At 49.5% G+C, this 121,044-nt stretch overlaps 7 protein-coding genes, 1 long non-coding RNA gene, 2 other non-coding genes and 1 pseudogene across 16 annotated transcripts; 4 read left to right on the forward strand and 7 right to left on the reverse strand.

The window, feature by feature from the left end:
* Positions 1-23,316: 23,316 nt before the first annotated feature.
* On the forward strand, positions 23,317-24,752 carry LOC132362971 (tubulin alpha-1C chain-like; annotated as a pseudogene).
* A 25,203-nt stretch (positions 24,753-49,955) lies between these two features.
* MAN2B1 (mannosidase alpha class 2B member 1) lies at positions 49,956-71,158 on the reverse strand. Of its 2 annotated transcripts, XM_059918219.1 has the most exons (24): positions 70,966-71,158; positions 70,166-70,268; positions 69,819-69,992; positions 69,264-69,457; positions 68,144-68,276; positions 67,778-67,923; positions 67,220-67,336; positions 64,253-64,338; positions 64,047-64,167; positions 63,889-63,967; positions 63,591-63,700; positions 63,225-63,332; positions 62,798-62,914; positions 61,113-61,286; positions 59,899-59,996; positions 59,699-59,816; positions 58,027-58,145; positions 57,835-57,936; positions 57,571-57,658; positions 57,312-57,392; positions 56,658-56,885; positions 56,049-56,204; positions 55,847-55,949; positions 55,117-55,356 (listed from the first exon to the last, which is right to left on the reverse strand). In XM_059918219.1, the coding sequence occupies exons 1-24, from the start codon at positions 71,125-71,127 to the stop codon at positions 55,247-55,249; spliced, it is 3,027 nt and encodes a 1,008-aa protein (XP_059774202.1). In that variant the 5' UTR covers positions 71,128-71,158; the 3' UTR covers positions 55,117-55,246. The 2 variants fall into 2 exon arrangements, with proteins under 2 accessions (XP_059774201.1, XP_059774202.1); XM_059918218.1 differs by lacking the exon at positions 55,847-55,949 and having other exon boundaries at positions 49,956-55,356.
* On the forward strand, positions 56,394-59,003 carry LOC132362978 (uncharacterized). Its single transcript, XR_009502525.1, has 2 exons — positions 56,394-56,454; positions 58,694-59,003. It is a non-coding gene; the product is annotated as an uncharacterized LOC132362978 (long non-coding RNA).
* An 874-nt stretch (positions 71,159-72,032) lies between the features above and the next one.
* Positions 72,033-83,752, reverse strand: WDR83OS (WD repeat domain 83 opposite strand). Its single transcript, XM_059918223.1, has 4 exons — positions 83,647-83,752; positions 73,129-73,234; positions 72,529-72,626; positions 72,033-72,434 (listed from the first exon to the last, which is right to left on the reverse strand). Exons 1-4 carry the CDS (start codon positions 83,694-83,696, stop codon positions 72,368-72,370), a joined length of 321 nt encoding a protein of 106 aa, XP_059774206.1. The 5' UTR covers positions 83,697-83,752; the 3' UTR covers positions 72,033-72,367.
* A 39-nt stretch (positions 83,753-83,791) lies between these two features.
* Positions 83,792-87,920, forward strand: WDR83 (WD repeat domain 83). Its single transcript, XM_059918222.1, has 9 exons — positions 83,792-84,190; positions 84,274-84,394; positions 84,477-84,582; positions 84,853-84,901; positions 84,989-85,115; positions 86,073-86,140; positions 86,237-86,345; positions 86,424-86,538; positions 87,613-87,920. The coding sequence occupies exons 1-9, from the start codon at positions 84,088-84,090 to the stop codon at positions 87,760-87,762; spliced, it is 948 nt and encodes a 315-aa protein (XP_059774205.1). The 5' UTR covers positions 83,792-84,087; the 3' UTR covers positions 87,763-87,920.
* Positions 87,806-91,903, reverse strand: DHPS (deoxyhypusine synthase). 2 transcript variants are annotated; one of them, XM_059918220.1, is made up of 9 exons: positions 91,582-91,903; positions 90,846-91,010; positions 90,506-90,627; positions 89,996-90,092; positions 89,823-89,909; positions 89,276-89,381; positions 89,095-89,198; positions 88,112-88,237; positions 87,806-88,027 (listed from the first exon to the last, which is right to left on the reverse strand). In XM_059918220.1, the coding sequence occupies exons 1-9, from the start codon at positions 91,786-91,788 to the stop codon at positions 87,932-87,934; spliced, it is 1,110 nt and encodes a 369-aa protein (XP_059774203.1). In that variant the 5' UTR covers positions 91,789-91,903; the 3' UTR covers positions 87,806-87,931. The 2 variants fall into 2 exon arrangements, with proteins under 2 accessions (XP_059774203.1, XP_059774204.1); XM_059918221.1 differs by lacking the exon at positions 90,846-91,010.
* A 4,189-nt stretch (positions 91,904-96,092) lies between these two features.
* GNG14 (G protein subunit gamma 14) lies at positions 96,093-96,394 on the forward strand. Its single transcript, XM_059919791.1, is given in 2 exon segments — positions 96,093-96,279; positions 96,282-96,394. Coding segments are annotated over 2 exon segments (300 nt in total).
* A 676-nt stretch (positions 96,395-97,070) lies between these two features.
* FBXW9 (F-box and WD repeat domain containing 9) lies at positions 97,071-102,625 on the reverse strand. 2 transcript variants are annotated; one of them, XM_059919793.1, is made up of 10 exons: positions 102,131-102,625; positions 100,834-100,973; positions 100,627-100,755; positions 99,350-99,462; positions 99,173-99,264; positions 98,096-98,244; positions 97,893-98,006; positions 97,673-97,762; positions 97,520-97,585; positions 97,071-97,446 (listed from the first exon to the last, which is right to left on the reverse strand). In XM_059919793.1, exons 1-10 carry the CDS (start codon positions 102,537-102,539, stop codon positions 97,372-97,374), a joined length of 1,377 nt encoding a protein of 458 aa, XP_059775776.1. In that variant the 5' UTR covers positions 102,540-102,625; the 3' UTR covers positions 97,071-97,371. The 2 variants fall into 2 exon arrangements, with proteins under 2 accessions (XP_059775776.1, XP_059775775.1); XM_059919792.1 differs by having other exon boundaries at positions 97,071-97,585.
* Positions 102,626-106,042: 3,417 nt separating this feature from the next.
* On the reverse strand, positions 106,043-118,183 carry TNPO2 (transportin 2). Of its 4 annotated transcripts, none has more exons than XM_059918228.1 (25): positions 118,085-118,183; positions 116,676-116,787; positions 115,941-116,016; positions 115,709-115,858; positions 114,875-114,981; positions 114,653-114,786; positions 114,478-114,559; positions 114,272-114,394; positions 114,047-114,165; positions 113,056-113,116; positions 112,790-112,955; positions 112,414-112,566; positions 110,891-111,116; positions 110,516-110,687; positions 109,949-110,035; positions 109,763-109,870; positions 109,507-109,665; positions 108,893-108,980; positions 108,609-108,707; positions 107,938-108,033; positions 107,499-107,574; positions 107,107-107,206; positions 106,953-107,027; positions 106,735-106,836; positions 106,043-106,625 (listed from the first exon to the last, which is right to left on the reverse strand). In XM_059918228.1, the coding sequence occupies exons 2-25, from the start codon at positions 116,772-116,774 to the stop codon at positions 106,542-106,544; spliced, it is 2,742 nt and encodes a 913-aa protein (XP_059774211.1). In that variant the 5' UTR covers positions 116,775-116,787; positions 118,085-118,183; the 3' UTR covers positions 106,043-106,541. The 4 variants fall into 4 exon arrangements, with proteins under 4 accessions (XP_059774211.1, XP_059774210.1, XP_059774207.1 ...); XM_059918227.1 differs by having other exon boundaries at positions 106,709-106,836; positions 107,499-107,604; XM_059918224.1 differs by lacking the exon at positions 118,085-118,183 and having other exon boundaries at positions 106,709-106,836; positions 107,499-107,604; positions 116,676-117,371.
* LOC132364230 (small nucleolar RNA ZL2) lies at positions 108,777-108,851 on the reverse strand. The gene has a single exon (XR_009502774.1). It is a non-coding gene; the product is annotated as a small nucleolar RNA ZL2 (small nucleolar RNA).
* LOC132364221 (small nucleolar RNA SNORD41) lies at positions 110,762-110,831 on the reverse strand. Its single transcript, XR_009502766.1, has one exon. It is a non-coding gene; the product is annotated as a small nucleolar RNA SNORD41 (small nucleolar RNA).
* Positions 118,184-121,044: the final 2,861 nt, after the last annotated feature.

A 121,044-nucleotide genomic window follows, 5' to 3' on the forward strand; every position in this document is an offset into this window, starting at 1 on the left:
GCCTCACAATTACCCAAATATAAGTCAGGGTCAGACACATCCATGCACATGATAAACCTCAAGCTTCAAAGGCTCATTTCAATACTCAAGCCAATAAACTGACCTGAGTTTCTGAGACACATGCCTACACCTCGGACCTGATGCTATAACCTTGGCCCAGGAGGCCCATAAAATATAAAAAACATTGAGAGGCCTCTGCCCTAAAGGTCTAGATAGAATGCCAGGACCCCCTCTGCCTTAGCTAACTTACAAATGTACCTTATTCCACATTTTTAAATTCCACTGGCAATAAAATTGATGGGTTTACTTCCAAGACTAAGGGTGGGGCCCCTACAGCTGATGGCAGATAGACTTTACAGGACCCTTCACCCCTCTGCAGGAGCTACTCATTACGCTCTGACCATGATAGATGCTTGTATAGGCATATTACTCATCTATGTCACCAGACATGCCACTTCTGAAGCCAAAAGGCAAGAACCCACGAAGATACTCCTTACTGCCTTCACTGTTCTGACCATTTTGTTGTGTTCAATTAATTTCTTAAAATATGCAACACTGGGCTCTTTTAAAAAGGCATACGGTGGAACTTTTACCTCCCTGACAACCTCAGGCTACAGCCCTCACAGAATGCCAGAAAGGCTTGCTTAGACAGACCATGTTAACATTGCAAAATTAATGCACGGTCTTCTAAATAGTTCTTCCTCCTTTTGGAGGCATTAGACTCAACCCCCGGCCTTTAGTACCCACTACTTTGTTGTGATCAGCCTTACTGGCACCTTATTAGTAGAAGCCTTCCTATACCAGACATTTATGCCAATATGGTCACTCCCACAGGCCTTTGGTTTATTTTAACGGTGCCTGACTGAAGAGGATATTTCTGCCTCTGACACCTACAGCAAATAGTAAACATAGCTGAAACTCTAGGAGAAATGTAAAAGCTTACAGTAAAGTCCTATTTAACTCAGTTCCTTTCATGCAGTATATCAGGTGCAGCTTGCAACAAAAAATTTAAAGGCCTACCAAAAGATGTAAAAAACAAGTTTGAAGAGACAGGGCAAGCAAAGAACGAGGTTCAGATTTAGCAAAGATGTTGGAATTATCAGAACGTGATTAACATGCTATAGGCTCTAATGGAAAGAGTGGACGTCATACAAGAACAGATGGGTGATGTAAACAGAGATGAAAACCCTAAGAATCACAAGGGAATGCAATAAATAGAAAACACTGTAACAGAAATTAAGAGTGCCTTTGAGGGGCTCATCAGTAGACTGGAAATGTCTGAGGAAAGAATCAGTGAGCTTAAGAAATGCCAATAGACTGGGCTTCCCTGGTGGCGCAGTGGTTGAGAATCTGCCTGCCAATGCAGGGGACACGAGTTCGAGCCCTGGTCTGGGAAGATCCCACATGCCGCGGAGCGACTAAGCCCGTGAGCCACAACCACTGAGCCTGCGCGTCTGGAGCCTGTGCTCCGCAACAAGAGAGGCCGCGACAGTGAGAGGCCCGCGCACCGCGATGAAGAGTGGCCCCTGCTCGCCGCAACCGGAGAAAGCCCTCGCACAGAAACGAAGACCCAACACAGCCAAAAAATAAATATAAATAAATAAATTTAAAAAAAAAAAAAAAAAAAAAAAGAAATGCCAATAGAATCTTCTAATCTGAAATGCAAAGAGAAAAAAAAATGATCAAAAAGAACAGACTCTGGAACAATTAACAAAAGGTGTAACATAAACATAATGGAAATACCTGAAGGAGAAGACAGAAAGGAACAGGAGAAATAACGGAAGATCTCAGTTAATTAACGAGATCTTCCCATAATTAATGATAGACACCAAAGGCACAGATTCAGGAAGCTCAAAGAATACCAAGCAGGATAAAAATTTTAAAGTGGGGACTTCCCTGGTGGTCCACTGGCTAAGACTCTGCACTCCCAATGCAGGGGGCCTGGGTTTGATCCCTGGTCAGGGAACTAGATCCCACGTGCATGCTGCAACTAAGAGTTCGCATGCCACAACTAAAGATCCCTCGTGCTGCAACTAAGACCTGGCGGAGCCAAAATAAATAAAGAAATAGTAAATAAATAAGAAAATAGTAAAAAATATGGTAGATATTAATCCAACTGTATCAATGATCATTTTAAGCATCAATGGTCTAAATACCACATGGGAAAGACACAAACTGTCATAGTAGATAATAAAATAAGACCTAATTATATGTTGTCTACAAGAAGCACACTTTGAATATAAACACAGAGATAGATAAAAGTAAAAGGATGGAGAAACATATATCATGCCAACACCAAACAAAAGAAAACTGGCATAGCTATATTAATTTCAGACAAAGCAGACTGCAAAGCAAGGAAAACTCACAGGGATGAGGAAGGGCAGTACATAATTATATAGGAGTCAAGTCTCCAAGAAGACATAGCAATCCTTCATGTGTATGTGTGTAACAACAGAGGGGCAAAATATACAAGGCAAAAACGGACAGAGGGACTTCCCTGGTGGTCCACTGGGTAAGACTCCACACTCTCAATGCAGGGGGCCCAGGTTCGATCCCTGGTTAGGGAACTAAGATCCCACATGCCACGACTAAAAGCCCTCATGCCACAACTAATAGCCCAAATGCCGCAACTAAGAAGTCCGTATGCCACAACCAAAAGATCCTGCATGCCGCAACCAAAAGATCCTGCATGCCTCAATGAAGATCCCACATGCCACAACTAAGACCTGGTGCAGCCAAAATAAATAAATCAATTAATTTTTTTTAAAACTGATAGAGCTGCAAGGAGAAATGAATCCACTACTATAGCGGTAGACTTCAACACCCCCTTATCATGAGTTATAAATTCTGGCAAGCAGAAAATCAGGAAGGACAAAGTTGAACTGAACAGCACGATGAAACAACTGGACTTAATTGTAATCTATGGAATACTTCAGGCAACAACAGCAGAATACACATTCTTCTCAAGTTCACATGGAACATTCATCAAGACAGACCACATTCTGGGACATAAAATGTACCTTAATAGATTGGAGAAAAAAAAAGAGAAATCATACAAAATATGCTCAGACCACACTGGCATTAATCTAGAAATCAATCACAGAAAGATAGTTGGAAAACCCCCAAATACTTGGAGATTAAACAACACACTTCTAAATAACACATGAATCAAAGAAGTCTTGAGAAAAATTAAACATTATTTTGAATTAAATAAAAATGAAAATACAACTTTTCAAATTTTGTGGGATACAGCAAATTCAGTCCTAGAGGGAAATTTATACCACTGAATGCATACAGTAGAAAAGATCTATAATCAATAATGTAAGCATCTAAATTATTAGAGAAATGCAAATCAAATCTACAATGAGGTACCAGCTCACACCGGTCAGAATGGCCATCATTAAAAAGTCTACAAATAACAAATGCTGGAGAGGGTGTAGAGAAAAGGGAACCCTCTTACACTGTTGGTGGGAATGTAAAGTGGTGCAGCCACTATGGAAAACAGTATGGAGGTTCCTCAAAAAACTAAAAATAGGGACTTTCCTGGCAGTCCAGTGGTTGGGACTCCACGCTTCCACTGTGAGGGGCGAGGGTTCGATCCCTGGTTGCGGCACTAGGATCATGCATGCCACGCGGCACTGCCAAAAAACAAAAACCCAAAACTAAAAATAGAGTTGCCATATGACCCAGCAATCCTAATCCTGGGCATATAACCAGATAAAACTCTAATTCAAAAAGATACATGCACCCCTATGTTCATAGCAGCACTATTCACAATAGCCAAGACATGGAAACAACCTAAATGTCCATCGATAGATGAATGGATAAAGAAGATGTGGTACATATACACAATGGAATACTACTCAGGCATAGAAAAAGAATGAAATAATGCCATCTGCAGCTACATGGATGTACCTAGAGATGATCATACTAAGTGAAGTAAGTCAGAAAGAGAGAGACAAATACCATATGATATCACTTATATGTGGAATCTAAAATATGACACGAACTTATCTATGAAACAGAAACAAACTCACAGACATAGAGAACAGACCTGTGGTTGCCAAGGGGGAAGGGGGAGTAGAGGAGGGATGGATTGGGAGTTTGGGATTAGCAGATGCAAACTACTATATATAGAATGGATAAACAACAAGGTCCTACTGTATAGCACAGGGAACTGTATTCAATATCCTGTGATAAACCATAATGGAAAAGCATATGAAAAGGAATGTATATATATGTATAACTAACTGCTGTACAGCAGAAATTAACACATTGTACATCAACTATACCTGAATAAAATAAATTTTAAAAATATAATGTTGGGGGCTTTCCTGGTGGCGCAGTGGTTGAGAATCTGCCTGCCAATGCAGGGGACACGGGTTCGAGCCCTGGTCTGGGAAGATCCCACATGCCGCAGAGCAACTAGGCCCGTGAGCCACAGCTACTGAGCCTGCGCGTCTGGAGCCTGTGTTCCGCAACAAGAGAGGCCGCGATAGTGAGAGGCCCGCGCACGGCGATGAAGAGTGGCCCCCGCTTGCCGCAACTAGAGAAAGCCCTCGCACAGAAACGAAGACCCAACACAGCCATAAATAAATAAATAAATGAATAAAGCCAGAAAACATCTTTAAAAAAAATATATATATATATATAATGTTGGATTTCCCTGGTGGCGCAGTGGTTAAGAATCCGCCTGCCAGTGCAGGGGACACGGGTTCGAGCCCTGGTCCAGGAAGATCCCACATGCCATGAAGCAACTAAGCCCGTGCGCAACTACTGAGCCAGCGTTCTAGAGCCCGCGAGCCACAACTACTGAGCCCACGCACCTAGAGCCCGTGCTCCACAATGAGAGAAGCCACCACAGTGAGAAGCCTGCACACCGCAACAAAGAGTAGCCCCCACTCACCGCAACTAGAGAAAACCTGCGCTCAGCAACAAAGACCCAATGCAGCCAAAAATAAATAAATGAATAAATAAATTTATTTTAAAAAAATAATGTAAGTGTCTACCTAAGGAAACTACAAAAAGAAAAATGAATTAAATCTAAGTAAACGCAGGAAAAATAATAAAAATTAGAAAATGTAATTGTGGGAAATCAACAGAGATCATTTAAAACAGAAGCAACTTGCCAATTTATACATCTATTACAATATATCCTAACTTAATTTCAAATTTTTACATCTGTTTTAAGTAGAATAGTCTTTTGATTCATCCTCTTAGTTAACCTGTGTAAGACTTTCCATTACATGTCAAGAATTAGAACACTGAGTAAGGGGAAATATAGAGATAATGACAACATTTGAATAAAGTGCTTTCTTTCTCAAATATTTATTAACACTTCTATTTTGTATAGCAAGTGAATGCCAACAATATTATTTCTCAATTTTTCAAATTTATTCACATTATTCATTTTTGAGTTCATTATAGAAGGAATGTACAGTTCTTTTTGGATCCCAATATAATTTGTGAAGAATCCTATGTGATATGATCCAAATTTCAATTAGAGACAAAATTAAAAATACCTAAGAGGTTTATAACTTCTTTGAAAATGGAGACAATCCAAAGGATCAATATATTCTCTGGTTTACTCATCAGGAGCAGGAACATTAATTTAAATGACGGTCATATCATTTGTTAGTCTTCCTTTAATAAGATATATTGCATTATTTTTTTTAATATATTTATTTATTTATGGCTGTGTTGGGTCTTCATTGCAGTGCATGGGCTTCTCACTGTGGTGGCTTCTCTTGTTGTGGAGCACGGCCTCTAGGTGCGTGGGCTTCAGTAGTTGTGGTTTGTGGAGTGCAGGCTCAGTACCTGTGGCGCACAGGCTTAGTTGCTCCATGGCATGTGGGATCTTCCTGGACCAGGGCTCGAACCTGTGTCCCCTGCATTGGCAGGTGGATTCTTAATCACTGCACCACCAGGGAAGTCCCTATTGCATTATTATCTTAAGGAATCTTAATTATAAATAATAAAGGATGTGTATAAATACCACAATCATTTTCTTAGCATTATTAGACACAAACACTACCATGAATTTTAAATCCCAAACCACAATATGAATACTTAGATATTTTGTATATGTGTATCCATATGTGTATCTATTAGTTAACCTGTGTAAAAATATATATACCCATATACATACGTATTAGTATACTATATAGTATGTACATTATATAGATTATATGTATGTATATATTATATATAATATATATAATACACATATTAATATATTATTAATATGTATATTATTTATACATATTAATAATACACATTATATATTATATTAATACACATATACTCATTAGTCTGGATATGTAGATATCTATATATACTTAGTATATCCATATATAGTATTGAATATATATATATATCCATACATAGTATGGATAAATAATATAATATGACTTTACAATTGACATCTATCACATCAACTGCCTCACCCGTATGAACCTCTTCCATTCTTAAACCTACTCCATCCCTGGTTCCTTTGCTTGATTTTCACATATATTCCTCAAGGTTCACTAAGAACATCATCACCTGGCAAGCCTTTGTGACCATCTCTCTCTGATTAAGGAATTCCTTTTAGATACTCTAATATCTCCCTATGCTTAAGTATATCTGAGGACTGGCGGCTATGATATACATCAGTGATTTTCCGTCTCACCTCTTAGAGAAACACATTTCAAATATCGTAGAACTGACAACCCTGCTTTGTATCACTATTTGCCCTTCTTGTAGAGCAGTGCTTCTCAAAGTTTAATGTTTACACTGAACACTAGTGCCTTATTAAAATGCAGATTCTGATTTAGTGGGTCTGGAATATGGTTTGAAATTCTGTATTTATAACAAGTTTCCAAGTGATGGTAATGCTGATGATCCATGGACCACTCTTTGAGAAGCAAGGCTTTGAAGCTGTGATAACAGTGACTGGGACATTCACACCTACGGCCCCAGCATGTGTGCAGTATCTCCAACATGGTAGCACCTCAATCATGTTCGTTGGATGAATGGATAAATGAAATAGTAACAATGTAACTAAAATAAATATTTTTGATTCAATGAACCATATTAAATACTTCATACTCTGTGTTCTAATTTATTCTCACAACAGTCACATAAGGTCGGTTTCACTGTTTATAAATATTCAAGTGGTTTAGAGAGGTAAATTAAATATTTCGTGGTATGTACAAAGAGCTAGGAAATGTCAGATTTCTTATTCTGACTTCACCATCAACCATAGTTTATTTTGTAATGTACAATATGTTACTACTGTACCTGCCTATTCTTCCTTCTTATAACCACCAAACAACATTTTCAGATAAATTTTTCAAAGAATATGTGTGTGTTCTGTGTATTTATATGTCGCTTTACCTTTCTACATGCCTCCGTTTCATCGTTTACATAATTTTAATAATAATAATTCCATTTCATTGTGGTGGTGTAAGGATTCAGGTAGAAGGTCCATGTAAAGCAATTGGTAAAATGCCCAGAATGACATGCATTTAATAACTGTGTGACCTAATCACAGAGAGATGGGTCTGGATCCACAGGCGAATAGTCTCTGTTAAGGGGAGAAAATACAGTATAATTGAGATTTGGTTCTGTTTTTCTTTCATGGAAAATAGTAACTGGCATAAGATATAATGAAATATGACTGTGTTCAATTTACTGTGCAGTTTTTCTTAGAGTAGGTGTGTACAACCAAAGAATGGTGATTCATCTATGGAAAACGGTGCTCTCCATCTGCTAAAGAACTCAAAACATGTTGGCAGATATAAGATAAACATGATGGCGTCTTTATATATATACTTTATTATATATATATATATATATATATATATATATATATATATATATATATAAAGTGGTTAAAAATATCATGAAACCCAAAGTAATAATATAAAATTCATATACCAAAAAATAAGAAAACAATGTAATTGAGGGAAATCAACAGGCATAATTAATAAAACCAAAAGCTGGTTCTTTGAGGTTAATAATATTGATAAATACCTAGTCAAGCTAACTGAGAAAAAAAGAGGAAAGACAGAAATTACTAATCTTAGAAATGGAAGAGGGGCGGTTAATGAAAATGAAAAAGTATTTTAAAAAACCAACATCCATTTATAAGAGCAAGCTAGGATAGAGGGGACTTTCTCTTCTTGAGGAGAAACATCCATAAGAAACTTGCAGCTAACATCATAGTTGATGAGAGACTAGAAGCTTTCTCCTGGTAAGATCAGAAAGAAGGCAGGGATGTGCCCCTTTTCCGAATATCTTTATGTTCTGAATGAATGTGAAACGAATGTCCTCAGAGGAGAACGTCATTAATGTAACGTCACACCTCTGCTCCTGGAGCAGGTGTCTGCAGTTCAAGTCTTGCCTGCAGAGGCTGTGTGCCATCGAAGTGGCGCTGAGGTTCCCTGAGGGTAACCAGATAAAGGTGTATCTAAGAGTCATTGAAATAGGCACTGAACAGAACACTGAGTCAAATCTGTGATAACAGGATATTTACCCGTTGCTGAGTGGATGAAGTCAGTAATTTCCATAATGCTGGGGACTGGGAATAGGGGCTTATTTGGTGAGACCAGAGCCTCAAGTTTGCAGCAATCCACTGTGAGGTGTCATTCATTCTTTCCAGGTTTAAGAAAATGCCAAATCTGGCTGTTCAAAGGAGAAGCACTGGGGATAATAATTACTCCTTCACTAAGTAGATTTTGTACCATGGTTTCATACTGTAAATAATTATAATTTCCTGTATATTATGATGTTTTGACATCAGTCTTTCTAGCTGAGGAGAGACTGACCCTTGGGGTCAGCCACTTCTTGAGATAGCAAAGGGTCCACCTAGAAGTGTGCCTTTGATATGCAAGCCAACCAATCCAGAGCCAGACTTGGCTTTAACCCATCTTTATAAATACCCTACCTGGCCTTAACCCATCTTTATGAATTTTCAATCTTGCCCCCATTCCATAAGGCTGGAGGCCAGATCCAGGGCTCACACTGTCCTGTGACCCATCAACCATAAATTATCCAAGGGCCAGACAGTTACTCCTCTGGTATGGGAACCATTTGAGCCTAGACTTCACAAACAAACACAAAAAACCCTGTCAGGTGCAGCTGCACACCATTCTATGGACTATTAGTCTTATTACTACTGGTCTGGGTGCTTTTTCACTGGTTTACAATCTGAAGGTCCAGAGCCTACGAGTAAGCCATTGTTTCAACTAAACATGGCAAATGTCAAGATCCATATCAGCTGGTGGGGATCCACTTGGAAGGGATACTCCAGTCCCACATCCCAGACAACATCACCATAGCCCAGGAGTTGTGAAAGGAAAATAAAAATGGAGTCAGTATTGCTCTCTAAAATGGAAGCGGGAGGCCATTAAGGCACTGTGACTTATGCACATCTCAGTCTGGATGGAATCTGACCTTTTGACCACTTACTGTCCTAATGAAGTCACCAGAACATCTGCCAGAAACTCAAGATATTTATCAGACCCCTACCCTAAAATAACTAGTGATTCCTGTTGATTAATATATCAACAGGACAAGTATATCCTGACTCAGAAATTTCAAGTCAGAGTCAATCACAGTTCTCACCAGGAACTTTTAACAACCTCATGGCTTTTTGTGTTTGCAAGTCCCTGACTTTTTCTATTCTCCAGAACATTCTTCTGGAGTTACCCAAATCTGTGCTTCCTGAACTGCAATTCTTTTTTGTTTGTTTGTTTTTGTTTTTGTTTTCGGCTGCGTTGGGTCTTTGTTGCTGCACGCGGGCTTTCTCTAGATGTGGCAAGCAGGGGCTACTCTTTGTTGCGGTGCACGGGCTTCTCACTGCGGTGGCTTCTCTTGTTGCGGAGCACAGGCTCTAGGCGCATGGGCTTCAGTAGTTGTGGCTCGTGGGTTCTAGAGCGCAGGCTCAGTAGTTGTGGTGCATGGGCTGAGTTGCTCTGCGGCATGTGGGATCTTCCCAGACCAGGGATCAAACCCGTGTCCCCTGCATTGGCAGGCGGATTCTTAACCACTGCGCCACCAGGGAAGCCCCTTTTCTATTCTTATTATAGATTATTTATTATTTCCATCGACACCTCCAACAACATAACTTGACCTGAGCATATTCCTAACACAGTTCACAACCCCACCAAGATATATTAGAGCCCCCCCCCCGCAACAATTTCAGATTGATTTCAGCTAATGCCATACAATGGGAACCTTAATTATGGGCCGGCCTGAGGTCACTCCTTGTACTTCTGTTGTATTCCTCCTTTACTCTCATAATAAATTATTTTCTATGCTGTTTAGGGCAACTTATGCCCTACTCTCTTAAAATCTTTACCAATCTATCATCACCCCAAACTTTCCTTAATATGTCAAAACATCAGAGGACCAACTGTATTGTAAATATCTAAAATTTTCTGCTTATTATGATGTTTTGACATCTTACAAAACCTTTCTGTCTGGGGAGAAACTGTCCCTTCCAAGGCTAGGCAATTTAAGAGGCAGCAAAGGGCCCAGCTGGGAGCATGCCTTTGATATGCAAACTAACAAATTCAGAGCCAGACCTCCTCTGCCTGGCCTGTACCCACCCCCTCACCCCGTCCCCAGCAATATTCCCCTGCCTGAATCATCCCAGGGCCAGGTGCCAGGCAACTAGGTACCACCCCTGTAGTCCAAAGCCCACCAAAATTATTCAAACTAGCCAATCCTAAACTGTTCACTCTGCCCTGCTTTGCTTTTGCTGGAGAAACCCCCAAGAAAGGCTGTAGCCTAAACACTATCCACTCCCACCCTCCAGACTTCTGCCTCCTGACTGCCCTGGTATCTTTCCCACATGGCCCTGCACGGGATGGTGTGGCACGCCACGCCTCCTGTCTCTAGGATGGGTGTAGTGTAAGTGCCCGACAATAAGGCACATTTTTGACTGTAACATAAGCGCCTGATTTTAAGCTTCTGACTGCTCAGGCATCCATTCAAAGACATCCATCTTGCCAACTACACAACTAGACAGAGCCAGGCTGCACCAACCATGAATTCCCTGTCTAGAAAGCCCTGGGTGACCCAGGCAACTGACCACTTGAGTCACCCAGCTTTTCCCACCCTGGGTTTTTCTGGGTTTTTTTTTCAATATCCTCAAGGTTTGTATGTATGTATGTATGTATGTATTTATTTTGGGCTGCAATGGGTCTTTGTTGCTGCACGCGGGCTTTCTCTAGTTGTGGCAAGCGGGGGTTACTCTTTGTTGCAGTGCATGGGCTTCTCATTGCAGGGGCTTCTCTTGTTGTGGAGCATGGGTTCTAGGCGTGCGGGCTTCAGTAGTTGTGGCACACTGGCTTCAGTAGTTGTGGCTTGCTGGCTCTAGAGCGCAGGCTCAGTAGTTGTGGCGCACGGGCTTGCTCACGGAGTAGTTGCTCCGTGGCATGGGGGATCTTCCCGGACCAGGGCTCGAACCCGTGTCCCCTGCATTGGCAGGCAGATTCTTAACCACTGTGCTGCCAGGGAATTCCCCCCACCCTGGGCTTTAATTCTCGCTCTTATGTTTTAAATTCTCCAATAATGGGTGAACCCGAGAAACCCTAGCTACCTTGCCCTTGGACCCCAGTAAAGGCTGAGTCTCCTGGTGTGCTCCCCACTACCACCCACAAGCCTTGGGCCCAGAACTTTTTAGTAATTAATCTTGTTTTTTCCAATAACCCTGATGGTTGTTGCTGAGATTCATCTTACCATCATGATAGAACCACAAAGGCCTGTCCAGCAACCACACTGACTCAGATGGGGAATTGTCTGTCAGGGCTCGCCACAAACAGTACAAGCCTAGGTGAGTATCTCAGGCATTCCTGGCTGATCAAATTTTAGCATCACTGCCGTAGGCTGAGACCAACATGAAACAGTGTGAGTATAATAAAATGCTTTTTTTTTTTTCCTGAGCCTCTCCTCTGTCTCCACCTGTGGCTGCACTTTGACTGACCATCTCAAAGAACATAAATCATTCAAGGCCCTGTCAACTGAAAGAAAAATGCATAATGTAAAAGTTGTCAGTTAACTTTTATTCGGGGACCTTACTGAAGACTATAGCCCAGGAGACAGCCTCTCAGAGAGCTCTGAGGAACTGCTCTGAAGAGTAAGGGCGGAGCCAGGGTATATATGAATTTTTTTTGCTGGAAAAAACATGTAGTCAAACATAAAAAAATTACTGCTGGGAATTCCCTGGTGGTCTAGTGGTTAGGACTCTACGCTTCCACTGCAGGGGCATGGCTTCAATCCCTGGCCGGGGAACTAAGATCCCGCAAGATGCGCCGTATGGCCAAAAAAAAAAAAAAAATCACAAAGAACAGACATCTCAAGTTACTGATTTTAGTGCTTTTCTATGTATGGGAAGATGTAAGAATCTGGGGTCACAGAAATTTTTCTTAGATATGCATCCTAACCATCCCAGGGTCAATATATCCAAAGCACAGAATGCTTCCTGTTTTTCTCCATTCTGAATTCCCCTTAGGATGCACTGTTGGTGGGTGAATCAAGCTAATGGCTTGATCCTTGCAGAACTGGAATCACGGGAAACATTTTTTCTTTACAATGCCCCTTGGGCATAAATCTTATCAAGGTTTTGAGAGGCATTTCATGACCAATTTGACCCCTGGTGCTAGGAAGGCTCATTGCTAGGTCAGGTGAGGATCTCGGTGATAGGCTATTCATGTGCTGTATCTGGATTAGACCCTGTTAATCACCCAAAATTCTCTGGATCATCCGTCTTACAAGTCTATTATCAACGAGGAAATGTTTTCCCTTGTTGCTTCTTCCCATATCTAGAGTTGCACTATCACAATCATTTTTATTTATTTATTTATTTTTGGCTGCACTGGGTCTTCGTTGCTGTGCACGGGCTTTCTCTAGTTGCAGCGAGCGGGGGCTACTCTTCATTGCAGTGCGTGGTTTCTCACTGCGGTGGCTTCTCGTTGCAGAGCATGGGCTCTAGGCGCGTGGGCTTCACTAGTTGTGGCTCACGGGCTCTAGAGCGCAGGCTCAGTAGTTGTGGCGCACGGGCTTAGTTGCTCCGTGGCACGTGGGATCTTCCCAGACCAGGGCTCGAACCCGTGTCCCTTGCATTGGCAGGCGGATTCTTAACCACTGTGCCACCAGGGAAGCCCATACAATTAATTTTATATAGAGCTATAAATGTGATCAATTGCCTCAAGATGTTTAGCCATCATTAATTTTGTCAGAGGCCTGGTTACACATTGGGTAATGCAAGAGACAACCATCCTATAAAACAGACAGGATGTAAGTAATATAGCTAGTAACATTAATAAGGTCATAGTACAACAAAAAGAGATACAAAGCATAAACAGCTTGAAAACAACAAAGAGAGAACATATTAAAACAATGATTAGTATAGTATAACTAGTTGTAATCTGGATCACAAGAATTCATCAAGTCCAGAGGGGAGCCAGCTGGAGAAGCCAAATTCTGGAGGGATCAGGTAAAGAGAAAAAGATAAATGTTTCATCTTCTTTTACAAAGATATACTTTATCAACTTGCTGCAGGTCACAGTTAGCATAAGAGGAAAGGTTTTCCAGCTTAGTAGTATGATCTACAAGTCATCAGAAACCTATATTTGTCAAAAAGTCCTTTTATGAATCTTCCTGAAGATCTTCATTTTATAAAAGCATCAGAGTAAAACGATGATTGTGACAAAAGACTTAAAATGGCTGTCTTAGGTCAGTCTCCCAAGGCAATAGAAATAAAAGCAAAAATAAACAAATGGGACCTAATCAAACTTACAAGCTTTTGTACAGAAAAAGAAACCATAAACAAAATGAAAAGACAATCTATGGACTGGGAGAAAATATTTGCAAATGATATGACCAACAAGGGCTTAATTTCCAAAATATACAAACAACTCATACAACTCACTAACAAAAAACAAATAACCCAATCAAAAAATGGACAGAAAACCTGAATAGACATTTCTCCAAAGAAGACATACAGATGGCCAATAGGCACACAAAAAGATGCTCAACATCACTAATTATTAGAGAAATGCAAATCAAAACTACAATGGGGGGGCCTCCCTGGTGGTGCAGTGGTTAAGAATCTGCCTGCCAATGCAGGGGACATGGGTTCGAGCCCCGGTCCGGGAAGATCCACATGCCACGGAGCAACTAAGCCTGTGCACCACAACTTCTGAGCCTGCACACCACAACTACTGAGCCCGCACTCTAGAACTCACGAGCCACAACTACTGAGCCCTTGTGCCACAACTACTGAAGCCCATGTGCCTAGAGCCCGTGCTCTGCAACAAGAGAATCCACTGCAAAGAGAAATCCATGCACCGCAATGAAGAGTAGCCCCCGCTCGCTGCAACTAAAGAAAGCCTGTGCAGCAATGAAGACCCAACGCAGCCATAAATAAATAAATAAAAATAAAGTTCCCTTTAACATATAATTAATTAATTAATTAATTAATTTTTTTTTAATCCTACAACGGGGATGGATTTCCCTGGTGGTGCAGTGGCTAAGACTCTGCGCTCCCAATGCAGGGGGCCCGGGTTCGATCCCTCGTCAGGGAACTAGATCCCACACACATGCCGCAAATAAGAGTTCGCATGCCACAACTAAGGAGTCCACGAGCCACAACTAAGGAGCACACCTGCCACAACTAAGACCTGGTGCAACCAAATAAATAAATAAACATTAAAAAAAACTACAATGTATCACCTCACACCAGTCAGAATGGCCATCATTAAAAAGTCTATAAATAACATACTGGAGAGGGTGTGGAGAAAAGGGAACCCTCCTACACTGTTGGTGGGAATGTAAATTGGTGCAGCCACTATGGAAAACAGTATGGAGGTTCCTCAAAAAAGTAAAAATAGAGTTGCCATATGATCCTGCAATCCACTCCTGGGCATATATCCAGAGAAAACTATAATTCGAAAAGATACATGCATCCCACCCCTTTTCATTGCAGCACTATTTACAATAGCCAAGACATGGAAACAACCTAAATGTCCATCAACAGATGAATAGATAAAGAAGATGTGGTACATATATATATTGGAATACTACTCAGTCATAAAAAAGAATGAAATAATGCTATTTGCAGCAACATGGATGGACCTAGAGATTATCACACTAAGTGAAGAAAGTCAGAAAGAAAAATACCATATGATATCACTTATATGTGGAATCTAAAATATGACAAAAATGGGACTTCCCTGGTGGTCCAGTGGTTAAAACTCCGCGCTTCCACTGTGGGTTCGATCCCTGGTCAGGGAAGTTCCACACATCTCACAGTGTGGCCAAAAAATAAATAAATTTTTAAGATAAAATAAAGTAAAACAAAATATGACGAACTTATCTACAAAACAGAAACCGACTCACAGACATAGAGAACAGACTTGTGGTTACCAAGGGGAAGGGGTAGGGGGGAGTGGGGAAGGGATGGATTGGGAGTTTGGGATTAGCAGATGCAAACTACTATATATAGGATGGATAAACAACAAGGTCCTACTGTATAGCACAGGGAACTATATTCAATATCCTGTGATAAACCATAATGGAAAAGAATATGAAAAAGAATGTATATATGTATAACTGAATCACTTTGTTGTACAGTAGAAATTAATACATTATAAGTCAACTATACGTCAATAAAATAAAAGAATTTTTAAAGACTTAAAATGGCATAAAGATCTGATTACAACGCAATTGACAAAGAAATTTGGTTATTTCTGTGACATACAACATTTTAAGGTAATAACTAGAATTATGACTGATAATATTATACCAAGACATATCAGATTTTTAGAATTTCCATATAATTTCTAGAATATCTATATTAATGACATTTACCCATACAATATAACCTAAGAAGGTTTATCACCACTTACTTGACAATGTTTCTCAGTAATTTAACATACCAAATAAACCTAATTAGTTTAATATCTCTCTATGGGATGTTTCAGGGGCCCTCAAAAGCATCCCAAGTTAGCTAGAGGTCAAAAGAACTTCACTTAGAATTCGACATGGGGAATTTTATCAAGGATATCAAAAGGTTTTAAAACACTTAGTCAAATAGGCTCACAGGTCACTGTGAAACAATACTTATTCACTCAACCAAAGTGACAATAAAAGATTTTAACGGCAAATACAGAAAGTTACAACAGATTACTTAAAAGGTAAAGAAACTTTACAATTTGTTATCAAAAGCAGATCAATATTCCAAGAAAACTGTGTTCTCTTAACACGGAAAGAAAAACAAATTCTAGTTTTGCTGAATCACTTTGCTGTACACCTGAAACTAACACAACATTGTATCAATAAATCAACTATACTTCAATTTTTAAAAAATTCTAGTTTTGGGGCTTCCCTGGTGGCGCAGTGGTTGAGAATCTGCCTGCCAGTGCAAGGGACACGGGTTCGAGCTCTGGTCTGGGAAGATCCCACATGCCGCGGAGCAACTAGGCCCGTGAGCCACAACTACTGAGCCTGCGCATCTGGAGCCTGTGCTCCGCAACAAGAGAGGCCGCGACAGTGAGAGGCCTGTGCACCACGATGAAGAGTGGCCCTGGCTCGCCGCAACTAGAGAAAGCCCTCGCACAGAAACGAAGACTCAACACAGCCAAAAACAAATTAATTAATTAAAAAAAAAAATTCTAGTTTTATACCACCTTACTTTTTTTTTTCTTTTTTATTTGATACATTGGGTCTTAGTTGTGGTATGCGGATCTTTGTTGCAGCTTGCGGGCTTCTCTCTAGCTGTGGCATACGGGTTTTCTCTCTCTAGTTGTGGCAGGTGGGCTCCAGGGCGCATGGGTTCCATAGTTTGCACCAGGCGGGCTCTCTAGTTGAGGCGCCAGGACCCAGTAGTTGTGGCACGCAGGCTTAGTTGCCCCACGACACGTGGGATCTTAGTTCCCCAACCAGGGATCGAATCCTCATCCCCTGCATTGGAAGGCAGATTCTTTACCACTGGACCACCAGGGAAGTCCCTATATCAGCATACTTTTAATATAAAAATTTATTTACTCAAATAAATTTAATTCTAATCTTAGCAACTCCTAACCATGCACAAAATTCTTTTTTCAGGGTTCGGCCAACTAAAAAATGTCACTCGCAGGGGGCTTCCCTGGTGGCACAGTGGTTAAGAATCTGCCTGCCAATGCAGGGGACACGGGTTCGAGCCCTGGTCTGGGAAGATCCCACATGCCGCGGAGCAACTAAGCCCGTGCACCACAACTGCTGAGCCTGTGCTCTAGAGCCCATGAGCTACAACTACTGAGCCTGCGTGCCACAACTACTGAAGCCCATGCGCCTAGAGCCTGTGCTCTGCAACAAGCCACCGCAATAAGAAGCCTGCGCACCACAACGAAGAGTAGCCCCTGCTCACTGCAACTAGAGAAAGCCTGTGTGCAGCAACGAAGACCCAATGCAGCCAAAAATAAATAAATAAATAAATAAATTTATTTTTTTAAAAAATGTCACTTGCCATCTGCTTCTACAAGAATTAAGTCACTAGCCATTGCAGTCACTGACCTTCAACACACCCTGAAAGGAATTCAGGGTCAAGATCAGGAATAAGGCACTTTGTGCTCTGGGAAAAGTGGCAAAACAGGCCTTCAGTTAGATGTTTTCAGGAAAAAAAATTATGAACCCCAATTCTTGCATCTTCCCATTCTTAGAAAAGCACTAAAACCATTAACTAAGATATCTGTTCCTCATGAACAGCAACAACTTTCTACCAAGATGTGTGCCGGACTGCATGGACCCTTCTCCAAATCACGTATATACTGATATCCCCACCTACTCTTTGGAGCAGTTCCTCAGAGCTGGGAGGCTATCTCCTGGGCTATAGTCCTCCGTAAGTCTCCAAATAAAACTGAAACACAGTTCTCACATTGTGGGTTTTTATTTCAGTCAACAGTTTCTTTCCTACAAAGCTTTTATAACTTCCTTTTTTACCTTCAGATTTTGTTCTGTGCTTTCCCCTTCTTTCTATGTCCCAAGGATAAAATTACTTTCTTTTCCCTTAAGAAAATGTATTTCCACTCCTTATACCTTTTTTCCTTACAAAGATGTCTTCCTTATTAATTTTAGTAGTTTTAATTATATATATTAACTAGAATCCTTAATCTTTAAAAACCTTAATTTCTAGTCTAAACTAAGAAGTGAACAATTATGAACTGTCTTTTTTAATAAATTTATTTTTTTTAATTTTTATTTATTTTTGGCTGTGTTGGCTCTTCGTTGCTGCGCGCGGGCTTTTCTCTAGTTGTGGCGAGTGGGGGTTACTCTTCATTGTGGTGCGCGGGCTTCTCATTGCGGTGGCTTCTCTTGTTGCAGAGCATGGGCTCTAGGCGTGTGGGCTTCAGTAGTTGTGGCGCACGGGCTCAGTAGTTGTGGCTCGTGGGTTCTAGAGCAAAGGCTCAGCAGTTGTGGCTCACAGGCTTAGTTGCTCTGTGGCATGTGGGATCTTCCCAGGCCAGGGCTCGAACCCGTGTCCTCTGCATTGGCAGGCAGATTCTTAACCACTGTGCCATCAGGAAGCCCATGAACTGTCTTTTACAGTAGCACTCTGCAGACTGGCAAACTTATAAATACTATCTATCTATCTATTTATTTATGGCTGCATTGGGTCTTCGTTGCCGCGTGCGGGCTTTCTCTAGTGCGGCAAGCCGGGTCTTCTCTTCGTTGCGGTACATGGGCTTCTCCTTGTGGCGGCTTCTCTTGTTGCGGAGCACGGGCTCTAGGCGTGTGGGCTTCAGTAGTTGTAGTGCACGGGCTCAGCAGTTGTGGCTCGCGGACTCTAGAGCACAGGCTTAGTAGTTGTGGCGCATGGGCTTAGTTGCTCCGCGGCATGTGGGATCCTGGACCAGGGCTCGAACCCGTGTCCCCTGGATTGGCAGGCGGATTCTTAACCACTGTGCCACCAGGGAAGCCCTATAAATACTATTTATGATTTCTAAAAACATGTGCTTTTGTTAGAAAAATTTTCTGTAACACCAAACATTTTTATTAATAGTCCTAAATATCCTTAGTTTTTCTGTAAAAGGAAGTCTTTGTTCAGTAATTAATGTTTCAGTATCTTATTTTATTTGGGAATGACCTAGATATTTAATAAACTTCTGTCACTTAACTTAGCAAAATTCTAAGGTTTCAACTTACCAAAAATCTGGAGAAACCATTTTGAAGCAGACATATCATAAGACATATTATTTTAAAGAGTTCACCTAAAAGCTCTTACCCCATTTATATCTATTTATTTGTTCTCAACAATTATGTTTAGATCACCCATAAAAACTTCATGAGACAGACCAAGTCAGTCATCATCCCAAGCTATTTTTATTTTTGCTAATAAATTTTGTAACGGAGATAATATGATCTTATTTGACTTTTAGTAGACCTAGGTGTAATAAACCTAAGACATGTCTGTATTAAGTAAGCTAAGAAACTTAAACTTTAATATCAAATATTAATTTGAGTATTTCCTAGATCACATGAACTTGAGATTCATTTTGGGTTAGTTTCTATTACACTTTAGAAATAATTTATATGTGCTTACTTTTAAGTCAACTAAATAGAGCTCTTTTACAAATTAATTTTGATAATATCATCCAGAGGTAGAGACATATCACATCTATAATGTACAAATAGATATAACCAGAGATCTCATAGCTTTATTTTAAAACTTAGTTATGAATCAGGTATTACAATACAAAACTTACTAGTTTATAAATAATAGTTGAAACAAGTTAAGTATATCCACTCAGATGCTAAAGCTTTTTACTATTTGCCGAAAAGACTTTTAAGATTTGTATTTGTCCTTTATAAATTCTTGAGGCTGTGAATTAGATTTTAGGTGAGGGAGCCTTTCCAGCAGTTGGAGTTCAAAAAGGCCTCTTTTTCCTTCTTATTTTTTCTCTGGTTTCAGGTTCTACCTCATTGAATTAACCCGGCTCAGTCTCAGGTCATGGTGGGCTGTATTTACCTTTCTGATTTGTAGAGACTTCTGAGACAAAGAAAGTTGCTTTTAATTCCCCAAAGAACTGGGCTGCCACCTAAGTGATAGCTGAAGACTGATTTGCCCAACTACACTTTCTTTAATTTGCTTTTTTTTATCAGTGGGAAGATTTCCAATTAAACTGGAAATCAAAGGATTTCTGTCTTCTAGAACTTTAGGGTTCAATGGATCATGCCTTCAAAAGTTTGCACAAGGCATTTATTAACAAAGGCCCTCTTTCTGAGTGCACAAGTCAAACCCAGACCAATTCATCCTAGGAGCAAAAATAATTCTTCATTACTGCTTTTATTAGCCTCTGAATATTAGTCCCCAGTTTTTACCCTATACTGTATGGGTTCAGGCCCTATTGGTTTCCTTTAGTATATTTAATTAACATTGCCTGAGGGGCAAATGTATATGCCCTGTCTTATAATACCAGGCAGGGGAAGCATTTCCCAGTGAGACATAATGTCCATCCCCACAGTATAATCTGGCAAAAGAGATGTAACCATCTTATACAAAGCCTTTTCAAATACATCAGTTTTGATAAACTTTCATCTCAATTCTATCAACTCTTATACCTTTAACTTTAGCCTCCATTAGGACCCCATCAACAAGTCTTCGTGTCACAAGGAGTCCCAGAAACCTTCCTTTTTATCCCCTGGCCATTTTATCCATTTCTATATAAAAGGCTTTGGGGTCTCTGTTACCCAGCAAGGGCTCGATGCCCGAAGTACACAGAAGCCAATACTATGGCACTGGCTTTTGAGAAAAGAACATGCTTTATCATAAGGTTGACCAGCAAGGACAGACAGGAGGTAGGGCTCAAATATACCTCCCTGATCTGGGGTTTGGTCAAACTTTTATGAGTTAGGGGAAGACAGTCAGGTCGCTATGTGGAAGTGCTCGCAGAACAGGTTTCCACTGGAGGGCTTTAGAATTTGGCCATTCATGGTAAGGTATGGTAAAGCGACTTCAGCACTGTATCTCCCTGGACAACAGCCCTTCACTTCTGAAAGGGTTCCAGCATTCAGGTTCCAGTCATGTCTTGGTCCTTTGGTTCTATGCTTGGGGTGGGGGTGGGAGGGTCCTTTGGTTCTGGGTGTTATTTGAGGTCAAAATTTTCTCCTCTGCGCATGCTTTAGCTACGAGACTTGCGGTTTTGTCCTGTTGTCTCTCAAAAACAACTCAGTCTCTTGTTAGCAACAGGATACGGCCAGTTTGGGCTGGTTCTGTGGTTACATCTCCAGTCAGGGGTCGAGTCAAGGAACCCAAGCCCTTTTGTTAATCTTTAACTTGATTAATTGGCTTAACTATTGCCCCAAGCAATTGCTGGTCAGGTATCTCAGTGTAATTTTTTTCCTCCAGTCTTTTAAATTTTTCTAAACTGGGGTAAATAGAGCAGACCTTTTTGGGGCCCTTTAATGTTGGGGGGAGCTTACAGGGGACCCCTTTGGCCCATCCAACCTTAGGTAGGGTTGTATCAAAACCTTTCTTTTCATCTCATCAATGTCTGTTTTACTTATCCCATTTCTTAATAACCATCTAAAGATTTCCATCCTGCTGTGATGAGTTCCTTTAAAATTTCCACCTTATTTGGAAGAAGTCTCTTTACCTTTCGCTCAGCTTCTTCCTAGTCACTTGTTAATCAACCTAATTAACATTAGTTAACGTAATTTTTTTTGTTCGTTTGTTTTTAAATATTTATTTTATTTGGTTGCATCAGGTCTTAGTTGCGGCATGCGGGATCTTCAGTTGCAGCATGTGAACTCTTAGTTACGGCATGTGGGATCTAGTTCCCTGATCTGGGATCGAACCTGGGCCCTCTTCATTGGGAGCGCAGAGTCTTAGCCACTGGACCACCAGGGAAGTCCTCCTAATGTTTTTATTAACATCAGTAAGACCTATTGAAGGGAAGCTGAGACCACAAGTAAGGCTTCCCAAACTGTTTGTTTTGTTTTGTTTTAAACTAAAGGAGTTTTTAAGGTTAGCTGTTTTGTTTTTTTTTTTGTATTCTCCTTTCAATTGGTGTTTCCATAGGTACCAATAAAACAGCTGTTTATCATGAGAGCACCCTAAAAATTTACCAATTTAGTTTTTCCAATTTAAAGGATCCATTATGTGGCCACTTACAATTAGTATCTTAATAGCAAGTCAAACCAATAAGATACAAGAGGCGGACTTCCCTGGTGGTGTAGTGCTTGGGAATCCGCCTGCCAATGCAGGGGACACGGTTTGATCCCTGGTCTGGGAGGATCTCACATGCTGCAGAGCAACTAAGCCCATGTGCCACAACTACTGAGCCTGCGCTCTAGAGCCCACTAGACATAACTACTGAAGGCCAAGCGCCGCAACTACTGGAGCCCGTGCACTGCAATGAAGAGTAGCCCCCGCTCACCGAAACTAGAGAAAGCCTGAGTGCAACGAAGACCCAAGGCAGCCAAAAAATAAATAAATAAATAATAAATTAATTTTTAAAAAAAGATGCAAGCGGTATCCCCACAAGAGAATGCAAAGGATGCAGCATTCACAAGATCCAGAAGTTTACTCCCAGGAATTCCCTGGTGGTCCAGTGGTTAGGACTCTGCACTCTCACTGCCTAAGGCCTGGGTTCGATCCCTGGTTGGGGAACTAAAATCCCACAAGCTGCATGGTGCAGCCAAAACAAAAAACCATAAAGTTTACTCCCAAAAATAGTCTAAGAAAGTAAAGACCTTCATTGTCCTTCATTGTATATACACAGATACAATGAAGGTTGAAATGAAAAAAGCCCCTTATGGAATGGGAACCCTTATGAAAAATTTTCGAGAGCTGGCACAGCCAAAGAGGCTGCTCAGAATCGGAATCCCAGTCTATTCTACTACACCATATGTGCGCCTTCTGGATGGCAGAGACCAAACTCTCAAAACACAGAACAAGACACCTAAGAAGATCAGGTAGAACATTTACATCACAAAGGCACAAGGAGAGAAATGCAAGCTCCTGTTCCTTTAAGGTCAGAATTTTGAAAAGATGTTTTGTCAGGCCAGCTGTCTCTAATGGCATATGCAAAAACTAATTTTGGAATGAGGCTTAAAAAGAACCCAAGGGGCTTCCCTGGTGGCGCAGTGGTTAAGAATCCGCCTGCCAATGCAGGGGACACGGGTTCAAGCCCTGGTCCGGGAAGATCCCACATGCTGCAGAGCAACTAAGCCCGTGTGCCACAACTACTGAGCCTGCGCTCTAGAGCCCGTGAGCCACAGCTACTGAAGCCCACGTGCCTAGAGCCTGTGCTCCACAACAAGAGAAGCAGACTACTTCTCCCCCGGACTCCTTGGTAGTCTGTCAGTGGGAGAGCTTCGTGGCCGTCCCCTCGCCTCCTCCAGCCCCGCAGAACCCTACAAGTCTCAGTCATGCATGAGTGCATCTCCATCCACGTTGGCCAGGCTGGTGTCCAGATCGGCAATGCCTGCCGGGAGCTCTACTGCGTGGAACACGGCATCCCGCCCGATGGCCAGATGCCAAGTGACAAGACGATTGGGAGAGGAGATGACTCCTTCAACACCTTCTTCAGTGAGACAGGCGCTGGCAAGCATGTGCCCAGGGCAGTGTTTGTAGACCTGGAACCCACGGTCATTGATGAAGTTCACACTGGCACCTGCCGCCAGCTCTTCCACCTTGAGCAGCTCATCACAGGCAAGGAAGATGCTGCCAATAACTATGCCCGAGGTCACTACACCATTGGCAAGGAGATCACTGACCTCGTCTTGGACCGAATTCGGAAACTGGCTGACCAGTGCACAGGTCTTCAGGGCTTCTTGGTTTTCCACAGCTTTGGCGGGGGAACTGATTCCGGGTCCACCTCCCTGCTGATGGAACGTCTCTCTGTCGATTATGGCAAGAAGTCCAAGCTGGAGTTCTCCATTTACCCAACCCCTCAGGTTTCCACAGCTGTAGTTGAGCCCTACAATTCCATCCTCACCACTCACACCACCCTGGAGCATTCTGACTGTGCCTTCATGGTAGACAATGAAGCCATCTATGACATCTGTCGTAGAGACCTCGATATTGAGCGCCCAACATACACTAATCTTAACCGCCTCATGAGCCAGATTGGGTCCTCCATCATCGCTTCCCTGAGGTTTGATGGAGCCCTGAATGTTGATCTGACAGAATTCCAGACCAATCTGGTGCCCTATCCCCGCATCCACTTCCCTCTGGCCACGTATGCCCGTTATCTCTGCTGAGAAAGCCTACCATGAACAGCTTACTGTAGCAGAGATCACCAATGCTTGCTTTGAGCCGGCCAACCAGATGGTGAAATGCGACCCTCGCCATGGTAAATACATGGCTTGTTGCCTGTTGTACCGCGGCGATGTGGTTCCCAAAGATGTCAATGCTGCCACTGCCACCATCAAGACCAAGCGCAGCATCCAGTTTGTGGACTGGTGCCCCACTGGCTTCAAAGTTGGCATTAATTACCAGCCTCCCACTGCGGTACCTGGTGGGGACCTGGCCAAAGTACAGCGAGCTGTGTGCATGCCGAGCAACACCGCAGCCATCGCTGAGGCCTGGGCTCGCCTGGACCACAAGTTTGACCTGATGTATGCCGAGCGTGCCTTTGTTCACTGGTACGGGGCGGAGGGCATGGAGGAAGGAGAGTTTTCTGAGGCCCGTGAGGACATGGCTGCCCTTGAGAAGGATTATGAGGAGGTTGGAGCTGATAGTGAGTGCTGAGGGAGAGGAGGAGGGTGAAGAATATTAACCTGTCTGCTGTAATTTTACACTCTTGTCTTGGGACTGTCTTACTTGTGTTCTGTGGAGCTGCCCATTGTGGCCCTATCTTGTCAATAAAAGTGATATTTCTGTTTTCAAAAAAAAAAAAAAAAAAAAAAAAAACAAGAGAAGCCACCACAATGAGAAGCCCGCACACCACAGCAAAGAGTAGCTCCGGCTCGACACAACTAAAGAAAACCCACGTGCGGCAACGAAGACCTAATGTAGCCAAAAATAAATAAATAAATAAATAAATTTATTTAAAAAAAAAGATCCCAAGATTTCTATAGTTACCAATTAAGTATTCACCTGCGAGTATAAGCTCTCTATGTACTGCACATGAACCTGGCTGGAGTATTCGTTGGAGGCTGGCAATCTGCTGCCTCTTTATTTTGTTTTGAAAAGTTTGTTTCCCATTCCAGGGTCAGTGTGTTGAGATGAAATCGCTAGTGATAATTGTGTGATAGGCTGATGTGCTATTTGTGGGCTTAACTCCTCTAAGGTGTCACCCTAGAGTCGTTCAGCTCTTTTACATGTCTTGGTCTCTCTCTCGGTCAGTCTAAAACTGCCATGGGCGCTCACAGCACCGGATGGCCAAAACCTTTGTGTGGGTCCCCAGTTGAGCAGGTTTTTAATTAATAAGCGGGTTTCCCTATGGGACCCATGCATGGTATGAGGACTTGCTTCCACCGTTCCCACAAGTTTCTCAGTTGCCTGAGAAAGACTCTGCTGGCCGGAAGGAGCTTTGTCCTTTTTTTCTTTGGAGCTGAGACCTCTCATGTAGTATTTTCACTTTTATTCTGACAAACTCTATTAAAGTAGCCACTTCAAGGGAAAATGACAGGCCAGTCTCCTACCTAATCACCTAGTCGAAACCACTCAGTGTCTTCCAATCATGTAAAATCTTCCCAGTGTCTCTCAACTGCAAGAAGAGGTAACCCAGGTAACCTCTTCTTGAAACTAAGTTCAAGTAAAACCAACTGCTCACAGCAAGGAGTTTATCCATCACTGAATCAACTTAGGATCATCAGCCAATAACGGGAGATCCAAGACCCAGGAGAGGTTCGCCCAATCGTCTGGACTCATCAAGGAGGCAGAGGGGCACAAGGGGCCCCTGCTGGTACCAAGGCTCTGGATCCTCGCAGAGTTCAGGCGAACGAGAGAAGTCTGCTCTCGGTCCCTTCATGGCCACTAAAACCATGGACTGAAAGAAAAACATACAACATAGAAGTTGTGAGTTAAGTTTTATTCAGGGACCTTACTGAGGACTATAGCCCAGGAGACAGCCTCTCAGTATATATGAGTTTTTTTTTTTTGGTTGTGCCGAGTCTTAGTTGAGGCACATGGGATCCTGCACACAGGATCTTTTAGCTGCAGCATGCAGACTCTTAGTTGCGGCACGCATGAGGGATCTAGTTCCCCGACCAGGGATAGAACCCGGTCCCCCTGCACTGGGAGTGTGGAGTCTTAGCCACTGGACCACCAGGGAAGTTCCTATATGAATTTTTTTGCTGGAAAAAACATGTAGCCAAACATAGAGATTACTGCTAATCACAAAGACCAGACACCTCAAGTTTCTGATTTTTGTGCTTTTCTATGTATGAGAAGATGTAAGAATCTAGCGTCATTGAAAATTTTTCTTAGATATGCATCTTAACTACCTCGGGGCCAGTACATCCAAAGCACAGAATTGTTCCCTGTTTTTTTCCATCCTGAATTCCCTTCAGGGTGCACTGTTGGTGGGCGACTGCAGTGGTTAATGGCTTGATCCTTGTAGAGCTGGAATGGCCGGCAATATTTTTTTCTTTACAGCCCTTTGTAATTTACATTGGGCCACATTAACTAATTTAACTGGGGAGTAACGTGTGTGTGGGGTTCCATGTCAAGACAATTTGTAAGTGCCAAAGACTTAATTTAAATTTAATTTATGAGGGAATTCCCTGGCGGTCCAGTGCTTAAGACTCAGGCTTTTCACTGCCGTGGACCCGGGTTCGATCCCTGGTCGGGGAACTAAGATCCCACAAGCTGTGTGGTGTGGCCAAAAGAATAAAATAAAGTAAAAATTTAACTTATGACTCATTGGTTCAATGTCCCTGGCTCAATGAGGGACATTTTAGGATAATGGGTGCTAGGACCATAAGGAAGTTAGGCAAGACAACAGCTCTCATGGTTAAGGCAAAAACATACCTACTGGCCCTCTATGTTACATTCAGTAACTGCCCTATGATTATCGGGAGTACCTTGCTTAAATTTAGTGTGACTCCCAGATATAACTATAATTTGAGACCTTGTATTAATTAATTGCATAAGGGTTTGTGAATTAGTGCAGTACAGCAGATGGTAAAGTTAATTTAAAAACCATGTTGTAGGGCTTCCCTGGTGGCGCAGCGGTTAAGAATCCGCCTGCCAGTGCAGGGGACACAGGTTCGAGCCCTGGTCTGGGAAGATCCCACATGCCGCAGAGCAACTAAGCCCGTGAGCCACAGCTACTGAGCCTGCGCGTCTGGAGCCTGTGCTCCGCAACAAGAGAAGCCACCACAATGAAGAGTAGCCCCCGCTCTCCGCAACTAGAGAAAGCCCGCCTGCAGCAACAAAGACCCAACGCAGCCAAAAATAAATAAATTTAAAAAAAAAACAAAAACCATGTTGTAGAGGCCTGAAAGCCAAGTAGCACCCCTTTATCTTTTTTGTTGTACAAATTCTTTTAGACTATTTCAGATTTCCATTTGGGTCAAATTGTGGACCTTTGGGCTTCCCTGGTGGCGCAGTGGTTGAGAGTCTGCCTGCCAACGCAGGGGATGCGGGTTCAAGCCCTCGTCTGGGAAGATCCCACATGCCGCAGAGCAGCTGGGCCCGTGAGCCACAATTACTGAGCCTGCGCGTCTGGAGCCTCTGCTCTGCAACAAGAGAGCCCGCGATAGTGAGGGGCCCGCGCACCGCGATGAGGAGTGGCCCCCGCTTGCCGCAACTAGAGAAAGCCCTCGCGCAGAAACGAAGACCCAACACTGCTAAAAATACATAAAGAAATAAAATTTAAAAAAAAAATTGTGGACCTTTGTTTTAGTATTTTTCCTTTTTTTCCCTCCCTCTCTTCCTTCCTTATTCTGTTTTCTTCACCACTGGATATGCTTCGGTGGAGGGGGGTGACCTCTCTACCCTGGTATTTATAAATTTTTTCCTCCAGCGAGCCTCACATTAGTGCCATCAGAGTTAGGGACCTCTCCCGTGGGAGTTGTAGGGTTTAAAGACCTCGGGATTAAATTGGCTTTGCTGTGCTACAGGGATGCGAGGGGTGTTTTCCCCTAGAGCCCCAAGAGCCTGAATCTTACCTTAGAGGCGGGGCAGTAGCAGCAGCAGAGGTACTGAAGAGTCCTGCTGAGCCCTCTGGTGTTAAGAGTGTAGATTCAGCCTGCCACCTAAGGGCTGCCATTCCCCTTCTCACCTCGGCTTTCCTTTCTCTTTTTAAGGAACTGTTCTTTCAGGAGTGACCGGCCAATGGAGCCAGCTCTTGCACAGAGTATACCCAACCCCCCCATACCCTGTACTTTGAGGCCAAACAAGCACCACACTCAACAGATTCACTCTAAACACATGGATAGGTTCCCACAAAGACATAGACCCAGGACCACTTTAAGAAGGGCCCCAATCCCGTACTTGCTCCCAAACAACAAGAAATTATCTGAATCTAGAGCTGGTGGGGTCAATAATACAACACAGGGCAGCACAGCTCACAGCACGAGCTCCCCGTCACCCAGCAGCCCACAGCGCCGGCCGCCATCAGACAGCAGAGCAGGTGAGCGAGTCAGAGCAGGAGAAGACAGACCCACGGGTGGTGGTCATGTGTGGATGTAGTGTGCCCCCCCAACACACACACACCAAGGGGGAAGGAAAAGGCTTATGAATCACATAACTGAGGTCTCAGGGAAGGGCCGGCCTCTCAAGCAGCACTGAAATGGCTTCAGACAGCAAGGAAAGGAGCCTGGCCTGGGTGTTCACTGCAGTTAGGGCTGGAGCAATAGTTCCTGCACTGGCAGGGCTTGTGTGGCTGGAACCTCCTGCTCTAAAGGAGAGACCACTCAGGCTTCCTCATCAGTTTGCCCAGGTGGCGGCACAAGGGGAAGGGAAGGGAGGCTTAAGCTAGGGGCTGTCAAACATAAAAAAAAAAAAAAAAAAAACCCAACAAGGACCTACTGTATAGCACAGGGAACTCCACCCAATATTCTGTGAAAACCTATATGAAAAAAGAATCTAAAAAAGAATGAATATAGGTTTAACTGAATCACTTTGCTGTACACCTGAAACTAACACAACATTGTAAATCAACTGTACTCCAATAAAATTAAAGTATTTTTTAAAATCATAAAAGAATAAGATCTAATGATTCAAAATATATACAAAAACTTTTTTTAAAAATGAGAACGACTGCTCGTTACAAGGACAAAGGTGGGTAAAAAAAACATGCATTTGTGGGCTTCCCTGGTGGCGCAGTGGTTAAGAATCTGCCTGCCAATGCAGGGGACACGGGTTCGAGCCCTGGTCTGGGAAGATCCCACATGCCGCGGAGCAGCTGGGCCCGTGAGCCACAATTACTGAGCCTGCGCGTCTGGAGCCTGTGCTCTGCAACAAGAGAGGCCGCGATAGTGAGAGGCCCATGCACCGCGATGAAGAGTGGACCCCGTTTGCCACAACTAGAGAAAGCCCTCACACAGAAACGAAGACCCAACACAGACATAAATAAATAAATAAATAAATAAATAAATAAATAAAATTCAAAAAAAAAAAAACAACATGAATTTGCAACTGTCTCTTTTCATATGAAGAAACACTAACAGGATGCTCAAGAAATGATCGACGCTGGTTATTTGGGGGTGGCTGAAGCAAGAGCGCTGGAGGGACCAGGATTTTCCGGTGATGAGCCTACTTTAGACCTTCTTATCTTTCAGATTTTTGCTAACCTTCCATGCATTTTTTCTTAAGATTTTTTTTTTGATGTGGACCATTTTAAAAGTGTTTATTGAATTTGTTACAATATTGCTCCTGTTTTGGTTTTTTGGCCACAAGGCATGTGGGATCTTAGCTTGCCGACCAGCGATTGAACCTGCACCTCCTGCACTGGAAGGCGAAGTCTTAACCACTGGACGGCCAGGGAAGTCCCCATGCATTTTTAATTTAAAATAAACTGAGTAATTTATAGAAACCATGTTACCATTAAATAGTTTTTATTTATCTTGCTTTTTAAATTTGATTTTAAATTAATTTAATCTTAACTCTTCTACATAGGAAAACATCCAAAGATTTAATCCTTTACACACTAACAGTTATAAAACTGCAAATCATACAAAATGTTCATGAAATAAAATTTATATTTTAATGCAGGACAAGAAAATTTAAACGTATTCTCTTTGCCCATTTGGGCCACTTCCCCCTCTTTTATGTGCAGTGTGCCTCTATGTTCTACATCAACCAGATCTCCTCAAAGACAGGAATGCCTGCTTGACCATAACGAACAATTTTCTTCTGATTCCTGTAAGGATATGCCTTAAAAGATAACATTCCTCTCTCAGTCCTATAAGGGGTCATGATGACCCATCACCTTGTGCATGCAGATCTGGACTATGTAAAATGTCAATATGTCATTTTGATGTATACTTCTTTGCCTCAAAAACGTAGATAACTGTGCTTTGACTTCTAATAGGCTGAACAGTCCTCCGAGCTTTCTGAAAGACTGTCTCCTGCATATGAATCCTTGGGTTGGCTTGAATAAAATTCTCGATTTCTTTCTTAGATTAAGTATTGATTAATTTTTCACCAGCATTTGCTTGGTGTACTACACCAAGCAGGATATCAAAGATATCCACCAGGGGATACCTGGAGTCTACTCCAAACTGGCACCTGGTACCAGCCTGTACCCTTTGAGCCCCGCCAGCTTCTCAGTACTCCTCAGGTGCTCCGGTGAGTTCTGATATCCAGATCTCATTCCTTTAAGTGACAGTCCTAAAATTTTATTTGAGCTGTTTTTACTTGAGACTTGGTATCTTAAGGGGCACTGGTGCATTTTCATAGGTAGGGGTCTAGGGCAGCAGTCCCCAACCTTTTTGGCACCAGGGACCGGTTTTGTGGAAGACAATTTTTCCGTGGATGGGGGTCAGGGGGATAGTTTGGGGATGATTCAAGCACATTACATTTATTGTGCACTTTATTTCTATTATTATTACATTGTAATATATAATGAAATAATTATACAAGTCACCGTAATGCTGACAGGATGTGGAGCTCAGGCAGTAATGTGAGTGATGGGGAGCGGCTGTAAATACAGATGAAGCTTCGCTCGCTCGCCCGCCACTCACCTCCTGCTGTGTAGCCTGGTTCCTAACAGGCCACAGACAGGTACCGGTTCATGGCCTGGGGGTTGGGGACCCCTGATCTAGGGGATCAGGGTAGGAGACACAGGGAAACATAGGTGGCTAGTTTTTGTTAGTTTGGTTAAATTGAAAAACAAGCTGATATACGGTTTGAAGAAACTGCTAGTGAAATGAAAGACTGAATTACTCAGCTCTGAGGAAAAGGGACACTTTCTCCTTCTGGCCAGAAGGCGTCCTCAGGCATCTGAGAACCTAGGGGAAGTGTCTTGAGTATTAATCCTCATGACGTGCAGGTGTCCCACAGGGAACCGCTCTACAACCATTAAATAAATTTTGCTCATCCGGGGACGCATGATATAAAGGCTGATCACCTAGTGCTCTAAGCACCCGTGGCAGTTTTAGACTGTTGGAAGAGAAACCAAGACATGTAAGAGCTGAACCGAGTCAAGGGTAATGCTCTGGGGAGCTGGACTTAGAAGCAGCACACATTTGATTCATCACACTGTCCTCACAGAGTTGTTCAGATCATATCTGAATTAGGCTACCAAATCAAGAATGGGGAATCATGCCTTAAAGGCCGAACAGCTCCTTGACAGACAGCCACCCATGGGAACCCCAGCTATGTTTATGTATAACACCTATGGAACTGACACTTGCAAGTATTTAACTAAACGGCAAGGTCTGACCAACGATAACTTCTCCCTGAGATGGCCCAAATGGGGCACTTTTGATTTACCTAAATTGGTTTATTTGTGCACTCAATTAGAAAAAGCTAACTATAAGATCAAACAGCCAGAATGGGAAGCATATTTTAATTGGTACCTAGAAACCTCAAAATGAGGGAATGATAGAATGGTTTCATTACAAGACACAAACCAAAAATTACTAGAAACAGTAGCTAAATTAGAAAAGACCTCAGAAGCCATTGCTTCTCCTCCTCCTTTCCCTCCTTCCCTTTCAGATTCTTCGTATCCTCTTCTTTCTGAGTTCCTCTGTCCTGACCTCCCTACTCTTCCACCTCCAATTTCAAAGGAAGAACCTATTGCGTCTAACAAAAAGGATAAAAACAGCCCTAAAATAATAGCTGCCCCCTTTAAGGAGAAACCCACAGATAGAGGGGAACCTGCTCTTATCCATATCCCTTAGACTAGGACAGAACTTAACTAAGGATTTTCCAGATCCTTTATAAGATCCTTTGGGTTTTGCTACAGAATTTGATCTTACAGTAAGAACTTACAAGCCAGAATATTCAAACTTGTACCAGCTTGTACACTGACTAGTCTCTGAAAGTAAAGCAAAAGAATGGCTTCAAGAAATTAACTGGAAAATGCCTGTGGAAGATCTTCATAAACATGAGGTGGCAGATCACCAGAAATGTAGAGAAATTGCCCACAGTCTGTATCAGGCTACTGTGAAAATCTTCCCAAAGAAAATAGGTTGGGCAAAAATCCATCAATGCAAAGGTCAAGGACACTATTATTTCAAAAGATTTGAAGAGACATTTCAAACAACACTCTGGCATGACTCCAGAGAGTTTTCTGGACCATGAGAATGATCCAGTATTACATTCTTTTTTTTTTTTTTTTAAGAAGGATTAGATGAAGAATTGGCGTGACTGTTTAAAAGATATGAACTTGGGCTTCCCTGGTGGCACAGTGGTTGAGAATCTGCCTGCCAGTGCAGGGAACACGGGTTCGATCCCTGGTCCGGGAAGATCCCACATGCCGCGCAGCAACTAAGCTCCTGCTGCCACAACTACTGAGCCTGCGCTCTAGAGCCCGTGAGCCACAACTACTGAGACCACATGCTGCAACTACTGAAGTCCACGCGCCTGGAGCCCGTGCTCCGCAACAAGAGAAGCCACCGCAGTGAGAAGCCCGCGCACTGCAATGAAGAGTAGCCCCCGCTCGCCGCAACTAGAGAAAGCCCGCGCGCAGCAACACAGACCCAACACAGCCAAAATAAATAAATAAAATAAACAAATAAATTTAAAAGATATGAACTTGATTGGGCTACTCTGCATTCTAATGTGCTTGTCACCGTTGGTGACAAGCTCTCCAAAACCTTACAGAAATGAGAAAAAGAAAAAAAAAAAAACAAGAAAGAAATGAGAAAAAGAAAGCTGCCAAGGTCATGAAGAGCAGTTCAGTGGTCCCTTGAAACCACCTGGCCCAAATTTCAGTCAGTTTTGAAAAAAACCGCACCCATTTTTATAGCCAAAAACCTGGGCATTTTAAAAGAGACTGCCACAGGTTTAAATTAGATTTAGAACACGGTAAGATTAATAAGGAACAGGGCTGCTCTAAGGATTATGAGAGGGCATTCCCCCTCCTCCGCACAAACACCTTAGGGGAAACTGAAATAACAATCGGAGGGGAGACTTCTAAGGTCCTTGTAGACACTGGGGCTACCTTATCCATTCTCAGCCCTACCCTCGTTCATTGCCCTCTCCACCCAGAGTAAACAGTCAATTCAAATGACAGGTGTTTCTCATTTACCTGTGCGCGTTTTAAAATCAGAAACCGTAATTTTTCAGTTAGGAACTAATCACAGGAAGACATGTGTTCCTTTTGGTGAAATGTACTCCAACTCATTTGATAGGATGAGACCTTTTAGAGGCATATAATGCCCATATTGCCTGAAGGGCAAAATGATTTTAGAGTTAGAAAACTTAGATGCAGACCAGAACATAATTACCGAGAAATTGATGGTTGTGAAAACAAAAGTTCAGACAGATAAGGGGAAATTAACGATTCACTGTTACAAGTGCCTGAGGAATTATGGTCATCCTCCTCCTCAGATGAAGGGAAAATCAAGTCAGCCGCTCCCATTAAAACAACTATGGATAATCCCAAGCCTCTACCCAGTATTTGACAGTACCCATTTAGGCCAGAGGCATTCCTGTTATTCAGGAATTCCTTGAGAACGGACTTACAATTCCTCATACTAGTCCTCGCAATACCCCCCTTTTGCTGGTAAGAAAGCCAAACGTAAAAGGCTGGAGGTTTTTCAGGACCTGAGAGCTATAAATAACACTGTGATCGCTCGCCACTCTGTGGTTCCTAATCCTCACACCCTGCTCTCAGCCATTCCAGAAGACACCTATTATTTTTCAGTAATAGACCTATGCAGTGTGTTATTTAATACTGGAAAAGGAAAGCCAATACCTTTTTGCCTTTACATGGGAAGGTCATCAGTATACCTGGACTGTTATGCCACAATGCTATACTAAAAGCCCTACTTATTTTTCTCAACCACTTAAAGCTGACTTGGCTGATGTACACTTTCCTAATGACTGTTTTAATTCAATATGTAGACGATTTGCTTTTGTGGTCTAGAGCTGGACAGAGACACTGTTCATCTGTTACAACAGTTAGCCTCTAAGGGGCATAAGGTGTCCAAAGAAGAACTGTTAATTGACTCTGAAAGAATCAAGGGAATCCTGGCTTTCTCGCTTCCCAGAACAAAAAAACAGCTGAGAGGATTTCTAGGTCTGACTGGATATTGTAGGAACTGGGTATCTAATTTTTCCTTCATGGCCCAATCCCTCTATGTGTTACTTAAGTCTAACTGACCAGACCCAACTGAATGCAGAACAGAAGAAAACGTTATAGATTCCTTAAGATCTGCATTGACTTAGGCTTTGGAATTAGGCCATCCGAATCATACATTACCATTTTTTTCAGTTTGTGCATGAAGGTAAAGGAAACGCCCTAGGTGTGTTAACTCAGAGGCATGGTGACAGGCATCAACCCACAGGATATCATAGTCAGCAGCTAGATTCAGTGGTGAAAGGGCTCCCACCCTTCATGAGGGCTCTTTCAACGACAGCTCTCTTGTGGAAAGCTAGGGAAGAACTTATAACGGGGTCTCCTTTGACTATCTATGTTCCACACTCAGTTGAAATGCTTTTGAATTCTCATCACGCTCAGTACTATGCTGTGAGTCAACTCTCCTCTTACGAGGTATTGGTGCTTTCTTCACCTAATATTACTTTGGCTCAATGTAGTTATCTTAACCCTGCAACTTTACTTCCAGCAACCCAGGATGATAATGACCATGAATGCATTATGCTAACATTATCTTCTTATGCCTAGGAATGACTTACAAGAAATTCCTGTTGATAATGCTAACCTAATTTGGTTTACAGATGGATTTTACTTAAAGGATGTAAAGGGACATTACCTAGTTAGCTATGCAGTAATATCCACTGTGAACATAATTGAAAGCTCTTATTTATCAGATGCAAAGTTGGCACAACAAGCTGAATTAATTGCTCTAACCAGAGCTTGCCAGCTAGCTTAGGATCAAGCAGCAAATATTTATACTGATAGCTACTATGCTTTAGGAGTATCTCATGATTTTGGAATGCTCTGGAAGTGAAGGGGATTTCTTACTTCCTCAGGCCAACCCATAAAGAATGGGAAGATAGTGTCAGAATTATTAGACTCTATACAATTACCTAAACAATTGGCAATTATTAAAATACCTGGACATTTCAAATTTGATTCAATAAAGGCAAAAGGGAATTAATTCACTGACATAGCAGCTAAATGAGGTACTTTAAGTTCCATTTCTGTCCAACTTCAAGGATGTCTGCTGCTCAAACCCAATGTAACTGTTAAGAAACTTCTTCTACAGGCTCAAAAATTAGTACCAGAAGATGAAAAACAAAAATGGAAAAAGAAAGGAGGATTCTTTGATCCCACCTCACAAATATGGTTCGGACCAAATAACAGACCTATAGTGCCTATAGGGGCTCAGTTACCCTTACTCCAGCATGTGCATTCCCTGACCCATTTGGCTCCTGAAAAAATAATTTTAGGGCTTCCCTGGTGGCGCAGTGGTTGAGAGTCTGCCTGCCAATGCAAGGGACACGGGTTCGAGCCCTGGTCTGGGAAGATCCCACATGCCGCGGAGCAACTAGGCCCGTGAGCCACAACTACTGAGCCTGCGCGTCTGGAGCCTGTGCTCCGCAACAAAAGAGGCCGCGATAGTGAGAGGCCCGCGCACCGCGATGAAGAGTGGCCCCCGCTTGCCACGACTAGAGAAAGCCCTCGCACAGAAACGAAGACCCAACACAGCCATAAATAAATAAATAATTTTTTAAAAAAACAATAATAATTTTATGGGGGAAACAGTATATCTGGAAGCCCTCCCCTATGGTAGCCCATAAGACATATGCCTGGTGCACTATTTGCCCTAAATATAATCCCAGAAAACAACTCCATGAGTCACAAGGTCATTTTCCTCTTAGTAAAGGACCCCTGGAGTTATGGCAATAAGACTTTGGCCAAATGCCACCATCTCAAGGATACACGTATATTTTGGTAATGATCTGTATGTTTTCACACTGGGTTGAAGCTTTTCCCTGAAGGAAAGCAACAGATTTAACAGTAAATTGCTATTGGAAAAAATAATTCCTGGGACTTCCCTGGTGGCGCAGTGGTTAAGAATCTGCCTGCCAATGCAGGGGACACGGGTTCGAGCCCTGGTCTGGGAAGACCCCACATGCTGCAGAGCAACTAAGCCCGTGCGCCACAACTACTGAGCCTGCACTCTAGAGCCTGCGCGCCACAACTACTGAACCCTGGCGCCACAACTACTGAAGCCTGTGCACTCTAGGGCCCATGTGCCACAACAACTGAGCCCGAGTGCTGCAACTACTGAAGCCCATGCGCCTAGAGCCCTGCTCTGCAACAAGAGAAGTCACCACAATGAGAAGCCCGCTCACTGCAACCAAGAGTAGCCCCCACTAGCAGCAACTAGAGAAGGCCTGCGCACAGCAACGAAGACCCAACGCAGCCAAAAATAAATAAATTAATAAATTTAAAAAAAAACACTAAGTGGGACCCTCTTACATGGCCAATTAGTGACACCTGTTCTGAACCCAGCCATAAATATTCATTTTCACTAGATGTTACTCAGTCCCAACCAGAACAACGTGCTAGAGTTAAACCTAAAAATGTAACTACCCATCTCTTTGGTGGTATTATCCCCCAGTTAGGAGATGGATTTATTTGCCAATCCCAGGATATGGCCACATAAATATGAGGGCCCCTCTTTGCTGGGAGCAAACCAAGTATACCAAATATAATCAACCTAACAGCATTCATAAATTAGGGTGAATACCACCTGAAAATTGTCAACATAGTATAACTTTAAGAACCAGTAATTCAGTGGGGAGGGGAAGGGGGGATGAATTGGGACACTGGGATTGATATATATACACTATCGATACTACGTATAAAATAGATAACTAGGGCTTCCCTGGTGGCGCAGTCGTTGGGAGTCTGCCTGCCAATGCAGGGGACGCGGGTTCGAGCCCTGGTCTGGGAAGATCCCACATGCCGCGGAGCAACTGGGCCCGTGAGCCACAATTACTGAGCCTGCGCGTCTGGAGCCTGTGCTCCGCAAGAAGAGAGGCCGCGATAGTGAGAGGCCCGCGCACCGCGATGAAGAGTGGCCCCCGCTTGCCACAACTAGAGAAAGCCCTCGCACAGAAACGAAGACCCAACACAGCCATAAATAAATAAATTTAAAAAAAAAAAATAGATAACTAATGAGAACCTACTGTATAGCACAGGGAACTCTACTCAGTGCTCTGTGGTGACCTAAATGGGAAGGAAATCAAAAAAAGAGGGGATAGCGGCTTCCCTGGTGGCGCAGTGGTTGAGAATCCGCCTGCCAATGCAGGGGACACGGGTTCGATCCCCTGTCTGGGAAGATCCCACATGCCACGGAACAACTAAGCCCGTGCGCCACAACTACTGAGCCTGTGCTCTAGAGCCCGTGAGCCACAACTACTGAGCCCGCGTGCCACAACTACTGAAGCCCGCATGCCTACAGCCCGTGCTCCACAACTAGAGAAGCCACCGCAATGAGAAGCCCGCACACCACAACGAAGAGTAGCCCCCGCTCGCCGCAACTAGAGAAAGCCCGTGCACAGCAACGAAGACCCAACACAGCCAAAAATAAATTAATTAAATTAATAAATTTATTTTTAAAAAAAAGAGGGGATATATGTATGTTTATAGCTGATTCACTTTGCTGTACAGTGGAAACTAACACAACATTGTAAAGCAACTATACTCCAATAAAAATTAACTAAAAAAAAAAAAAAAAAGAACCAGTGATTTGGGACTTCCCTAGTGGTCCAGCAGTTGGGGGACTCCGAGCTTCCACTGCAAGGGGCGCAGGTTCGATCCCTGGTTGGGAACTAAGATCCTGCATGCTGCATGGCGTGGCCAAAAAACAAAACAAAACAAAAAAAAAAACAGTGGTTGGTTTGGAACTGACTGGTTGAGACAGCCTAGAATATATTGGGTGGCTCCTAATGAACCCCAATGGATCTGTGGAACAAATTTATGGTCTTGGCTTCCCCCAGGTTGGCTAGAAAAATGCATAATTGGTTTCCTTTGGGCCCAGGGTCAACTACAGGTAACCCTGGAAACAACCCCTGCCAATCTGCCTTTAATGTGAGCACCCTGGATTCAATCAGTTTTCCATTGGTATGATCATTTGGCTGAGATATTTGTTCCTTCACTTGGAGTAGAAAATGTTATTACTCACATAAAGGTTTTCACAAAATTTACCCAGCAAGCCTTGAATAATAGTAATCAGGCTATTAGTGTGCTCAATTCAGAAGTTTCCACGATGAAAAAAGTCCTACAGAATCGTATGGCTCTCGATATTTTAACTGCTTCCAAATGGGTAACTTGTGCTATAATACATCCTGAATGTTGTGTTTTTATACCTGATGAGTTTTCTAACATAACCCATCTTATAACACATATGAAGAATCAAATTTCTGCTCTGAATGATCCTCTTCTCAATTTAGGGGAAATACTAGGAAATGTTTTGGTTCTGGAGGATCTTGGCTTAAATCTTTACTGATGACATTGTCACTCCTATTGGCGATTTTGATTACCGTTTGTGTAACTTAGAAAGTGATTGTTTCTTGCCTTTTGTGCTGTGTTATCACCTATTCCTACTAAGAATGATATCTAAACAACTTGAAACTACTGATCACAGCTTTAGTTCTCTATAAAATAATGGACGTGCACAATGCACATGCATGGTAAAATAGCCCAAGTCCTACTGGACAACTTTTCAGTGTGACAAAACCAGGGAGGGGCAGTGCTGGCAGGACAGATTAGCCATGAAAGTTTCCCAAGAGGAACTTCCAACCACAGCACTTCCCATAGGGAAGATCTCGGAGGGAGGGCACAAGGATTTCATGTAATGTACTTCCAGGTGGTTATTCTCAGCTTTCTCTCATGTAAAATATCCACAGACAAGAAATAAATCTTTTAAAAAGCTGTCCTTGGCTCTGTGGTAAAATGATAATTAAAATACTGCATCTATGGGACTTCCCTGGTGGTGCAGTGGTTAGGAATCCGCCTGCCAATGCAGGGGACACGGGTTTGATCCCCGGTCCGGGAAGATCCCACATGCTGCATAGCAACTAAGCCCGTGCGCCACAACTACTTAAGCCCGCGCACTCTAGGGCCCATGTGCCGCAACTACTGAAGACCGCACGCCTAGAGTCCGGCTCCGCCAACAAGAGAAGCCACCACAACGAGAAGCCCGTGCACCGCAATGAAGAGTAGCCCCCGCTCGCCGCAACTCGAGAAAGCCCACACGCAGCAACGAAGACCCAACGCAGCCAAAAAAAAATAGTCTGTCTAAATTTCAAAAGATACATGCACCCCAATGTTCACTGCAGAACTATTTACAATAGCCAGGACATGGAAGCAACCTAAACATCCATCCACAGAGGAACGGATACAGAAGATGCGATACATATATACAACGGAATATTACTCAGCCATAAGAATGAAATAACACCATTTGCAGCCACATGGATGGACCTAGAGATTGTCATACTTAGTGAAGTAAGTCAGAGAAAAACAAATATATGATATCGGTTATATATGGAATCTAAAAAAATGGTACAAATGAACTTATTTACAAAACAGAGAGTCACAGATGTAGAAAACAAACTTATGGTTATCAAGGGGGAAGGGGGAAGGGATAAATTGAGAGACTGGGATTGACATATACACTCTATTATACATGAAATAGATAACTAATAAGGACCTACTATATAGCACAGGGAACTCTACTCAATACTCTATAATGACCTATATGGGGAAAGAAACTTTAAAAGAGAGTATATACGTATATGTATAACTGCTTCACCTTGCTGTACAGCAGACACTAACACAACATTGTAAATCAACTGTACTCCAATAAAATTTTTTTAATTTAATAAATAAATAGGACAAGAGCCCCCATACAGTCCTAGACACTATCTCAACATAATCCCCTGGGTACACAATTTCCAGATATTAAAGTTTTGCAACTTTTGACAAAATAATAATAATAAAATAAAATACTGCGTCTATTTGAAATGCACCATATAAGACAAATAGTTGATAATGATGCCGTGACCGGAGGATGGATGCTTGCGTTTCAAACTGTGGGATGGGATCTGGACATTCAGGCACTAACTGTCAGTCCTCGGAAGAGCTAGATTTGGGGGATAGGGTCGTAGATTTGAGCCCTGCTTCCCAAACATCTGGAAAACTCAGGAGAAAACGGGACTGGGGACCCCCTCCCCCAGACCACAGCTCCTCCCACGCACGAACCACGAAGACTGAGTCAGGATTCTCCCTTGTTGACCATCCTCGTGGTCACCGCACAATCTGGGGCAAACGACGGGCTGTGGGCGCAGAGCTGCCCAGAAAGGCTCCGGTCCTGGAACCGAAGGTGCCGCCCGCAGTGACCGGACCAGACGCCCGGGGTCCCGACTGCCGGCCCCGCCCCCAGGCTGCGAGCCAGAGGGGACTGAGGTCTGAGCGGCGCCGGAGGTGGACTCGGCTCCGCAAACTCTGGGTTGACCGAGGGGAGGCCCGGGTTCCGCCATGGCCAGTTTCGTCCAGCTCTTGTCTCTGGACGCCCAGTCTCGCGCACTCACCATTTCCCGGCTTCCGGCGTCCCCCGGAGTCGCCACTACGGCTCCCATGGCGGCTCCCGCGGCTGGTGAAGGTCACAACGCGACAGACGGAACAGCAGAGCCACACGGAGCCCTCCGGGAAAGAGGAGACGCCAAGCCACAACCTGCATGATCTGAGTAGGAACGTCCACGCCGTTTACGGAACGTCGCCCCACCCACCTACCCCAGCGGCGTCCCTGATTGGACAGTTCCTAAGGCTCCGCCCCTACGTGCGAATGTATCTGTGGGCTTGTCTGTTGCCACCAGATATTGGTATTTAACCACAACTGGTCCTGGGCCCCTGGTCCGTCACTACAGCGCCTTCTGAAAGCGGGAAACAAGTGTGCACAGGGAATTCCAGTGTCAGTTTCCAGATGGAGAAACGCCCTTGGCCAGGGCAGGAGGAGCCCCCCGAGGCCAGGTAGACTATAACAGGAGCGCCTGCTATCCTACCAGAGTCAGGGTCTTGGGATAATGCTTCGAGGCCATTCATGGAACTGTGACCCTTGTTTACAAGCACATTTAAAAATTACCTGACGAGGGACTTCCCTCGTGGCGCACTGGTTAAGAATTCGCCTGCCAGTGCAGGGGACACGGTTTCCATCCCTGGTCCAGAAAGATCCCACATGCTGCAGAGCAACTAAGCCCATGCACCACAAGTACCTAAGCTCTAGAGTCCATGAGCCACAACTACCGAGCCTGTGCACCACAATACTTAAGCCCCGCGCGCCTAGAGCCGGAGCTCCGCAACAAGAGAAGCCACCGCAATGAGAAGCCCGCGCACCGCAATGAAGGGTAGCCCCTGACTGCTGCAACTAGAGAAAGCCCCCACGCAGCGACGAAGACCCAACGCAGCCAAAAATAAATAAATTTAAAAAAAAAAAAAGAATAGTCAAGAAAAAAAATTTTTTTAAATGACCTAACCATATGTAATAGAGTCTGGCTCCACTTGCATCCTTGACTGTTGACAGCGCTGAGGCATCCACTCATTCCTTCCCCACTCCCACACATTTGTTACTTTAAAGATCCCGAGGTCTCGAGAGAAGTTGGCTCTGGTGCGAAGTTTGAACACACTAGCTAGCCTGAGCATAGGGACTCCTCTCAGACCAACCACAAGCTATGAGATGTGCTCAATAAAACTTTCAAGAGTACATTTTACACAGGAAGGAAATTTATATCTGTTTTTTAGTGTTTCTCTAGAGAACTTTGAAATGCAAACAGGTATAATATCCATAAGGCAATCGAATTCTTATTTTTACTGATATAAAAAAATAAATAAATAAAAGGTTATTTAAATTGGGATGTACCTGGAAACTCTTTTTTTTTTTTTTTTTAATTCATTTTTGGCTGCGTGGGGTCTTAGTTGCAGCAGACTCTCTAGTTGAGGCGCCTGGGCTTAGTTGCCCCGTGGCGTGTGGATCTTAGTTCCCCAACGAGGAATCAAACCCATGTCCCCTGCATTGGAAGGCAGATTCTTAACCACTGGACCACCAGGGAAGTCCCCTGGAAACTCTTAATATGCTTAGCAGATTGGATCAAAACTAATGAATTTATTTATTTATACAGCTTTACTGAGATATAATACACATATTATACACTGGACTCCTTTAAATTTTAAATTCAATGGTTACAGGGGAATTCCCTGGGGGTCCAGTGGTTAGGACTCGTGGCTTTTACTGTGGTGGGTCAGGGTTCAATCCCTGGTCAGGGAACTAAGATCCCGCAAGCCACATGGCGCACCAAAAAAAAGAAAGAAAAAAACACCCTATGGTTTCAGGATATTCACAGATACACGCAGTCATCACCACAGTCAATTTTAGAACATTTTCATCACCTCAAAAGAAATTCCTCTCCCCTTTAGCTATCAGTTTCCTAACTTCCCATCTTCCTCCTCCAAGCCCCAGCCCTAGGTGATTGCTAATCTATCAATACTTTCCCTTTCTGTAGATTTCCCTATTCTGGACTTTCATGTGAGTGGAATTATATAATATGTGGTCTTTGGGATCAACTTAAGTCACTTAGCATAATTTTTAAGGGACATCCATGCTGTAGCATGTATCAATAACTGATTCTTTTTTTTTTCTTTTTTTTTTAAATTAATTAATTAATTAATTAATTTTTATTTTTGGCTGCATTGGGTCTTCGTTTCTGTGCGAGGGCTTTCTCTAGTTGCGGCAAGCGGGGGCCACTCTTCATCGCGGTGCACGGGCCTCTCAGTGTCGCGGCCTTTCTTGTTGCGGAGCACAGGCTCCAGACGCGCAGGCTCAGCAGTTGTGGCTCACGGGCCTAGTTGCTCCGCGGCATGTGGGATCCTCCCAGACCAGGGCTCGAACCCGTGTCCCCTGCATTGGCAGGCAGACTCTCAACCACTGCGCTACCAGGGAAGCCCCCTGATTCTTTTTTAAACAATTTTATTATGGTAAAATACACCTATAATATTTAGTCTTAAGCATTTTAAGTACACACTTCAGTGGTATGAAGTACATTTACATTGTTGTGCAGCCATCACCACCTATCCATGTACAGAGTTCTTCATCTTGCAAAACTGAAATTCTGTATCCATTAACCAGTAACTCCCCATTTCCCTCTTCCTCCACCTCTGGCAATCCCCATTCTACCTTTTGTCTTTATGATTTTGACTACTCTAAGTACTGCATACAAGTGAAATCACACAGTATTTGTCCTTTTGTTACTGGTTTATTTCATCTTGAGCATGATATCCTTAAGGTTGATGCATGGTGTAGCATATGTCAGAATTTCCTTACTTGTTAAAGGCTTACTAATAAGGAAGGACTTACTGCTGTCATTTTGCTATTTGTTTTGTTTTTTTATTTTAACATCTTTATTGGAGTATCATTGCTTTACAATGGTGTGTTAGTTTCTGCTTTATAACAAAGTGAATCAATTATACACTGCTATTTTTTTTATATGCCTTATAGGTTTCCTGTGCCACATTTACTACATTACTCTCTTCTTTGTGTTTGTTTGTTTGTTTTGTTTTGTTTTAGTAGTGAAATCTCATTGGTAGTTCCTCTCTCATTGCCTTTTGTGTATATTCTATAGCTATTTTCATTGTAGTTACCATAGAGATTACATTTAAAATCCTAAAGTTATGGGAATTCCCTGGCGGTCCAGTGGTTAGGACTCGGCACTTTCACTGCCACGCGCGGGTTCAATCCCTTGTTGAGGAACTAAGACCCCGCAAGCTGTGCGGTGTGGACAAAAAAAAAAAAAAAAAAAAAGTTTTTTAAAATCCTGAGGTTATAATAACACTCTAATTTGAATTTATACCAGTTTAATAACATACAAACACTCTTACCCTTTACATTTCCATCCCCAGTCCTTTCAGTTGTTGATATCCGCAAATTATATCTTTATACATTGTGTCCAAAAACATAAACTAATAATTTTTAAAACTCATTAGTTTCTTAGATTATGTAGAAACTAACACGTGGAGTTACAAACCAAAGCTACAATAACATTAGCTTTTACTTTAATTTTTTTTCAAAAAAATTATTTATTCATAGTTTCATCAGCTATTTGCTAAAAACAAAAGTTAATCTCAGTGAATTCTCCTTGTTATTTATTAAACTATTCCCCTCTAGTGTCTTATGTCTACCAGATATATTAACCCCCTTTTCTAGACACTGCCAGGTATGTATCAAAACGTTATTACTATTCAATTATTTATTTTTGTGTTCTTCATGCAGGTCAACTCCCTAGTTTATTTTATTATTTTTTAAAATAAATTTATTTATTTATTTATTTTTGGCTGTGCTGAGTCTTAGTTGCTGGCCTTCTTTAGTTGTAGCAAGTGGGGGCTACTCTTCGTCTGGTGTGCGGGCTTCTCATTGCAGTGGCTTCTCTTGTTGTGGAGCCCAAGCTCTAGGCACATGGTCTTCAGTAGTTGTGTCACACGGGCTCAGTAGTTGTGGTACATGGGCTTAGTTGCTCTGCGGCATGTGGGATCTTCCTGGACCCGTGTCCTCTGCATTGGCAGGCAGATTCTTAACCACTGCGCCACCAGGGAAGTCCCTCAACTCCCTACTTTAACTCATCATCATATTAAGTAGGTAACAACACAGCTTCCTTCTCCCATGGTTAAATTGTAGCCTTGAGACATTTTGGTCACCTTAACTAGATTGAGGCACTCTAGTTTTTATTAAACATAAGAGATGACTTGCTGGTTTTGCAAAAGGCTTGCTGAGTGTCTCATTAATATCCCTTTCAGGTACTAACTGAAAGGCAGCTTGGTGGGGAACCTCCCACCCCTGTGCCCAAGAGATCTGAATATCTCATGATGAGGAAAAGTATTTTAAAATCAAAACACACAAACGCAGTTTCTCATTCTGCCCATCTGGATGGCACCAAAGGTTTGCATTTCTGTCAAGCTCCCATATGATGCTGCTGCTGCTGATATACACACCACGTTCTCAGAACCGCTGCTCTAGTCTAAAGGTTAAAAGTAATTAAATATGATCATCTACCAGTGCTATGAGGATTAAAGGAAATACTATATATTAAAGTGCTTGATAATCTTAAACATGCAACTTTTTAAATGTTGGTTGTTACTACTCATTTGTTATGTGAATCTCAAGGTGAATAATTATATTAATCTTTGTTGAGGTTTCAAGAGAAAAATATAAAGGATGGAATATAACTCTGATTAGTTTAAATGTTAACTTCACTGACTTCACAAATTTCCTAATGATCATCTAGGTTTTTGCTAATGACTGTTGTTGATTCTTACTAGAGCTTCCAGAAAGACTGTGTAATCATATATTTAACTCAGTGACAAGGTTGTATCAGAAAGCTCACTCGTTGAAATATAACCTAATAAAATCAATGTAAAATGGATAGGTTCAGCCATCTATAAGATGGCACATTAATTTTTTAATGTATTAGTCTCATAAATCATGTAGAAAATAAAAAGTGGATTTACAAAGTGTTGTTACAATAATACCAGCTTTTATCATTGTCCCTGTATTTATGTTTACTGAGATCCTTATTTCTTCATATGGCTTTAAGTTATGCTCTTGTGTCCTTTCATTTCAACCTGTAGGACTCCTTTTAGCATTTCTTGCAGGGCAGGTCTAATGATAATGAAGTCCCTCCACTTTTGTTTATCTGAGAATGTCAATCTCTCCCTCACATTTGAAAGACAGTTTTGCTGGGTATAGGATTCTTGGTTGACAGGTTTTTTTCTTTTAGCACTTTGAGTATATCAGCCCACTGACTCCTGGCCATAGTTTCTAATGAGAATCTGCTGATTATCTCATTGATGATCCCTTGTATATGATGAGTTGCTTTTCTCTTGCTGCTTTCAACATCCTTGCTTTCTCTTTGGCTTTTGACCATTGGATTATGTGTCTTAATGTGGGTCTCTTTGAGTTCATCCTACTTGGAGTTAATTGAGCTTCTTGGATGTTTATATACACAGGTTTCATCAAATTTGGGAAGTTTTCAATTATTTCATTATTTCTTCAAATATTCTCTGCCCCTTTTTCTTTCACTTTTCCTTTTCTGGGTCTTCCAAAATGTGTACATTTGTCCACTTTATGGTTTCCCACAAGTTCCTTACACTCTGTTTACTTTTCTTTAATCTTTTTTCTTTTCCTTCTTCAGCCTCAATATTTCCAATGCCCTATCCTACAACCTTGCTGAACTTGATGAAAATCCATTCTAGGGCTTCCCTGGTGGCGCAGTGGTTAAGAATCCACCTGCCAATGCAGAACAGACTTGTGGTTGCTGAGGGGGAGTGGGGGGAAGGATGGACTGAGAGTCTGGGGTTAGTAGATGCAAACTATTACATATAGAATGGATAAACAACAAGGTCCTACTGTATAGCACAGGGAACTATATCCAATCTCCTGGGATAAACCATAATGGAAAAGAATATTTTTTTAAAAAGAATGTATATATGTGTTAAAAAAAAAAAAGAAAGAAAGAAAGAAGAGGCCATCTTCAAATAGTAGGAACATTTTGTGCCTCTTTTATTCATCCTTTCCTGACCCTCTCCCTGGCATGGTGGTGCCTGTAGTATGGAAGCAATGGCAGCCTGGTTCCCAGTTCCCTCCCTGGAACCCAAAGGAGCAGAGCAGACCTTAATTGCAAATTATTATGCATCTCTGCTCTAACCTGTCTGGAGGATCCCTGAAGGACTGACACAGGCACTTGTCTCTGTTTCACCTAACTAGGAACCCCAGTGGGAAAAGCAGCCTGAATGGCTCGTAAAAGCTGCAAGGTGACCACAGACCTGCAGATGCCTGGGGCAAGAGAACGTGGGTAGAGACATACAATATACCATCTGAGGCCTGAGGAGAAGATAGAGGGAAACTATTCAGGAAATTAGGACATTTAAAAGCAGCTGTGGGGCTTCCCTGGTGGCACAGTGGTTAAGAATCCACCTGCCAATGCAGGGAACACAGGTTTGAACCCTGGTCCGGGAAGACCCCACATGCTGCAGAGCAACTAAGCCCCTTGTGCCACAACTACTGAGCCTGCGCTCTAGAGTCCGCAAGCCACAACTACTGAAGCCCGTGCACCTAGAGCCCGTGCTCTGCAATAAGAGAAGCCACCACAATGAGAAGCCTGCGCACCGTAAAGAAGACCCAACACAGCCAAAAAATAAAAACAAATAAATAAATAAATTTATTAAAAAATAAATAAGAGCAGCTGTGGGCGGGGGGGTAGGGATAAATTGGGAGACTGGGACTGACATCTACACACTACTACATATAAAATAGATAACTAACAAGAACCTCCTGTATAGCACAGGGAACTCTACTCAATACTCTGTAATCACCTATAAGGGAAAAGAATCTAAAAAAGAGTGGATATATGTATATGTATAACTGATTCACTTTGTTATACAGCAGAAACTGACACATTATAAATCAACTACACTCCAGGACTTCCCTGGCAGTCCAGTGGTTAAGACTCTGCACTTCTACTGCAGGGGGCATGCGTTCGATCCCTGGTCAGGGAACTAAGATCCTGCCTGCTGCGCGGTGTGGCAAAAAATAATAAATAAATAAATTAAATAAATCAACCATACACCAATAAAAAATTAATTTAAAAAAAAAGCAGCCGTGTACAGGGGAATTTAGAAGGCCATGTGCACACCCAGACAAGATGCACACTCTGAAAAAAGCTAAGATCTCAAAGTTCTCACCCCAGGTTCAGAGCAAGCCCAGCTAAGTGTTGAACGAGTGGCCCAGAGCAGATCCAAACTGCAAAGACCAGGAGTGCTCCTGACAGTCATGAAACACTGTCAAATTATCATACTAAGGGAGGTAAGTCAGACAGAGAAGGACAAATACCATATGCTATCACTTACATGTGGCATCTAAAAAAAAAACAAGTACAAATGAACTTATTTGCAAAACAGAAATAGACTCACTGATATAGAAAACAAACTTATGGTTACCAAAGGGGAAAGCAGGAGAAGGGATAAATTAGGAGTTTGGGATTGATGTATACACACTACTATATACAAAATAGATAAACAACAAGGACCTACTGTATAGCACAGGGAACTATATTCAATATCTTGTAATAACCTATAATAGAAAAGAATCTGAAAAAGAATATGTATATATATATCTGAATCCCTTTTCTGTACACTTGAAACTAACACAACATTGTAAATCAACTATACTTCAATTTTAAAAAATAAATAAAAATTTAAAATAAATTTTAAAAAAATTTTTTTATTTTAAAAAAGAAACACTGTCAAAACATTAAACACAAGCTAAAGAAACACAGACTTCAGTAATCACAGACAAGGAATGGTGTTTGCAACAACAGTTTGGAAAAGTCTCAAAACAGGCTACTTCAGATTTCTACAATTAAAAAAAAAAAAACTACAAACCCTAGGTAAGAGAAAGAACTTAATTTCCAGAGTTATCACATTAAAATAGTCAAATCAGTACTTCCCTGGTGGCTCAGTGGTTAAGAATCCGCCTGCCAATGCATGGGACACAGGTTCGAGCCCTGGTCCAGGAAGATCCCACATGCTGTGGAGCAACTAAGCCCATGTGCCACAACTACTGAGCCTGCGCTCTAGAGCCCACAAGCCACAACTACTGAGCCTGCGCTCTAGAGCCCACAAGCCACAACTACTGAGCCCCTGTGCCACAACTACTGAAGCCTGAGCACCTAGAGCCCATGCTCTGCAACAAGAGAAGCCGCCACAATGAGAAGCCCGCACACCGCAATGAAGAGTAGCCCCCGCTCACCACAACTAGAGAAAGCCCGCGTGCAGCAACAAAGACCCAATGCAGCCAAAAATAAATAAATAAATAAATTTTTAAAAATAAAAAAATAAAATAAAATAGTCAAATCCCCAATTTTTAACAACAACAACAACGAAAAAAGGACATGCAAAGAAACCAAAAAACATGGCCCACTCAAGGAAACAAAATAAATTGACAGAAACTGTCCCTGAAGAAGTCAAGACATCAGACTTACTAGACAAAGAGTTTTTTTTTTTAACAGAGAAAAGAAAAACGATGGAGAAAATCAATGACACCAAGTTTGGTTCTTTGAAAAGATCAACAAAACTGACAAACATTTAGCTAGATTGAGAGAAGATGCAGACTACTAAAATTAAAAAATGGAAGAGGGTATGTTACTACTGATCTTACATTAAAATGATTACAAGAGAATATCATGAATAATTTTACACAAGTAAATTGGGCAATTTAGATGAAATGGACAAATTCCTAGAAGTACACTATACACCAAAACTGAATCATGAAGAAATAGAAAAACTGAATAGACTTACAACTAGCAAGGAGAACAAATCATTAATCAAAAATCTCCCAACATAGAAAAGACCAGGACCAGATGGTGTGACTGGTAAATTTTAGCAAACATTTAAAGAAGAATTAACACCAATACTTCTCAAATTCTTCAAAGAAAAATTTAAGAGGAGAGAATACTTCCTAACTTATTCACTGAGGCCAGCATTGCCCAGATTCCAAAGTCAGATAAAGACACCACAAGAAAAGAAAACTACAGACCAAGATCTCTGATGAATATTGATTCAAAAATCCTCAAGGGGCTTCCCTGGTGGCGCAGTGGTTGAGAATCTGCCTGCCAATGCAGGGGACACGGGTTCGAGCCCTGGTCTGGGAAGATCCCACATGCCGCGGAGCAACTAGGCCCGTGAGCCACAATTACTGAGCCTGCGCGTCTGGAGCCTGTGCTCCGCAACAAGAGAGGCCGCGATAGTGAGAGGCCCGCGCACCGTGATGAAGGGTGGCCCCCGCTTGCCACAACTCGAGAAAGCCCTCGCACAGAAATGAAGACCCAACATAGCCATAAATAAATAAAATAAAAATTAAAAATTAAAAAAAAAAAAAAAAAAAATCCTCAAAAAAATTAGCAAACCAGGGACTGGTGGCACAGTGGTTAAGAATCCGCCTGCCAATGCAGGGGACATGGGTTCCGTCCCTGGTCTGGGAAGATCCCACATGCTGTGGAACAACTAAGCCCGTGAGCCACAACTACTGAGGCTGCATGCCACAACTACTGAAGCCCATGCACCTAGAGCTCGTGCTCTGCAACAAGAAGCCACCGCAGTGAGAAGCCTGAACACCTGAAACTAACACAGCATTGTAAATCAACTATACTCCAATGAAAATTAATAAAATAAAATAAAAATTTGGTAAGGCGTGTTTGTCAAGGCCCCATATGTGACTACACCCAGGCCCAGGCATGCTCTTCAGGTGTCCCTCACCAGCCCACACTGGTGACCCCTTCTGGAGGGGAACTTGGAAACATTTTCAAGGGATGAATATGACAACTGGGGCTATGTGAGCCCACGACCAAGACAGGGATGCTCTCTCCAGCCTCCAGGTCCAGCCAGGGCTGGTCACAGCCTGGGTGAGGGAACTTAGAAATGTTTTGGGGGACACCTCCAAGTACCAGGCCTGATCTGGGCTGTGGACAGGACCCGGGCATCCTCCCACAGCAGCTGGAGGGCCTCTCTGGCTGGCTGACTGGTTACTACAGAGAGACTTAGAAAATGTTTCAGGTGGTGGATTCAGCGAACAGGACCCACATGTGACTGTAGTTCTCCTGGCATAGGGACCTGACCTGGGGCCCTTCCTCCCCTCAGGAAACATTTTCAGGAGGTACAGGTGGTGACTGGGTCCCGCTGAGGACAGCTGACTCCAAGAGCAACCTCCTCAGGCCTCCCTTGCAGCCCACTAAGGATTCAGCCATCTGAGGAAGACAGAAACTTTTTGGAGATTGGGATTGACATATATACACTAATGTATAAAATAGATAACTAATGAGAACCTGCTGTATAGCACAGGGGACTCTACTTAATGCTCTGTAGTGACCTAAATGGGAAGGAAGTCCAAAAAAGAGGGGATATATGTAGACATATAGCTGACTCACTTCGTTATACAGCAGAAACTAACACAACATTGTAAAGCAACTATACCCCAATAAAAAAGAAAAAAAAAAAGACATTTTTTGGAAGGCACACATGGGAATGAAGCCCCCAGGGCATCTAACTGGAACCTCCTTCACCTGCCAGGGCCAGTGCCACACCCTCACCCCAGGCAGAACTGGAACCATTCCAGCAGCTACTTCAGATGACCAAGCATCTCCTGAGGACCCTGTCCATGGTACCTACCTCTGCACCCCACTGGTTGGCCTGGGATGGTCCCTGCCACTGGAGGGAGGCTTGCAAAGGTTCGGGGGCGGGGGGAGTGTCCAAGAACAGGCCCCAGTGTAACTGCAGTTGGACATTGGGTGCCCTCTCTCGGCCTCCCTGTCCCCTCTTCAGAAGGGAAAATTTTCTGGACGCACATCATGCAACAGTGCACCGCGCGATCCTGGCCCCAAGAGGGGGACCTAGAAAAATCCTCAGGAGGCACTCCAGACAAGCGGGCACCAGGTGGGAATGCAGCCGAGTCCTGGGCGCCCTACCCCGGTCACCTGCAACGCCTCAAGTCAGTCCTCGCTGGTGGAGGGGACTTCCGTGCGCCAGTCACCCTGTCCATGCAGTTCCCAGATGCCCCTCTCCTTTATACAGCAGAGACAACCTCAGAGGAGCCCGTGTTCGGAGGCAGAGAGTGTCGCATCCCAGAAGACAGCGCTGCCGGCCTTATGGAACTCGCCCTTGGGCTCGGCAGTCGGATCCCACTTCAGTGGAGCTCCCGGGACTATATTTTTAAAAAGGCCACCAGGTGGCGCCCGACAACCAGCGCGACCTGGAGACGGACCTGGACCCCTGGACACCACCACTCCTGGGTCTCACTCGAAAAGTGTACCTAGGCTCAGCATCCGGGACTGGCCTGGTGGGCCCGGGACACCATCCACGGAACTCCCTGGACGACCGGGGCTGATCTCAGCCTCCAAAGGGGGACTTAGTCATTTTTTAGGAGGCACCCCCAATGACCCGGCCCCACGTGGGACTGTGGCAGGACTGGGGACTGTCACGGGGCTGGGGGCTGTGACTCAGCCTTCTCCACGAGCCTCCAGGGCCATCTCAGTTCAGTCTCCCCCTCCCAAGAGGGCTTAAAAATATTTGGGGGAAGCACATCTGGTGACCCATCCCCACGTGGGACTTCCCCCAAGCCCTGGACAACCTCGGAGGTGGTCCTTAGCCCTCCTGGTCGCTGCCTCTCTGCAGAGGAGGAGTTGGAAACATTTTCCAGAAGCATATGTGATGAAGAGGGCCCACCTGTGACTATGGCTAGACTACATCCTCCCTGGAGCCTCCCTGGATGGCTAGGACCAGTTGTCTCCTCCAAAGACACATTTAGAAAAATGAAGCGGGGGAGGAGCACATCCATCAACTGGACCACACAGGTGTCTGCAGGTAGAAGTGGGGAGCCCTCTAAGCCCAGGCCAGTGGCCCTCATCCAGAGGGGGACTTGGAAACTCTTGAGAGGCACAATGCCAACACATGACCACAGTCATGTCTGGGTACCTGCCCCTTTGGCTGACTTCCTGGTTCCGACTAGTTCCCACCAACAAAGGGGGAACCTCTGAAAATGGGACCCTTAATCAGGACCATATAGCAGGCCTCTAGCCGCTCCCCTCGGCCTCCATGGCTGGCACAGCTGGCCCAGTATTCTAAAGGGGACTTATGTTTTTGGGGATTGTCTCCAGTGACCAGGCCTTAAGTGGGTCATTGGGTGGACCTGGGGCACCCTCCCTGGTTGGCCCAGGCACATCCTCAATCCAGGCCCCAGACAGGCCATGGGCATTCCTACTCAGCCTGGGTTGGCCCTAGCCTAGTGAGGAGGACGTAGAGATCTTTTCAGAAGGCGATCTTAAAAGTTGGCACCCAAGCAGGACTACCATGGGCCTGTGTGCCCTGACCCAGCCTCTCTGCCAGCCTAGGCCTGTGCCTCTGCTCAGGACGGAAGAATGCAATGATCAGGGCACAACAGGATGACAGCCAGGTCACGGTCACACTCCTCAGGACACACTGGTCCATCCAGTCCTGTCTATACCACCAGAGGGGACTAGAAATGTTTTTAGTCATGCCACACAAGACCACTGGCATGCTGAGGTCCCCACACAGAACTCCCTGACTATCCTGGAGCCTGTCCACACTGGATCAGGACTTAAGAAATGTATTAGGGGCATGTTTCTGCTAACAGGGACCCACACTGGATAGTAAGTGGGTTGCCATGCCCTCAGGCCTCCATGTCTGGCCCAGATCAGTCCTCCCCTCCACAAAAGGTCACATAAACTTTTCAGGAGGGGCTCTCAATGACCATGACCAAAGAGTGATAGCACCTGAGCCCGTGGCACACACAATGGGCCAGTAGGTCCAGCCCAGGTCATTGCCTCTTTGAATGGAGATGTGGGTGGGTTTTCAGGAGGCACCACCACGTGCCATGGGTCCGATACCAGGACCTGTGCAGAACCACAGGCTGGCTCAGGCACCCACCCTGAGTCTTTCTGGCTAGGCTGTGCCTGTGCCCACTACCAAGGACACCTTAGAGAGGTTTACAGGATGCATCAGTGATTGGGCTCCATGCACAACTGAGGGAGGACCCAGGGCAACCTCCATGGGTCTCCTTGGATAATGCCCTGGATTTGGATACATTTTCAGAAGGCACATGGATGACCGGACAATGAGAGGCCTGTTCCCCCACCAAGGGGGATGAAGAAATATTTTCTGGAGGCACATCTGAGAATCAGGGGCCCGAGCATCCAAACACTGTTCTCTACATGGGCTACAGGTGGGCTTGACATGCCCTCTCAGCCTCCAGACACCTTCAAGGGAACCACACAAGACTGTATCGACTGGAGGGCAAGTCACTTCCTTTCAACTCTAAACCTCAGGTTTCATCCCAAGGTCTCCTCTCTCTGTAACAGACTCCACAACACACCAGAACCAGGGTATGCCAGGCTCTCTACCTGTCTCCTGGGAGGCCCAAAGCTCCAGCCCACCTGTCCAAGGCCCCACTTTGGGGCCTGCCTCTAAGTCTTCCTCCACCCCAAGACCTCCCAGATTCCCCACCTTCAGGGCCTCAAGGTAGAGTCTGGGAGGCCCCGGGGTATGTCTGGCTTTCAGGGCCCAGGACAAGCCAGCACAAGCCTGCCCTTAGTGGCTTCTCAAAACAGCTGTGTCAGGGACTTCCCTGGCGGTCCAGTGGTTAGAACTTGGCGCTTTCACTACCGTGGCCCCGGGTTCAATCCCTGGTCTGGGAACTAAGATCTCACAAGCCGCAGGGCATGGCAAAAAACAAAACAGAACAAAAAAAACCCAGCTATGTCACAGCCCTAGTGGACGGAGGAGTGAAGCAGGAGTGGAGGACAGAGTGGTAGGTGAGGTGGGGTGTGAACCGTGTAGACTCTGGTGAGACGATTCAAATCAGCAAGTGGTCTTCCTGCAAGGCCTCGGGTCAAGGGTCAGTTAGGGTTTGCTGACCTTTCTGGGTCATAAATTCCACTGCCTTCAAAAAAAAAAAAAAAAACCCACACTCAGTTACACCTGGACCTGAGTCTATTCTTGGTAGTGGCATTTTAATGGCTTTCCTTGGTGGTAGCAGCAGCAGCAAGAGGAGAAGGGGGAGAGTTTGCCCCACCCCTGGAGGAGTGGGCTCAGGCTCTGGGGTAATCTTGCCTCCACCGGGTCTAGCCGTCCTCTTCCCATTGGACTGAGGCCAAGAAGGTGCGGATTTCCATGGGCTGTAGCGTGATGGTGGTGGAGACCAGCCGGGAAGGAGAAGGATGGGGTGTGGGGCCTGGGGAGGTGGAGGGGAGAAGGAGTGAGGGACGTAGACTTCCTTTGCTTTAAAAACCCTATGCCACCCCACACCACGCCTGTGCTCACTCTCCTGAACACAGACATACCACCTTAAATCTGTCCCCAGGGCCTCACTCGCAGACCCTTCAACTGCTTCCCAGGGCCTAGATACCACCCCCAGATCCCCAAATCCCTCCCCAGTGCCTGGTCACCATCCTCACACCCACAAGTCCCAACCCAAGGACCGTCAAGCCAACGCCTGCCTCTAGAACTAGACACCGACGGAGATTCTCAAATCTTGTTCTTGGGACTGCACTCCATTCTCAAACCCTCAAGATCTACCACTAGTTTGCTGGACCCACCTCAGTCCCTTAAACCCCTAACCTGGATCTGAACACCGACCGACTCAGGCCCTCGAGCTCTATACCTGGACCTGGTCAACATTCCCACACCTCCCACCCGGCCCCCAGCTCTGGGCAGGCCCCCACCCGTGTTTGGTGTCCACTGGAGCCTGGAGGCGTGGGCCCGGAGCTGGTTGGCCGCCAGCGTGGTCTCCCGCAGGTCGGTGATGGTGAAGGCGGAGAACAGGTCCTGCGGGCAGTGGATGGGCCGGCCGGGCTGTGTTGGGACAAAGCTGGCGTTTCCCCTCCCGCCTCTCTCCTGTCTCCTTCCCACCTCCTCCCTCCTCACCGTCAAGTCCAAGGTCACCGGAGAGCTCAGGTTGCGGCCCGAGTCCTCCCCTACGGCGAACTGGTGCTCTAAGCGCAGCAGCAGCGTCTCCGGGCCCCAGCGGGCCAGTGTTAGTAGATGCACGGAAGGCGGCAGCTCTCGACGCAACCCCGAAAACTGCGGGGAAGAGTGGCGCGGGGCTGAGCCAGGAGGGGCGGGACTGAGCGGCGGTCAGGAGGCGGAGACCCAGCGTGGAGGGGCGGGCCTTGGCCGCGGTGAGGGGGCGGGGCTTACCCGGGGAGTGGCGGGGCTCACCCAGGACAGAGCCAATGAGGGGATGGGGCGGTGCCAGGTTGGGGGCAGAAAGGATTTGGTCTGAGACTGTGTTAGGGCGGGAAGGGAGAGTGGAGAGACCCGGCTGGAGGAGGTGAGTAGACGAGAGGGCCGGGCCAAGGCTGCCGGGGTGACGGGGCTGAGCTAAGGGGACTGGACTAGCATACGTCCTCCCCTGGACGAGTAGGGGCAGGCGAGGTGGGTCCCAGTTAAGCCTAGGTAAATCCGCCCTCAACCCCGCCCCTCCTCCGCAGGCTTCCTTCGGGTCCTCTTTTTGCCGGCCCCACCGCCCCTCACCTGCGTGCGAGGGGCGACCTCGAGGCGGTAGGGGGCGCCGCCACCTCGGGCCAGCACCACCTGCGGGGCCAGGACCTCCTTCTCCGCCTGCAACCGGTGCCCGGCGGCCGCGGTCCGGGCCTTGTCCAGCAGCACGAGGTGGCGCCCTCGCACCCAAAGCCCCGACCCCTCCTCCAGCAACGGCTCCCCTACTCCGCGGGCATCGTCTCTCAGCAGCCTTCTGTGCACCTGCGGGGAGAGTGGCCAGGAGAGGGTGAGGGTCCTTCTAGCCAATTTCTGGGCCAGAAATTGGGTAAAAGCAAGTGGGAATTTCAAGAAAAATTGAAGATTGGGGTGGAACGGATGAGGACGAAGGTCTGGTAGGGGGTCCCCAGTAGAAGTGGGGATCCGACCTAACAAGGGACTAGGATAGAGGGAGGTAAGGATCTAATGAGGGCGTGGATAGGGCAAATCAGGGCCTGGAGGGGAGGCTTGGGTAAGGATTGGATAAAAGCACGGAGTAAATGTCTCACATAGGAATGGAGGGCTCCGCTTAGCGGGGACCACAAACGGAGGGATGCACCTAGCAACAGAAACTGGCTTCAAGGTCCTGCAGGGGGCCAGGGAGGGAACTGGTGGGAGGACCCTGACTTAGATGGGGCTCGGACCACTCACCATGAGCTCTAAGGAGCCGTCACTCAGGCTGCTGCCCCCCTGGGAGCGGTCAGTCAACACAGTCAGCTGCACGTTCCCATCCTGGGGGGCAAGGGGTGAGTGAGGGGCTGCACTTCCAGCCAGCCCTGGCCCCCAGGCAGGCCTCACAAGGATGGTGGAGACTGCTGAGGACAGTCGGGAGATGTTAAGAATGAGAGGTAACCCCTGCTCTGTAAAGGGGTGTCAGGAAGATGTCGGGAGCAGGATGGGGGATGGGTACCGTGATGTAAATGCGACTGTTAACTGGATAGTAGTTTCCTGCCACTGGCTCAGTCTGGTTCAGCTTCCAGGTGAGTCGATAATCCCGCCTGGGGTGGGGTGGGATCTGATCAGGCCTGGGGTCTGGCTCCCCTTCCCCGCTCACCCACTCCTCACTCCCCCCTCACCCTCTCCCTCCCACATTCATTAGGATCAGCAGGTGCCCCCACTGGCCCTGGGCCCCAACAGACCACAGACCACCCCTCAGTGCCCCCAGTCACCCCACCTCCTCTCCAGGATCTCCCGGCCATTGCTGTCAGTGTAGAAGAGTCCGTCTGTCTCCAGCACAGTGTCAAAGCGACTGATGACCTCCTTCCCCCAGCCATCACTATACCCAATGGGATGGCAAGGTGGTGAGCCTCACCTTAACTCCACTCTGCCCTTCGCTCAGCCCCCACTCCCAGCCTCCACCACTCACCCCACAGGTATTGGCCCCACCGTCCACTCCAGCTCCAGGTGCCGCTGTCCCGGGTACAGGCGAACCACCTGGGAACACCAGGCTGAGAAGTTCTGGTGCACTTCCTGCACCAAGGCTGTCTGCAGGCATATGGGGGTGAAGGGCAGGTGTAAGCGTGCAGCTGAGCAGAGGTGAGCCCTGCAAATGTCCACCCCTGCTGTGAAGCTCACACAGGCCTACATCAGGGTCAACCCTGCTAATAGCTTGGGAGCCCCACCCACCTCCCCCACCTGCCTAGGTGTGATGCCCACACTTTGTACCTCAGTCATAGCCATGTAATTTTTTGAGTTTGGCATACATGCTTGCTGCCCACCATTACCCTATCTCTCCTCCTTAGAACAGGATTCTAGCTTAGCACATGGCTACTGGGAATAGACTGTACTGTTTCATCTTCCCTGAGGTTCTGAGTAGCTGTGTGACCATGTTGGGCCCAGTCAAAGTGGTGTGAACAATGTTCCTTGCCCCTTTCCCTCTTCCAGTGGCTCAAATGCAAATGTGATGGCTGGAGCTTGAGCAGCCATCTTGGGCCATGAGGTGGAAGCTGAATGTTAAGGAGGGTAGAGCAATAAGATAGAAGACTAGGACTTCCCTGGTGGCGCAGTGGTTAAGAATCTGCCTTCCCATTCAGGGGACATGGGTTTGAGCCCTGGTCCAGGAAGATCCCACATGCCACAGAGCAACTAAGCCTGTGCGCCACAACTACTGAGCCTGCATTCTAGAGCCCGCAAGCCACAACTACTGAAGCCCGCACACCTGGAGTCCATGCTCCACAACAAGAGAAGCCGCCGCAATGAGAAGCCTGCGCGCCATAATGAAGAGTAGCCCCCCTCTCCGTAACTAGAGAAAAAGCCCGCACACAGCAACAAAGACCCAACGCAGCCAAAAATTTTTTTTAAATTAAAAAATAAAAAAAGATAGAAGACTAGATGACTATTGAACCATCCCACCTGCCTGGACTTTCCGTTAGATGGAAAGAAACTTCCATCTTGTTTTAGGCATGGTTAATTTGGGTAACTCTGTTACAGGAAGCAAAACTATATCCTAATACAGTGACCCAGGCATGCAGGCGTTTACCTCAAGGAGAATCATGTCAAATGTGAGGCTTGCCGTTACCTGCCCCATTCCCACCCTAAGAGGAAACGTCAACGAGAGGCCCCAGGAAACCCCACAAGCCTGAGCCCCTGTTCCCAGCCAGATACACCCTCAAATATCCACCCTAACTTAGAATCACCCAAGCCCTATCCAAGTGTGAACCTTTAAATATCCACCCCAGATAAAATCCCCTCCTACCACAGATCCTTGGTGAAATCTGCAAGCAGTTACACCTGGCTCTCCCTATCTGTTGGCCAAATGGGAACACCCCACCCCCAATTTCAAAAGCTAAGTATAATCTTGACACTCACAACAGATGTGAATGCCTTTCTATGTGCTTCCATGGCGTGACTGTCACACAACCAGCCATGAATATCAACCCTGTGGGAGGATCCTCAAGTATTCCCCTCGGGTCTTAGCCTTCTTATTTGTTGGAGATGTCAATCCAACCCCCACCGCACACATGGCACACCACCCTCCACACACACACCCCCGACATGCCCCATCCCCAGGTGCCCACTCATCAGTCTTAACCCCTTACCTTCACAAGGTGGGTTTGAGCCCAGTGGCTCACAAGCAGTGGTTCCTGTCGGTTGGGTCTGAAGATGTAGGCACCTGAGACCTGGGAGCTTAGACTGTTGCCTGTACTGGCGTTGTACCTGGGGCCAGGGCAGGTGAGAGTCAGGCAAGGGACCCCAGCTCTGCTCACACCTGCTCCCTGACCTGGTGGTCCTCCCTCACCAGTAGAAGGCTTGGCGAACAGGCAGCCGGAGGTTCTGGTCTAGGTTCTCCAACTCCATCAAGAGCCCTGAGTCAGGGTCAAACCTAGCCCGGATGTACTGGGGAGAAAAGGGTGGACAGACATTAATGACCACCGCTTCAGCCAACGGCAGCTTCATCCTTCCTGGGGCTCAGGAGAAAACCCTGGAGTCACCCACCCTTCCCTCCTCTCTCTCTCTCACTCCTCACCTCTGACTCTTTTAGCAAATCCGAACAGCTCCGCTTTCTACCTTACCCTCAATCTGACCACTTCTCACCACCTCCATGGCATTCCTGGACTGCAGCCAACCCCTTCCTGGTGTCCCACCTTCCATGCTTGCTCCCCAGTCTTTTCCCCCCATAACCACCAAAAGGTGCCTGTAACACCAGAAGTGAGATCACAGCCCATCTGCTCAGGACCCAGGCTGCTTATGCAACTGACAGAGGAACCACAGTGCCAGGACCCACAAGATTTTTAGGACCCATGGAAAAGTATAAATCTCAATTTCTTTTAGGTTCAGAAGAAAACTTGAATGAAAAAACAATGAATATATTATACTGAAGCCTGCATGGTTAATATTCATGTTAATATCCACACTATCATGAAATACAATTTTTAACATATTTTTATGGAAGGAGGGACCCACAAAGGCCAAAGTGCTAGGACCCACAAGAGTCTTAATGCAACCCTGTTTCTCCCGTGGTTCCTTCACAGTAAAAGCCAGAGTCCTCCCCTCAGCCTGCCCTTAAGGCTCACATGATGATCTGACCTATCACCTCCACCCCAACACCCTGTTTCAGCCACACTGAGTGTTCTTTGAACACCCAACACCCGCCTACTTGAGGGCTTTTGTGTCTGCTGCTCCCTACCTGACTGGATCCCTCTTCCCCCAAATGGCCACACGGCTCCCTCACCCAAGTCTCTGACATGCCTCACTTAATTTGCAAACCCCTACCTCCATCAGCTCTGACATTTCTGTCAAGTGTCACCCATGATTACATTGGGTCCTCATAACAGCCCCAGGAGAGGACACTGAGGCTCAAAGGAAGACGGTCACTCACTTGAGGACACACAATGGGGGGCTGATGATGCTAGACCATGAACCTAAGACCCACTGACCCAGGGTCCATGTGGCTTACTGCCACATCTCAAATCTGTCACCCGGGAATGGAAGGGGATATGAATAGGGTCTCACCTCATTCTGGATGACCAAGACACGAGACCAGGGCTTCTGGGATCTGGGATGGTGGCTGTGGGCCTGGGGGCTTTGGCCAGGCACCTGGGTTACTGAGTAGATGCTGAAGCCCAAGGCAGGCACTGAGGCTGAGAAAAGCAGATCCTGACTGTCTGAGCTGGGAATCATCACCACCTCGGGTAAGGGAGGAAGGAAACCAAGTCAAGAAGCTGTGAGTACACATATAAAGCCACACCACACATACAGGGAGGGGTCAAACTTGAGGAGGGGAAGGAGTTCCAGGATGGGGAGAAGAAATTTAGGAGTTGGGCAGAGGCGATGCGAGTGTCAGAAATGCTGAGTTAAAGACTGCAAAGAGGGAATTCCCTGGCAGTCTAGTGATTAGGACTCAGCGCTTCCACTGCAGGGGGCACATGGGTTCGATCCCTGATTGGGGAACAAAGATCCTGCAAGCTGCATGACCAAAAAAAAAAAAAAAAAAGATTGCGAAGATTCATAAGGTGGGAAAAATCCACTAGGAGGGTGGAGCTACTGTGGGAGGTGGGAGAAGTGAGGGAGTAAATGCAGGAAGAGATCCTTGAGACAGGGGAGGGAGGGAAAGACAGATTCTTGGGGGAGGAAGAGGTTAGTGGGAAGAAGCCTTCCAGGAGGAGGGGAATATTCATAAACAGGAAACTTTTTCACGGGGAGATATTTAAAAGGGGAAGAGGGCTTCCCTGGTGGCACAGTGGTTAAGAATCAGCCTGCCAATGCAGGGAACACGGGTTCAAGCCCTGGTCCGGGAAGATCCCACATGCTGTGGAGCAACTAAGCCCGTGCACCACAACTACTGAGCCTGAGCTTTAGAGCCCGCGTGCCACAACTACTGAGCCTGCGTGCCACAACTACTGAAGCCCACGCGCCTAGAGCCTGTGCTCCGCAACAAGAGAAACCACTGCAATGAGAAGCACCCGCACCACAACGAAGAATAGCCCCCTTGGGCTTCCCTGGTGGCGCAGTGGTTGAGAGTCTGCCTGCTGATGCAGGGGACATGGGTTCGAGCCCTGGTCCGGGAAGATCCCACATGCCGCGGAGCAACTAAGCCCGTGTGCCACAACTACTGAGCCTGCGCGTCTGGAGCTGTGCTCCGCAACGAGAGGCCGCAACAGTGAGAGGCCCGCGCACCGCCATGAAGAGTGGCTCCCGCTCGCCACAACTGGAGAAAGCCCTCACACAGAAACGAAGACCCAACACAGCCAATAAATAAATAAATAAATAAATAAATAAATAAATAATGTATGTTTAAAAAAAAAAAAGAATAGCCCCCGCTCGCCGCAACTAGAGAAAGCCCATGTGCAGCATAAAAGACCCAACGCAGCCAAAAATAAATAAATAAAATACATTTAAAAAAAGGGGGGGGGAAGATACTCATGGGAGGGGGGAATGTTCCCAAGGGGGTGTGATATTAAGGGGTAGAGGGGGAAGATATTCAGAGGAAGAGACAGTAATGGGCAGAAGGTGTTCATGGAGGGGGAGGTATCCAAGAGAGGGAGGTGTCCATGAAAGGAGAGATCCATGGAGGGAAATAAACCTGCGGGAAGTGTCCACGGGGCGAAGGGAGGAATGCCCATGGCGGGAGGTTTCCAAGGGGTTAGGTATTCATGGGTTGTGGTATTCAGGGAAAACTATTTGTCGAGTGGGCTTACATCACTGGGCACAACTGTGCCACTGGGGTCCTTCACGAGGAAAACGTGTTTGCTGACAGGCAGCCGCACCATCCAATCCACTTTCCGCCCCAAGGGGTTATAAATGGTCACCTGGAACTGGGGTGGGAGGGTCAGAGCAGGCACGGGTCACCATAGGCCTTCTGCAAACCCACCCACCATGTGCAGCAACGTCCCTGGGTGATTCAAACCCCCAAGTGGTGCACTGGTCTCCGTCCTGCCGCAGCATCACTGAGACCCCAGTGACCTCGCCCCAGAGTGATCAGCAACCGGCTGAGGCTTCGAGAGCCCATCAGCCCCGCCTCCTTTCCGCGCCGCCGCCGCCGGGCGGTTTCGCCGGCTCTCGTCCCACCCACCACCCACGGGACCGGTCCCCCGGCCCCGCCCCTCCCCGTCCAGGCCGGCTCACGCTCTCCGAGGTCTGGGTGAGCGGACAAACGCTGATGTTGAGCTTGCGACAGAACATGAAGTCCTCCTTGGAGCCACTGAGCCGCGCCAGCGCATTGCTCAGGAGAACCTGGGGAGGCGCGTAAAGTGAAAGGTATGCTCTGGCCGCCACGCGCGTCTCCTCCTCGCCGCCCCGCCCCCAGCCTCGCCCCTGCCTTCTCCGCCCCTCCCATCCCAGGACCCAACCCCTCCTTCCACAAGCCCCGCCCCACGAGCCCTTCCAGACGCCACTCCGCTGTTTTCGACCGCGCCCCGTGCTGGCCCCGCCCCTTCTGTTCCAGGGCCTGCCCCTTCCTGTCTCCGCCTCTCCCAGGCTCCGCCCTCGCACCTCGCAGGGCCCCCAGCCTTCTGCAAGTTGGCGAGCGTAGTCATTGGCCACGTGCTGGCGGGAGGTGCCGCTGACCGCATCGTGGTGCTGGAGCACGGCCATCGCCTCATCTGCAGGCAGATGGTGAGCCGGGTGGGGTCTCCGCAGGACTCCCGGCCGCCGACCCCAAGGAGACGTGAAAAGTCATGTGCTGGCAGGCTGGGTTCTTAGGGGCTTTAAGAAGGGACTCGAGGGGGCAGTGGAGGTCTGGAGTCCAGCTTCAGCCTCGCCCCCGTCCCCTCACCCGCCTGACACCTACTGAGGGGTGCACTGTCTCCGGAACCATAGGGTCCCACGTTGGCTGCCGGACCCACCAGCGCCTCCAGCTGGTTGCACACCTGTAGAGCAGGGGGTATGTTGGGGCACCAGGACTGTCAGGACCCCTGAGCCACCCCCTTGAGCCTGGCGCCCACCTACCTGCAGGAAGTTGTAGCTTAGGCGCTCATAGCGTTTGAGGGCAGGCCGGCTGGAAAAGTAACCGGTCCAGAACATGTGGGGGCCGTCGGCGTAGGGGAAGAAGTCATCCTCTTTCAGCGACCTGCAACGGCAGCGGCATTGAGGGCAGGGTCACGACCCACAGGGCATGCCACCCCCCCCCCAGGCTCCCCAGTCCCCCCAAATACCAGGTGAGGTTGGCCTTGTTCAGCTGCCAGAGATAACAGGCCGGAGTGGAGTAGAGAACATTGACGCGGCTCCCATTGGCCTGTTGCTGCGGGGAGGTGTCAGTGTGTGAGCCCTCAGGAGCCCAGGGAGGGGGGGGCCCACAAGCGTGCACATACCTACTCACACACACACATGTGCACACATTCATGCATCCAGTTGGTTCAGATTCTCTTAATACACAGTTTGAGTGCAAACCAATGGCCAAGTGTGAAAATGAATGTTGGCCGAAGCTAAATATTACCAGCTTGGAGAGAATTTCAGGGATGCAAGAATAAACCTGAGATTTTACTAAACTTTAAATAATTCCAATTTTATTATTTAAAACTTTTATGGAAAAACTAAATATGACATTATAGGACAGGAATAATAACTCCTCAGCACTGTAAGGTTATTCCCAGATGACACAACTGTTACAATGAATGGAGGCTCACTTTCAACTGAGGGAGGTGGAGGAACAAGAAGGTGACCTCCGTGAGTTAAAGGATGTTTGTTCTGCTCGAGTTGTGTCCCCAGTGCCTCGTACACAGTAGGTGCTCAATAAACACTTGAATGACCTAGAGAATATTATACTTAGTGAAGTCAGAGAAAGACAGATACTATATGATATCACTTATATGTGGAATCTAAAAAATAATACAAATGAATCTATATACAAAACAGAAACAGACTCACAGACATAGAAAACAAACTTATGGTTACCTAAGGGGAAAGGGAGGGGGAGAGGGATAAATTAGGAGTATAGGATTGACAGATATAATCTACTATACATAAAATAGATAAGCAACAAGGATTTACTGTATAACACAGGGATTTATATTCGACATCTTGTAATAACCTATAATAGAAAATAACCTGAAAAAAATATATATAACTGAATCACTTTGCTGTACACCTGAAACTAATACAATATTTGTAATACAATACAATATTGTAAATTAACTATACTTTAATTTAAAAAATAAACAAAACAAACACTTGAGTGAATGAAGAGAAGTGCATAAGACTACATGCCTTTATGTGCAGACTCACATCTACACCCCTGAACACACACTCATGTACAGATTTACATACACACACACTGTATTCACTGAGTAATTGTGGACACAATTTACAACCAGAGGCTAGCCCTGCTCTCACGGTATTCACAGCCAAGTGCAGAGGAGAGAAACTGAACAGATAGTCAGTTGGTTACAGTCAGCCTAGATGTATCATCACAGGTATTTGTGGGGACTCCTGTGAGCACAGAGGAAAGAGCAAGAGCTTGGCTGGGGCCTGGTGAAGGCTTCCTAGAGAAGAAGACATTGCAACTGGTGTCTTGAAGCCGCAGAAGATTTTCAGCCCCAAATAATAATAATAAACAACCATAATACTTATTATTTACCTGGCACTGGTCTACTGGTCTATGCAAATGAACTCATGAAACTTTCATCAATAGCCCTGTCAGCTGGGAACCACCATTATGCCCATTTCCTAGATAAGAAAATTGAGGCACTGACTGCTTAAGAACATTCCTCAAGGTCACAGAGCCAGTAAGTGGCAAAACCAGGATTTGAACCAAAGGAACTCCATTTCCAGTAAAATGGAGTGTGCGAAGGAGCAGGCAGGAGAAAAACCAAAAGAATGTGATCTTCTGGCAGCCCAGGAACACGGTATTTGCAGGAGGAAGTAGTCAAGGTGTTGAAGCCTCCTCAGGGACCAGGGGCTTGGGGAGGAGTGGGAAATGTCTTCTGGAAGGCCCTTGGTGACGTTACTGAGAGCCGTTTTTGGTGAAACAGCAGTGCAGGGAGCGCGTGGAAGGTGAGGACATTAAAGACTGTGCCGGGGCTTCTCTGGTGGCGCAGTGGTTAAGAATCTGCCTGCCAATGCAGGGGACACAGGTTCGAGCCCTGGTCCGGGAAGATCCCATATGCCACGGAGTAGCTAAGCCCGTGCGCCACAACTACTGAGCCTGAGCTCTAGAGCCTGCAAGCCACAACTACTGAGCCCATGTGCCACAACTACTGAAGCCTGCGCACCTAGAGCCCGTGCTCAGCAACAAGAGAAGCCAAAACAATGAGAAGCCCGCGCACCACAACGAGGAGTAGCCCCCGCTCACCGCAACTAGAGAAAGCCTGCGCACAGCAACGAAGACCCAACGCAGCCAAAAATAAATAAATAAATAAATAAATAAATAAATAAATTTTTTAAATAAATAAAAATAAAAAAGACTGTGCCAGTAGACAACTCTGGGGATGAAATGATGGGGGGGGGGAGACGAGGTTCTGTGCTGATGGGAGAGTGAATGCCTGCCCACATAGCCACAGACCATTTACAGAGGCCACATCAATACATCCACGGTAGACAGAATAATGGCCACCGAAAGATGTCCATGTCCTAATCCCCAGAACCTGTGACTATGTTAGGTTACATGGCAAAAGGGAATTAAGACTGCAGAATTAAGGCTGTTAATCAGCTGACCCTAAACTAGAGAGATTATCCTGGATTATCTAGTGGGTCCAATGTAATCACAAGGGTCTCTAAAAGTTGAAGAGGGAGGAGAAAGAAGTGAGAGTGAGAAAAAGAGATGTAACATCAGAGGCAGGGTCAGAGAGCTGCTATGTTGGTGGCTTTGAGGATGGAGGAGGGGGCCGTGAGCCAAGGAATGTGGGTAGCCTCTAGAAGCTGGACAAGGCCAGGAGACTTTTTTCCCTAGAGCTTTCAGAAGGAATGCAGCCCTGCTGACATCTTGATTTTAGCCCAGTGAGACCCATGTCAGACTTGTGACCTACAGAACTGTAAGATAACATGATTTCTGTTGTTTTAAGCCACTAAGTTTGTGGTAACTTGTTAAAGCAGCAATAGAAAACTAAGATAGCACCCATAGATAATGTACGTGACCCAAGGCCCAGGGATACAAGCACAGGTGCCCACGGGGTAGGCACACTCACCTGGGCGTTGACCAGCTGGATGAGCTTGTCAAGGTTCTTGAACCACATGTTGGCATTCTCATATTGGAAGTCTGAGCCCATGGTCATCACAGTGTGGTTGGTGCGGTATTGCTGGCCCTGTAGGTGGGATGGGGGGTGTCCTCAGGCCAGGGTGTCCTGGGCCACCCCTGTGGACAGCTGTGTCTCGATATATATGTGGTCAAGAATGTGGGTGCACAGAGGCATGGGGGGCAGGGGTGGAAGTGTGTCACACGGGAGCAGAGGGACACACAGAAAAATAGCCACAAGCTGTTGAGTAATTCTCTTGGGCTCACCACCCAGACATGGGTACTGAGGCACTGTGCCATGCTGTCTCATGATCATGGTGGAGGTGTGCAGTGGTGCAGGGGTCCGCATTTCTAGTCAGGAATGCACACAAATCCAGGAGGAGGGCATAGTGATGGTGAACGGAATACTACCTTCCTCCGAGGATGGTGAGGAGGTGCTAAGGATTGCCTGGGCCAGTGGAAGGGCCCCGTGCACGTACACCAGAGGCACAGGTTCTGGATACCAGGTTACCTGGGCAGTGGCCAACTTCAGGAAGTAATGGACCAGGTCCTTGGCGTTGTACTCAGGGCTGAGTGGGTCCTCCACAAAGGGCCTGTCGGCACACAGCGTGTCCCAGCACAGACCATCCGGTGGGTTGTAAATGTTGGGGAGCACACCTGTGGACCGCACCAGGCTCAGGGGTGGCCCCACCCCCTAGACCTGCCAGGCCCCACAGGGGACGGACTTCAGAATTTGTGGGGCCCAGTGCAAAGTGCAAATGCTGGGCCCTTGTTTCTAAATTACTAAGAATTTCAAGACAGTGACAGCTGGCTATAAAACCAAGCCCAGGGCCCTTCTGAGCGTGGGGGCAGCCCTCTCCCCACTCCACCCCCTTACTGATGAAGAGGTCCGCGGTGGGGGGCTTCAGGCTGGCGCTGGCCCGCCACACCTGCTCCATTTCCATCTTCTCCTTCCTCGCGCTCTTGTCTTGATAATCCAGGCGTCCGAAGAAGAAGCCGTCAAAACCCATCTGGAGGTGGGGCAGGATGAGGAGCGGGATGGGAGAGCAGGAGAGGGCAGGATAAATAAGGGTCTAGCCCTCTCCTCACCAACCGCCACCCCTTCAGAGCACGGATAGAAAAACCAGGTCTAGGGCTTCCCAGGTGGCGCAGTGGTTGAGAATCTGCCTGCCAATGCAGGAGACACGGGTTCGAGCCCTGGTCTGAGAAGATCCCACATGCCGCGGAGCAACTAGGCCCGTGAGCCACAGTTACTGAGCCTGCGCGTCTGGAGCCTGTGCTCCGCAACAAGAGAGGCCGCGATAGTGAGAGGCCCGCGCACCGCGATGAAGAGTGGCCCCCACTTGCCACAACTAGAGAAAGCCCTCGCACAGAAACGAAGACCCAACACAGCCATAAGTAAATAAATAAATAAATAAAAAATAAACCCAAAAGTTTAAAAAAAATTATTAAAAAAAAAAAAAAAAAAAGAAAAACCAGGTCTAAAACCAGGGAGGCCCTCCAGTTCATTTCGAACTTGGGGAGGGTCGGGAAGTCCTGCGGGAGCGCCGGGAGGGAGCTGATCCAACGCTAGAACCCACCTCCACCTTCCTCAGCTCAAGGAGGTCTTACCCTTTCCGCAGCCTAAGCACGGGAAGGAGGAGGGGTCATGGCACAGGTAATGAAGCCAGCGGAAAAACGGCAGGCCATCGCCTGTCACCCCACTTGGGGAGGAGCCAGGATCAGAGCAGACGGGGTGGGGTCGGGGAGGGGGAGGAGCCAGCTGGACATGAAGGTGCGGGGCGGGGGGTCCAGCCTAGGCTGGGGCAGAGCAGGGTCAAGGCCAGAGCAGAAAAGGAATGGGATTCACAGGTCACCCAAGAGGCAGGGTCTCAAGGGGCGAGAGGGCCAGGGGCAGGGCCTGGTCCGCGTGAACTTTCAGGGAAGGGAGGGGCTTGAGTGACCGGGGGAGGAGTCAGAGGGAATGAAGGGGCTGGCCCAAGAGGCCAGGAAAAGACCTGCGCGAACAGCGAGGCCTGCTCCCTAGAGTGGCCGAAGGGGTCGATGTGCCAGGCCACACGGGGGCGCCCGTCGCTGCCAAACGTGTCCTCCAGGAAGCGCAGCCCGAGTGTCATCTGGTCGATGATGGCTCCGTAGTGGGTGGCCGCCTCATCGTTCATCACCCAGCCACCATTGGCAAACTCTAGGCGTCCTGTGCCGGGAGGGGCAAAGTCCAAGTCAGCTGTCAGGGCCAGGAGTGGAGCCGGGGTTGGTGATGCCGGGACGAGAAGACCTCCCTGCGTGCCCAGGCCTGAGAGGCGAAGAGAGGTCACCCCCAGGCCAGTGTAGAGAGATACTGAACAGAAGGCCTCCTGGCATGGCAGGCTTTTCAGAGGATTCACTGGAGGTGGGGCCTTACAGGACGCACAGGAGTTCTCCAAATACAGAGAAATTCCAGGCAGGTGCAGCCACATACAGGCAGCACTTGGTACGATAAAAATCTCAGAAGCCAGAGTAGTAGAAACAGAAGTTGGGCTGGGTTTCCTCTTTTCACTTCCTTAGGGCAGGCTCACCCTGGCGCACCAGGTCCCGCACGATTTCCTGCGTTGCATTTGTCTGCTGTCGCCACCAACGAGAAAAGAAAGTGATTTCCACATAGATGAAGCGGCGGGTGGGCTCCGCCAGCAGGGAAGAGATGACCGAGTCTAGGATGTACTGCACGCCCGCGTGCTGGACATCATTCTGGACTGTGGGAACAGGGGTCAGGCAGTCAGGGACCAGCAAGCCAAGGGGCATATTCCTAGACACAGGAGCCCCAGCTGGGCATTGCCCCCACCCTAATGTCCAGGGCTGAAAAAGAATTCGAGGGGCTCCGAGGGGCCATGGGAGTCCTAGGGGTCAGTCCCCACCCTCTACTCACTGCCGTAGAAGTACTGGTCCACCGTCTTGAGCCAGCCCACATCATCATGTGTGTGGGCCACCAGGTGCACGTTCAGCATGTCCGGCTCCACCTTGGGGCATGTCTGCACAGGGACCCCAAACACAAACACACATACCCTGTCAATAATCCCAAGGTTAAGAGGCAGGCTGCAGTGGGGCGTTGGGGAGGACATAAGGTGAGCCTTGATTTAGAGGCAAGTGACTCAGGTGGGGCCAGGCCCTCCCAGGGAGGACACACATAGTTGTGTCACAGATGCAACTCCCACCTGACACAACTCAGAGCACCTCTCATTCACACCCTGGGGGAATAATAGTAGTAGCTCATGTTTATTAAGCATTTGCAAATACCAAGCAGTCAGCCTGGGGGGTGGGGGCGATATTATCTCCAGTTTTCAGATGAGAACACTGAGGATCAGAGAGGGGAAGTGACTTGGCCAAGATCACGCAGCCAGGAAGTGGAGGAGCCAAGCTAGAACTTCAGGCAGCTGACTCCCAGCTCTCCACCAGTCCTCGCCACACATACAGCTGCTCGCCCGCTCACGTCCAATCACACAGGTAAATGCAGGCAAAGTCCAGAAGCAAGGGAGGCAGACACAGACAGCCCCATTCTCAGACACGCACAGCCAGACTTCTCAGTGACACAAAGCATGCACTCAGACCACACTGTCATATTAGCAACCATTCACTATGCACCCACAAAACAGACCCACCCACACCTTCGGACCCTACTGGAGGCTTCACTCTGGCTCTTGTACATTTCCGCTCGCTGGCCGCGCTCACCTGGTATCCCGCGGCCCAAGCGCTGGGCGTCGCCAGCAACAACAAAAAGAGAAAGGAGAGAAGCTGGATCGATGGCCACAGCGCCCAGGAGCTCGTCCGGGGCCCCGCCGCGCCCCGGCCGCCGCCAGCGCAGACCCCCGAAGACCGCGCGTCAGCGCCCATGGCTCTAACGCCGCCGCCGCCGCCGCCACCTCCTCCGCCTCCGCCTCCCGGGGGTTCCCGGGCCTGGCTGGGGCCGCGTAAACGCCCCGCCTCCAGAACCCGGCTTGGCCAATGGGCACCGGTGGGGCGGGGCTAGGGAGTGACCCGGCGCGTCACGAGACCAAGGCGGTAGCTCTGGGTACCGCTGGGGGCAATGCGGGCGCTAGGAGCGCAGGGAGGCGCTGGGCGCGTCCCACTCTCGGGGTGCTGGTTCGGCCAGAGGAGCCTTTAGCCTCTCGTAGCCTCTATGGCCTCCATGTGGACTTCGAATGCCCTTTTGTCCCCCTGGGAGCAGAGGTCTCAGATTTTCCTACGGATGCTGTGTTTGCCTTGGAGGTAGAGTATGTGCCTAGGATCCTAGGGTATTCCGTTGACTTTCTGGGCTAGGGTCCGCGAGGGACCTAGCTTGGCTAGGAACAGAGGTTAATGGGGGCTCTGTTCTGTCCTATGCCTGGAGACGTAAAGTAACCGCCCTTACGGTGCTGGGGAGGGGAGGCACCCAGCCTTGTTCGAGAGATACCGGTGTCCTCTGATGAGTGAGAACATGGCAGGTGGGGGAGAACTCAGTCTTTCATGCCTTCCCCCAGTCCCTACCAGTCCATCCGATTTGCTGACATTACCCCCATTCCTCTGATAAGAAAACCAAAGCACAGATTCCTTAGATCAGCAGGGCTGTCTGCTGAGTTGCCAGAGGGCAGGGATCACTGTTCAGCCTCTGGCAGCTGACTTAAGGCTGGAGTCTTGTGAAATTAGCAAGTGAACCAACCAAAAGGCTCCAGACTGGGGACCCCACCCCAAGCCTGACTGAGTGGAGGAACTGGAGCCCTTCCCCCTGTTATGACAATGCACAGAAGGAGAGAGAGGTCTCAGAGAACAACCAGAATGCAAAAATTTATTATTAACTGGCTTCAACAAGAAAATGAGTGGATACACCTAGAAACATGGATAGTATCTCCTCCAACAGCAGGCAGGGTGGGGAAGGAAGGCAGGAGGGGTAGGCCTAGGAGATTGCCCTCTCTGCTCCAGCGAAGTGGGATCCCAAGGACAGGGCCAGGTTCCCTCCATCCAGCTGCAGGCCCCAAGACTACCTCACCCAGGGAAGCCCAGGACTGCAGCTGAGGGCAGGAGGCTGAGCAGCCACGGGCCAGGCCTAGGGCAAGGTGGATAGAGGGGTCCAGGATGTGACCCCTCTAGGCTGACATCACCAGGGGGGCGTCATGGGCTGAGGGTTCTGAAGATATGACATCACCACGGCAGAGATGGACAGCCTGAGATGGGAGAGAGGTGTCAGTCCAGGATGGATAGGCTTGGGGTCCCCTTCCCCTCACCCAGGAGTCCCTCCCTCTCCAGATCCAGCCTCACATGAAGCTACTCATCATCTGCTTAGTGTCCTCAGAGCTCCGGGAGTTGGCAAAGCTGATGAAGGAGCAGTAGACAGCAACCCAAGCGCACCACTTCAGCTGGAAGAGGTAGGTGGATGGGTGGGTTAGGTCGGTGAGAGGCACCCCCAATGAGCCCCCACAAGGGCCATTCCCAGGCACCGGTTCCAACCCCAGTTCCACCTGATGCAGCTCAAACCCTGAGCCCCAGGAGTCTCAGTTCCAGATCCCCATAGTTAACTCCAGGTACCTGAGTTATGGTCCTACTCCCTGTCCTGCATCTCTGACCCCACCATGTCCCCTCAGGCCTAAGGAGCCTGGCCCTTGACATCCCCCATCGTGCTAAGGACCCCACATTTTCTCCACCAGTCCCCACCAAGTTGCATTAAAGCCTGGCCCCACCCTCAGACTGACGTCCTATGCGCCACTCTGACCCGGACACCTGGCTTCCCCGACAGCCCTAGCCTCTTCACCCAGCATCACCCCAGCCCTGCCCCCTCAGCACTGGTCCTGCTTCATTCTGAATCCACGCCTTCCCCACTGTCAGGTGGAGCTATGGGGAAGGAAACTCAGCCCTGCCCACCTTGAGCATGAGGCCACACATGCTGAAGATCATGCCGAGGAGGTTCATGTAGTCCGGTGTTGGGTCATCCAAGGCTGGGTTACACTCGCTCGGCGGGGGCTTGTACCTGCAGCAGGCTCAGGGTCAGGGGTGCTCAAGTTCTGCCCCCAGGATGGGCAGGTGCTCCCCTGGGTCTCCAACCCACAACCCGAGGCCCATTCCCATTGTTAAAAATAAAACCACAGGCCCAAAATGGAGTCACTTATGCTAGGCCATGCCACTAAACTGGGGCTTAGTACCTAACCTAATTGGAGCTTCAGCCTCCCCCAGAAATGTAGTCCTAACCAGTCAGTCAGGAATTTTCTGGTCAGTACCAATGAGGTAGTATGTCACATGGGCCCCTCTCCCCTCTCCATCCCCCAAAGGAAGAGGTAACCCACCTAATAAGACCCTTTTTTCCCAAAAAGGAGGTGACTTAATCTGAAATAATCCTTTTTTCTGTTTATGACTTCCTTGTCCTGTCTTTAAAAACCTTTCCCTTTCTGTAGCCCTTTAGAGCTCCCCTCTACTTGCTAGAGGAGATGTTGCCTGATCCATGAAGCCTTCAATAAAGTCAATTAGATCTTTAAAATTTATTCAGTTGAATTTTGTTTTTTTCAACAGATCTGGTGGCAGCGACAGGATCCAAAGTGAACCTCTGACAGCATTTGGGGACAATGAGAAACATAAGCATGGTACCCATGAACCCCTTTTTGAGTCCACTGTCTTTCTCGCCGTTTCTGGGGGCCATGGGTAAGTTCCTCTCAGTTCTGAGCTCTGCTCTCTTTGTGTCACTCCCAATCTAATTGGCTTTCCAGCCAGTTCTCCATTTGTCTGGAATCACTGGTTCCATGTTGGGAGCTGCTGGAAGTTCGGACCACAGTTCCTCATTTGGTTGGAAACCCCCAGCCTTCGTTCTGTTCCCAGATTCCATGTTGGGAAGTGCTGGTGGTATGGTCTGCTGTTCCCCATTTATTTGGGATCCTTTCCCAGATTCCACGTTGGGCACTGCTGGTGGCAGCTGCGGTTCCCCATTTGTTTGGAATCAGCCCACAATCCCCATTTGGGGTCTGCTGGTTCAATCCTTTCCCCCAGCCCCAGGTTCTGTGTAGGCAGTTGGTGGTGGTGTGCACAGGGCCTTTTTCTTGGCCAGGCCGCAGTAACTGGTTACAGCTGGAATGTTAAGGTATTCATGTTTGTCTGTCTTGCTTTGTGTAGATAAAGCCAGCTAAGAGAGATGGGAGCTTTCACCTTTAATGAATCAAGCATGCCACCCATCAGCATACCTGCCTTTTTTATGTCTAAGAACTATAATCCCAAAAGCTGTAAATATCTACAAAAATGGCAAAATATTACTAAAAACAACCTAGAATTACAGTGGCCACTGTGGGGAATGTGTCAGTGAGACAAGATTGTTTATTTCAGAAGTGCCCTTGAGGGACTTCCCTGGTGGCACAATGGTTAAGAATCCGCCTGCCAATGCAGGGGACACGGGTTCGAGCCCTGGTCCGGGAAGATCCCACATGCCGCGGAGCAACTAAGCCCGTGCCCCACAACTAGTGAGCCTGAGCTCTAGAGCCCACGAGCCACAACTACTGAGCCCACGCACTGCAACTACTGAAGCCCGGGGGCCTAGAGCGCATGCTCCACAACAGGAGAAGCCACCGCAATGAGAAGCCCACACACTGCAACGAAGAGTAGCCCCCGCTGTCCACAACTAGAGAAAGCCCGCATGCAGCAACGAAGACCCAATGCAGCCAAAAAACAAATAAATAAATTTATTAAAAAAAAACAAAATAAGTGCCCTTGAAAGTGAGGGTTTCCAAATTAAGCAAACAGAATGGGATACCTATTTTCATTGGAAATGGAAGCTTCCAAAAGGCTTCAAGTTTCCAAAATAGCTTCATTAAAAGATGGGTTACAAAAAGGCTAATGGAAAATCAAAAACACAAGAAGTACCTAAAACAAAAAAGGATAGGGTTGACATGACTCCTACTGCTCTCCTCTCTCCTTTTTTTTTTTTTATAAGGCTTTATTTATTTATTTTTTTTGGCTGCGTTGGGTTTTTGTTGCTGCACGCGGGCTTTCTCTAGTTGCAGAGAGTAGGGGCTACTCTTCGTTGCGGTGCGCAGGCTTCTCATTGTGGTGGCTTCTCTTGTTTTGGAGCACGGGCTCTAGGCGTGTGGGTTTCAGTAGTTGTGGCATGCAGGCTCAGTAGTTGTGGCGCACGGGTTTAGTTGCTCCACGGCATGTGGGATCTTCCCAGACCAGGGCTTGAACCCGTGTCCCCTGCATTGGCAGGCGGATTCTCAACCACTGCGCCTCCAGGGAAGCCCCTCTCTCCTTCTTTACCTGAGTACTCATGTTTTACTGATTTTCTTTCTGAACTGCCTTTCCACTCTGAAGGGACTATTCAACAGTTACCATGTAAGAGAGAACTACCCAAGGTTGCAGACGAACCTCCTCGGGTATCTTTCACTCTTTGGTCAAAAATGGAACTAAGGGCCATAGTTAAGGCACTTCCTAAACCTAGGGAGGAACCCCAAAAGTTCTTAGAAGAATCTGGAGTCATTATCAGGGCCTTGACCCCAGGCTGCAAAATCTTTATCAGCTTGTGCACATGCAGGTAGGACCTGGTGAAGCACCAAATGGACACAGGAAGCAAAATGGCAAAACCCGGAGGATCTTCAAGATCCTCAACCAGAAAAAACTGGTAAAACAGCACCTGACCTTTTATAAGCCATTCCTAGAATCTTCCCTACCCCAACTGATCGGTCTATTATTCAAACATGCAAAGCAAAGAAAGATGAATCGGGCCAACTTTAAGGCATGCTTGGAAGCCCTCCACCTATGGCGTTCCGGTCCCATATAAAAGAGTCACTCAACCTGCTCTTAGCTGCCCTATTTGCAAATAGATTATCTCCTGAGATTATTAGTGCATTGATAAAAAGACAGAAAATAGGATGGGAGACCACCAGTCTGATGGAGCCAGCGACCATAGCTGAGCACTTTGAAACGACCTTAGAGCAAGACCACAAGCAAAAATTTTCCAAGTTGTTGGCCTTACAGCTACAAAAGCTCCAAGGCCAGAGACCTAGCATAACACCCTCCTAGGGGTCCACCATCAAAACGCTGGCCCGAGGCCCAATGTCTCACATGTAATCAACTGGGACACTGGAAAAAGAGATTGTCCTCAAAGGTCTTATGCAAATTCTTCAACTTGAGTGCCCCACATCTACCCCCTCAGTGTTCCAAGGGATTCTCCAGTAAGCTGTTATCAGTAATTCCCTTAAACAGCCAAGGGGAAGCTAAAATTAAAATTAATGGGAAACCCTGCCAAATTCCAGTCGATAATGGAGCTACACTTTCTACTTTTATTTATGTATTTATTTTTTAGTTGCAGCAGGCGGGCTTCTTAGTTGCAGCATGCAGACTCTTAGTTGCGGCACACGTGCGGGATCTAGTTCCCCGACCAGGGATCAAACCCGGGCCCCCTGCATTGGGACCGTGGAGTTTACCCACTGGACCACCAGGGAAGTCCCTACACTTTCTACTTTAAACCCCACTCCCATAGGACGACAAATCCCTCAGAGTGAAAAAGAGGTTTCCTTAGTAGAAGTATCTAATAAACGTTCAGAGAGAATTTCTACCTCAACCAATACAAATGACTCTGGGACGTTTGACTGAAAAGCATTCTTTTTTGCTATGTGACATAGCCCCAGTCAATCTATTAGGTAGAGATCTGCTTTCTAAGTTAAAAGGGCTAATACATTTTGTTTCCAATGGAGACCTCACCGTTAAATTTCCTGACCAACCTGAACCTGATGTTCTTTTACGTTCTTACAATCTGTCCTTGACGTAGAAGAGGAAGGATTCCAACAAAAGTCCCCTAATTTAACTGAGGTGCCCAAAAACCTGTGGGTTATTTCTAATACTGACACTGGGACAATAAAAAGTACAGAGCCTATAAAGATTCAGAGACACATAACTAAACCTCTTCCTCAATTACCTCAATATCTACTAAAGCCTGAAGCCACACAAAGCCTCACACCTGCAACAAAAGATCTCATCTCCCAGGGGGTAATCATACCCTGTATTAGCCCCCATGACACACAGATCCTGCCAGCCTGGAAACCTAATGGGTGAGGATGGAGATTTGTCCAGAACTTAAGAGTTTTTTCCTTTTTCCCCCCAGGGAAAGTTTTGTTTGTTTGTTTGTTTGTTTGTTTTAGTTTTTATTGGAGTAGAGTTGATTTACAATGTTGTGTTAGTTTCTGCTGTACAGCAAAGTAAATCAGTTATATGTTTATATATCCACTCTTTTTTAGATTCTTTTCCCATTTAAGTCTTTACAGAGTATTGAGTAGAGTTCCCTCTGCTATACAGTAGGTCCTTATTAGTTATCTATTTTATATATAGTAGTGTGTATTTGTCAATTCCAATCTCCCAATTTATCCCTCCCCTCAGGAATTAAGAGCTATTAATGAGATAGTTATTCCCCATTTCCCAGTTGTCGCAAACCCAGAACACCCTTTTGTCATGAGTGACACCAGACTCAAAATGGTTCACTGTTGTAGACCTTGGTTCAGCACCACTGTAGACCCCAACAGCTGATTATCTGTTCGCCTTAAGTTGGAAAAATCAGCAATACACCTGGACAGTCATGCCTCAAAGGCTCACTGAGGCCCCTTATTTCTCCCAAGTGCTCCACCAAAATGCAAGGAGCCGCCAGTCCCGGGGAAATCAACTGTCTTACAACAGGCAGACGACCTCTTGCTGTGCTCAGTAACCAAAGAGGCATCCAAAAAAGACTCCATGTATCTGCTGCAACAGTTAGCTGAGAAGTGATGCAAGAAATTTCCACATATTGAGGTATGGGGAAGTCATCCTAGCTCATACATGACTGGGCTTGAACTTTTTTTTTTTATTATTAATGTATTTGTTTATTTTGGCTGCACCGCGTCTTAGTTGCAGCATGCGGGATCTTCGTTGCGGCATTTGGACTTCTTAGTTGCAGCATGCATGTGGGATCTAGTTCCCCAACCAGGGATCAAACCCAGGCCCCCTGTATTGGGAGCTCGAAGTCTTACCCACTAGACCACCAGGGAAGTCCCCTGGGCTTGAACTTTATGCTAATTAGAACAGACCGTCTTGTGGCCTGTCAAACAGACATTGTACATCTGCTTTAGCCATTAAAACAAACAGACAGAAAAAGGAATACAGTTATCAGACTGTTCAGAATGTCCACTTTGAAGATAGGGATAAATGTCCATTCACCCCAACCCTAAGATGCCAATGCATCAACTCCTTTGAAGATGAGGTTCCCTTCCCCAAAACTACGGTCATGCTGACTCACTGTGTATGTGCTAATCTGTCTCTTGAAACCTCGAAGAATGTACCCCGTTATGTTTGATGTTTGTTCTTTGTTCTGACAAGACAGAACTGTGCTTCAGGCATCCAAATGGAGCCGGGTGGTCATTGTGGATGTGGATATATTCCTGCATCACTGAGAACTTGAATTTTCTGAACTGTATCAAACTTAACTACACCACTAGCTATTCTCAAGACAATATCTGCTAGCAGCTGCCAGCTGCAACCTTATGGTCTCAAGATCTCCCACTGTAACTATACAACCACTTCAGACCCCAACCAATCCTTGCTTGACAGGCACCCTTACTCCTTGCCAGTTCCAGTTATAATTCCCTTTTTATTTTTTGGCTGCACCTCGTGGCATGCGGTACTTCCCTGACCAGGGATCAAACCGGTGCCCCTTGCAGTGGAAGGGTGGCGTCTTAACCACTGGACCACCAGGGAAGCCCCAATTATAATTCTTGACAAACAAGTTATGTAACTGCAGTTTTTGCCTATATAAGCCTCTGCCATTTTGTAGTCTGGCAAAACACAATTCAAGGGCTTCTTGAATCTGTGTTTCCTGGGCTACAGTCCTCAGTTCGGCTTGAATAAAATCCTTTTTAAAAAAAAAAATAAATTGATTTATTTGGGTTTTTTTTGGCTGTGTTGGGTCTTCGTTGCTGTGTGTGGGCTTTCTCTAGTTGCGACGAGCGGGAGCTACTCTTTGTTACGGTGCGCGGGCTTCTCATTGTCGTGGCTTCTCTTGTTGCAGAGCACAGGCTCTAGGCGCGTGGGATTCAGTAATTGTGGCACGTGGGCTCAGTAGTTGTGGCACACGGGCTTAGCTGCTCTGCGGCATATGGGATCTTCCCAGGCCAGGGATCGAACCCATGTCCCCTGCATTGGCAGGCAGATTCTTAACCACTGCACCACCAGGGAAGCCCTAAAATTCTTATTATAGGTTGGTTGTTGATTATTTCCACTGACAAAAGGGACATAAACTCTGCAAGGAAAAATTACAATTATCTCTGTATACTGTTCATTACCTAGTGCTGAAGGAACCCAGCTATCTCCAAAAAGGATTAGGCTAAACCAAGAATGTCCTATGCCTATAACTAAGCGACAGCTTTGTGGATTTCTAGACTTGATTGGCTATTGTAGACTATGGGTTCCTTATTTTTCTCTATTGGCTTTCCCACTCTATGAACTTACTAAACTTTTAGTGCCTGAGCCCCCTCCTAGGGAAGATAAACATAAGCAGGCTTTTCTAAGACTAAAACAAGTGCTGTAAGAACCACCAGCCCTAGGCCTATCTAATTACTCAAAACCTTTCACCTTATTCGTGCATGAAAGAGATAAGCAAGCCCTGGCAATGCACACACAAGAGCATAGCAATAAACATAGCCTGTTTCCTATCACAGCATATAACCAGATTCAGTTGCCAGTCCCTATACCAACTGTCTTAAGGCTACAGCTGCAGCTGCAAAGTTAGTAGGAGCCTCAGCAGATCTAACCCTAGGTAATGGCATTTATTTACAAACTCTTCATACTGTCCAAAGTCTTCTTAACTCTGAAATGACTCAACATTTCTCTGCAAGCAGATTAACCTCCTATGAGATCCTTCTGCTTCCACTACCTACTCAACATCTTAAATGTTGCAACATCCTTAACCCTGCTACATCACCACCTCTGCCTGACAAAGATGAGCCCCATGACTGCCAGGTAGGAACATCCTGATCTAATCTTGCTGATGGGTCCTACTCTAAAAATGAAAAAGGGATACTTTGTTTCCAAGCTGGTTATGATATTACTAACCAATATGAATAACTTGAAAGGGAAACTTCCCACAAACTAAAGCAGCAAGTTATCAGATGACAGACTGTTAATATTTATACCAATAGCTGGTATGCCTTTGGGGTCATCCATGATTTGGGGATGTTATGGAAACAAAGGGGTTTTCTTATGTCCTCTGGGCCCCCAATCAAAAATGGGCAACAGGGCTTCCCTGGTGGTGCAGTGGTTAAGAATCCACCTGCCAATGCAGGGAACACAGGTTCAAGCCCTGGTCCAGGCAGAACATGCCTCGGAGGAACCAAGCCTGTGCGCCACAACTACTGAACCTGTGCTCTAGAGCCCACACCCCTAAAGCCTGTGCTCTGCAACAAGAGAAGCCACTGCAGTGAGAAGCCGCGCACTGCAATGAAGAGCAGACTCACCACTCACCACAACTAGAGAAAGCCCGCGCACAGCAACGAAGACCCAACACAGCCAAAAATAAATAAATAAATAATTGTTTGTAAAAATGCTGAAAAAAATCCATTTTTTTTTTAAAAGGCAACAAATAAACTACCTTCTTATTGCTATTCTCTTACCTTCTGAAATTGCTGTCATTAAAATTGAGGTTCAGACCAAAAGGACTGAACCTGAGTTCCAGGAATGCCCTAGCTGACTTTCATGTAAAGACAGCAGCAAGAGTCTATAAATATTATGGCACCGGGAATTCCCTGGTGGTCCAATGGTTAAGACTGGGTGCTTTCACTGTGGTGGCCCAGGTTCAGTCCCTGGTCGGGGAACTAAGATCTCGCAAGCCGCACGGAGCAGCCAGTAAATAAATAAATAAGGCACATATGGATGAAGACCATTCTGCTTCAGCAAAAAATGACCCCTCATTGCCTGACTGTGGCCATCCTGATGTCCTTGTAACATGGCACCAGTCTGCTCCTGAACAGAGACATTTTTTTTTAATTTTTTTTTTTTTCTTTTTTGGCAACACCATGGGCGGCTTGTGAGATCTCAGTTCCCCCACCAGGGATTGAATCCTGGCCCTCGGCAATGAAAGCACAGAGTCCCAACCACTGGTCTGCCAGGGAATTCCCTGAACAGAGAAATTAAGATGCACAAACAATGGTTGCAAATTAAATGAACAGACCATACTTTAACTAAACGTGAAACCCTTCCTTTTTCTTTTCTTTACTCTGGTATTGACCTGGAAAGATAATGTTTTCACCCTTCTCTCCCAGGCCATTGCTAAGGGAGGTAAGCTTTCAGACTGCTGGATTTGTCAACAAAGATTACAATCTATCCATGATGCTAGAGACCCCCTGGTCCTTCCTGTGACCAATTTCTCTTCTATTCTCAAAGTCACAGCAAACTACAATCGAACCCCCTAAAAATTTCTTACGCAGTTCAACTTGTACAGCCAGAACAACCTATGCCTTGTTGTTTCCTTTCTCCCATCATAACTTACATACTCAGTTAGACATAATTACCTAGTAAATCTTAGTGCATTTGCACCCCCATGTTCCCATGATAATCTAGATCAGATTTGCCCCCAATCACTAAGAGATCTCGCCAGCAGCAACCACCTTTGCAAGGCATTTAGAACAACACTTTATTCAGGATGGGAGATTCTCTTCCCGTACGTGCTGAAAACCTAACTGACACCTGGTTGGAATAGGTAAACGCAGTAATTCCTGTGACTGAATCCATTAACAGTACCTCCTTAACAGCAATGGTTTGTGTCCCCGTAGGGTCTGTCTTTGTCCATGGTGGTTATCATTCTCTTTGGGCCTCTGAATGCCTAGATAGTCAGTGCACAGGGGGCAATACCTCTTAGGTTATGTAACTGGGCCCCTAACATTCCACAAGGGAACTAAGACACCTCATTGATCAAATCCCCTGGATTTACATCATCAAGTTAAAAATAACGATGAGCGGGACTTCCCTGGTGATCCAGTCGCTAAGACTCCACGCTCCCAAGGCAGGGGGCCCAGGTTCGATCCCTGGTCAGGGAACTAGATCCCACATACCACATGCTACAAGGAAGATCCCACATGCCGCAACTAAGACCCACCGCAGCCAAATAAGTAATAAATAAATATTTTTTTAAAAATAACGATGAGGATTTCATGACTCAGGATTCATTTCCTTCGGCAGGGCCATCAGCCCAAGAAAGATCCTTAGATTCTCTGGCCAAAGTTTTTCTTTATAATAGAATAGTCCTTGATTATCTTTTAGCTGAGCAAGGAGTGTCTATGCTGTGGTCAATACCACCTGCTGCACCTGGATTAACCCTTCTGGATTAGTTGAAACTCTATTATATAAAAATCACTGAACAAGTCAGTTGGCTTAAGAAGGTGACTCCTTCAATGGGAACTTTCATTTTTAGCAGGGATCGAACCCGTGCTCGCTGCATTGGAAGCGTGGAGTCCTAACCACTGGACCCCCAGGGAATTCCCAATGGGAACTTTCTTTGACGTATTTGATTTTGCCTGGTTTGGATCCTGGGGACCATGGCTCCGAAGTGCACTCCGAACATTGTGAATTATCCTGTTTATTATAATAATCTCCCTGGTGCACTTAATCTCTCAAAAGTTTTAAATGCATACTCACTGCCACTAATCACCAAGCAAAAGATCTCCCTAAGACTCGAACATCAGAAAAGTAACAAAAAAATGACCAACTTAAAAACTGTGAACCTGAAGCCAGCCAGGACCTGCGACTATCACAGGGGTTAAGCAAAAACATCATTACCTATGGTTAGCACACAAAGGAACAAGAAAAACTGCAAGAACCTCAGAGCAGTAGCTGAGAGTGGCACTCATGCCTTAAGTTTTGATCACATCTCTCAGTTAAGCTGAGAGTCTGATTAAGGTGGGGAGGGTGGGAGGAGGGGGCATTGTTAAAGAGAAAACCACGGGCCAAAAATGGAGTCCCTTATGCTAGGCCAAGCCACCAAAGCAGGGCTCAATACTTAACCTAACCGAAGCTTTAACCTCCTCCAGAAATGTAGTCTTAACCGGTCAGTCAGGAATTTTCTGGTCAGCACCAATGAGGTAGTCGGTCACATGGGTCCTCTCCCCTCTCCATCCTCCAAAAAGAAGACGAGGTAACCCCCCCTAATAAGACCCTTTTTTCCCCAAAAGGGAAATGACCTAATCTGAAATCACCCTTTTTTCTGATTATGACTTCTTTGCCTTGCCTTTAAAAAACCTTTCCCTTTCTGTAGCCCTTTAGCGCTCCCCTCTACTTGCTAGATGGGATGCTGCCCAATTCATGAATCATTTGATAAACCCAAGTATAGCTTTAAAATTTATAGCTGAATTTTGTTTTGTTTTTTTTTAACACCATGACAACTAGGATCCTCACCTCAGCACTTTGTTGGGCCTCCGTGGGTCCGACATATTGTTCGCGGACATAGCGAGTCCCGCCTCTTCCGCTGCGGGAGTCTCAGCTTCCGGCGGCTTCCAGCATGGAAACGGAGGATGGCTTTTAGAGTAACACCCTCAGCCCTCGCGCTTCCGTTCCTGCCGGCGGGAGCTGGAACTAACCCCGTCCAGGGGACAGAGAATTCGAAGAAGCCAAAAATATTCCAAGAAAATAGGACGTGGGGAAAGAAACCGGGAAGCTGGAAACAAACTTCAGTGTTTCCAACGCTTTCTCCAAAAAGCCTAAACGTTGAACCCGGAAGTGAGAAATAAGAAGTAGACTATGGAGGACAATAATAAGGTTACACCAAAGCGTGGGTTCCCAGGGTAGAAAGCCTCGGTGCAAGCTACTCTACGGTGGCGAGGAAGGGAGGGCGCAGCAATGGCTTTCCCGGAGCCAAAACCGCGGGGCCCGGAGCTACCTCAGAAACGGTTGAAGACGTTGGACTGCGGGCAGAGGGCGGTGCGAGCCGTGCGATTTAATGGTGAGCGCCCTTATCTTCATTCCGGGTCCTACCTCCGCCTCCTGAAGTCGGCGGCCCAGTAACCCCCTCGTGATGTTCCCCAGTGGATGGCAATTACTGTCTGACTTGCGGCAGCGACAAGACCCTGAAGCTGTGGAGCCCGCTGCGAGGGACGCTACTGCGGACGTACAGCGGCCACGGCTACGAGGTGCTGGACGCGGCAGGGTGAGCCGGGGGCCAGGCCGGGATCGAGGCGCTGAGGCCGGGATCAGAGGTAGACGCTGATCTTCCCTGCTCTGCCCTCTAGTTCCTTTGACAACAGCAGTCTCTGCTCCGGCGGCGGGGACAAGGCAGTGGTGCTGTGGGATGTGGCATCGGGGCAGGTCGTGCGCAAATTCCGGGGCCACGCGGGGGTGAGTGCAAGCAAGAAAAGGCCGCGTTAGAACGGACCTGAATTGCGTGTAGGTGGTGACAGGGACTCCCCCCCTCCCCACGCAATTACAGCGCAAGGATCCTTCCCCACGGCCCCGCCTTCACCAAGCCCTGTCCTTGCAGTTCCTCCAAAAACTTTCATCTCCCCTACCCCTAGCCTTTTTCCTTGCTTTAACTTGCACTGGGAACCCTGCTTTTATCTCCATCCTCCAAAGTCCAGCCTTCTCTAAGCTGCTGTTCCTGTTTTGCAGAAGGTGAACACGGTGCAGTTTAATGAAGAGGCCACAGTTATCCTGTCTGGTGAGTCCGGGGCCTAGGCAGGTGGGCGCAGGGGGCTGCCCCGGCCCCCCCCCCCAAACCTGATCCACCTTCATGCTGACGTCACAGGCTCTATTGATTCCACCATCCGCTGCTGGGACTGCCGCTCACGGAGACCTGATCCTATACAGAAGCTGGACGAAGCCAAGGATGGCATATCCAGCGTGAAGGTGTCAGACCATGAGGTTCTCGCAGGGTGAGTGGGGCCAGGACCTTGCCCCTCCCCAGGTGCCATTGGGGATCATAGCTGTCTCTGTACTTAGATTAAAATTTACTCTCCTCACTGCACTCACAAGGCCTTGCATGGTCTGGTCTCTGTTGTGCTCTCAGTTTTTATTCATTCCCAGGCTCATTTCTGTTAAATATGCCACACATGCTCGCACCCCAGGACCGACTTTTGCAATTGCTCTTCCTCTGCCTGGGCTACCCTTCTACTACTTATTCAGAGTGTGTTTGAGCACCACCTGCAGGTCACATTTTCAGTCAGTGAGCATACAGGAGTGAAAAGATAGGAAAACAAGGAAAAACCCCCACTTACATAGAGTTGATATTATAGCTGCAGGAGACAAACAATTAAAAAAAAAAAATTCCCATGCAGGGCTGCCCAAATGTTGCCACAACCTGAGGGAGTGCCGATACCACCACTGGGGGCATTTGGGCTGCATGGCCTGTTGGCCTACCCAGTTCCCACACATCCCGCCTTGGACTGCACATGGTTGGCTCCTTCTCATCCTCAAGTACCAATTCAAACGTCTCCTCCTCGGGGAGCTGATTACCCTCAGTCAGCAAGGCTCCACGTTGGCAGCAAGTGCTCCTGGCTTGGTAGCAGCTGTGTCCCAAGCTCCCATACAGGGTTGTAGCCCAGAGAAGGAGCTCAGTATAAATCAGAAACAGATGCAGTGGGACCTGATTGGCCCCTGGGGCTGAGTCTCAAAGCCAGTGCCTCAGAATTCCACTCATGAATTCACTTCAGTGCATGTTTTCTGTGGCCGGTCCTGAACATGACATGACAGTGAAGGGTGTCCAGGAAGGGCAGGCACCCAGCCTTGCTCTCAGGGCCCTGGCCGGGTGAGAGGGTACAGGAGCACCGAAGCTGGACCCCTGGACCTACTGGCCCCTGTGATGCTTCAGCTGGATCCACCCTCTCTTGCAGCTCCGTAGATGGCCGGGTAAGGCGCTATGACCTGAGGATGGGGCACCTCTTCTCAGACTACGTGGGCAGTGAGTGTGGCTGGGGCTGTGAGGCAGGCAGGGAAGGTGGGGGCAGCACGGGAGACCCCAGCCTGACCTGCTTGCCCACCCCTCCCCTTCCCCCAGGCCCCATCACCTGCACCTGCTTCAGCCGGGACGGGCAGTGCACCCTGGTGTCCAGCCTGGACTCCACGTTGCGGCTTCTAGACAAGGACACGGGGGAGCTGCTGGGCGAGTGAGTCCTCAGGGCTGTGGGGCCCCTCCCCCACTCCCAGTAAGGCCCCAAACCCCCACTGATGCCACTCACATCCAGGTACACGGGCCATAAGAACCAGGAGTACAAGCTGGACTGCTGCCTGAGTGAGCGCGACACGCACGTGGTCAGCTGCTCCGAGGACGGGAAGGTGTTCTTCTGGGACCTGGTGGAGGTGAGCCTCTGCACCGGGGGGCCTGCCCTGTCCTTACCTGAGTCACTCCCAGGCCTCTATAAGGGAGTGCTGTTAGAACTGGGGGCTGGAAGGAGTGAGTGAGGGGATGAGGCGAGAACGTTCGTGGCAAAGGGCACAGCACGTGCTAAGGCTCGGGGTTGTGGCACACACGCACTGGTCAGGAGATAGAAGCACTTTGGATGGCATTGGCGGCAGCAGAATCCAGGTCAGGCAGGGCCACTGGGACTGACACTGGGGTAGGAGGAGCGGATAGTGGCATCTGACCTCAGGGGAGACAAGGCTGTAGTTGTTCAGGAAATCTGAGCTACCTCTGAGCATCCCTGTGGTATCCAGCCCCCAAGCCCCGTGAGCCCTGTCCTCATGTGTCTCAGCCTGGTGGGGGCGTCAGGATGCGAACTGACAGCCAGGCGTAGTGGGGTCAGAGCTGGGGCTTGGCCAGAGAAGTAAGCCTCCTAAGAGGATGGAGGGAACCGGGGGGCCCTGGAGAGTCCAGGGGCCAGCTCTCCCTCTGGGAACTAAGAAGGTGCCAATGTTCTGCCTACTTCTCGAGTTTCCTGTAGACCGGAAGTCACCCTGAAGGGGAGGGCACATGAAGGGACACTTTCCAGGTGGAAAGAGGAATGGTGGCCTGCTTGAGGAACTGTGTTTGTTGAGCTATGACTGCAGGGTGATGAAGGGAGCAGGCATTGAGGCTATCAAGTGGGCGGGCGAAGCCCAGATGGTGGCAGAGGGGGAGGGAAGCTGGGACCCACATGTGAGCGGCCGTGGAGGAGGGCAGTGGCTGTGAAGGTGGAGAGAATCAGCAATCTCTGGGCATGGTCTAAAGGTAGAACCAAGAGGATTTACCGACGAAGGGATGTGAGATGTAAGAGAAAGATTCAAGATGTTTGACCTGAGCACCTAGAAGGACAGAGTGACTGAGGGGCTGAGTTTGTGGCTGGTTAAGTTTACAATGTCTCGGAAGCACTTAGACGCATGTGGCTGAAAGCGGGGGAGAAGCAGCTGAGGGCAGGGAGACACACTGGTGACACTCCCAACCCCCTCACTCCACAGGGTGCCCTGGCGCTGGCCCTGCCTGTAGGTCCCGGTGTGGTGCAGTCGCTGGCCTACCACCCCACGGAGCCCTGCTTGCTGACCGCCATGGGGGGCAGCATCCAGTGCTGGCGGGAAGAGACCTACAAGGCTGAGGATGGCACAGGCTGAAGCCAGGGGACCCACGACCAAGGACAGAGAGAGAGACACAGCCTGAGAAGGACCACTGAGACCATTTATTCTAGACATGCTGCTGACCAAGGAGTTGGGAGGAGCTGGGTCTGCAAACTAATAAATAGAGGAGGTGGTGAGGCCTCCCTGGGGCTGCACCGTCCAGCGTTCAGTCCTCGTTCTTCTCGGGCGTGAAGGCATCTACCTTCTGGGCAAAGGTTTCAGCCACGAGCAGCGGAAAGACCAGGGAGGCATCAGCATAGACCTGTGGAGGGGACTCAGGTGAGCCACGGGACCCAAGGCTGTACCCCGGGAGACCCTGTGCCCCAGCTGGCTGGCCGGCCCTCACCTTGACAGGCTGTGCGTCCACCCGGATCTTGCCCCAAGAGACAGCTTCATCTGGCCGGGCGCCCGAGTCAGAGCCATCAAACTCCTGGGCTGTGTTGATGTAGACGGCATAGTCAGCCCCATTCCGCTGTGGGGAGGGGCAGAGTGGGCTGTCAGCCACACAGGCTCCAAGGCAGGGCACTGTAGCTAGAGGCTGAGGGACGTGTTCCAGATGAAGGAAGCCCTTGGCGGCCCCTCACTCCAAGGGAAGGGCCCCACGTCAACATCTGGGCAGAGTGAGGGGTCACGGGATGCTGGGCAGACAGTGGGCAGTGTTGCTCCAGACTCACCTCCTAGGTAGCAAGAGCCCTCCCACATCTGCCACCAGCTCTACAGAAGACCTCCAAATCCAACTTACCTCTCCCCTCTCTATGGCCCCCACTCTGGCCCCCTCATTTGTTCCCCCCAGAGCAGCCAGAGAGCGCCTCGAGAGCACCTGAGTGGCCCTCAAGGCCCTGCACTTTCTGCCTGTCACCTCCTGCCTCACCTCCTCCCACTCTCGCCTTCACCAGCCTCCTAGCTGTTCCCTGACCTACATCAGGCACCTCAGAACCTTTGCACTGACTGGTCCCTCTGCCGGGAATTCTATCTCGCCCCCACACCCCAGGACAACCACATGGCTCATGGGACCACCCCCTGAAAAACCTCTGCTCGCAGGTCACATTTCCCAGGAAGCTTTCCCTTTTATGAACAGCACCCCTTTCACTTGCCATCTCGACATACTCCCTTATTTTTCTCCATAGCAATTACTGCCACCTGATATGCATGTCAGCTGTTTGCTATCTCCCCCCACTAGAACATCAGTTCCAGGAGGGCAGGGATCTTGGCCTGTCTAGTCCACTGTCTACTCAGCACATGGCATAGGCCTAGTACACAGGCCTGTCTGCATGACAGGCCTGAGTGCCACCCCCTACTAGGGAGCACACACACTCCATCCCTGCTCACCATGAGGTTGGCGTTGGCAATGTGGTGCTTGACCATGCCACCGCCCAGGATGATCATCCCAGTGCACTTGGCGAAGATGGCCTGTGTGTTGATGAGCCTCAGGTCTGGGAAAGAGGGCTGTGTCAGGCCGCGGGCCCAGGCAGCCCTCCTCCCCCTCTCCTCTGGGGCCCCAGCACCTTACCTTCAACGATGTCCAGGACCAGGCCTGGGTTCTTATAGGAATGGAAGAAGATCATGTCACCCAGCGAGCCATCTGTGAGTGCCGGGCTCAACACAGGGATGTGGTTCTAGGAAAGAGCAAGACAGGAGAGCGGTTAGAGCTCAGAGCCCTGCAGGGGCAGTCTGGGGGCATTCCCTCCTCTCTGCCTGATTCTGGGCAGGGAGCTTAACTTCACTTGTGCCTGGCACATAAAAGAATGGTAGCTCTTGTTTTTCTGATTGCTGGACCCCATAGCCTCTGAGGAGCATGGGACCCTACACCAGGTCCCATGGGGGCTGCTAAGCACTGCCGCCCCCAACTGCTTCCCAGTAGTCTAGGAGTAGAGCCAGAATACAAGGACCACACTCAACAGCTGTGGGACCTCAGGCAAATTGCCTAACCTCTCTGTTTCTGAGGTTCCTCACCTAGGAGTGGGAATGATAAGAATAGTACCAACTCCCCAGGTGGCTGTAAAGATGAAACAACACATGCCAAAGCATGGCAACTTTGCCCCCACCCAGCCCCTCACCTTCTGGGCCCAGTAATACACTGACTCTGGGTTGTTTATCTCCTTGCCAAGCCGGGCGATCATCTTGGAAGGCGTCCACTTCACACCCTAGGAGGAGACATCAGCTTCAGCTAGCGGCACCACCCCTGACACCCACCGTGCCACCCCCCCCCCCCAGGTTGCTCCAGCCTCACCTCCGTGTTCTGCTCCAGCACCATCTGGTCCAAAATGGGCATCAGCCAGTCCTCAAACTTGCAGTAATTGTCATTGGGCACCAGCAGGTTTCCGATCCTGGGGACAGGAGGCATGTGGGCATCAGGGTCCAGGACCCTCAGCCTGGCTCCCCTACCCAGCACCACTTAGGGCCCCCCACCTGTGTTTTTTTGTTTTTTTTTTTAAGCCAGGTTGCATTGTTTTATTTATTTATTTATTCATGGCTGTGTTGGGTCCTCGTTTCTGTGCGAGGGCTTTCTCTAGTTGCAGCAAGTGGGGGCCACTCTTCGTCGCGGTGCGCGGGCCTCTCATAATCGCGGCCTCTCTTGTTGCAGAGCACAGGCTCCAGACGCGCAGGCTCAGTAATTGTGGCTCACGGGCCTAGTTGCTCCGTGGCATATGGGATCCTCCCAGACCAGGGCTCGAACCCGTGTCCCCTGCATTGGCAGGCAGATTCTCAACCACTGCGCCACCAGGGAAGCCCCTCCCACCTGTTGATCCCGTTCTCACGTAGCTCCTTCCCCCTGAGGCTGAACTCGCCCAGGTATGTGGGCGCCAGGCACTTGATGAGATCCTCCTCCACACCCCCAGCCGTGGTCACCAAGACGTCCACCTGCAGTCACAAGGCAGTGAGGTTGGCCAAGGAAGGGACGCCCTGCTTTCGTACCAGGCAGGACTCCTAACTCCCAACTCTCATCCAGTGACCCTTGTGGGGAGCTCTGCTGCAAAACAAAACTGACCCATAGTTCCCTATCTCACTTCTATGACCAGTAATCTTATTGCCCATTAAGACCCAGAGAGGCCAAGGCCACAACCCCACCAGGTCCCCACCATGTTGTGCTGCACGAGGTAACGGATGGTCTCACGAATGCCCGAACTGATGAGGTTGGATGTGTAGCCCAGAAAAATGGTGCAGCCGGTGAGTGGGCGGCAGCTCTGGGTCAGGTCTGCATGTTGGTCTTCATCCTGAGCCAGCGGCTCTAGTTTCTTCTCTATCTAGGTGTATAAGGGCAGGGTCGAGTTAACCTCTGGCCCCAAACTCCGGCCCAAGGACCCCAAGTGGGTTTCAGAGACAGACTCCGCGCCCAGGCCCTGCCCACTGAGGGATATGGGACCACTTCTACCTGGAACCAGGGAATGAACACCCCTGTGCAGGCTCCGCCCTTTCCACAGCCCAAGTCTCAGGTCACACACTCAGGCTTTGCCCCTTTTCAGGAATCACTTTTGCAGGCCCGACCCCTCTCCCCACTGGGAAAAGCAAATCCAACCTCAGGTCCCGCCCTGCCTTAGGCTCCTCCTTCAATCCCTCCCTCAACTGCGCGGTCTGGCTCCAGACTCCGCCCATTCCAATATACTTGCAACATGTTGCCTATAACGCGCCCCCTACCTAGAATCAGTCCCAACCCACTCCCCAGCACAAAAACTCCCGCCCAGGAGGGGGTCCCCGTCTCTCTCCAACTATCGGACGAAAAACACACCTCCTCCCAGGGAAGTCCCGCCCCCAAGTACCCCACAGTGCTACCGGAGGCCACGCCCCTCAACCCAGGAAGTCCCACCCAGGCCTCACCATGGCGTTGACTTGCTGTACCGCGCGCCCGAAGTTGGTGGCCTGGAAACCAGTAGTGCCGAAGGCCTCCAGCAGCGCGCGGTAGTTCACGCCACGGTTGAAGTCGTAGCCCCGGACCTGGGCGCTCTCGGACGGCAGTGCCGAGCTGTGCTTCAACACGGCGGCCAGCGCCGCCGCGGGCGCCCCCCTCTCCAGGGGACCCTCCATGCTCCTGCGGCCGCACTGTCAAATCAGAGCCGCCCCAGGCCAGGCCTCCGGCGGCCTCGAACACCTTTAAGCCCCAGCACGCACAACCTGCGGAGGGCCGGAAGTTGTGTATGTCACATGACCCGCCCACGCCCGGATTCCAGGGTGCAGCCTTCTTTGCTTGTGTATTCCGTAGTACGGAAGCCTCAAGGAGCCAGTATCTCCTGTTTCTCGTGTTCTCAGTCTCAGATGAATGAGGAGCCCGCTGGAGACCCACCACGTTGCGTGGCGCTTGCCCATTCGTTTCTGTCCTCTCAGAGAGAGAGGATGGCTTCTTAGACGTCGCCCTTGGACAGAATTCGAATCACCTGGAAGTATCAGATAGTTTCTGCCTCTGAGCGTCTCTCGTCAAATGGGATAGTGATCCCTGTTCGTGTCTTGCAAGTCTCCAGAGCCTCCACATGCTGCATAACCTTCTGGTCTTCCTTCCCCTGGCAGCTGCAGCTGTCACCTCCTCTGGGAAGCCTTCCCTGACCTTTTTCTGGGTAAGAGACCTCCTCTGAGATCCAGGGCTGACATCTCTTTCCCTCCAGCAAGACTGAGATCCTGGAGGGTGGTGTCTGTATCTCATAGGTCCTCCAAACCATGCATAGGGTCTGGTCCAGAGGGACCCCTTTAATCACTCACTCTGCAGTTTATGGAGTCTACACTATACATTGGGCTTTGTGCTGGGTGCTGCATATTTATCAGTGAACAAAATGCAGACCCTGCCCTTCTGGAGTCCACAGTTTGGGGAGCTAGAAGGGTAACAACAGTGGTAAGTGCTATGTAATTAAACGGGCTGATGTGAGAGTCCATGGGGTTGGGGGTAGGTGGAAGAGTTGGTGGTTTTATTTGGAGGGAGAGGTGGTTGGGGAAGGATGCCAAGGAGGTGACATTTCAGCCAAGGTCAGAAGAGGCCCCATATGTGAAGATCTGAGGGAGGCCATTCCCACTGGGAGAGAGAACAGCCAGTGCAAAGGCCCTGAGGCTAAAAAGGAGCCTACTTAATTAGAGGAACAGAACATTCTCCTTGACAGCCCCCACTTGGATCTCAAACTCCTGGCTTCAGTTCCCTCGCCACCTAACCCTGATCTTCCTGCAGTCTGCCACATCTCTGCAAACAGCCCTACCTTCCACTCATCTAGTAGGCTGAAAACTGGGGAGTTGAGCCTGATGTTTCCCCTTTTCTCACATCCCACATCCAATCCCTCCACATGTCTGCCAAATTCTACCTACAAAATAGGTGCTTTTCTTTGTTTTCTTTTCTTTTTATTTATTTATTTTTGGCTGCATTAGGTCTTCGTTGCGGCGCGCGGGCTCCAGTAATTGTGGCACGTGGGCTTAGTAGTCGTGGCTCACGGGCTCAGTAGTTGTGGCTCGTGGGCTGTAGAGCGCAGGCTCAGTAGTTGTGGTGCACGGGCTTAGTTGCTCTGGGACATGTGGGATCTTCCGGACCAGGGCTCGAACCTGTGTTCCCTGCATTGGCAGGCGGATTCTTAACCACTGCGCCACTAGGGAAGCCCTTCCTTTTTTTTTTTTAAATTGAGATGTAGTTGACATATAACCTTATATTAGTTTCAGGTGTACAACATGATTCAATATTTGTATCCAGGTGTTTTTCTTCATCCCCACAGCTTCCATGCTGGGCACCTTCCCCTTCAGTCCATCCCCCAGCTGTAGCCAGAGAGTTCCTTAAACAAAAATCAGTTATGTCATTCTCTGTTAAAACGCTGTTACCGTGGTTTCCTCCTACGAGTAAAATCCGAGCTCTTCACCGTGGCCTGAGAAGGCACTGACTTGCCTGCCCTCGTGTCCCACCACTTGCCCTCACTCACTTTTCTCCAGCTACACTGACCTCCTGGCTGTTCTAGAACCCACCAAGCTCTTTCCTGACCAAGGGGCGACGCACCTGCTGCTCTGCCTGGAACACCCACTTCCCCAGCTCCTTCTCCTCTGGGCCTCAGTCCAAATGTCACCTCCTCCAAGAGGCCTGCCCTGACCACCTGCTCTCACCTTTACCTTGCTTTTGTTGTCTTTCACAGCACTTAATACATTTTGTTTGCTCTTGTTCATTGTTCCCTGACTAGAACAGCAGCTCCGTGAGGGCAGGATTTTGTCTGGTTTCACGCTGTTCCTTTTACTTTGCACAGTGTGAGGGCACATATTGGGACCTTGGCAAAAATGGACAAACAAACACACACAGTGAGGTCAGGGTGATCCATGAAGAATGAAGGGGGAAGGGGTTGAGAAGAAGTTAATTCAGAGAGGGCAGAAGGTGCCAGACCAGGCAGGGCCCTGTGTGCTATATAGTAAGGAGGGTGGGTTTTACTCTAAGAGGCTGGGAAACAATAGGAGAGTTTTTTAAACGGACTGAGGGGCTCTGATTTATTTTTCTCCAATTTTTTAAAATAAATTTATTTATTTTTTTTTGGCTGCCTTGGGTCTTCGTTGCTGCACATGGGCTTTCTCTAGTTGCGGCGAGTGGGGGCTACTCTTCGTTACAGTGTGTGGGCTTCTCACTGCGGTGGCTTTTCTTGTTGTGGAGCATGGGCTCTAGGCACGCGGGCTTCAGTAGCTGTGGCTCGCGGGCTCTAGAGCACAGGCTCAGTAGTTGTGGCGCATGGGCTTAGTCGCTCCACAGCACATGGGATCTTCCTGGACCAGGGATCAAACCCGTGTCCCCTGCATTGGCAGGCGGGTTCTTAACCACTGCGCCACCAGGGAAGCCCTATTTTTCTCCAATTTTTAAAATTGTGGTAAAATACACATAAAATTCACCATTGTAACCATTTTTTAAGTGCACTGTTCAGAAGCATTAAGTACATTCACATTGTTGTTCAACCATCACCACCATTCATCTCCAGAACTTACCCATCAAACACTAACTCCCCATTCCCTCCCTCTCCTCAGCCCCCAGCAACCCCCATTCTGCTTTCTGTCGCTATGGATTTGACTACTCTAGGGACCTCACATAAGTGGAATCATACATTATCTGTCATTTTGTGACTGGCTTATTTCACTTAGCATAATGTCCTCAAGGTTCATCCGTGTTGTAGTGTGATTTATTGAACAGATCCCACTGGCTGACTTGAGGAGAACGGGGTCGGGGCTGTGCAGGGCAGGGGAGACCAGGCAACTGCACTGGTCCAGGCACACTGAGCTGGGGGCACCAGGACCCGGATGCTACCAACAGGGTGGAGAGAAGTGACCAGTTTGACAACTTGGAAGTTGATCTGTGAATAGCACAGGGAACCCTATTCAGTACTCTGTAATGACCTATATGGGAATAGAATCTTAGAAAGAGTGGATATATGTGTATGTATAACTGACTCACTTTGCTGTACAGCAGAAACTAACACAACATTGTAAATCAACTATAGCCAATTAAAAAAAAATTAATTAAAACAAAAGAAAGTGGATCTGATGGCTCTTGAGGAAGGATCAAATGTGGGAATACTGGAAGAAAGGAATGAAGGAGTTAAAGATTTGAGCCAGAGAAGCTGGATGGATGGTGGTGAATTTGGGGGCTGGAGGTTTCGGGGGAAGATGATCCAGAGTCCAGCTTTGGCCAAGTTAAGTGGGAGACAACCGAGAGATGGGTGTGATGGACCGAGGAGGGAGGAGGTTCCTCAGGTGGGTCTGAGGTCAGGGGAGGGGCTGCGATGAGGCAGGGGAAGCCATCAGCATGAGTGAGTGGATTGAGTCATCTGTGGATGAGAACCCTGGGCCATGAGTGTAGCTGGAGAGAGGAGAGACGGGGCTGCACCTGAAGCAGGTTACACTTTGCACCTCCACCCATCGGAGTAGGGCCGGAGCCTGGCAAAGAAGGACCGTAGGGGCCAGTTAGCAGCAGGGGATCAAACAGGTCAGTGAGAGCCCAGGGCCCCTACACTCCCCCAGCCAAGGTGACACGGGACACCAGGGCAGCCACTGGGCCTCTTGGAGCAGGGACCCCCCCCCCCCAGCCTCAGCAGCTGCTGCTGCCGCTGGTGACATTTCGCTCCATGAGTGTCCTGGCTTCAAAGTCTCTGCAGGGGTTGGGGAGGGAGGGGAAGGGGTTGGAGAGGCCAGGGTGGTGGGGGCGGGAGCCAGAGCGGGGCTGCAGGAGGAGGACTGAGCAGCCAGGAGTAGCCGGAGTCCTCAGCTGAGGTATGTGGTCCTGACAGGAGTTGGGGAGCAGCCACTCCCATCCCTCAGTCCCCAGGGGACACAGGAGGATGTGTGGGAGCTCAGGGTTTGGGGTTCAGCCTGCTGCCTGTGGCTCTGCTCACGGACTCCCCCAGATGCCCGGCAAGGTGACCATTGGCAGCGACATCGGGCAGGCCCACTGAGCCGTGGAGCAGCTGCAGATGGAGGTGGGCATCGACCGTGTGAAGGTGAGGCCAGGGCAAGGCGGGTGCATCTGAGCAAGGGGGCAGGTGGACAGCCCAGCCCAGGTCTGGCTAACCGGGCTGGCCTGCAGGTATCCAAGGCGGCCACTGACCTGCTGCAGTTCACGGAGCAGGCCAAGAGTGACCCCTTCCTTGTGGGCATCCCAGCTGCCACCAACCCCTTCAAGGAGAAGAAGCCCTGCACCATCCTATGACCCTGTAGCCCAGACCACCCAGGGGGCCTCAATAAACATGAAGTGAATGCTCCTCAGGGCATGGCTTGGCCAGGTTGCGATGGGGGGCAAAGGGGGACTTTGGGCTTGCAGGGACCAGTGTGGTGTGCAACTGGCCCAGCCTCCCTCCCCGCCCACTCCAGGGTCACGGCCACAGGGGCCCACACACACCCTGGACCCTGGACAGAGGAGCACGCCCCTCCCTCACCCCTACCTGCTGCCCGCCCTCCAGCCTTTGGGGTAGCATTAGCAGATCCCCTGTCCCACTGCACAAACACACCCGGGATTAGAGTCGCAATCTACATGCCAGCGCGTGCCACACGCATACACGCCCACATGGCGCACACACACACACAGGTGCCATCATACAGGTGCCATGTTCTCAAGCGTCTCCCTCTTCCACACAGACATACACAGACAGGAATACTATAACAACACACACAGCCAGACCGGCCTCCCCGGGGACACTCAGACGTACGTGATCCCTGAAATGCACTCGGGCGGGCACAGGTGCACCCCCACACACACACACAGCAGTGGCTGTCGCTGAGGCTTTCATACACCAACTCACAGACACACGCACATCCCTGGCATCCCAGCCCCAAGCAGCCTCGGGCGGAGCCCTCAGGTGACACCAAGCTCACGGTCCAGGCCGGAGCACCAGTACATCAGGTTTATTTCTCCTTTGCTCTCCAGGGAGAGCAGGCATCCAAATCATAACACAAACAAGGGCCCGAGGGTGGGGAGCAGCCCCCTGGGTTGGCCGAAACACAAACCTCACCTCCCCTGGCATGGGGCCCAGCCCAGGGACCTCCCCCACCGGACCGTGGCCAGGACCCCTTGTGCCCTACGCCTGTGGGGCGGTGCAGAGGCAGCACCAGCGTGGGGGAAGGTCCCCCCGAGAACGGAGGCTCCAGCCCAGCCTGCCAGCCGGCAGATCCACGTCCACATCTGCCTGCTCAGGCCTGCAGCCTCCAGACCTCCAGCGACAGGCCCCCAGAGGCGGCCACCACCAGGTTGCCCTCAGCGCAGATCTGCAAGGGTGGGGACATGAGGAGTCACGGGTCCTCTGAGCAGCCAGGCAGGGTGCATGGGACAGGGCCTTACCCCATTCAGCACGTTGTGGTGGCTTCGAGTGCAGATGGTCCTTGGTGGGTCTGTGGGCACGTGCACCTGGTGAGGGGCAATGGGCAAAGGTCACAAGGTGTGCTCCTGGCAAGTGAGGGCGGGTAGAGAGGGGGGACTGTCGCAGGGCCTCACCCGGATGGTCTTGTCGGTGGACGTGGTGTACAAGGCCCCCAGAGAGTGCTTGATCCCTGTGATCTGAGACCTGTGGCCCACATCAAAGGACTGCGGAAGGGAGGGACAGGTGACACTCAGGCGTGGCTCTCCCAAGGCCAGTCCCCCACTGCCACCCAGGGGTTAAGAGGTAGGGAGGCAGCCCAGGGCGGGTCGGGCGGGGGCAAGGGCCTTGGCAGACCCGGACGAGCTGGAAGCAGCCATCCCGGTTGGCGAAGACATGCAGCAGGCCCTGGTTATCGCCGGCCCAGAGCTGAGGCTCCTGGTAGGACATGCAGAGCAGGTAGGAGTCCAGCTGTGGGAGGGACATGGGACGGAGCAGCTCAGGCCAGTCTGGGCACCGCCGCAGCCCTGGTCCCTCCAGCCCCCCTGGGGAGCGCCCACCTGCAGCCGCTGCAGGACGCTGTTGGCTCTGCGGTCAAACACCACCAGCGTGTGGTCCTCGCTGCCTGAGATGATGTGCCGGTCGTCCGCCAGCAGCGCCAGCACCGCGCTTGAGTGCAGCCGCCGGCTCTTCAGCAGGGCCGGGCCAACTTCATGGGCGATGGGCCAGGGAGGAGGGGGGACATCAGAGCCCCTTGGAGGCCCCCTGGCCCACCCCAGGACCCTGGGTCTCCATCCTTCCTGGCAAAATACTACTCTGTCTGCTCCCCCAACCCCCATCCCACAGGTGACCCTGTTGTTCCTCTGCCACCCCAGCTGGATCCGGGCCTCACAGGACCACCAGACCCCCCCCAACCCATCTCCATCCCCTCTCCTTCCTCCAGTCCCATCTGCTCTCAGTACAGAATGGACCTCAGCAAGTCCCAGCATAAAATGCTTCCCTCCTCCTGCAGGTCAGCCTGAGACTTGCCCCCACCCCATCCCGGCTCTGGCTCTGCCTGGAAAAGTTACACTGGGCCCTTCAATTAAAATAAGAATGAATAAAAAAATAAATAAATAAGAATGAATAAATAAATAAACAATGGAAAAGGCTTATGTGCCGGGCCGAGTTCATTCTAGGCATTTTAATGTAAACATTTAATCTACCGAAGTTCTTATTGTCATCTCCTCCCATTAGCCCTACGTGGCTGGAGTTATTATTATCTGGATTTGACAAATGGGGAAACCGAGGTTCAAACCTGACTGGGGTCACACAGCTAGGAGGTGGGGGAGCCAGAATTCTCAAGGACTGTCCTGCCTCCTATGGGACTCAGGCTCAGAGGCCCCTCCTCTGGGAGCCCTCCAGTACTTGACTCCACCCCATGTGGAGGCGGGGCTTCCTCTGCCCCCAATACCCACCCCCACCTGTCACCTTTGTGGCCCCCAGCACAACACAGGCCACTCTGAGTGGTCAGCCTCTCGTTACGTGACTGTCACCCCAGTTAGACTGTGAGGCCCAAGTGTCTCCTTCCCCAGGATGACCCTGGAGACACCAGGCAGCCCTGCTCTCCCACCTAGGCTTCAGGGTCCCCAGCCCACCTCTGGGGTCGTAGACGGTCACCTTCTTGTCATAGGTGCCAGTCACCAGGATATCAGGCCGGTAGGACAGGCACAGCACAGCTGCCTTGGCCCTGGGGACACACAGACCACAGGGCTGGGGCTGTGGCCAGACAGACCCCTGCCCACCCAGGCCCCCCTGCCCAGAACCCCTCACACTTTATCTCGCCAAACTGCTGCCCATCAGCCGCCATGTCCCAGAGCTTCACCGTGCTGTCCCAGGAACCAGAGCACACTCGGTGGTCCAGCGCCGCCAGTGACCACACCCAGCCCTGTGGGACCAGACCCGTGTGATCTTCCCCATTTCACAGAACCCAGAGCGAGTCAGCACTGAGTAGAGATTAGAGCCTAGGTCTGTGGGTCTGCCCTCAGAGCCCAGGACATGCGCACCCCAACCTAATAATATTCCTAAATCGAGTTCTGCAGAGCCTCAGCAGCAGCGGTGGTTTGAGGCCACATGACAGTGTGATTAAGAATGGGGCCTCCATGGGAATTTCCTGGCAGTCCAGTGGTTAGGACTCCGAGCTCTCACTGCCAAAGGCCCAGGTTCGATCCCTGGTCAGGGAACTAAGATCCCGCAAGCTGCACGGCACACACAAAAATGGGACCTCCAGGGAGCTCCCTGGTGGCCTAGTGTTTAGGATTCTGGGTTTTCGCTGTTGTGGCCCGGGTTCAATCCCTGGTCGGGGAACTAAGATCCCGCAAGCTGCTTGGTATGGGGAAAAAGAAAAAAGAATGGGGCCTCCACTCCATGACCTGGGTGAATGAAGTACCGTCCCTCAGTTTCTTCATTGGGAAAATGGGCATAAAAAAAAGTCCCTGTGTCAGGAGCTAAAATTCACAGAACGCAGCTCCCCACTGACTCATTCCTCACCAAACCCTCTGAGGAGAGTACTATGATGTGTCCCGTTCTACAGATAATGAAACTGGTGCACAGAGAGGTTGAGTCCCTCACCCAAGGTCACACAGCCAGGAAATAGCAGAGTGGGGATTTGAACCCAGCAGCCTGGCTCCGAGACCAAGCTCTTGGCCACCAGCCTAGACCACCTCAACGGCTGGTGGAGGTGCCCCTCCATGACCACCTCTCATGAGATGACAGTCATGCTCAGGGCTGTCTGATCCCCAAGGGTGGCCTCATAACTGCCCTACCTGGGGCCACTCAAGGTATACCTGACATCTCCTAAGCACCTACTGTATATGAGCCTGAGCAACGCTCTTAATGCATATTCATTTCATTCGTCCTCATCCTAATTGACCTCTGGACAGAAGCAGAAACTAAGGCCCAGAGAAGTCATACATCTCACTCAAAGTCACACTAACAATAGCAGAGCAAGATTTAAATCTGTGAGGTCTGGTGCCAAAACCCGTGCCCTTAGCCACGGTACCCTACCCAGGCCGCACGCCTCCTACCTCTGCCTGGCCTCCTACTCCCTCACCTTGTGAGTGCTGTTCTTCTGGGTGCCCAGGGCCTTGACCAGAACCCGGCTGGGCTCCACCCCCAGCTGTTGCAGGTCCCACAGGTTGACATTGCGATCTCGGGAGCCTGACAGGCAGAGTGTCCCACCCTGGGAGAGGAGTGAGGTGATGTTGTTGGGGTCACCCTGGCCCACCACTGCCTGGCCCTCCACCGACCCCCGTCTCACCTGGAGCAGCAGCACTGAGTCAATGGAAGCAAAGTGCCCATCAGCCAGGCAGAAGTACTCAGCCCTGCGCCCATCCTCTGCCCAGCGCGACAGGTGCTGCTCCAGCTCAATGCAGGCTGTTGGCCAGTCAAAGTCCTCCTCTGTGGGGCGCAAGAGCAGGGTCCCCAGTGGGCAGGAACCCTGCCACCACCCACACCAGCCGTCCAAGCTCACCGCGCTGGCTTCCGGGGAGCACAACCTGAACCAGACTTGGAGAGAACCCACCTGGATCCCTTACCCCACCCAAGGAGGCCGAGGCTCTAGCTTTGGGACCACCAGCCCACGCACCTGCCAAGCAGGTCTAGGATTGCTCCTTACCCAGTTTCCAGAAATTGGGTAACTGGAGCCTCAGGATCACCTTCCCGGGCCTCTTCCCCCAACCCAAGTCTGGGGGATAGCAGCCTCAGGACGTTAAGGCCCTGCCTCACCCCTGGCTAAGGTCCAACCTCAGCCCTCCCAACCCTCAGGCTGGGCACAAGAGCTAGGACTTCATAACTAACACTTCCTGCCTCGGCCATCTGAAACAGACCCATGGAAGTGTTTCCCAAACCAGCATCCCAAACCTGGGAGCTTTGTCAAGATGCAGAACCCAAGCCCTTGACCCAACCAAACATCTATGTTTTATCAAGCTGTTCAGTAAAGTCCCATCAATTCAAGATCACCAAGCTGCCTTATCCTCTAGGGACCAAAGACCTTGGGGGCAGGAGAAATTACCACCAGCCCCTGCCTAAGATCCCAGGTTAGAACCTGGACTCGAGGGTCTGTGATTGCTAATATCAGGGATCCCAACCTCTAAACCCTAGCTTAAGTTCAAGGGTTGCAGGCTCTGGACCTGAGTCCTGCCTCACCCTCACCTAGGCGAAGACTCTAGAGGTAAGGGGATTTGGCATCACTAGTTACTGCCTTAGTACCTAGACCCAGAACCTGGGGATTCTTGGGCTTCCTCTGAGCCCCAAGGAGATTCTGACAGCCTAAGACTTCAAGTCCCTGTGTCAACTCCAAGCCTGAGGATCGTTGGATTCCGAGTTCAGGGACCCTAGCTACCCAAGTAGATTTCCACAGCCTCAGGACCCCAAGTATCTGCCTCATAGTCCACCCAGAGGTCAGGGGCTTTGGTACCACCAGTAAGTACCTCAGCCACCGCTGAGCCAGGACAGCCAGGTAGTCTGCTCCAGTGGCTGTACTTACAGCACCCTGGACCCTCCCCCCGCCCCAAGCTTGACCTGGGCGGGCCACCCTGGCCCCCGGGCGCGCGCACCTTCCACCACTGGGTAGGGCGCGCGTACGCGGCGCTGCGCGCGTAGCCTCCAGGTGACATGGTCACGCACGAGGTCGCGCAGCGCGTGGCACACGCGCGGCAGGACGTGGAGCACGAGGCGCGCGTCCAGGTAGGCGCATATCTCGAGCAGCAGCTCCGGAGGAAGGCTCAGCAGGCCCGGAACCGCCACCGCCGGGCCCTTGGACGCGGCCCGCGGTTCCAGAGCGCCAAGGGACACAGCGGGCGCGGGCAGCGGAGGGGCGCGCGAGGGCGCCAGCCCGAGTTTCGGAGGACTGAGCACGCGGGCCACGTAAGCCTCAGCCTGTGCGTCGGGGTCAGGCTCCGGCTCCGGCTCCGAGTCATCGTCCCAGGCGCAGGGATCATCGCGCGGCCCTGGAGGCAGCTCCATGGCGACCGGGTGGGCGCGGCCGGCCCGGCCCTGTCAGCAGCCGGGCCCGCGTCCTGTCTCCTAGGCAGCGCGAGGGTACTTCCGGCGCTGCCTGATGATGTTAGGGCGCCAACCGGAAGCGACCGGCTCGTGTGGAAACTGGCCGCAGGCTGAAATCCAGCTCACTGGAAGGGTCTCGTTCTTCAGCCGCGTTGGCCCCGAGCTGGAAAATGCAGATTCCTGGTTCCTGCGTTTTTTAAACTAGCATCTCTGATGGTGCTGATGCAGAGGGCCGGCGGACTCTGGTTTGAAAAACACTGGGCTTCCCTGGTGGCGCAGTGGTTGAGAATCTGCCTGCCAATGCAGGGGACACGGGTTCGAGCCCTGGTCTGGGAAGATCCCACATGCCGCGGAGCAACTAAGCCCGTGAGCCACAATTACTGAGCCTGCGCGTCTGGAGCCTGTGCTCCGCAACAAGAGAGGCCGCGATAGTGAGAGGCCCACGCACCGCGATGAAGAGTGGCCCCCACTTGCCGCAACTAGAGAAAGCCCTCGCACAGAAACGAAGACCCAACACAGCCATAAATAAAATAAATAAATAAATAAAAATAAATAAATAAATAAACAGGAGCTGTTGTTTAAAAAAAAAAAAAATACGGCCCTGTCGAAGGCACTTCTCACAGGTGACACTGACCTTACAAATAGAAGACCCCTTTTTCCTGGTTCGCAGTCTGGGCATGCTAGTGACTCGAACTCCTGTTCTTTTTTTCCAGAGCCAGAAACAAGCAGTTACACTGCAGAGACCTCGGTGAAAGTTAACTCTGAGTTATACAAAATCCTACTGATAAAAACAGCATCTCATTTACCGACAGCCTCTTTTGAGCCAGGCAGTGTTAACGCACAAATTCTAAGCAGCACTAGCTATTCCCTCCCCCTGACTTTTTTTCCTTTTTTTTTTTTTTTTTTGATTTAATTTTACTCATTTTTGGCTGTGTTGGGTTTTCATTGCTGCGCACAGGCTTTCTCTAGTTGCGGCCAATGGGGGCTACTCTTCGTTGCAGTGCGCAGGCTTCTCCTTGCAGTGGTTTCTCTTGTTGCAGAGCACAGGCTCTAGGCGCGCAGGTTTTAGTAGTTGCGGCTCACAGGCTCTAGAGCCCAGGCTCAGTAGTTGTGGCACACGGGCTTAGTTGCTTCGGGGCACGTGGGATCTTCCCGGACCAGGGCTCGAATCCGTGTCCCCTGCATTGGCAGGCAGATTCTTATCCACTGCGCCACCAGGGAAGTCCCCGCCTGACTCTTCTGATAACCACGTGGCTCTTTGCTCAAATCACCTTCCCAGAGTACCCTACTGTTAAGACTGTGACCATTTTCCATAACGTTCTTTCTCCTCTCCCCACTGTATTTTTCTCTGTGGGACATATCGCTGTTTCACTGACTAGCTTTCCTCTCACTAAAATGCACACACTTGTTAAACGAAAGTTGGTTGTGTGTCAGCATTTTAAAAAATTTTCCCAGGTTGATGCAGGTGATCCTTGGGCTGTACTGAGGTTGCAACAAGATTTTATCCTGAGGCCTGTGCGTCCCCAGATGACAGTTTCTCATTTGCCTTTAACTGTTGCACATATTTACCTATGTCCCATAGGCTTGGCGCTGAGCTGAGCATTCTACAAAAATGTCTAACCTGCCCAGCAATCCAGAGTTGTGAAGTCAAAGATGATAAGAATGCTGCAAGGTCTTGCTCCTTGCCACTCAGTTTAGTCTTTAGTAGATGGGGATCTTGAATCTGGGCTGTAACACTAATGGGTCCCCTTTAGTGAGCTCAGGCTCTAGTGAGCTGTAATTATGTCCCAGAGACTGCATTGCACGTGTTACGTTACCACATTTAATCTTTAACATTACTTACTTCCCCACCCCCACAATTATTTCCTGACCTGATTCCTGTGCATCCCTATTTCTAAAACTTCCCAGGCCCCCCTCCACCTCTCTTCTCTACTGCCAAAGCCCAGGACACAAGAGGCCAGATGGAGACCAAGGGTTTCACAAGAAACTGATCTTTACTCAACAAAGTTCTACACAAGTGGAATCTCACGCCACCTTGGCGCCAGTCCCCAGCACAGCACGGTAACAAATGGACAGACCCTGGGAGCCCGCAGGAAGAAGAGGATGAGGGGGAAGGAGGGATGTGGGAACGAGAGGGACTGCAGATCGAGGCCAGTCAGGGTCCGCAGCCCTGCGCAGGGGAAAAGGTTGAGAAGCTGAAACTTCGTTGTGCAAAAATCAACCAAAAAATAAATTAAAAAATTAAATAGTTTTCTTAATTAAAAAAAAAAAAAAAAGAAAACGAAAAAAGATAACTAGAACCAGGCTCCCCTTCCCTGAAGGTGGTTGGAGGCCCCCCATCCTGGATGGAGAAGGGGTTACCAATCCCATCAGACAGCCAATCCACACACCCCAAGACCCAGCAGAGGATGCTCCAAAGAACTGGAATTACCAGAAAATTAAATGGTATTTAATTTTTTTTTCTTTTCTTTTTTTTTTTACAAATGGCTTCCAGAGACCTGCTGGAGTTTCACAGCGGGGGAACCAGCTGAGTTTATGGAATGTGCACCAAGTGCCCCTTGGAAGAGAGGTGGGGCCTGACCCTGTCTGACAGGAGACACAGGGCTGTGATGAGGGTGTGATCCAGTGCTCGAGAGGGATGCATGGAGCAGGCCCCAGAATGCAGGAATCCAGTCAAACCCCCAAAACCGCAAAAAGAGGCCCCCAGAGAAGTAGAAAGCAGGGAAGAGGAAAACAACATTAAGGGGGCTTCAAGGCTTGGTTTCAGTTTTGAGGCCAACTGGGAAGTAACCACACCCCCTCTCTCTAGGGGAGCCTCTCCCACTGTGACTGCATCCCCAACCAATCCCAGAAGTTTCCCTAGGATCACTACCCCAATCTGGTGGGGTCTTGGGGCCTACTGGGAGCTGTGATGATCAGGAAGTCCCAGGGCCAGAGTGGGGTAAGGGAATACACCACCCTTCCCTTCCTCCAAGCCTTCGGTTTCCCTCTTGCTGGCAAAGCATAAGCCTTTGTTTTCTATCACCATCAATTAAATGCCTCAGCCTTGGCCCTTGTGTTAAAACCCAGGCCTGGAAGAGGGCTCTCGGAAGCAGAGAAACGGACTGCCTTTGAAACAGACTTGCTTAAGGAGAGACACAGGGGTAGATGTCAGCAGCTCTGGCTGCCCCCAACTCTCCTCAGGGGGAAAAGGTTCCAGCCCAGCATCTTCGAAAGTCACTGGAGCACAGGGGAGGGAGAAAAGGGCGACCTCTGGCCAGCCCCGGCCACTTCGGTGGTCCCCACTCTTCTGGCTGGGACGGGACAAGGAGGGAGACACACTGGCTGAGGCTGCCACAGAGCTGGCAAGAAGTGTGCGGAGCAGGTCCAAAGCGTGTGCGTGCTGACTGGGCGGCCCCAAGGTGGCCGTCCTCTTCCCCCCCCGCCCCAGGGTCCCAGCGGAGATCCCCAACCCACCCAGCCCTCCCTAATCACCGCCAATTCCGGCAAAACAGCAGAAGCTTCTTAAACTCTAGATGCAGGTTACACGGAAGGCCTTACGAGTTAACTCAGGGGTTCACTAATTCTACTGTCTCCATGCAGTCGGGGAAATGGTGGGGCGGCTGACCCAGCCTGGCTGGCTGCAGCGCCCGCACATGCGTGTAGCCACGTGTGTACGTGTGAGTGTACGTGTCTCTACAAGGACCCCCCTCCCCACCTGCTTTTCCCTTGCCTCATCCTAAGCCGGATTTGGTCGGCCGTGTTGATTCTTCCCTCCCACACGTGGCTGGCCCAAGTAGGCTGCCTGAGGTGACCCCAATTAGAGCAAGGGGCCCTTGCTGCCAAGAAGTCCCACCCCCCTCCCATTTATAGGATGAACGTGGAGGCCCCACCCACCTGCCCACCCGCTGACCGGCCTATGGCCGGGCATGGCAGGTAGATGGACGGGGAGGGCGTCTGGATTTGGGTCCCACTCACTCCTCCCTAACCCCCCTCGACCAGGGCACGGCGACTTCTGGACGCAGCGCGCTCCCCAGCAACCCCTCTGACGACGACGCAGACAGAAACCTGTGAGGAGAGGAGGGGGTCAGGGCCTGCGCCCCTTTGGCTCCCACAACAGCGCCAGCCCTCTCTGCACACGGCCTCCTCACCTGGCAGTCGCGGTACTCATCTAGACCCCGTAGAAGGCAGCTAGCCTCTCCTTAAGCAGCGGCGGGAACTGCTCTGAGAACTGCTGCCAGTTTTCCTCCCCAACTTGGTCTTTGAAGCCATGGAGAATCTGCAGCGAGGGAGGGGGTGAGGGGCGCCCCGGAGTGGAGCAAGATGAAGATGAACTGGGTCTCTCCCCACCCTGCTGCCTTCCGAGACTAGATCAGGGCCAAGCGGGAGCCCTACCTTATAAAACATGTCCCGAAGGTCATCCTTCGGGCTCACCCAGGAGGCTACAGCGTCGCAGAAGAAAATAAAGTCCTGAAACGTGACGGATCCCACGTGAGGGGCCGTCCAAGCCCAGCCCCAGCAACTTCCCTCAGAGCCCAGCTGCCCCAACCTGCACGACACCCCCGGGGTTGACGCCTATCATCATGCAGATGCCTCGGAAGGCCGAGTCCTTCTCCTCATTGTCCCTGATGTTCCTGAGGGATGTGCACCTGTGGGGAAGGTAAGCAGTGGGGAATCAGCCAGTGGGCCTGGGGCAGGGTGGACATCTGTGGGGGACAGCGGGGAGCGGCGGGCCAGTGGGTGGTGGGGCTGGGATGGGACATGTATCTGTGAGGCGTGGGGGAAGCAGGAGATCAGGGCTCGGTGGGGCTGGGTCGGGCATCCACGGGTGGGCAGGGTAGGGCTGGGCGGGCACAGGCGAGGGACTGGGTCGGGCCTGTCCCAACCTCCCCCCACTGCCCAGCCCACCGTACGGCAGGCCCCACACAGGTGGGCACACACCAAGGCCGGATGAACTGCTGCAGCATGGGTGCCACCTCCTGTGGGCACACGTAGCCCAGGCGGCCGATGGTGATGGCTGGAATGGCAGAGGGACTCGTCAGGCGACCTGCAACCCCGAGCGGCCCCGGTACGTGGCAGGGCCTCTAGCACGAGACACCAGCCCCGCCCCACGGGCCCCAAGAGAATAGCTCCTACTAGCTCCCTGGGCCCCCAAGCTTGGCCCGGTCAGGGTCTCCTCCCCACCCCACTTGGGTCTCTCCCAGGTCTCCCCCAAGGCCAACATCTTTCTTAGGCCTCCTCCCATAGCCCCATTCCAGGCCCTTCCAGTCACCCTCCCTGGTTCTTTCCCAAGGCCTCTTGTCAGCTACCCTCCCAGCCAGGATACCCCACCTCCAGGAGGCGGGCAAGGGGGTGGCAAGGGCCCAGGCCTGGGGCCCACCTGTGTTTTCCAGCAGCGTCTTGGGCGTGTTGGGCCGGTTAATGATCTCCACCAGGTTGTTGAGGACCATCTGCACGTAGGGCTGCATCTCTGCCCCTGGGGGACAGGCCAGTCAGAGCCCCACACAGCCCACGCCACCCACACTGACCCTAGTTGTATCCAGACACTGGCCAACCAGTGAGGGAGCAAGCAACCTTCTCCGGCTATCTGCTGCCTAGGGTCCATGGCCAACCAGAGACAGACCCACACCCTCCCAACACCAGAAGCTTCCCTGGTGTCACTGCTGGACACCAGGGTGAGACCACACTACCCAGCCTCCCTGTGGGGTTAGGCAGAGAGCAGAGAAGCAGTCACAGTCTCCCAACCAATCCCAGGGGGCCTTTCAGCCAATTGCTTGGAGGGGAGGGAGGTGACAAGTAGTCCAATAAGTACAGGCCTCCTGTCCTGTGCCTCTTTGGAGAAGCCAATTACAAATGGCCCTTCAGCCGTTTGTCCCCATCTCGGATGAAAATGCTCAGAGGTGTCCCCTTGTCCCTGGCCAACCGGAGCCTTCCTCAAGGAGCACCAGGCCCCTCTAGAGGGAACCTGTCAGTCAGAGCCAGACTCCTGCCCCCAGGCTGGGAACAAGCCAATGGGGAGGGACAGGGCCTGCCCAGCTGTGGGGCACTTACCCATTTGCATGCAGATCTCGCCAATGGCCCAGGTGGCATTGTTGCAGACAGAGATGAACTCGGGGTTCAGGTTGGTGCCCAGGATGGGCATGAACTCAGCTGGTAGGGAGAAAGAAGGGTGCTGAGCAGGAGGGCCAGCCAGGGTAAGCTTCGGAAACTTGCGGGGCAGGCCCCATCAGACAGTACGAATACACCCCAGTTCGGTCACAGTCCTCCCAGGTCATCTCTCCATCACTTGAGGCCGGGGCTGGGGTCATGGGGTAAGGACGAAATGGGGGTCGTACCGATACAGGGCTTGACATGGATGAAGCAGGCTTTCGTGAGGTCTCCCAGGAGGGCGAAGGAGCTCTGCCGGACCTCAGGCATCGAGTCCTGGGGGTTGGAGCAGGGTCAGCGTGGCCGGGCTCCCCTTCCCCCAACCAGCCGGGATCCCAGCTAACCCCTCAGAGCAGGGCAGCTAAGGGAACAGTTCCTGGAGCATGACCTGACCCTGCCACTTCCCAGTGCCAAGGCTGCAGGCCCCATCCATACATTTGGGACTCAGGGGGCTTGTGAACGAGAATGCCCAGCTCAGGGTACCACTACAGAAGAGAGCACTTGGAACTGCTGCCCATCCTCAGTACGCTGGGGGGTAGGGGCGCGGTATCGGAGGGGCTTGTGCTTTCACATTTCCTATTTTCTACTTTTTAATTTCCTACATTGTTGGGTTTTTCAATGAGATTTTACGTGTCTTATTTGAATCACTTTTAAAAATAATTACAAGCTTTTTTTTTTTAATAGGTCCTTTCTCCCTGATGTCCTCAGGGCATACCAAGGCCCTGAGTCCACCCAAGGCAGCCCACAAAGGCTGCTGGGTGTCACCATTGTCCACTTAGAGGCCTGCGAGGGGCCCACCAACCTGCATGCACTGAAAGAGCAGTGTCATGATGTTGCTGCGGGCTACCAGCTGCTCCACGTGCCCGCCCAGGCCCTCAGCCAGGCCGCTGAGCAGGTCCAGCGCCACGATCATGAAGTCCTTGTCAGGGGCCTCGTACTGCTCAGGGTGCTGGGTGTACATCTGGGCACAGAAGGGGGCAGGCAGGTGAGGGGAGTGGGCCCAGGCTGGGGCAGCAGCAGAGGAGCGGGTGGTGGGGTGGTGGTGGAGGGATGCTCACCATGGCCTGGGCCAGCGTCTTCTGCACCAGGGTAACGCAGCGCTGGTAGACGGGCTCGCAGTAGGGCAGGAAGCCACTCTGCAGGGCGGTGGCCACTGATGACAGGCACTGGCGGGGAGGAGGGCAGGAGAGGTGAGCTCAGGTGGGTGGGACGGGGCCTCGGGAGAGGGCCTGGAGCTCACCCACCTCCAGCAGAGGGAAGAGGTCCTTGTCTTCATCCTTGAGCTCGTTCCACTTCTGGATCAGTGGAGGCATCAGCTTCTGGATGTATTCCTGGAAGGGGAGCAGGAAGTTGGGGCTCTCTGGGTATGGGTGGTGGCCTGGGAACCAGCAGGGCTCCCTGTGACTCAGAGGTGCCCGTCCTCTGAGCAATGAGGTCTAGGCTCCTCGCTTTGGTTCATGGGGCCTTGCGAGGCCTCGCCATCCAGCCAGACCTCCAGGCCCTTCTAGTTCACTCCCTTCTCACCCATCCCGAGCCCCACCCCCGCCCCCCTCCTGCCCCTCGGAGCCTGAGTCAGCGCTTCCTGCTTCCCGCAGGCCCCTGAGCTCCCCCGGCACAGCACTTACCACGCTGTCTCATAACTGTCTGTCTCCCCCACTAGACTGGGAGCAGGGCGAGGGCTGGGGCCGGGTCTGTCTGTCTGCCTGTCGAGGTCATGGCCACGTCCCTGGCGTGCGACACGGGTCGCCGCCAGGTCACCGGATGCCAAGGGGCACAGGGATCGGGAGGAGGGAGCCGCTGTGGGGTCTCACCGGCTGGTTGAGGTGGTGGCCCACAGAGTCGGCCAGGGTGCCGATGGCATCGTAGAGGATGAGCAGGTTCTTGTGCTGGTACTTGCCGAAGGCAAAAACGAGGGTGTCCAGGATGTAGCTGAGGTAAGGCACCAGCTCCGTGCAGGCCTCCTCCTCCAGGGTGGCGAAGGCACTGGAAGGGGGGAGGGGTTTAGCAGGCAGCCGCAGGCGGGGCTGGGCTCTGAGTGGGGTCAGGGAGGGTGCGCTAGGAATCAGCCAGTACGAATACGTGAGAAATCAGCACAACGTCAGGGGTCATGAGTATCATCACTTCCCAGAGAGCAGCCAGTAGGGCCGGGTGAGGTGAGGGCTGTGGGGGCAGGGGTCGAGGGTCACCTGCAGGCCGCCTCCTGTACCCTCTTGTTGCCATCCAGGATGCGCTTGAGCAGCTCCGTCATCAGAGGCTTGAGGTGCATGTCAGGGGGCTGGCTGACCACCCAGTGGGCATAGCGGCTCAGGGTCCAGCAGGCGATGGAGCGGACCAGAGCCTTCTTGTCCGATAAGCACTGGATGAGGTGCGGGATCAGCTCTGGCAGGTAGGGCACCATGCCCTGCATGCAGCCTGCAAGGAGCCGGCACAGAGGCAAGGCTGAGCCCAACTGGGCCGGGCCACATCCACCCTCCTGGGGAGAGGATCAGCCGCACCTGACAGATGGGGAAACTGAGGCTTGGAGGTTAAGTAACTGGCTCAGAGTCACAGAGCCAGTGAAAGGCAGGGTGGGGATGGGAAACGGCATCAGAGCAAGACTTTCCATCAGCTCCACCCCATTGCAGGGCTTGTGATGTTTTTATCTGGTCACTAGTTCATTCATAGATGGCCAGGCTGCACACTGACTTGGGCTTTATGGGCAGTAACAACCCAGATGGACAGAAAGGACCTTTCCTTTGAAACCTTTCTTGGATGTTTGTGATTTTTTTCTACTTTACATCTTCTCTTTTTAAAAACCCTTAACCATGTCTCTCTTTTCATTACAGAACACAGATAATAAATAGCACACCCTCTGATAATCCCAAGCCCTGAGATCTATTTTTACCACTTTAGGGTCAGTTCCTTGAGATCTTTTCCCATTATATATGCAGAACACTTCACATAGTCTATTAACATACATCTGTGCATTGTGTAACATGTTATGTGTCCTGTTAACGTAAGACACATTACTTATTATATGAGGAAACATTTCCTTAGACAACTCTGAAAAGCTCTCCAGGGTGAGGGCTCCTGCTGCCCTCTCTGCTTGTTCTAGCAGGCCTGGATGCTGAGGGGGTCGTGTGTGATGCCTGTAACGGTTCTGCAAAGCCCTCTGGTAGTTCACGCTGTACACCCCATCCATCGGGACAAGGGGAACCTGGAAACCGTGTCAATACAGCACAAGCACACCGTGTGAAATTTAAGGAGATACCGCTGCACACTTCTGATTCTGGCAGGCCAGCCTCGCAGCCAGAGCAGGTTTGAGGCCCAGCTTCACTCTGGGTGACGAGGGAAGTGCCGTTAATTCTCTCTGCACCTTAGTTCCCCCATCTAAGAAACCCACCTCCTCAGGGGGTAGTGAGCCCGCAGGACAGGGCCGCCTGCTGTGGGGCAAGCACTGCGGAAGTGCCTGTTCTTATTATTGTTGCTGTAAGTATGCTTACGGCCTGTCCATGAGAATTAAGGAGAGAGCTTGCTTTCGGGGGTCCCTTTCAGGCCCACGGGCTGAAGGGAACATTCAAATCCCAGAGCTGTTTGGAGTGGGGTGAGCAGGCCTCTGGAGAGAACCTGGGGATGGCGTCACCCCGCACAAGCCTGCCTGGGCCAGCCCCAGTCTCACACCAGTGTGAGGATCAGAGGTCAGGCGCAGCCAGGCTGGCAGGTCACTTACCCTCAGCAATGGCGCCCAGGACCAGGATGCCCGACTCCTTGACCACCCACTCGGGGTGGAAGAGGAGGCCCTTGAGCAGGGGGAGTAGGTGGGGCAGCAGTTCCTCCCGGAAGACGTTAGCCAGGACGTCCAGTGCAGCCGCCGAGCACTTCCCTGGGGTGGGAGGGGAAATGGGGGGGGGGGGGGAGGGGCGGCAGGCTCAGGGAGGCACATCAGGCAGGCCACCAGCCCTCCTCTCTGTACCCCCCGGGATCAGAGACCATGATTAGAATCTTCATGATTTGCTCCGTATAGGCTTCTGATTACCTCCTGAGAGGGGAGCCCAGGGCTTGCTGCCCCCTACTTGCCCCTTCTCACCCCAGGCCAGGCCACTTACTCAGATTCCAGTCGGACAAAGCATCATCGTCATCATCATCCTCTGCATCCTCAGAGCCATCAGGCCGCTCAGCCTCATGGGGCAGCGTCACCGTGCGTGACTTATGGAAACGTGGCTTGATATCCTGCTCGCTGTCGGGGACGGCCTCATCCTCCTCCACATCCCCCTGTGGAGCCAGGCAGATGGCTAAGCACCACAGAGGCCCCCACCCCCAGTGCCCCAGCCTTCATCCACCTGCCTGTGCCTGGTGGTCAGCCCTAACTAACCTTGAGCAGGATGATGTCGATTTCTGAGTACTTCATCCCGTTTACCAGGATAGGGATCAACCTGTTGGAAGACAGGCTGTTAATCAGGATGCAGGGGCCCCAGAGGGGGCTTACAGCCTGGCGAAGAGGGAAGCAGAGGTGAGGGGAGGAGGTCAGGGAGCCAAGGAGCAGACTGTACACGCTGCTCCTGCTTCTCCTACACCCATTCATTTCCCTTAGCGGGAACTATCTCAGCCGAGTCTCAGCCACTGTGACTGGGTCAGAGCTGACACTACTCCTAGCTCCACAGGAAGGCTCTGGACCCAGACCCCTGGCCACTCAGTGAATTCCTGACCCCTGAATACACTGAGAAGCCTGGAATAGTGCCTGACCCCTAGCACACCATAAAGCAGGGACATGTGGCCCTGTCACCAGGCACTTCCCTAGGATGCGGCCTGGTTAGGGGACCAAACAGGCAGAGCAGCCTGCCCCCTCAGCTGGAGCCTATGCACCTCGGGATCGGAGATTTTGGTTACAGCCCTCACTGACTCGGGGATAGAAAAGTGATCCAAGTTGGTCAAGGAGGATCAGCCCTAGGACTTTTGCGGAGATACTGGTTGAGAGAGCATTTCTTTACTCTGAGGCTCCTGAGCTGGAAGGCTGCAGAAGGCCACAGTACTACGACGAGGGAAGGCTGTGCCTGAGAACAAAGTCAACATAGAGGAAGTAGATCTGAGACCAGACAGACGCCTTTCACATCCTTTGAGCACCTGGATCCAGCTATGCCCAAAGCCTCTGTTGACTCTTCACTTTTTTCCACCTATAACAACCTAATTTTTAAGTCATTAAAGCTACATACTTATCGTTTGCAAAATAAACGTGCACAGGAATAAAAGTAAACCGAGATACAAGATGTGGACTGAGGCTAGCGCAGGAGCTGACCAGAAGGAGAGGCATAGGCATGGCAAGGGGTGGAGGCTGGGGTGGGACAGAGGGCAGAAGCAGCACTCACTGGACCAGGTGGGAGGCCAGGACTTCCTTGCAGATGGGCTGCTCGGCCAGTGTCAGCCAGAACTCGCAGGCCTCAAGGGCCACGTTCTCATCGTGGTCCTGGGTCCTCTGCAGCATGTACTGGGGTGGGATGGGAGAAAGGCTAAGGCCTGGCCCGGCTAGGGGTGGCTCCCCATCTGCCTCCCACCCCTGAGCGCACACGCGGGCTGGCCCTGGCCAGGCGCACCTGGATAATGCTGTGCATGTGGGGGATGAGCCTGTCGATGCGCACTTCCAGCAGCATCACCAGTGCACGGCACACGTTCTTCCGCACCTCAGGGTCATCATCCACAGCCAGGGCGAACAGATGCTGCAGGGAAGCCGGGGTCAGCTGCGGCTGGGCCCTTGGCCCTCGGCCCTCCCCCTGCTCCCCTCCCCAGCCCAGTGGCCCACCTCGATGAAGGTGTCGATGTTGTCCATCAGTGCCTGGGCCCGGTCCATGATAAACTGATTCACACAGGCGATGGCATGGGACCTGGCAGGGGGCAGGCAGCACATGGGTCACCCCTGACCCCACCCGTCTCAACTGCTCCAGGCCCCCTGCAGACCCCTGGGGAGCCGCACCCACCGGATCTTGGGGCTGCAGTGCTTGAAGAACTGTAGGAACTTGGGAATCATGATGTTGAGGGGCCTGTTGAGGGCATCACTGTCCAGAAGTTCGGATGAGTCTTCGCAGATCTTCTGCAGGGCTCCGAAGGCTCCCTGAGTGGAGGGGAGCAGGCACATGGGTGTGGGTCCCGGTCTGGCCCCAGCTCCCGCTTAGGCAGGCAGGCCATGGCTCGTCCCCTACCTCACAAGTGTTGTAATCCTCCGAGTTGAGTAGGTTGCACAGCTGGGGCAGCAGCTCGGGCCACATCTGCAGCTCGCCCTTGGAAGCGATGGTGGTGATGAGAATGCCTGGGGCGGCCAGGAAAGGACGCTGCCTCAGGCTGGGTGCGGGCCTGCCTGGCGCCCCAGCCCTCCTTGCTGCTCACTCACTCCAGCACACACACTTTCTGTGCGCTACCCCCCTGTAACCCTACACACTCTTTGAGATCCTCTGAGTCTTACTGTGAGCCAGCCCTGTTTCAGGCCCTGGGATGCAGCACAGAACTAAACACAAAATCCCTGCCCTTAGGACCTGACTATCTAGTGAGGGAGGCTGTGAGGTAAAGATAAATCAGCAAAAGACCTGGGCAGCTAGATGCCAAGAGATAAGGGAGGAAATAAAGCAGAGAAGATGGTTAGCAAGTGCTGAGAATGAGGGTAGCAATTTTTAATTGGGTGGCTAGAGAAGGCCTTACTAGATGACTCCTTGATATCTGAGCAAAGACCTGAGGAGGTGAGGGAGAAGCCATCTAGGTTCTGTTCTCAGAAGTGAGAACAGCTGTTTCAGGAGGGAATGGTTCAGAGCATGGACCTGACCTAGTCACTTCTGAGCTCTGCTACTTGCCAGGCAAATCCCTTAACATCTATGTGCCTCAGTTTTCTCATCTGTAAAATGGCAGTAATAACAGTACTACACTACCATCCACGGCGCTGGAACATTCAGTGAATCAATATCCTTAACACACTGAGAAGTTTCTTGGCCAAGAGTGACAGCTCAGGGCATCGTCACAGGCTGACTCCCGCTGCACCCTCTTACCTATGGTGGCCCGGATGAGCGAGGAGGCATCACCGATGTTGTTGAGACATTCCTGTTTGATGAAGTCGGCCACAGGTGGTGGAAAGCTCTGGTAGTGTGCCTTCACGTTGTTCTTGAGGATAAGGCCACTGAGAGAGCGAGTTGGCTCATCTGGGGGAAGAGGGCTGAGGCTTAGGGAACCACAAGGGAGAAAGTGGGGTCAGGCTTGTGTGGAGAGGCACCAAGGGCATACCTTCCGACTTGAGTCTGGTCAGGACGAATATCAGGTAGTTGTTGAAGTCGGGAAACTGGTTCAGTTGTTTGAGTTTCTGCTAGGTTGTTAAGGGTCTTGGGAGACAGAGGTCTTCCCCAGGCAGAGCCCCCTTACTGCCATATAGCTGATACTACTTCTGACTATGGGGACCAGGCAACCAGCTCCTGGAACCCCATCTGTCAACCCCCATGCCCAGAATAACACAGCATTTCAGGCACATGAGATTCATACAGCGGGTGGGGGAGCATGCCTAAGCTTCCCACCACTCCTGAAGATCTGGCCAGAGCAGGAGAGGGTTAGCAAACTCAGCTCTCTAGGAAGTTAGCAGCTCCACTCACTAGCAATCCAATGTTACATGCTTTTTTTTAAAACAAAAAAGAAGGGAACTCACACTTTGAAGTGAAACTTACTAATGGTTTAAATAATTTAAAAGTTTAACTTATAGCATTTTAAATGCCCAATTGAAAAAAGGAAATTTTACCCATGAAACTCAACTAAAGCCAAGCGCCAGCTAAAAGTGTCCCCTTCTCCTGCCGGGCCACATTTCCTCTGGGAATGGGACCCAAGAATCCTAATCCTTAATTCTCTGCCAAGGCCTGCTCCTGCCACAGCAGAAAGAGTCTAAGAATTAGGGAGTAGACCCCTTCCTCTCTGGCCTTCAGGAGCTGCAGATGTCTGCCCCGTCCCCCCAGACCCGGAAGGAAGGAAGGATACATCCTGCACGATGCGCTGCGTGGCTGTGTTGGGCGACTGCGAGTCTTTGAGCAGCTGCAGGACCTGCTGCAGGCCCTGCTCGTCTGGCTGCCAGTCCATGGCGCAAGGTGAACTGCGGGGGTAGGGGCCAGGATCAGCGCTGGATCCCAGGGGCTCCGTGTGAGTCCCAGGCTGAGCCCCCGCAGAGGTGGTGGCGGCAGTAGCAGGGCGGGAGCGTCCTCGGCGGACAGGGGGAGGCCGCCGATCCACGCCCGCCCAAGTGCGGGGTCCCCGCCAGCTGCGCCATCCACGGCCGCGCAGTCGCGGGCTCGGGAGCGCGGGCGGGGGTATGTGGAAGCAGGCCATGCGAGGTGGCGACGGGACCCGGCGGATCCTCATCCCACCCAACACTGGGCCTTCATCCCACCGCGGCCCATGCCGCCGCCCTCGGCTGCGGACCCTAAGGCTTCCACTTCCCTCGAAGCCGCTAGGCGAGGGCCCAGCCACCTCCCCATCCAGGGGCCCTGCCCCAGAACACGATAGCGCCCCAGCCCCCGTGGTCTCTCCCGTGCCGGCACGCAGTCCAGCGATTCCCCCTAATCAGACCCAAAGCACTCTCCAGACAGGTCCCTGATGCCTCTCCGCAGGAGAGTCAACCAAGTCCACCTATCCGGCGACACAAGGCCCCTGGACGGGTCCCTGTCGCTTCCTCAATCAGGTCTGGCAAAGCCTCCCCCCACAGCGCTCCAACCCCCCGCCCCAGTCAGCAGCATTAACTCCCGCTGACGGGTCACTGCTGCTTCCCCCAATCAAGTTCGACCAAGCCTCCCACCACCTCGAACCGAAAACCCTCTTCGTCCGGTCCCTGCGGCTCCCCACAATTAGACCTGGCCGAACACCCCCCGGGGCATTTCCTCCAACTGATCCCAGCGACGCCTCGCAGTCAGACCCAGAAAAGCCCTCTAGGCCGAAGTCTGAAGCCCTTTCCCTATCAGGGTCCAACAAGCAACCCCCCAACTTTTCAGTGCGGCCTCCCCCAGTCAGACCCAACCATGCCCCATCGAAACAGCCCCCTACACACACCCGATCCTCGCGACGTCCCCCAATCTGTCCCTAAGCAGTCCCCATACGATTCCCCCAATCAGAGCCCCTCCAGCCCGACCCCAGCCGCCCCACTGGCCCGATTCTCGCGGCACCGGGACCTGGCCCGGTTCCGAGGCCCCACCCCCTAAGCCCGGCTCGGTTCCCCCCTCCCCCGCCCCGGCCCATTCTCGCTGCCTCCTCCTCAATCGGGCCCAACCGGGTTCTCGGCCTTTCTCGGTCAGGCGCGGCCCCGACGCCCGGGCCGCGCGCCGCGCAGGCCTGAAGCCCTGCGGGGGTCGACGCAAGCCGGGGCCCAGCCGGTTAGGGTCCGAGTGAGGCTCACTTACCCGGCCTCGGGCAGCAGCAGCGGGGCCTTAAGCCGCGGCTTCTCCTGAGACTCGCGAGGAAGGAGGGAGCCAAAGAGAGGGAGCAAAAAAAAAAAAAGGAAAAAAAAAAAAACGCGGCCGTATATGAACCGCAGAGGCTTCCGTACGCCGTTCAAACTGGTCTAGAAGAGCCAATCAGGAGAAGCAGCCGTCACACGTGGCCTGGCACCGGGAGACCTAGGCCCCGCGGAGGCCGGGTCACGTGACCGAAGAGAGGAATGCTCTCTAGGCCTCTCTGGCCGGCCGGTCCTCCCACCATCTCGTTTTCTCAGCCTGTCTCACGCTGGCCTGACAGGAGCTCTTTTCTGGAACTAGGAGTTTGGTGGCGCGTGGGACTTTTTGGTGTATGGTGGACCCGGAAACCCTTCAGTCAGAGCTACCTGCGCCTTTGTCACCCCCCTCCTCTCAGAATTGAGCTGTGCCTTCCTCCCTCCATCCAGACGGTACTTGGGAGGAGTACATGTGCGTGCGGAGAAAGAGTGGAGGGGACTGAGCCTGGGATGGACATTATACCCGAGACAAAGGAGGGAAAGCCAGACAAAGGGAGTGCCTGAGACGGGCTGGGTTCCTGAAGAAGCCTCTGCCATATTTTGCGTTATTTATTTTTCAGCACTGTTTGACAACTTTTAAAAGGATATGGGGAAAAAAAACCCACGAGGATATAAAATTTTAAACGAAATGACCTAATAAAATAAACGCTAGAGCAAAAGGCCTATCTCCTTTCGATCCCTGAGGCTGAATGAAGTGAAACAGTTAAGGAAATTTAGGTAAGGGAAGGAAGATGAAAAAAGACATTCCGTGATTCTTGCGCCGTCTGAGGACAAAGTAGGGCACCCCTTTTCTTTCTCTTAAGAGTAAAGTGGAGTAGGGAGGAGCATGAGCGTCCCCGTTCCCCCCTCCCCACGTCTCCGCCCTCCTGACAAAGTTGGGCGACCTTCTGCCCCTCGGAGCTTTAGTTTCCCCATTTGTCGAATGGGTATAAGAATAGTTTGCTGGGTTAGAGATAATCCAAGTTAAGCATTACAAGACCTGCAGTAAATTGCTCAAAAACGTGGCTTTTACTCCGATGCTCAAGGCCGTCCTTTTACTGTATTTGGCCCCTCCCTAAACCAATATTTACTGAATTTACTGAATCAACTAGGGCTCTAATCCCAAAGAACAACCCAGCCCTGCCCTGAGGGACGTTTTGGCCTCGGGAGAGGCACAGGTCCATTCTTGCCCCAGCCTGGAGGAGGGGGACAGTTTTCTCAGTCCACTTGCCATTGGCAAAGTCAGTCCTGGCTCCGTTCATTCATGAAAAACAGGTACCTAAGGCCTCTCTTGCCGAATACTGGGGCCGCCAGGGTTTTGGGAAGGGTCAGCTGGCGCCAAACTCCACTTCAGGAGTTGGGATCCCTAAAGTAGCAGACCGGATTCCCACCTCAGCCGGCTCCGCTAGACAGGAAACCGGTTTGAGGGACACGTGCGGAAGGCCGCCGCCTTCGCATGCGCAATGGCCTTCCCTCACGCATCATGAGGGCCTAGAACTACAAGTCCCATCTTGCCGTGCGCCCGCGTCGCCGCGCTTACGGTCTCTGGCTGAGACTCGAATCTGAGGGGTTGGAGAGCCCCCCAGAGTTGGGCGTTGAGCAGAAGGAAGAATGAGGCTGAGGGGCTGGGACGGGATCTGGAGGTTTCGGGAGAGGATGCGAACCGTAGGAGTTTTCTGCTCACGGTTGGGGGTTGCCTCAGACAAGGGTCAGGTGGGGAGCGAGTTGGAGATGCAGGAGAGAATTTGTTAATGCTCACCCCCTACTTTTAATATGTCTAGCGTCCAACGGCCCCGAGCAGGCCTCGGGGGAGAGAGGAGTCCGGGCAGAATAATGTAACCCCTGCTGCCTGGATAGTCCACAGTATTGGCCCTCGTGTGATCACAGGTCTTTCTTCCTCTCCCCAGATGGTGAATTTCAGTACTGAATCGAAAATCAAAAAAAAAAAAAAATTTTTTTTCCCCGTATTTATTATGCACCTACTTCCTGTCAGTGTACACAACAGCGCTGTGCACGGCAAACTTACTTCAACTAGAAGCGCTCAGTGCAAAAAAGAAACTCAAAGAACTGATGCCCAACCGTGAATCTGAGATGGGAGACAAACACCTCTCAGTTTACAACAGCCTCCCTGCCTGAGCATCTCATCACACTGCACCTTCCTATCAAGGTATTTCTCAAACACGGTCCCCAAACACAAGCCAATTGCTTCACCTAGAGAAGCAATAACAGCCACTTTGATTGTCAGAGTTAACGATGGCTGTATGAACATTGCCCTTACTTTAGAACTTCACTCTACAAGGAGTTTCAGTATTTTATCCCTACTTTATAGATGAAGAACCCGAACCACAGAAAGGCTAAATGACTTGCCCAAGATCACACAGCAAACAGACACCAGAATAGTTTGAAGCTGGGACTGTGTGACTGACCAAAACCTGAATTTGATTGTCCTCCCTCTTCAGACTTTCCCAAGGTCAGGGCAGGTGAGCTCAGTGAAAGGAGGTGCTGGGACTCCATCAGCTCCCTCTGCCTCCTGATACTCCAGAATAGAGGCTGAGCTGCTGCAGGGGCGACCTACTTCTCCCACTTATGTTTCTTTTTAAAGATCCAGAGGCTGTGGGTGGCTTTGAGGGAGGAGGAAGTAGAGTTGGCTCCATTGGCTTCCTATGTCCTCTCCCCCACACTACATCCCCAAGGTTAAAGTCACACTTGGGCCAGCTCAGCATCTTGAAAGTAGGAGGGAGACCTTTGAGGTGATGTGGAAAATAAACCAGACAAGTCTTACAGTGTGTTAGCAAGAAGTGAGGGGGGACATGTTGCCTGTTCCAAAGGCTGTTTGCTCACTCTTCAAGCCGGGCGTGGTTTCAGCTCAGGGTCTTTGCACCTGCTGTTCCT

The sequence above is a fragment of the Balaenoptera ricei genome, chromosome 3 (genome assembly GCF_028023285.1).
Source record: "Balaenoptera ricei isolate mBalRic1 chromosome 3, mBalRic1.hap2, whole genome shotgun sequence".
NCBI classification, from domain to species: Eukaryota; Metazoa; Chordata; class Mammalia; order Artiodactyla; family Balaenopteridae; genus Balaenoptera; species Balaenoptera ricei.

What these genes read in the sequence shown, in the direction of transcription:
- MAN2B1 (XM_059918218.1), bottom strand. Translation starts at nt 71,127, where the DNA reads ATGGGCGCTGACGCGCGGTCTTCGGGGGTCTGCGCTGGCGGCGGCCGG. An exon ending in TCCAGCTGGTCAACGCCCAG is followed by an intron (nt 64,339 to 67,219) that starts GTGAGTGTGCCT and finishes ACCTCCCCGCAG; the next exon opens with CAACAGGCCAATGGGAGCCG. An exon ending in GTGGGGCCAATACCTGTGGG is followed by an intron (nt 57,937 to 58,026) that starts GTGAGTGGTGGA and finishes CATTGGGTATAG; the next exon opens with TGATGGCTGGGGGAAGGAGG.
- WDR83OS (XM_059918223.1), bottom strand. Translation starts at nt 83,696, where the DNA reads ATGTCCGCGAACAATATGTCGGACCCACGGAGGCCCAACAAAGTGCTG. An exon ending in AGGCCCAACAAAGTGCTGAG is followed by an intron (nt 73,235 to 83,646) that starts GTGAGGATCCTA and finishes AGCCTGCTGCAG; the next exon opens with GTACAAGCCCCCGCCGAGCG. An exon ending in CAGATGATGAGTAGCTTCAT is followed by an intron (nt 72,435 to 72,528) that starts GTGAGGCTGGAT and finishes CTCCCATCTCAG; the next exon opens with GCTGTCCATCTCTGCCGTGG.
- WDR83 (XM_059918222.1), top strand. Translation starts at nt 84,088, where the DNA reads ATGGCTTTCCCGGAGCCAAAACCGCGGGGCCCGGAGCTACCTCAGAAA. An exon ending in AATTCCGGGGCCACGCGGGG is followed by an intron (nt 84,583 to 84,852) that starts GTGAGTGCAAGC and finishes CCTGTTTTGCAG; the next exon opens with AAGGTGAACACGGTGCAGTT. An exon ending in GGCCACAGTTATCCTGTCTG is followed by an intron (nt 84,902 to 84,988) that starts GTGAGTCCGGGG and finishes CTGACGTCACAG; the next exon opens with GCTCTATTGATTCCACCATC.
- DHPS (XM_059918220.1), bottom strand. Translation starts at nt 91,788, where the DNA reads ATGGAGGGTCCCCTGGAGAGGGGGGCGCCCGCGGCGGCGCTGGCCGCC. An exon ending in ACCTCGTGCAGCACAACATG is followed by an intron (nt 90,628 to 90,845) that starts GTGGGGACCTGG and finishes TTGTGACTGCAG; the next exon opens with GTGGACGTCTTGGTGACCAC. An exon ending in CGTGAGAACGGGATCAACAG is followed by an intron (nt 90,093 to 90,505) that starts GTGGGAGGGGCT and finishes TCCTGTCCCCAG; the next exon opens with GATCGGAAACCTGCTGGTGC.
- FBXW9 (XM_059919792.1), bottom strand. Translation starts at nt 102,539, where the DNA reads ATGGAGCTGCCTCCAGGGCCGCGCGATGATCCCTGCGCCTGGGACGAT. An exon ending in ACTCAGTGCTGCTGCTCCAG is followed by an intron (nt 100,756 to 100,833) that starts GTGAGACGGGGG and finishes CTCCTCTCCCAG; the next exon opens with GGTGGGACACTCTGCCTGTC. An exon ending in AGAAGAACAGCACTCACAAG is followed by an intron (nt 99,463 to 100,626) that starts GTGAGGGAGTAG and finishes CTGGTCCCACAG; the next exon opens with GGCTGGGTGTGGTCACTGGC.
- TNPO2 (XM_059918224.1), bottom strand. Translation starts at nt 117,053, where the DNA reads ATGAGGATCCGCCGGGTCCCGTCGCCACCTCGCATGGCCTGCTTCCAC. An exon ending in TGCTCTTTCAGTGCATGCAG is followed by an intron (nt 108,981 to 109,506) that starts GTTGGTGGGCCC and finishes TCCAACCCCCAG; the next exon opens with GACTCGATGCCTGAGGTCCG. An exon ending in ACCCCGGGGGTGTCGTGCAG is followed by an intron (nt 107,028 to 107,106) that starts GTTGGGGCAGCT and finishes GTCACGTTTCAG; the next exon opens with GACTTTATTTTCTTCTGCGA.